The sequence below is a fragment of the Canis lupus genome, chromosome 9 (assembly GCF_048164855.1).
Source record: "Canis lupus baileyi chromosome 9, mCanLup2.hap1, whole genome shotgun sequence".
In the NCBI taxonomy this organism is placed as follows: Eukaryota; Metazoa; Chordata; class Mammalia; order Carnivora; family Canidae; genus Canis; species Canis lupus.
The window spans coordinates 5999339-6121234 of record NC_132846.1 but is presented as its reverse complement, the minus strand read 5'-3'; the positions used below and the strand labels follow the sequence as shown (position 1 = coordinate 6121234).

At 42.6% G+C, this 121896-nt stretch overlaps 1 protein-coding gene, 1 long non-coding RNA gene, 1 other non-coding gene and 1 pseudogene across 3 annotated transcripts in view; 1 reads left to right on the top strand and 3 right to left on the bottom strand.

Moving 5' to 3' along the window:
- Positions 1 to 2156: 2156 nt before the first annotated feature.
- Positions 2157 to 45171, bottom strand: LOC140639736 (uncharacterized). Its single transcript, XR_012036345.1, has 5 exons — positions 45059 to 45171; positions 44317 to 44414; positions 43529 to 43604; positions 18025 to 18114; positions 2157 to 2277 (listed from the first exon to the last, which is right to left on the bottom strand). It is a non-coding gene; the product is annotated as an uncharacterized lncRNA (long non-coding RNA).
- Positions 45172 to 46307: 1136 nt separating this feature from the next.
- On the bottom strand, positions 46308 to 46411 carry LOC140640681 (U6 spliceosomal RNA). The gene has a single exon (XR_012037325.1). It is a non-coding gene; the product is annotated as a U6 spliceosomal RNA (small nuclear RNA).
- A 10629-nt stretch (positions 46412 to 57040) lies between these two features.
- Positions 57041 to 57594, bottom strand: LOC140640646 (mitochondrial pyruvate carrier 2 pseudogene; annotated as a pseudogene).
- Positions 57595 to 121511: 63917 nt separating this feature from the next.
- The window catches only part of LOC140639733 (granzyme B-like), a 3128-nt gene continuing 2743 nt past the window's right edge, over positions 121512 to 121896 (top strand). The window contains exon 1 of the mRNA XM_072838065.1: positions 121512 to 121758. Within this exon, the coding sequence (XP_072694166.1) occupies positions 121698 to 121758 (61 nt within the window). The 5' untranslated portion in view covers positions 121512 to 121697. The remainder of the gene's footprint in view (positions 121759 to 121896) is intronic.

Here is a 121896-nt window from a genome sequence, read left to right as displayed (position 1 = left end):
AGGCAATCCCCAAGGGGAAAGACTCAGGGCATTCCAGGGGTGGAGGGAGAACACTGTGCTGGACAGGTTGGCCTGGCCACTGGACCAGAGGTAACTCTTGAAAGTTCTGACATCCTGATGACAACCTGTTTTCCAACCACCTGGGAAGACTTGTTGAGACAACAAACAAAACAAAATTTCAGAAACCAGTCAGGGAAGTCAGACATGCTCTCCCCTGAGTGGAGGCACATTCAGGTCTGTTTCTGGTTGTCCTAACATAAGATTAACATGGAGAGGGCCACGGAAATGGCAGAGGTCTTAAGAATTCACTGAGTAAATGCAAAAAGAATGATAATTAGAATCTCTCTGGAATCAGAGAGACAGGATACCGATCTGATTGAAGGATGCAATCTGAGGACATTCTTTCAGACTCAGGGAAGACTCAGCACTCCTCAGCCCACTCTTCAGCATTATTATCCTGACCAGGGAGAACTAGGAAGCCACCTCAGTATTTCCCTCTGGGGGTGCGTCACCTGGGCAAAAGCGAGAGAAAGGCCAGGAAGGAGGCATAACTGTCTCTCCTCAAGCCTAATGTTGAAGTGGTCTAAGCTCACCTACTCAATCTTGTCCTCTGCACCCCACCACATTCTCCACCCCCCCCCCCCCACACACACACACAGAAGACAACCCTCAAGCACATACATACTACTCACTAGTGATGTTGGAGGACAGAGCTCAAGGACCCAAAGAGGGAGTGCGTGCGCACCACAGTCTACCCACTGGGTCCCTCCCCATCCTCTGTTCCCCCTTACTCACTTCCTCCTCTCTGAGGTGAACTGGATTAAAGCAGAAGGAGGCAGCATGCTGTGGCAGCATGAGAGCTAGCCAACAAACATCCATCAGGAAGGGGCAATTAGGGGAAAGCACTGAATCTACTCTCAGAAGCTATTCAAACTCATCCTTCTTTGTAAGGAATGATCCATAGTAGTCCTACTTAGTGACAGATGAGAGCTTCTGAAAGTCCCCTCGAGCCTAATTCCATAAGCATGCCCACAAAAGACACTGGGGAAAGTTTCATTGTACATTTTTTCAAATTCTATTTAAATTCATTTTGCCAACATACAGTATAACACCCAGTGCTCATCTCCTCATGTGTCCTCCTTAATGTCGGTCACCCAGTTCCCCCATCCCCTTACCTACCTTCCCTTCTACAACCCTTTGCTTCTTTCCCAGAGTTAGGAGTTTCTAGCGGTTCGTTCACTGTAGGGTTTTTACCTAAGAAAAGAAAGCCAGGAATGTAGGGCCCAGGTCTGCCCCTGAATTCAGTCAGGACCCAGAATAAAGCCCCCTCATTACTCACTGTGCTCTAATTGGCCCATATCTTCCTCTCTTCCAACATGCCTGGTCCTTGTGCACCTGAACATCCTCACCTTGCTGCCTCTCGTGTCAAGAATACTTCCTTCCCCAACTCTTCACATAGCCCATCATTTCTCATCCATCAATCCTCCACTTCCGTGTCTCCTAGGACAGATCTTCCCTGACTACCGCAGCTAAAGGAGAACCCACCAAATGTGTATGCAGACCTGTGGTTTCATCTTTGCTACCTGGCCCGCATTCAGCTCTGGCTATTTTTTGTTCACCGGATTGCACCAGCACCTACAATTTACTAGGCACTTAAGACACTCTTATTACATAAATGAAACTTTCCTTGATTGAAGTCCCCATGCAACACCCCAAAGGGAGTTCACAGAAAAAAAAAAATCCAAGTAGCTAAACATGAAAAGATACCCTCGCTCATTGAGCAATGCAAATTTTTAAAAAGGTAGCATTCAAACGATGACAACACTGGATAAGCAAATGCTATTGAATGGGAGTATAACCTGAGACCACATTTTTGCAGGTAGATCATCCACATCTATCAAGATTCAAATGGCTGTGCTTCCCTCCCACTGAGCCTCCCAGGTCCCTGCTCTGCAGCCACCAGCCTCCAGCAACCACTCAGAGCAGCAGCAGCAGCAGCCCCAGCAGCGTCTGCCTCTAGGATTGCTGCCTCCTAGCTACCCCCATTAGAGCAGCTGAATTACAGGAAGTTTCTCCAGCCTCTGGAAGGTGGAAAGCAGTTGTCAGGGGCCACTTAAATTCCCTCAAGCAAACAAACAAAGACGATAAACAGTCGCTGCCTTTATTTTGCCTTACACATGACATTGGCGGGTAGGTGTTCCCGCTGCCCCAGTCAACTTTGGCAGCAATGTGTTTTCCGGAACTCTTCAGTACTTTCCTTTTCTATGGAATCTGAATCTGGAAAGGAAAGAAGGGATAATGGTTTTCTAAACTATAAAATTCTTTAGCTACTATATAGGGCAACCCTTTCATTCATCTATGCTGCTAGAGATCTATTGCGCCTCTGTTCTCAATTCCCCTTCTACCCCCACCCCCACCCCCTGCTTTGTGACGCTGGAGCTGGATCCTCAACGTTGCACCTGCCACTTCTGGATCTCTTAGCAGTTGACTCCTGTTTTTACCAATTAATAATGATCTATGTTAAATTCCTCCCGTTCCAATAACTGGCATGGTCTCTTCCTCTGCCTGAACCCTGCCTGATATCATCTCAGGCATCTTGGCACACTGCTCCCAGACCTGTGCCACTCTCCCCGGGTCTCTGGGTAAAATCCTTTATTTCCAGCTAATGATCTAATTTCCGACTTTGCTAAAATCAGGACTATCCTGATGGGGAGATTATCCTGGATTATCCAATGAGCCCAATGTAATCATAAGGGTCCTTATAAGAAAGAGGCATGTGGGTTTCACTAAGAAAAAAACCTAGATGACAAGGAAAGCAGAGAGAGAGCTCAAGATGCTCAGCTACTGACCTCAAAGGTAGAAGAAGTGGCCACAAATCCAGGAACACAGCTGGCCCCAAGAAGTTAGAAAAGGCAAGGAGACAGATTCTGCCCTAGAGTTTCCAGAAGGAACACGGCCTTGCCAACACCTTGGTTTGAGGACTTCTGACCTCTAGAACTGTAAAATAATGTTTGCTTGGTTCAAGCCACTAAGTTTGTGGTCATTTGTTACAGAAGCGACAGGAAGCCAGCACAGTCCTTAACCCCCAAGGTGAGGCATTGAAGCTCTCAGGAGGGCTCTCCCCCAGGGCGAGGGGTAGGTGTGTCCCACTGAAACCAGGGAGAGCCAAGAGCACCTCTCATGCCAAACGGGGTCATGATCAACAAGCTTATTGAAGCCCGTGGATCTCTCCTGGGAGAATGGAAAGAGGAAGCCAGACCTCACAGACAGGTTCATACAAGGAGAAGTAAAATTTCTGGGTAGAATACACTGGGTGCCAAATGGGTGACAAGTCCAACTAGGGCTCGAGACACCCAGAAGAGGTGATCATCCCTGCTTGCAGTGAACTGCTTCTCCTCCTAGTCGGCCTTTCTGCACCCAGGTTTGTCCCTAACAGCCCACTTTGTATCTGCTGTCCTGTTGTAACCACAAATAGGGACTCCTTTCATCCAAAAGCACTCAGATTCATGAGAGACCACGTGGGCATCCGAATAGCAGGGCACTAGCTAGGAAGCCACTGGACACTCTGCACCACGTTAGGAGCAGCTTTGATCTTGAATCTCAACACAAAACAAAAATGATCGCCAACTTTTTATGCCACCAAAACGCCAGTAGAGAACACTTTCAGTTGATTGTGAGTAAAACAGACACTTCAGTAATCCTTGACGTGCAGTCCTCAGATTCTCTTACTGGCAAAATCGGAATAAGGAAACTTAGATTACATTGTCTAATGAGATACAACGATTTTAATGTATGACACCTCCTGCAGCCGGAGCAGCCTGGGAGGCTTTTGTGGTTTTGTTTTTAAGCCTTGCTAGTGAGCAGGATAGAAGTGGTGGGTGGAGGGGGTGGGGAGGGAGGGAGAAGCTGGGGAGGAAGGTTGGAGGAAAGCGAGACTAAAAAGGGAAAACAGTGCATTTCAGGGTTTCTTGCCATATTTACCAGGCTTAATGAGCAGTCATTCCATTCTCCCCTTGAACTTGGTTCTCAAGGTGCTGGCCTTTCAGAAACATCTCCTGCTCCAGAGGGGAGGTTGGACAGTGGGGCCCTACTCAACCCTGTCTGTGCAGGAGGGCGCCTCGGAGTGCGGAGGTGAGTGCTGCGTGTGGGCCTCTAATCCATCCATCACGTCCCACCCGCTGTGGGCTGAATCGTGTCATTCAAATTGGTCCATAAAGGGGTGAAAATGAAAATGCTGATGAGTGACATCATCAGATTACAGGAAGCCCTCGGGTGTGCTCAAGCTCACACCTGCCTTTGAGAGATTTTGATGAGATTCCATGTCCTCTAACTGGTTTCTCTTACCTCCTGGCCACCTCAGGACTGACACACTATTTCATGCTGTAAGTCTTTTGTTGGCTTCTCTGCTCTGTGGTTTTGGAGGTCCTCTTTGCATCCCTCCTTCCCTGGGGTAATGTCACCGGGGACTCCGGAGCTGGCCTCTGGGGGCAAGTGCAGTGGTTTGACTCCTGTCTCCTTGGCACATTCTACCTCAACACCCCTATCCCTTCGCGGCGTGGGAGGGCCTCCCAGAGGCAACGGTTGCTTTTCTTCCTCAGATATGTGTATAGTTTGGTGAGAGGAAGAGGAAAGAAGAGAAAGGAAGACAAGCGGGTGGGTTGAAGAGGCTCGGGGTGAGGGGAGCAGGGAGGAGCAGGAAGGGGCAATACAGGGAGAGGAATAGAGTGACCCAGGTGAGGGGAAAGCCCTAGAAGTTCCTGATCAGCCACTGGCCCTGTGTCCTGCGTCCCCTCCACGTTTTAATGTCTCACAGCAGCTGAAAACAGGTCTGTGGGAAGTCGTAACACTCACCAAACTCTTGACAGCCGCTATTCCTCACAGAGGCTGCGAACAATTGCCCGCCTGCCAGTGTCTGACTGAAATAATAGCTGGACCTACAGGATCCTTTGGAAGACAGATGGCGGAGGCAATCCCCATCCATCTGCGGGCAGCCAGTCCCCGACTGTCACCGCCTGTCAGGCCCGGGGGGGAAGGCAGACGCAGTCTTGCTAATTATTTAAGCTCATGGCAGAGCTGCTGTATTAAAGCCAGAACGTCTGTCCTCCCTGTCCCGCCCCGCCCCAGCCGCACGGCGCCACCACTATCGCAAGGTGCTTTCGAGAATGCCTTTGGCACCCTTGGGAAAAGCAGGTCTCCAAAACCCGGGGGCCCTGATGTTTGCTGGGTGGGCTTTACTTTTTCACTTTTTCACCTTTTCACTCTGCCCTACTTCCTAAGGAGGTATTGCCTCCAAACAGAGGTCCCTCGGCTTCCCTACTATTCGCTGCTTCCATGATCTTGCACGTTAGGATTCCGTACTCCAAAGTCTGGATCACGTTTCCTATACTGACCTGCCATTTTCTGCTTCAGGTACCAAACACGTCTGTTAGCATTTTTTATAGCGTGCATTAAGCCGAAGACTTAACTCTGCAATGTTTGTGGTTTTATGGATTTAGAGAACTTTCCAGAGCTTCGTATCATACAAACACATCTGAAATCCTTAGCTGTCATTCGGCAGCAACTTTTGAGAATCTGCTACATGGATGTAAATAGGAATGAGGAAAACTGGGAGGGCCTTCGACTGAGGGCAGCTCATTGAGCATGGACCTGCGCAGTGACATAGTGCCCATGCTCGAGTCGATGCTCTGCAGCCGCCAAGTTAGAATTCTTCATTTCTGAACAAGAGCCCCACATTTTCATTTTTGCACTGGGCCCCTCCGACTGGATTGGCAGCTGGTTCTGCTACAATTGCCAAAAGGGAGGAACATTTGCAACGGCTCAGGAAGGAGCCCCTCCTGAGCCAAAGCTGAGAGGCTAGAAACTCCAGATGTAACAGAGATTAGCCAGTGAAGAAGAGGGAAAGATCAGAGCCCACAGCAGGGCAATCATGGATGGCAAATATTATGAGTGCCCATTTGAGCACTACCGCAGGCATGGTCAGCTTTTGAGGTACTGAAGACTGGAGACAGACCCCACATCACTGTAAATTCAGCAACGTAATGGCACCACCTGTGATTTCTCTCAGGAAACAGTTGGCTGGCATCGATCCTCTACTACGTTACCAATTTCACTATGTACCAATTCTACTGAAATGTCAGCAGGAGAAAGATGTGTGAGAAATAAGGCTGGAATGTACATAGGAGCCTGTAAAGAGAAGCCTTTGAAGGACAGACTGAGGAATATGAGGAAGTCTTTGGAAAATTTGGTCAGAGAGTGACTACTGGAGCTCTGGCTGCCCTCAAGAAAAGAAATATTCTTTCTACACCCATTGAGCCATTTGTTCATAAGGCTTATATAATAACAAACAACTTTCCAGCACCTTCCCCTCTTTGCACATATCCCTCCCACTACTCCCCTTCCTCATACTGCTTCTCCCACCCCACAAACACACAACATAGAAAGTCCAGTTCTTGACTCTAATTTGGGCTCCACTGCTGCCTTGACCTCCCTTGGACTCAAGTCATTGACCATACTTTCATCCATTGCACTGTGTCCAAATTCACACCTCTGACCTCTCCCAAACTGTTTAGAAGAGCAATCCCACCCATGACCTTGTCTGTGGTAGGCAGAATTTGAAGAATGACCACAATGACCTTGGCCTTGTATAAGCTCTCCATCTGAGTGTGGATGGAACCTGGGAATATGATGAGATGCTATTTCTACAATTATGCCAGGTCATTGGGCAAAAGGGATCCTGCAGATGTGATTAAGGTTATTCATCAGAAAGGAGGGGCCTAATCTGGTCACAAGAGGAAAAGCAGAATTTCCTCCAGCTGGTAGCAGAAGGGCAAGGGATTGAAGCACACAAGAAGGATTCAAAGCCCCAGTGCAGCTTGGAAGATGAAGGAGCCATATGAGAAGGGATATGGGTGGCCCCTTGGAGCAGAGACCTCCAGCTGACAGCCAGCAAGGAAACGGAGAATGCAGGCCTAAAACCACAAGGCACTGAGTCTGTCCACAACTTCAATGGTTTATGAGATTCTTCCCAGGGCCTCTAGGTAAGAGCCTAGTCTAGCCACCATCTTGATTTTGGCCTTCAGAGATCCTGAGCATAAAACCCAGACAGGCTGGCCTGACTTCTGACCTACAGAACTGTGTGATTATAAACAGATGTTGCTTAAGCAGCTAAATGCATAGTAATTTGTTCTATAGAAGCAGAAAAGTAACACACTGTTTTAGCCCCTTCCTGACACTCTCCCGCTCAGCAGCGCAGATCCGGCCACTTTAACATTAGGCAGGGTAATAAAAACAAGCATCAGGAGCTCCATCTGAAGAGACAATGAATTGAAAATGAGAGATGACCATAAAGACAACCAGTTGAGAGATTATTGCAGATGACCAGCGTGAAAAAATAAGGTCCTAAATTTAGTGCCATCATTTATAGATAAGAGCAATGGGTTTAAGAGTCCTGTTGAAAGAAAAACTGTCCAGATTAAGTAGGTGATTGGATGGGAGAGATAGAGACAGCTATTACGTTGGTTTCTGGAAGGAGTTGGAGAGTACACAGGCCCTCAGTGAGAGCATACTCGTTAAACTAAATGGAAAGAAAATGAATGTTTGATTTTTCCTAAGATCAAAAGGAACCATGTTAGTTAAAATTGTTGGTGGCAAGAAACAGCACTAATTCAATTCAAACAAGTTTTAGGGGGTAAAAAGGGGATGGTGCTTCATATTGAGATGCAGGTGTTTTATAGACCCCTAGGGACAAAAGAGCAGCCAAGCCTCTGAGAAGACTAGACTGGGATATGGAAACCCCTGAGACCAGAGAGTATGCTCTCTCCATCTGCGTATCCTCTTCCCCCAGAGACCACCCTCGTGTGCCAGTTAGTCCACACAGCAGGTAGAAGATGGCCACAGCAAAGCTATAGTGTTGAAGGGGGAGACCAGGCTGGACTGGAATTGCTAATTAGAATCTCCAGGGGAAATGGTCTGGTTGGTCAGTGTGGCTGCCCAACTGCCCACACCACCATCACACTGCTGCTCTCAAGTGGGAGAATTAATTCTTGAGAAGGGCAGACACTCCCAAAGTTGTTTACCAAAAAAAGCAGAAATGATTTTTCCAACCGTAATTTCTCCAGACACAACAGTATACTCTTGTTTGTGGACAGAGAAGTATGGTATTATACCCAAGCAGCTGGGCCCTGATCCCAGTGTTCCCTCTAACTAGCAGTGTCAGTGACAGTGATGCACTAAACTTCTCGAGGTCTCTGTACTACTAGGTATAAAAGAAGGCACTCAGTCCAGGTGACATTGAGGGTTCCAGCTTTAATGCCCTGTGATACGAAGTCCTTCTGAGCAGAACGATGCTATATTGATCGGTTCTCTTGTTAACTTTCCCTTGCCCTCTCAAAGACCAGAACTGAAGCCTCTCCACATTAATCCTTTCATTGGCTTATGAGAGGAAGAAAGGCAGCCAAGGAAAATATATAGTTTGTATTCCAAGAGAGCTGGACCACCTGAAAATCTACTTAGTACTCAAAAAACACTAACCCCAACCACTAACTCCAACCTGGTGTTAACTGGCTTTAAGTCTCTGCCTTGACAGGAGCAGTGATTCTGTCCTTCCCCCAACAAAATTGTGTCTCAGATCACCAGGGGGCCTGGCTGCCACGATGCTGGCTCTCTCCTGCATTTTTTTCAAGAACCACAGAAGGTCAGAACTTTAGAAACTTTAATCCAACTCCTTGATTTTCTACAGGACAAAGCAGACACCGAAAGGGAAGGGACTTGCCCAGGGCCATATGGATCTTTGGAAGCATAATGGAGAGTAGAGCCAAGTGGCCTGACTCGTGTTTTTCCCCTGTCCCTTCTGTGAACAGATTAAGGCATGTGATCTGAGGTTGGAGCCCTAAGTATAAGCTAGCAGATTTTACCAATGGCATCTGTTATTTATTGAATTGTGACTCCACCCCACCAAATTCATATTTTGAATTCCTAACACCACCACCTTACCCAGTACCTCAGAATGGGATATTTGGAGATAGGTTTTTACAGCAGTAATCAAATTAAAATGAAGTCATTAGAGTGGTCCTTAATCCTCTACCAGATATTGCCTTCTGTGCGCAGCCGTGGAGGTCCCTCCTCCCCCCAGCCTAATACTACAATGCCTTTGTCCTGCTCTTCAAACTGGGTTAGAGTCTCATTTCTGCTCTGTGATTTTTTAAGACTCTGTGTACTTCTGTGGCTCTCATCTATTTCCTCTGCACAATGGCCAAAGCCTCTCAAGAAGCCATGAGTAAAGGGCCTGGGGGAAAACTGAGGTCTCTTTCCAATACTGAAGCCATGGACCTGGGGTCTGAGCAAGAGATGTCACAGCAGTAATGTGTTCTCCTAAGCCCTCACTCTCAAAGGGAAAGTGAAATGGAGGCTGAGTCTGACACCATGAGATGTAAAAGTATCTATCCTGAGTGCTAGTGGCATTTTCTAAGTTCTGAGATAAGCCCAGGAAATTATCAGAAAGAAGGATGATGATAGACTCTTAAATTTTGGAGAATGCCATTTTAAAATAGTTGTGCATGACTTAGAAATTGCCTCAGTACAAAATGTTTGTCTCTGAGTCCTTATCTATACAATTTGTTAATATAGAGACTTGTATAGCATACCATCTAATATAACAGGAGGTTAAAATGGAACATCATCTAAATGTCAGCAGAGGCTTTAGCACTACAGGTACTAGTTAGACCACTTAAGCAAAACTGGAAGTGGAGATATGTGAAAACCACTTTTGTGACTCAGCCCCTTACTCATCTCCAGCCTCTTTATAAAGAGGTTGAAGAGAACAAAAGCAAAGATGGGAACAAAAGAGAGGCTTTTATTTGGAAGTAAGTGGTCAGTGAGCTTCTTTACCCCCTCCATGAGGGAGGCTCATGCCTTATCTCAAGCCTACATATAAAGGCATCAAGGGGCCTGTAGAGGGCTTTGGATGAGCCCTCTAGAAAGCAGGTCTCAGGTATTTGACTCAGAGACAAGAAATCTAAAGGGCCTAGAGATTAGCTGAAACATCATAGGGCAACAATGTAGAGGCCTCTGTGTGTAATTTTCATTCTCTCTACTGAAGGATTCAAGATGAAGATATTGTCTGTGCACTGGAGGTAAGAAGAAAGAAGGAGAGAGAGCAGAACTGTATTCAAGAAGCTTTGCCCATGAGGCCACCTGGAAAAGCAGTCGGAAAAGAACAGAAGGGAGTCTGTGTGGAGGTGGTCACAGAGAATCAGGGTTGTTATGGATCTGACTATGTCCCCTAAAATTCATGTATTGAGGTTCAATGTGACTATATTTGGAGACAGGCCCTTGAAGAGAGTAATTAAGGCTAAATAACATCATAGGTCAGGGGTCCTAATCTGTAGGACTGGCGTCCTTATGAGACCAGAGCTCCCTCTTTCTCTCCCCCTTTGTGTGCACAGAGCAAAGGCCTTTTGAGGACAGAGTGAGAAGGTGGTTGTCTGCAAGCAAGAGAGAGAGCCCTCGATCAGAAGCCAATCTTGCTGGCACCTTGATCTTGGACTTCCAGCTGCCAGAACTGTGATAAAATAAATGTCTATTGTTTAAGCCAGCCAGTCTATGATATTTTGTTATGGCGGACAAAGCAGAGTAATGCAGGGGTCTTAGGCAGCCAACTGGAGAGTGCATCCCCTAAAGCAGAGATTTATAGGTGAATGGTTCCCAGTGATGGAAGGATCTCCGAAGAACCCACAGTGCAATCCAAAAGAAAATAAATTCACCCACAAAGAAATCTAAAGGATAAATGTTTTCACTGGTGAAGTCCACCAAACACTTAAAGAAGAAATAAAAACAATCTTACATAAACTCTTCCAGAGAAGAATATAGAGTATGTGCTGCACAAGTCATTTTAAGAAGACAACGTTAAAAAAAAAAAAAAAGAAGACAACGTAATCATGATAGTAAAACCTGATAGAGACATTGCAAGAAAGAAAAGTCAATCTTCCTCAAAACTATAGATGCAAAATCCATAATATCATTAAAATCTAATGATTTGGGAAAGGATAATAAAAGTGCAGCTTAATCCAGGGGTGCACGTGTTAACATTTGAAAAGTCAATCCATGTAATTCACACAGTAACAGAATAAAGAAAAAAAGTCATTTGATCATCACAATGGACATAGAAAAAATTTATGAAATTCAACATAGTACAAACTTTTAACAAACTACAATAAATCTGATAGTCTCCGACAAAACAAAACAACACAAAACAAAACAAAACAAAAACCCTGAGATCAGAAATCATCAATATTGTCCTTACTGGAGGTTTTCACCAGTGCAATAAGGCAAAGAGAGTGCTGAACATCTGCTAAACCCAGAGATAGCAGTGCCAGTTCATGACTGGACCTGTCAGGTAAGAACCACCCTTACGTCTTGTCCCTCCTCACCACTTCCAGCACTGGAGGGGCACAGAAGTCACACCCGGCAAACTAGGACTGGGTTGGGGAGAGAGCAGAATCAAGAAAGAAGAAACCAGCCATCCAACCTCTCCCACCTCATGGTCCTTTCCAATGAAGCCATGCCAAGCTGGGAGAGGAAGGTGTTTTAAATATTTTTTTTTTTTAATGAAGTTTGGATTTTTTACTCTTACGGGCTGGAAATTGAGTTAAGAGATAGTGTTATTTTGTAATAGTCCATGGCCATAGGACTTTTCCTTCCCTACGAATGACCTGAAACCCAGAGAGTATGCTCTCGATTTCATCTAAGGGGTGAAGAAAAACTCTATCAGGGCAGGTATGCATGGGGTTAAAGCTGTTTTGTATTCCACTCAGTGACTAACACTTTAAAAATCCTGGTTTGCTGTTATTAAAGTTGTTAGTGTGCTCACTATTAGTCTCCAAAAGGTAAGTACGGGCCTCGCCCACACTTTTCTACCTTTGTTGGAAAGAGAGCCTTCCTCCGATGTCTTTCAAGAACTCAGCCTTTTGACCTGGACTCTTCCTAAGCAGATAATTGCACACATTCTTTCTTCCTAAGCAGATAATTGCACACATTCTTACCTACTGAGAAAGCAGAAGATTTCACAGGGCTCACAGGTGGTGGTTTCTGTACTGGGCATGAGCAGAACATTGCCTTGTGCTCTTTCCACTCCACCCTTACATCCCCACTCCCTTACTTTGAAGCAAAGTAAGCAAGAGTGGAGCAGAAGGGCTATGGAGAATCTGTCATGTAGAGATAGAGGGATGACTCTGAAGGCTGACACTGCAAGTTTGAGACAGTCACCAGTCTAGGCCACTCAGTCTTAGAATACATTTATTATGCAAGGAGCACTCAATGTATTACTATAAGGACTTAATAGATACGACCCCTATCCTCAAAGAATTAACAATTTAAAACCAAAGATGGAAATAATATACAAAGAAAAGGACTATAAAATACACGCAAAATGAATATGCATGATTATTAAATATCGCCTAGGGTATTGATCATTTCAGCCAGCGGAAGAGTTCAAAGTCATTAAAAAACAAAACTATCCATTAAAGGTAATTTTCTCAATGTCTGACTCCAGTCTGTGCTAGATTTTAGCAGAACATGTGGCCTTTTCTGCCATCTTTTTTGAAGCTCGTTTCTTGTCTTTTTTCTGTCTTAGAAATGTAATCCATTGCTGAGGTCGTCCTGAGTTTATATTGTGTTCACTTCTAATGTGTGCTAAATGATTGGAAATGGGAAGCAGATGGACACTTGGCCCAGAGATTAAACTCCATCTCCTTAATTAAGTGGTGTTGATTAAGGCTTCCATTGGGTCCTTCTCCTCACTGCCAAGTGAAAGAGCTCTCCAGTGGGGCTCCTAAAGCATTTGGGAGCTAATGGTTTATTCAGTTCCTCCTTTGCATTTATTCACAGACACTGAACAAACAGGATCCAAACTGTCTTTGCCTCTTTGGTTTTTCTCTAACAGTTTCACCATTTGATTTTCCTTTCTGGCCACAGTTGAAACAGAATAAAGGTAATTCTGGTTAGTTCCTGGCTGAACTTTGCTTCCTATCTTGAGTTAGCAGAATTCGGTTGCGGACAGGAGGAGGGGTGGCCTTCAGAGCACAGAGCTTCTGAACGTTAGGGAAGCACTGGGTACTGACATCAGCTTGTGGCTTCTAGTCTCAGAGGGGAACACAGCAAGAGTTCGCTAACAGATCAGAGTTTGAATCTTGGCTCAGTTGGCTATTAGCTGCAAATTGTGGTCTGCTGCTAAATGTTGAACAACAGACTCTTAAATAAGGACCTAATTTGTAGCACGTGCCAATTTTTGTGGTGTAAATCCTCCCACGATGGCCAGTTTTAAGTGACCAATGTGTTGTCACTGAATGCAAAATTAGGAAGAGATTCTCACTGTTGGCATTTTACGGCCTGTCTGAGCTGACTCCAGCACACCAGTAAGCCGGATAAGCACCAGTTTTATCGTCTGTACAAAGGGAGAGGTACTTTGCCGGGTCATTATAGAGATGAAAGTAATGGCCAAAACAGAGTCTGACACATGCTAGAAGCTCAATAAATTGTTACTGCATATCATCATTTTTTCTAGGCCTTAAGGAAGTGACTTTCACATTGCTGAGCACTCCAAGAAGTCAGAGCCTCAGCCTCAAAAACTTAGCAAGTAAATTTCATTACCGGTGTGTCGGGGGAATGAAATCACTCTAATCAAATGCACAAAGATTGGCCCAGAGATTAAACTCCATCTCCTTAATTAGGTGGTGTTGATTAAGGGCAGTTTATAAATCACAATACCAATTTACTACCTTGATTTGGTGCATACACAGAACAATAATTGTTCCAACCCCAAACTGGCCCGTGTGATCTAAAAAAGGATTTCTCGTGAAAATATCAGAGGGTGACAGAACTTGAGAGACTCCTAACTCTGGGAAACGAACAAGGGGTAGTGGAAGGGGAGGTGGGCGGGGGTTGGGGTGAATGGGTGACGGGCACTGAGGGGGGCACTTGACAGGATGAGCATGGGGTGTTATGCAATATGTTGGCAAATTGAACTCCAGTAAAAATAAAAAAATAAAAAAGGATTTCTCTTTGTGGTTTAGGAATTGTTTACATGCATGCTACAAAAGCATAAGTGCTAATGATATTTAAATATGCTTATTTATTTAATCATCTGGGTTAAGAAATTAAATTGGGGCTGCCCCAGGAAATCCCTGGCCCCCACCAACCTCAGTATAATGCCTGATCTGAGTACCAAGCCTGGTGTTCTGCACCTGTCTCCTTGCAGGCAGCCAGCTCTCCTGTCAAGCCTATGGAAGGAAGGCTGGAAGGGTGGACATTGTTAGGAGGAGAGTATATTTAAGCACTCCTGGGGAGGTCCTGCCTGCAGTTTCCCCAACCACAACTATAATGATGAATTTTAAACCCTTTGGGTAAGAGCACAATGTGAAGATTATCAGTTCCATTTTGCTATGATGCAGACTGGCACACAGAGAGGTAAGGGCACATAGAAAGTAACTAGCAGAGCTGAGACTGGAATTCAGATCTCTGAGGCACACAGTAGTGCTCTTCTCTCTGCCCCTGGGATGATCAGTAGGGCAACACAGAAAGCACACAATCCAGTGCAGGAGAAAACCACATGCATGGATAAACTAACAGAGAGTTTCCATGGTGCAGGATGCAGGATGTTCTGGGAACACCAACAAAGGACAACTGTCCCAGTCTGGAAGGGGAGATTGGTATGGGTATGGTCGGGGTGAGGTCCTGGATGTGGGGACCTCTGAGCTGAGTCTTAAAGAATGAGTAGAGGGAAGCCTGGGTGGCATCTGTCTTTAGCTCAGGTCATGATCCCAGGGTCCTGGGATCGAGTACTGCATCAGGCTCCCTGCGAGAAGCCTGCTTCTTCCTCTGCCTCTGTCTCTGCCTCTCTCTGTGTGTCTCATGAATAAATAAATAAAATCTTAAAGAAAGGCGGGGAGGGGCAGCCCCGGTGGCGCAGCGGTTTAGCGCCGCCTGCAGCCCAGGGCGTGATCCTGGAGGCCCTGAATCGAGTCCCACGTCAGGCTCCCTGCATGGAGCCTGCTTCTGTCTCTGCCTCTCTCTCTCTCTCTCTCTCTCTCTGCGTCTCTATGAATAAATAAATAAAAATCTTTTTAAAATTTTTTTTAAAAAATGGATGAGAAGAATTATCTTGGAATAGAGGCATCCTTTTGTTCTTTAAGAGTATATTAATCTAAAAAAGTGTATTAATCTCTGCCAATCTCTAAAGGAAAAAGATATTTTATTTTACAGCTTGTCTGTGGGTTGTTTTTTTTAGTATTTGGTAAAAATTTAGGGTCATGATATTCTTAAAATAGTTTAATATATCTTAAAATCATTTAGTGACAGGGCTGGAGAAGATAAGTCAGTTTGCAGTAAAATGAGGAATTTAAGGGCGTCAGAATTCATGGAGGAGGCTGGGTGAGACAACTATCTCAGCTGTGGCGCGAGTGGGTAAGTGGAGGTGGACAGGCCTCTTTAACTTTTACCATTAACACTTAACTTTTAACTTTACCACCACCTCAACATCGCAGAGGGAAAAAATTATGGAAGTCCCCTACCCTCCCTCCCGATGGAATCAAGGGGAAATAGCTCATTATTGCTTCTGAATGAGAAAGTATCTCTTTCCATAATGAAGACATTTAATGTTCTGCTAATCAACTGCTGAGACTGGCTGAGCATCTGTGGGTGCTTTATCTTGGTTAATGGGAATATTTCAAAGAGCCCAGCTTAGGGAAATCTTCTGACTGGGCAAGTTTTATTCAGTACTGTGTTTCCTAACTCCTACCCCATTAGATACCTTCCTTCCTGGCCCATCCCCCTCTCCCTCATCACTGACCCTTCCTTGCTGCTCCGCTGCTGGAAAATACTGCAGTTTGTCTGGATACCAACATATGGGCTTATATGCTAGTCTCTCTTTATGTTTGTGTATTTATTGTTTTTTGCATATAAATATTTGTTGGTTATTAATTTTGTTATCATCAACTTATGACTTAATTAGGATCTTGGGAAGGGGGAGGGCTGCAGGATCTCTTCAAGGAGCTGGGGAAGTGCAGACAAGCTGTGTTAACTGCACTCGGGGTCCCTACCCAGAGGAGCTCTCCGTGGTGCCCCAAGTGGAGACTGTAGTGTCAGTCGCTTTTCCTCTCTGTGGCATTCAGCAGGACAGTGTGCAGAGTGTGAACATTGAATTGGTTTTGCCTGGTGATGGTGGCGCTGCTGCCAAGACCACCAATGGTGCAGGAGGAGGAGTGCCAATTGCCCTCCACACACATTTTTTACTTCCTGCCATCTTCAGATCCCTGCCTTTCTTAATGATCAGAGTTTCTAGGGCCTGTGATCATGTCCAGCTATTCTCAGGTGTCAGGGACCTGAGAGGACTTCACTGGTCTTATGCAGGCAGCAGATCCACATCCTTCCAGATGTCCTAAAGAAACCCGTTCATCCCAAAAGATCTTGCTTGGCAGGGGGAGACACTTCTCCTGGCAGGGACTCCCATAAACTTCCTTGCAATAGACTTTCTTCGAGCTCTCCTTCTCTCCTTATCCACTCACTCACTCATTCATTCATTTAGTTAACAGATATTTATTGAACAGCCACTACTTTCCAGGCACTGGAAACCAGTCCTGGAGATACAGAGCTGAATAGATCAATACTGCCCCAGGTTTCAAGATCACCTCTACCAATTTTGCTTAATCTCATGTTACCCCTACTCACAAGCATTCCTTTATTAGGAGAGAGAGCACAGTGTTCTAGAGAGTTTTGGTTTGAAATGGTCGTGCTCGAAACTCGAGGATAATTCCTACTATTGGTTGAACACCAATGGAAGCAAAGACAGTGGAGCTCAGGAGAAGGGATGGTGGCACTGAGATGGTAGGGAGGTAGGCACAGTGTCAGAGCATGATGGAAACTGAGAAGCCTCTACTTCTCCGCCGGTCAGGTGGATTGGAGAAGAACATAAAACGATAAAAGAGGTGCAGACAAGTTACATTTAGAACTTAAAAGTACAAAATCGCTCTCATAATCTTTCTTTGTATTTATTTTCTATGCTTGTGAAGATGTGATTTATTTACAGTGTCATAGGATAAATAGAACCATGACTTATTTCTTAAAATATGTGATCCAAGTACTTTTGACTGTTGCATCAGGTTTTCAACAGAATATTCTTCTGGGAGACTGGGGCAATATATCTGCCCCTCTCTCCAACCCCATTCTCCTGTCTCAACACTGATGCTGCACACAAGCAAGAGTACACTCACTGAGGGTACTCAGTCCCTGATTTGAACCAGGTCTTCTTGGATTAGCAAACACAGGTCCAGAATAGTCCATTATCTGCCAGTCTCCTTTGCTTTTCTGCCCTGTCTTATGAGGCCTTTCCTTTCCATGCCTAATATAGAAATAGAGGATGCACAATAAATATGTATTGATTGAGTGAATTTTGTTTCCATTTTCATATCTTCCTCAGGTAAGAGGTGCTTATCACTTTCATGGAAGGAACATCCAAATAAAATGAAAAGGAAGAGCAATTCAAAGTCTTCATTTGAATGTTTCCAACTGGGAGTGGGAAAAAAAGTTGATTTTCCATTCCTGTTCCTTTATTCTAGGTACTGACTGGTTTTTAATCTAAAAAGGCATGTTGACTGGTAGGCTGGGATTATCTTCAGTGCACCCAGAGAGAAGAGCAGATGGTCTGCTAGATCGAGGAATTCCCCAGAGCTCATCTCCATCATGCAACAGATCATTAATTTGGAGCTTCAAAACCACAACTGAGCACGGAGATGCCTAAACCAAGAGCTACTTCGTCCTTTACCTTCAAAATTATTTGTAATGATTCGGTTTATCACCATCAATAAACATAGAGAGTGCGAGCTCAAGAACAATTCCGGAGATCCCTGACAATAGAAGGCATCTAGGATGATGAGATGGGGAGACTCCCCCACCCCCACATTCCTCAAGGATGAGACACAAGGAAACCTCTCTCTTCCCCAGGCCTGTTCTTCTCAGATTCCTGGTAAGACTTACAATCCCAGTCAGAGGGTGGTGCAGCGTGTAGCATCCTGTGGGCTGAAATGCATTCTAGTGATCGTCCTGGCAGTTTCATTCTCCAGAAATCTGCAATTTTAAAACCAGTGAACAAATCATACCAAACGCCTGAAAACACAGCATAAAGTATAGCGAGTATTTTTTTTTAATGCATGGTTGAATTCAGAAGAAAGTAGGGAAATTCCAAGAGGGAGCTGCCGGCAGAGCTATACACCAGAATAGGAGCCCCATTTCAGGAACTAAGAGGCTCAGGGGCAAATGGCAGTGCTGGGGGCAGGAGACCCACACGTAGGCCCCACAAAGTGGGGGAGTGAGAGACTTCATTTATATTTAGGTCCCTCAAGAGCCTACCCCTAGAGAATAGGTACCGCAGAAAAGGGAGTCACGTCACCTGCAAAGGAAAATAAGGAAGCTGACCCATCTTGACATGGATTCTGGTTGGAAATTTTACAAAAGATTTCCTATGAGGATTTGTAACCTAAGCCTGCCTTCATAGAGATTTGCCATTCTAATTTACTACCTGCAAGATCCAGACAACCCGTACAAAAATATCTCCCTATCCATTTTTGGGCAAGTGTATACTCACACTTGAGTTAATATAATAACCCGAGTTTGTAGTTAATGCTTGGGTTAGAAAGAAATGGTAGTTGATGAACACATTGTAGTTTTATTTAGAGAGTGCTTTCTTCTGTATTTGTGAGTCTTGATCTATCTACTTGTACAAAATGGGTCCATAATGTAACTGAGCACCTTCTTTTATTATCATTCTAAAGCTTGAGGTAGAGAAAATTTCTACTGTTGGGAGACACTTGAATTGGAGTGGCCGCAGCCAATTCTGTATGTTGTTCCCTGTCATGATGCTTTGACAAGGAGTAGTCCTGATTTCACAGACCAGGTTACAAGACACTCTAATGAGTGAGAACCCTTTTAACATCTAGGATCCACATGCCTCTGCTTCAAGCCAACACAACAGAGTGCTTAGAATGAGCATTGCTTCAGCACTCACGGTGAAATAAAGCCAATTTTATCTTCTCAGAAATGTACTTGTCAAGATCACCCAACTTGTCTATGACCTGCCCCTTCAATATCTTGTCCTGGTTCTCAGTCTCTTTCCTTCTCTCTTCTCCCTCCGCCCTCTCCCACCCTCCATGGGCCCCTAGAATCTCAGCTCCAAGCCGGGTCATTCCCGTCACAACTACTCTGACTGTGGGGCAATTTGTTCTCTGCCACCTCCACTAAACTGTCTGCTCAAAGCCCATTCTTAGAGAGTTCCGGTTGAGAGCTGGCCCCAAGAGGCACTTGCATGGAATTTGAAAGGTGGAAATGAAGCACCATCTGTTACCTGCTGAAGGTCATCAAGATGAGATGCAGTGCCGGTGGGCTGCAGCTCATCCTCACTCTCCTCCCCTGTGTTCAGCTCTCCCTCCTGACTGCTGACCTGTCGACCAAGGATGGTTCCAGGCCCCTCCCCATATACTTGCTGGCAGACCCGCAGAGGCATAGCTGTCCACAAACCTTCCATGATATCCTCTTTTGCTAAGCCTTGTTTTCAAGGTCAGATGTGCTTGGCATCTCATACAGATTGGATATTGACTCCTCTGATCCTCCAGCTTCACTCCTGGACCTTCACACCCACAGATCCTGCCATGATTAAGTTAGGTCTCGTTTCTATAATAAACCCTTTATCCCGTGATGAACAGTGGTCTGTCTCTCTGCTTGAGGACTGATTCACCCTGGTACCTGGTGCCCAAGAGAGGCCAGCAATATAGAACTGGGTGATACACATTTGATGCATCAGGATTTCACCTGAGCATCTTTCCCCTCAACTCTGGAGTGATGAAATCAGACGGGAAAGATGGGATGGCACTTCTCCAAAAGGAAGAACATTGCCTTCTACAGTCTGTGCAGTTCCTTACTGGCTCATTTTACTGGCTCAAAACACCATCTCCATCTTCCTCTTGCTTCTGTCCTGTCCCTCACACCAGGGGATGCTTAGGCTGGCAGGGTCTGGGGCCCCTGGGGTCCTAATCAGCTGTCCACTGAGTCCCTTCCAGATCGAGCCCAGCCCCATCTGGGCTCTGCATTCCTTTCTCACACACGGTGAAAAGAACTGATTTTGAGCTGTTGTTTTTTTAACTGGCATCGCAGAGTAGCACATCAGCTAAAAGACGGGTAACCTTCATCTTGGCACGCATTTCTCTCTCACTGAGTACACCCCGGCAATTCCCAGTTAGACTCTTCTACAGAACAATTTTGTAGCATTTCCATTTATTACACATTTAATTGCCTTTTAATTGGTGCAGCTGTTTTCAGCATGTTTGAGGCGTATTGGAACTCTCCGCCTAGCACCCATTTCAGGCTTGCTTCCTGCCCTGGATTACATTCCTGTCGGCCAAAATTTTGTGCAAGAGCCTTGAGGTTTAATCAAAGACTTATGGTCTAGTATAAAGGCTCGTGATAGCCCTAATTCCTTCAGGCAGTGGGAAAAGAACAGTATAAACTTTCAGAGCTAATCTCAAGAGCTAAAAAACTACTATAGCAATGGGACGTCTGGGTGGCTCAGCAGTTGAGTGTCTCCCTTCGGCTCAGGGCGTGATCCCGGGGTCCTGGGATCGAGTCCCGCACCAGGCTCCCTGCATGGAGCCTGCTTCTCCCTCTGCTTGTGTCTCTGCCTCTGTGTGTGTGTGTGTGTGTCTTTCATGAATACATAAATAAAATCTTTAAAAAGCAAAAAACAAAACAAAACAAAAAATACTACCATGGCAATACACCAAGCTCATGGCAACTTGTCCATAACCATCAATGGGGCTTAGAGTCCAAGTACTTATATTTAAGTTCCAAATACATTATTTGCAATTCCTATGCCTGAGGCAAGAAATGAAGCTTTCCTGGAGTTGGGAGGTTGAGGTTGAGCTGTAAAGTCCTGCCTGCATTTAATATTCTGTTGGTCTGATGGCAACTTGACAGAAGACCATTATTACTTATATATTTGAAACATTTAAGCATGAATAATGAAGTTTTTACATTTTGTGTTTGGATTATTTTAATCTTTGGTACAAACAGGCTCTCCAGATGCTTGTTTGCTGGCTTTTTTTTTTTTAAGTTAATTATTTAATTTACTCATTTCTTTATTTACGTTAAGGGATATCACAGTAGGGCAAGTTCTGAAGAGCAAGCTTAGAAGGCCTTGGCCGGGAGAGCCTCTGAGCCTGAGTTTTCCCACTTGTGACCTTGGAGTAACAATATTTACCCCACAGGGTTGTAGTGAGGGTGAAAATGAAAATAATGATCATAGCAGTTCTTCACAACCTGAAAGCTGCTATGGAAATACAATCATTCTTTTCACCAGAAATCCATCCCCAGGTCATAAGCAGAGAGTTCTTTCTGGAAAAGTCTACACAGATTACATCAAAACTAAATAAAAAAATAAAATAAATAAAATAAATATAAAAAAAGATTACATCAAAAAGTCTTATTCCAGGACTACTCACTTGGCTGCTAACTAGATTTTTGTGTTTTGTTTTGTTTTTGTCTCTGAACTCTTTGCTCATTTGTATCTCTATACAGAGTGGAAATAAGATGAAAAAATCTAACCAGTACTTAATAGGAACTCTGGCCAAGGCTTTAGTGTGGACGTACACAAAGCCTTGGAACTGCATGTCCCAGAATCCTCTTCCCTCTATGGTTCCTGGTTGGGGTCAACAGCCACTGAAGGGCTCTCATCTGAGACCACAGGTGGGAGAGAAGGTGAGGCCTTACTCTCTGCAGGGAGTGGCAACCAGACATGGCAGCAAGCTCTTGAGTGTTATGCTTTCACCATGACTTAGATTATTGACAGAGATGCCCCAGAATTGTTGAGAATTACCATGATTTCTGGTGAGCTCATGAGAAGCACCCACTTGAGCTCTTCAGACTGAAATGTAGGGGATGGCTTTTCTGACCCACTGTTCATGGTTGTGTAGGCCCTAATCCTCTATATTAGACCTGTAATTCTCAAAAGATAAAGCATGATTTCTGTTTTCACAGTTTGACCCTGTCTGATACAAACCTCTCCCTTTTTCACCAAAGCTACGTGTAACAAAAATTTATTTAGCACTTATTATAAGCTACCATGAGCAAATCACTTTGCTAGGTGCTTCACATGTATTATCTCATTTAATTCTCATCATAACCCTTCAAAATTTATCCTATACTTCTTCAACCTTATAGACAAGGTAACTGTTGAAGGGGTTAAGTAATTTGTCGAAGATCACACAATAAGATATACAGAGTCATAGACTTTCAGAGCTACACGTCCTCATGAAACTGGCCAGTTTCTATGATAACACATTTTTTTTTAAGATTTTATTTATTTATTCATGAGAGACACACACACACAGAGAGAGAGAGGCAGAGACACAGGCAGAGGGAGACATAGCCTCCACGCAGGGAGCCCGTCATGGGACTCGATCCCGGGCCTCGAAGGACCACGCCCTGGGCTGAAGGCAGGCGTCAAAACGCTGAGCCACCCAGGGATCCTCTGATAACACATTTTAAAAGTCCAGTGGGATATTAGAGTGAGTCAGGAATCTCCCAAATAACATGGCCATTGTGACTGAGCAAGATTCTACAAAACCACTGTCAGAATGCAACTGATCAGAGACCTAGTGACTGGTAAAATTAGGAACACAGAAGGCAGCATTTGGTGCCAATGGGCATTGTTAAATAATCAGAGCTGGTTTTTGAATCAGACACAGAACCGGAAGAATGGCATCAGTGGGGTAGTGATGATGGTCACCTCTTCAAGAAGGTTTGTAAGAGGATCTTGAATTCTGATCACCATCCCTTTTCCTACTGAATTGAGACCCTAAATATTCTATCTGACTTCCAAGTTAAGTTTCAAAAAGATCTCTTCACCAGAGACACTAACTTGAGCCTTGGGATACTAGCTGAGCAGGCGCTAAGCATGAGAACGCTGACATGATTAAAAGGTTCAGCTATGGTCACAGGTGTTTTGAATAATTAACACCATATCCTGAATCCAGTCAAAATAGTATTCTTTCCCACAAATGACTTCAAATGTAACTACTACAAGGTTGGGTTAAAGGAAGACGAAGGAATGTGGAAGAAAGAAGGAAACTAAAGAACTGCTTTTGTAGTAGATACCTGAGTCCTACTGCACAAACTAGAGCGTGCGAGACACATCACATGTTCTTTAATGAAGCTGACTTTGAGGCTCCCACGCACCTAAACAGGTGGGAAATTCTATTTGAGTCATCGTTAGGGTGCTCTCTCATCCTGCCCTTCCCCCAGGGATGTGGGAATGTCTTGAAGTTCCTTTGTAGAAGGGGCTATTCAGGAAAGGCCCTCGGGCAATTGGTCCCCAGGTCATTGCTGTCATCTTTCAAGCTCACATAGCTCCTTGAAGATCAGGAGTACTGCTGTGACTGTACCACACACAGGCTCAGGAATCTTGGCACCTTAGCATCCTTCTTCTGGGACTCTACTTCCCTCGGAGAACATGAGCCAATACTCACTGAGGATCTGCCCCCCTCCTTGGAATGCAGGGGTGGGACTCTCTCCCTGCTGCTTTGCATCATAGTCCTCATATCATTATTTTCTATCTCAATGAATGTGGTTCCTTTGGTCCCTTTATTTTAATTCTCTATTTCCCACTTCCCTTTAGCCTCCTCTTCATATTAATAACAACATCAAACATTTACTGAAAGCTTATTATAAACCGAGTACAAATCTAAGGGTTTTAAAACTAGGGCTTTTAATTCTCAAAAGAATCCTATCCTACGGGTTCTGTTTTATTAGTCCTATTTTACAACCAAGGCCCAGAGAGATGAAGTAACTCATCTAAGGTCATCCAGCTAGAATGGCCAGGGCAGGATTTCGACCCAAAACATCTGGCTCAAAAGTCCTACTGCTTAATCATGATGACATCCAGCTTTTCCTTGTTGCTATCATCCACAATTTTACTTCTGGATTACTAAGAATATGCCCACTCCTCCCTCTCTCCTTTTCTTCCTTCCTTTCTTCCTTCCATTCTTTTTTCCTTCCTTTCAGATAAAACTTGTTTATTGGTTTATTTTCTCACTTTTATATCCATAGTCTTGGGTTTTCAGCTCTCTTCTTCCTGAAAGAACTCTTTTAATGATTTTTCTCAAGCAGTTTTTCTCTGTTAAATCTCTGAGGCGTGGTATGTCTGAGAATATCTTTATTTTGACCATTATATTTTAATGATTGAGTAGATCTAAAATTCTGGATGGGAAGTTCTTTTTTTCTAATACTTCAAAAATACTATTAATTTTGTTTTATTCAGGATTGTTGAGAATCCTGATGCCAATCTGATTCTTCTTCCTTTGATTTGCTTTTTTTCTCTCCAAAAGATTCTAGAATTTTTCCTTTGACTTTTATGTTTGCATCCTAAAGGGGGGTGTGTGTATGTGTAAGTCTCTCCTGTGTACCCCACTATGAGCTTTTGCAGTCTGAATTATTAAACACTGTATATCAGTTTTCTGTTACTACGTAATAAACACATCAAAATGGAGTGGCTTAAAGCATACCTTCATCAACTTGATTCCTACAGGCTGGCAATTTGGGAATTTGGGCTGGGTTCTGCTGATGGTTCCTCTAGTCAGCTGCTAATCAGCCAGATGGTTGTGCTTCTTGGGTGTTAGCTAGATGCCAGCTGGAAGAATGGGTCAAAACTGGGCCACTTGTCTTTCAACATCCATCTGGCCTGGGTGGGCTTGTTCATACTGTAGCTTAGGCTTCTAAAAGCAACACAGGGGGTGCCTGGGTGGCTCAGTCAGTTAAGTGTCTGCCTTTGGCTCAGGTCATGATCCCAGAGTCTGGGGATAGAGCCCCATCTCGGGATCCCTGCTCAGAGGGGAGCCTGCTTCTCTCTCTCTCCCACTGCTCCTCCCTGCCCCACTCATTCTCTCTCTGTCTCTATCTCTCTCAAATAAATAAATAAATAAATAAATAAATAAATAAATAAATAAATAAAATCTTAAATAAAATAAAATAAAAGCAATACAGGATGGCAAGCCCCAATGGGCAGCATATTTAACGTCTCTGCTTGCATCATTCTCCTCTTGTCCTATCTGCTAACACAAGTCACTTGGCCAAGCCTAGAATCTATGTAGAGGGGACCACCAGAGGTCATAGGTGTAGGGAGATGAAATAACTTGGAGGCTATTACTGCAAAATCTACCACATTCTCTTTTAATTCTGGAAAATTTTTGATTGCTTTTTTCCAAGGATTTCCTCTCCTTCACTTATTTGTGCTCTTCCCTTCTAAGATTCTTCACATACAGATGTGAACTTCTCTATTTATCCTCCATCTTGCTTAGCCTTTACTTCTATAGTTTCAACTCTTTTCATCCTTCTTAAAATCTTCCAGGAGAGTTCTTAATCTTGTCTCTCATTTCAGTTGTTCATTTTTGTGGCTGTACCCATTCTGCTTCCAAGGGACCCATTGAGCTCCTGGTTTTATCAGTTACATTTCTCAGTCCTAGCATCCTTAGTCCATTTTTCTTTGACTGTTCCTGTTTAAGGTTTCCAAAATCTTCTCTTATGCTATTGAGGGGTTTTTCCAATGCTTATTTTAAATCTGTCTGGTTTATTAAATCTGCATCCCTTGCTGCACTTTTTTCCTTTGTTGCTTTTCTTCAAGAGTGTAGATGTATCATCCCCTTTCCCCTATAACTCATATTATCTTGAGAGTTTCCATTGCCTGGACTGATAGTGGGTGTCTGCAAGAAAGGGTAGAAACTCAGATCCTCCCTTGTGCCTCTTCTGGTGAGTTCGGTGAACAGGCAGTGTGTGAAAAACATACCTCTGGGCTCCCAAGCCCAAGCCAGCCAGATGAATGATGGAAGGCGCAGCTGACCCATTTTTCCAGCTGGCGTCCAGCTAACACCCAGAAGCACAACCATCTGGCTGATTAGCAGCTGATTACAGAGGAACCATCAGCAGAACCCAGCCCAAATTCCCAATTGCCAGCCTGTAAGAATCAGGTTGATGAAGGTATGCTTTAAGCCACTCCATTTTGATTTATTACACAGCAACAGAAAGCTGATATAGAGTGTTTAATAACTCAGACTGCAAAAGCTCATAGTGGGTTAGACGGGATACACACACACACACACACACACACAACACACACACACACACACACACACACATGTCCCCTAGAACCTACCATTCCCTAAATTCTCCCCAACTCCCAAAACAGCAACGCTGCTCCTCGAAGCAACTTCCTCTAGTCTTCAAAATAACATCCAACATTTCTTAAACACTTAGTATGTATCAACCCAGTTTTAAGTCCTTTTACATGTATTGTATCTTTTTAACCCACCCTAAGAATTAGGTAATATTATTATGTCCATTTTAGAGATGAGAACACAAAGAGAGAAAGCAAATAAATTTCACAGAGTCACAGAGCAGTAAGTGGTGGAGGCAGATTAAAATTGGGCCTGTTTGGCTTTAGAATCCACAGTCTTAATCTTTATACCATGGGCCATGAAGTCCTGGAAAAGAGGGAGCCTCAGGAACCAGGCCTTCTGCTGCCCCAATCTACTGCCAGCTCTCTGCCCAGGTGGGCTCCAGTACTTCCCTGACACCATCCTGATTTTTCTAGCTGGTGCTGGGCCAGTGAGGCTGTTTTTCTGCCTGGCAAGCAAATTTCTGCTGCTGGCAATGTAAGTGAGTGAACGAGCAGGATACAACTAGAAAACTCTTGTGTATTCTGTTCAGTGTTCGCCCCACATCCTCTCTGGAAGAAGTGGAAATCCTCTTCACACTCCATCCCCCTCACCCCCCACCCCAACCCCTAGGACACAATCACATTTGGCCTCCCCAGGATCTCATTACTTTGTTTGTTTGTTTGTTGTTTGTTTGTTTGTTTGTTTGTTTTGCCATGTTATTAGATGCATCAAACCTGTTTATGTGACATCTTTGGGGTTGGCTCAGGGGAGGCCATAATATCTCACTAATATCTCATATTAGTTCATATTAGGCAGGAAACATCTGTATATGTAATTTCCAAGGTAGTTTATTCACTAACCCAAGCCCCGAAGAACATCTAGCTCTGGTAGTGTTAACCTCTGTTCTTCACCAGCTATTTCCTTCCACCTCATATTCAGTTCCCTAAAACAACACAGGAATTCTATTATTATATCATTCCTTAAAATGTTTTCATCTCCTGCAGGAATGAACCTCAATATACAGCTGCATACATATAAACAGTCAGATTCAGAACAAAGCTTAACTTCTTAACAGGCAACATTTTTTAATCCTTTCTAGTGCCACCTCGGATAACTGACTTTCTCATTGTTGATCCTGTTATCCAACCCCTGATGCTTTGAACACCTCTAGGATTTTTTGTGAATAGCTCAAGCCTTAGGTCTCGTTCCATTTCAATGGGCGCCAGACTTCATATTCACTACCATCCTTCTACATCTGTCCAGAACTGCACATTTTGGCCTGGGCCAGGCCTGCCACTCCTGCTCTTGCTCCCAATTCTGAACTGCAGCCATCCTGCAAAGTTTAGTTCAAATGTTCCCACCTCTGGGCAGCCTGCTCTCATTGTTCAGCCTAAAGTGACCTCCCTGAACTTACACAGCAAAGAGGTTATAAAGGCCACACTTGCATAGGACTTGCTCTCCTCTTCTGAGAGTGTCCGCATTCAGGTCCTCCAGACTGTCCACAGTCCTTCACAAGGCAAACCACAGAGATTAGAGCCTGAGACATTTGAGTGCTGACCTTCCCCTTACCCTCACATCCCCTCTCCTTTGCCAGCTGATCCTAGCAGGCATGCATGGTTTTGATCTGCATTGTGAATATAATTATGAATATGAGTCATATGCTGGATGCTGCTTGACTCGTTCACCTCTTTGTAAAAGAGCAAACCAGTCAATTTACTTAATTGATTCTACTTTTCCTCATCTACAAAAAGCAGAGACTGAGCTAGGTGATTTCTGAGGCTCAGTCTATGATGACAACTGGCTGTAGACAACTTTAGGTCAGGGACCTTGTGTCCTGATTATTTTTTTTCTCCTACAACACTGTGAGCAAATATCGGTGTTCTCATATTGTCAGCAATCAAGAATCAGTGATTATCTTATGTGCCTTTGTAGCCCTAATTTAGTGGTTTGCCATCATGGGCATATTTTCAGAAATGGTCTCTAGAAGACAGATTGCATTGATCAGCTGACCCTACTTTTTCTGGGCAGTCTAAATTTCTTATGACTCTCGTTCTGAGCAACTTCCGTGAGAAAATTTCCCCTAGGTAGCATAGAAAAATTGAGATGTGTTGCAGGTTGCTTATTCCCATACCAAAATGACACAGTTCCCACTACTCCAGAAACTGGAGTCAAGACCCTGAGGAAAACCTGAGTGCACCCAAGATCTTTTATATTTTGTGGCAGGAATCTTCCTGGGAGTCACCGTGTGCTAGGATGTGGTCTGAGAGTGGTGGGAAAGAGAGAAAGTGGCCCCTTCCTGAAGTCAAATCATTGGTTCCAGAAGACTGCCTCCCACTGGGGACTACAGAGAAGAGAGAAAGGGCTTCAGGGTAGAAGCCCAAACTCTCAAGGATTTCTGAAGACACAAGGAGCAGATAATCATCTAGAGTGAACCCAGAAAGATCTGGAGACCACAGGGCCATACCGATCAGGAGCTGCGGCTCCTCGCCAACCCCAGGTTTCAAGGGGAGCTTAACAGACTAGCCTCATAGCTCATTCTCCGCAGGGACACTCTGTAGAGGGGCTGGCTCTCTGCTGTCACATCAGTTAAAACCCAGCCAAGCAGTGGGAATTCTCTGTATTTTGTTCTATTATTAGAATCCAATTACCATCTGGTGGTATGCTATAGGGAAGTGCAATTCTTCTACATCAGCAAACACAAAATGCAGCAGTTTGGTGAGCAAGCTGGCAGCTTCCAGAGCTTGGAGCAAAAAGGTAGAGAAATACTTTTATTTCTGCCCAAATAACATCATGCCTATTGGGATTCCCCTGGCTTTGGCATATAGATAGTTGAGCTCAGTCCCATAAAGGCAGAGACTTCAAAAAATAAATAAATAAATAAATAAATAAATAAATAAATAAATAAATAAATAAAAATAAATAAATAAAAAAATTTAAAAAAAGGCAGAGACTTCACTCAGGTGTCACGCTGGCCTTTAAGATGGGAAACACTTTGTCCAGGCCTGAGCCTGTGTATTCTGCTCTGTCTTATTTTTGGTGGCCACCTGTTCCCTGAATGCGGCCCCAATAGCCACTAGATATCTTTCCTCACGAGGTAAGAAGCTCTGCTTCTTCAAAAACTGCTGTCTAGAAGCAAGACTGAATAGCCCATGACCCCGATGCTCATCCCTCTTCCGTTTTCCTGCTGAGGGAAGCTACAGGCTGCTTCATGGTAAGTGGTTTGATGGATGTGGTAAAAGTCTGATGCATTTTTGATGGATATAAATAGTCTGATGGATGCTCAGCCCAAAGCTTCTCTAGGTAAATTCCTGACATGATTTACTCCACCAAGGTTGGAAAATGTCTCAAATCTCTCTTAGGCAATCTGAAATTTCCTTGGATGTCTCAAGGAAGTAGCATAAAGGTAAGTGTTCCTGGGGTGATGGAAAAAGAGGAGCCAGGAGGGAGAGCAGAGGCAGAGCATCTTCGACTATAGGCCAGCACCTACTGATCTCATCTTCTAGATGCCTCTGGAGTAGAAGATTTTGTTTCTGCCCCTTTCAGCCACTGAAATTCCTAATCTGAATCTTGGATTCACTCCTTTCTGTCTTCTCCTTCACGTAGGTGCACCAGATGTTGCAAATGGAAAGACATGGAAAGGGGGGGAAAGGTCAGCAAACAGTCTCCTGGGTCCTTAAATTCTATGCTCAGGGGGCAGCCTCTAAGGGGTCCCTTTGTGGCCAGGGAATTCCTTTGTGTGGATTAGAGACAGACTTGGGGCCCAAAATAAGGCAGAACTAGGGGCTACCATTTCCTTTCCCCCAAGGCCTGCACTCATATCTCAGCCCCCCTCATCCTACCTCTCCTGCCCCAAACAAGGAGCAAATGCAGGAGGGAAAGAGCACAGAGCTTCCATCCCAGTGTCTGGGACAGAGATGGTAGGAGGCCACTCACACAGGTGTCCTAGACTAGAGCAGCAGTCTTGGGCCATCTGACTTCACCTTGGACTTGGTGAATTATCCTTGAAAGTTCTGGATTTTTATCCTTTTACTTGTAGCAAATAGTCCTATCTAATGGCCAGGAATTGCAGGAAACTAAGACAGGTTTCAAAAGAATCATAAAATCTTTTCTATCTGAAGGTTTACAGCTGGGTCGAGCAAAACTAGATAAAATTTTTTCTTGGAACCCCCTATCCTCCTGTTTTTGCTCTTACCTATTTTTCCAAGTCATCAGCTTTCTTTGAGTGCACAGAATCTTCTGGTACATATTCTTTGGATGTTAAATCCTGCTCCTAGAATGTATGATCCACTCTTAATGCTGCATTTTATAATCCTTGATGTCTTATAACCAATGAAATAGAGTATTAAGCATGGGCTCCGTATTAGGAATATCACATATTAACACTTAATCATTGCAAAATTCTACAAGGTTGGTAATATTCCCATTTAAGAGATTTGAGAAGCAAGGATCAGAAACATAAATCAAACTGTTCAAATTTATGTCAGGTAAGCAACAGAACTGAGATTTGAACTTGGCTCTTTCTGAATTCCAAATGCCAGGCTCTTTACAAAACAGCAGACTCCTTGAAAACAAATGGCACTTGCCCCCATGCAGAGAGTCAGTTCAAAATGAACAATAGGATTGCTGGGAAGGAAAAAAAAAAAAAAAAAAAAAGGATTGCTGGGAAGGTTCTGTTGCAAATGCACACACAACGGCCACCTTAGGGGTGGGGGGCAGCATAACCCAGAGCACTCTGGACAAGCTCAAGGCAAACAGTAAAAGTGAGGGGAATACCTTGAGGAAGGAAACTTCTGAGTTCCCTGCTATGTCAACTTTAAAAGGACATGTTAATGCATAATGATAGAGAGAGGGAGAACAGAGACACTTCACCAGACACTCCTGATAAACAGCTACTGCCGGCTCTCTGGTGGGAGGAATGGTAGTCAAAGTTAAGCTCAAAATTGATGAAATGCTGATTTAGGAGTCCAGCAAAGCCATTTAAGACTATCCATTTTAATATTTCACTTTTCAAAAACCCTCTGGGTTATAATTACATTTTAAGAAGTCCAACATCACAGTGTCAGTGTTGTGAGCACATGTCCCCGGTAGAGTTTACCAATCCGGTGTCCTGCGCTGATGCTCAGGCCAGAAAAGAGATCGTCTGCACTCCCACACACCCCAGAGGGAAGGCAATTAGGAGTTGGGACAGGGAAGAAGGTTTGCAGGACTCTTGCCCTAATTTGAGCGTATGTTACAAGAGTAATGAAGATCGGTTCTCCAGTTCTTGACAGGGATATTTTGAGGACAAAAGGAATAAGGTATATGCCTTCCCGATTGTGGATTAGCATTCTTTATAACGAGGGAGTTGGTCAAGACAATTGCTTTAGAGCCAACCCATGGGTAGTATTGATTTTAGGAAAAAAAATTGTATAAATATTCTGTAGGTCACCCCAGTTAAATGAATTGGGCAATAAAGGATTTGTTAAATACCTTTCTCTGCTGGGCACTGTACTAGGTGCTGTTTTTATTAAAGACTAATTGGATATTTTGGCTGGGGAATAGTAATTGCTCTGAAATGTGAGCTGTTTTAAATAATAGCTATCAGTTTAATAAGATTTACTCTGCAGACTTTATGGGCACAGAGGGAAAGGGTTTCGGAAAAGGACTTGAGCTTTTAGGGCTCATGCAATTCCATTAAACACTGTTTTGCCATGAGTCCCTGGAAATGGATACTGCTTTTCCCTGTGGACTCATAGGGCCTGGGCTTGTTATTAACCAGAAAGAAATAAAATGTTCTGAAAACCCAACGGTTGGCTAATTTTATCTTTCCAGGATGGAGTTAGCTTAAGATCTGGCCTCTCAGACTTGGAGTGGGAGAGAAGCTAGTTTTCAAGGAAACAGAGCTAAACCAAGCACCTGTTTTCTGTAGAGAAGAAATGTCTTTTGTTCATTCTTTACTCTCATCTCTACTTTTTATAAAATGATAGATCTCTATGCTTCATCAAATTCAGATTCATTATTTTGCAAAGACCAGGTCATCGGTGATTTTTATCTATTTCTACTTAGGAAGGACCCAGAGGACCATAAGCAAGATTAAAATGCAAATGATAAACTGGATAAATAGTTGCAATATGTAGCACAAAGGGCTAACCTCCTTAATGTGGAAAGAAGTCCTAGAAATGGAGAAGACAAGAATAATCAGCCCATAGAAAAATGAGAAAAGCAAATGCACATAGAGTGCACAGAAGAAAAAAGAGAAATAAAATGTCACTTTAAAAAATGAAATGAGGGGGAACCCTGGGTGGCTCAGCGGTTTAGCGCCTGCCTTTGGCCCAGGGCGCGATCCTGGAGACCCGGGATCGAATCCCACGTCGGGCTCCCTGCATGGAACCTGCTTCTCCCTCTGCCTGTGTCTCTGCCTCTCTCTCTCTCTCTCTCTCTCTGTGTGTGTGACTATCATAAATAAATAAAAATTGAAAAAAAATTAAACAAAAAATGAAATGAGGGTACCTGGGTGATTCAGTAAGTTAAATATCTGCCTTCGGCTCAGGTCATGATCCCAGGGTCCTGGGATGGAGCCCGCATCTGACTCCCTATTCAGCAGGGAATCTGCTTTTTCTTCTCACTCTGCCCCTCCCTCTGCTCATGCTCTTTCTCTCTTCCTCTCTTGCTGTCTCTGAAATAAATAATATTTTTTAAATAAAAAAATAAAAATAAATTAAAACTGAAATGATACCCAATCTCACTCACAATAAAATTCTAAATTAAAAACGCACTGAGAGACATGTTTTTTTTGCACCTATCAGGTTAGCAAACTTGGAACTAATAAAAAAAATTTTTTTAATTTTTATTTATTTATTCATGAGAGACAGACAGAGAGAGAGAGAGGCAGAGACACAGGCAGAGGGAGAAGCAGGCTCCATGCAGGGAGCCTGACGTGGGACTCGATTCCGGGTCTCCAGGATCACACCCTGGGCTGAAGGCAGGCGCTAAACTGCTGAGCCACCCGGGCTGCCCCTGGAACTATTTTGATAACACACTCTCTTGGCAGGGCTTGGAGAGACAGGCAACCTTGCATATTGCTGGTGAGAGTGTAAATTTGCTCTCTCCTGTAGAAAGAAATTTGCCTGTTTCTATCAAAATTATAAATACATACATTCTTTGTCCCAGGATCCCATAACTGGAAATTTATCCTACAGCTAATTGCACATATGCAAATTATATAAGTATAAGTTGGTTACTGCAGAATAGTTTGTAAAAGCAAAAGATTGGGAGCAAACCCAAAAGACCTTCAACTGTTGGCAGTGAACTAGGAAATAAGTTGTTGCTCCTCTACACAATGGAATATTTTGTAGCTGTAAAAATAGAGAAGTTTTCTATATACTAATATAGAAAGATCTATAAAATATTGAGAAAAATGTCACACTAAAAAACACATTGGTGAGGGGCACCTGGGTGGCTCAGTCAGTTAGACATCTGCCTTCCACTCAGGTCATTATCCCAGGGTCCTGGGATGGAGTCCTGCATCCAGCTCCATGCTCAGCAAAAAGTCTGCTTCTCCCTCTCCCACCTTCTCTTCCTCTGTGATCTCTCTCCCTCTTCCTCTCTCTCAAATAAATAAATAAAATCTTAAAAAAAAAAAAGAACACATTTTTGGGAGCATTATGCCACTGATGTGGGCTGAGTTTCATTGTCTGCAGAAATTTAAAAGCAATTTTTAAAAGGGACTAAAAATTAGTCTGCTTTTTCTTTTTTTAAATAACCATGTGCCAATAATTCTAAACAATAAAGGTCAATACTCTTTCCTCCAGACTCTTATATGGGTGTAAGTTCTAGACAATTACTGGTATTTATGTTATATCTAGTTAGGACAACTCAAACATGTGTTTGACATGTACACAACACTGTTTGGTGTGTTAGCTTTTGGGTAAAAATAAGAATATATATTGGTATCAGCTTGAATTTGAAAAAAGATATGCTGGATAGATAATAGTAATTAATAATAGTGATGACAACATTATGGTATAGCTCTAAGCCGATGGGGAAGAAGGGTTGGAGAGAGACATTTCACTATACACAAGTGCATGCACACATGGAAACACATGTACACAACTCTGTATAATTTTTTACCATGTTAATGCATTACCTATTAAAACTAAATTAAAACAATAATGAAAAAAGAAGTGGGACAAATATGGGTAACTCAAGGGGAACCCCTCCCAATAATATATTTCGGGAATGCACACCAATTTTCTTAGGTATTTTAAAAATTTGCAATTTTCCTTGTATCTACAAAAGGGAAAGTAAAAATACATGAACTTTAACATCAGTATGTAAGGGTTATCTAAAAGTACTCTCTTTCCATGTGCTCAGGCTAGAAACAAATCACATATGCTTTAGCTGAACTTATCGTTAGAGACTTTGATGATTCTGAATAGAGCATCTATTTGCCTCATTTGTCTCAGTTCCAGTCAGACTACATGCTGCATAATGCATCAAAGTTATATTTATTTATAGCTTATTAGTCACACAAGCTCTTTACAGAGATGCTGGAAGAACTTTTTTGAAAATTGGGAAATAGATTTTATGGTCTAATTTTTATCCCCTCTGTATATGCCTATGACAGTGGGATGTTCCAAGGTCATTTTCAACCATTGTGTCTATAATCAAGACTCTGAATGCCCTAGTTCTAAGAGCAGGGGCCTAATGGTGATATTTTACATAAAAATCTCAGACAAGGGAAAGAAGGTCTGAACAATCCCCAGACAGAGACCAGGGGTCCTCCTGAGGCGCCTGTCTTTAAATCTACCACCTTGGGACGCCTGGTGGCTCAGCGGTTGAGCGTCTGCCTGCAGCCCAGGGTGTGATCCTGGAGACCGGCATTGAGTCCCACATCGGGCTCCCTGCATGGAGCCTGCTTCTCCCTCTGCCTGTGTCTCTGCCTCTCTCTCTCTCTGTGTCTCTCATGATTAAATAAATAAATAAATAAATAAATAAATCGATCTACCACCTCTATTCTAGGGCAGAAATGGCTAAGGACCAGGAAGTAGCTGCTAAATTACACTGGAAACTGCTGTACATAAATAGTATTAAGAAAAAGGATCAAATCAGAGCAAATTATAGAAATAATCACCTAAGCCATCACTTCATCCCAAATATAGAGTGAGGAATAGCCCCGAAGGTTCCAGAATGGGAAATAATCACACAACACTGCAGGTGGTGGGACTGACCCTTACCTCCTGAATTCCATGAGGTAGGAAGTCAGGCCTGAGCCTGCTTTGGTTCAGAGGAGGTAGAGGGAATTCAAGGGAGAGAAAGTGGCCTTGCTAAGGTTCTGAGAGGGACAGAGACAACAGAATACCTGTGTTAATCTCATCCAGGAATTTTTTAGAACATTTGAAATAACCATATTTTTCATCTCTAGAAGTTTCATTTCATTTGGTTCTTCTTTTTTTTTCCCAGAAGTCTCTTGTTTCACCTTAAAATTTTCCTTAAAATCTTTAGATATATAATAGCTAAAGTCCTTGTCTTCTTACTGAATCACCTTTATTATCTCTGGGTCTGTTTCTATTGACTGATTCTTCTACTGGTTAGATGGCACATTTCCTCCCTTCTTTGGATAGCTAATAACTTCTTATTGGCTGCTGAACATTGGGAAGGTTATGTCATCGAGTGGTGGATTGCTTGCATTCCTTTTTTTTTTTAAGATTTTTATTTTATTTTATTTTTTTATAATAAATTTATTTTTATTGGTGTTCAATTTGCCAACATACAGAATAACACCCAGTGCTCATCCCATCAAGTGCCCACCTCAGTGCCCGTCACCCATTCACCCCACCCTGCCGCCCTCCTCCCCTTCCATCACCCCTAGTTCGTTTCCCAGAGTTAGGAGTCTTTATGTTCTGTCTCCCTTTCTGATATTTCCCACACATTTCTTCTCCCTTCCCTTATATTCCCTTTCACTACTATTTATATTCCCCAAATGAATGAGAACATATAATGTTTGTCCTTCTCCGATTGACTTACTTCACTCAGCATAATACCCTCCAGTTCCATCCACGTTGAAGCAAATGGTGGGTATTTGTCGTTTCTAATGGCTGAGGAATATTCCATTGTATACATAGACCACATCTTCTTTATCCATTCATCTTTCGATGGACACCGAGGCTCTTTCCACAGTTTGGCTATCGTGGCCATTGCTGCTAGAAACATCGGGGTGCAGGTGTCCCGGCGTTTCATTGCATCTGTATCTTTGGGGTAAATCCCCAACAGTGCAATTGCTGGGTCGTAGGGCAGGTCTATTTTTAACTGTTTGAGGAACCTCCACACAGTTTTCCAGAGTGGCTGCACCAGTTCACATTCCCACCAACAGTGCAAGAGGGTTCCCTTTTCTCCGCATCCTCTCCAACATTTGTGGTTTCCTGCCTTGTTAATGTTCCCCCATTCTCACTGGTGTGAGGTGGGATCTCATTGTGGTTTCGATTTGTATTTCCCTGATGGCAAGTGATGCGGAGCATTTTCTCATGTGTGTGTTGGCCATGTCTATGTCTTCCTCTGTGAGATTTCTCTTCATGTCTTTTGCCCATTTCATGATTGGATTGTTTGTTTCTTTGCTGTTGAGTTTAATAAGTTCTTTATAGATCTTGGAAACTAGCCCTTTATCTGATACGTCATTTGCAAATATCTTCTCCCATTCTGTAGGTTGTCTTAGTTTTGTTGACTGTATCCTTTGCTGTGCAAAAGCTTCTTATCTTGATGAAGTCCCAATAGTTCATTTTTGCTTTTGTTTCTTTTGCCTTCGTGGATGAATCTTGCAAGAAGTTACTTAAATTTGGGATCCCTGGGTGGCGCAGCGGTTTAGCGCCTGCCTTTGGCCCAGGGCGTGATCCTGGAGATCCGGGATCGAATCCCACGTCAGGCTCCCGGTGCATGGAGCCTGCTTCTCCCTCTGCCTATGTCTCTGCCTCTCTCTCTCTCTCACTGTGTGCCTATCATAAATAAATAAAAATTAAAAAAAAAAAAAAAGAAGTTACTTAAATTTTATTTTATTTATTCATGACAGACACAGAGAAAGAGAGAGCGCGCGCAAGAGAGGCAGAGACAGGCATAGGCAGAGAAGCAGGCTCCATGCAGGGAGCCCGACGTGGGACTCGAACCCAGGCCTCTAGGATCACACCCTGGGCTGAAGGCAGCGCCAAACCGCTGGGCCACCGGGGCTGCCCGCTTGCATTCCTTTAAAGAATGTTAGCCTTTTTCTGGCAGACAGTTAAATAAAACTGTCCTTGTTCACAGATGACATGGTCATTATAGAAAATACTACAGAAGCTATGAAAAAGCTACTAGAATTACTAAATGAGTCTAGAAAGTTTACAGGACACAGATTTAATATAAAAAATAAATTGCTCCAGTTAATATTAGATGCATTTTATTTTGTGTAATGACTACAACCAAAACTCAGACAGAAATTAATATCATTTAGTCTTCGTGTTATTTGATTAAATGTATAATGCACAAAATATACAGTAAATATCCCAAGCTAGGAGGATGCTCTCATTCAACATGAAGTGTTAAAAATCAGTTATAAATCAAACTTCAAGAAAAATAGCCATCTATAGAAATAACATTTTTTCTGAAAAGAGGATAAAAATTAAACAGTTATCCTCCAACACTCTTACATTGTTGACAAGTATTTGAGTTCTTGAGGACCAAACCATGTATTAAAGTCTACTTTATGCACTAAAAATTCTATATTAAATCAATAGGGGGAATTATTTTTTCCTGGTTTCCTGAAATTTTAATGTATTCATTCATCCAACCAATGTTTGTTGAATGCCAGCTGTATATAAGAATAGTTATTGGGGGGGCAGCCCCAGTGGTGCAGCAGTTTAGCGCTGCCTGCAGCCCGGGGTGTGATCCTGGAGACCCGGGATCGAGTCCCATGTCGGGCTCCCTGTGTGGAGCCTGCTTCTCCCCCTGCCTGTGTCTCTGCCTCTGTGTGTGTGTGTGTATGTGTGTGTGTCTATGAATAAATAAATAAAATCTTAAAAAAAAAAAGAATAGTTATTGGGGGCTAGGAGGATAGATACGTAAGTCAGACACCATTCTGGCCCTTAAGAAGCTTACAAATGAAACAAGAGGTAAACTACTACAAAAGCAACTTTAATATAAGATGTAGGGTGTCATCTTCATTGTTGCCCTGCCTCTGTCTCCCTAAATTCAATCTATCTTCACTCCTCCCCAACTTCCCCCTTAAATATGGCATGGTGGGAGCAAACAGGCAGCTGTGGGTGACTGCTAGGGCTGCTCCTGGATTACCTTCTCTTGTCACTCCTTGGTCCCTCTGGCCCAGTGTTCTGATTCTAGCTCTAGTCATCATCCTTGTTGTGGTGAACTGTTTAGGTTTCATTCACTCATTAAAGACTATTGAGGGGCACCTGGGTGGCTCAGTGGTTGAGCCTTTGGCTCAGGTCAAGATCTCATATCGGGCTCCCCACAGGGAGCCTGCTTCTCCCTCTGCCCGTGTCTCTGCCTCTCTGTGTGTCTCTTGTGAATAAATAAATAAAATCTTAAAAAAAAAAAAAAAGCAAGAAAAAGACTATTGAGTGCCCACTATCTGCCAGGCCCAAGTCTGGCACTGGGGACTGAGGATGCAGTGCAGTGGACAAGACAAAACACTGCCTTTTAGACCTCACCCTGAGCTCCACGTTAGCTTGACTCTGTGCACTCTTCTCATCCGGGTCACCAGCACTTCCAGAAACTGACATATACCCTGAAACCCTCTACCTGAGGCAGTAAAACTGGTTTAAGGAAAGGCAGCAAGTGAGGGTGGTGGAAAGGATTTACTTTGGAAAGAACACAATCCCGAAGGCCTAGAGAGATGTGAGTGTGTGCGCACGTGTATACACACATCTGCCCTTACACAGACATATGATTAAAGGCCATGTCTACCTTTTTTTCCCCTTTTTTTCTTTCCTTTCTGTATTCCCCCCCCTTTTCCCCTAGAGCCAAGAGGGTAATCTAAAATGTGTTTGTAATTTTTTTGTTTTGGGGGATCATCTGTTCAGCCAAATCTCTACCTCCTACATGTCCATCCTTAACTCCTGGCAGAGACGGACCCCTGCAGTCCTTGGTTATCCATAATTCCTTCTTTGGTGATAAGGGATCAGATCAGGGTGACCATCTGACCTGAGTAACATCAGTGAACTCCTGCATCCGGAGAAATTGGAATTAGTGCACAAAGGCCATTATTACTCTCTGTTGGGGACTTTTAAAGCTAGGACTGAGTGCCATACTTAGCCTGGGCTCAAATGGAGCAGAGAAAGCTGTTAGCAAAGAGAGAGATGAAAGGAGCATTTATCCAGAGGCACGCAGAGGTGAGAGACAAGGTGGACTCCAAAAAACAGAAATGGCAGCCACTGCCTGGCCAAATGGTCGAGCTCTGGATCCTTTGGGAGCCCTGGCTACACTTCCAGCCCGTGGGTTCTGTAGCTCTCACTTTGTCTTTCCAACAAGTCTCCTTTTTTTTTTTTTTTTTCATTTGTTTGCTTAAATTAGTTGATTGGATTTCCTTTTCCCACAAATATTCTCTAAGATATGATATTTCAGTCTTCTGGCTAATGTGATTTTCAAGTAATTTCTACCACATCCCAATGACGAATCAATCTGAGAATTCAGGCTTAAATACAGAATAAAAGGAAGAGAAAATACTACAAAAGAGAATTTAGCTGATATCTGTGCAAATAAAAACCTGCCATGTATTTGTGTATCCTCCATCACCACCAAAATTCATATGTTGAAACCCTAACTTTCAGCAGGATGATATTAGAAGGTGGGGCCCTAGGGAGGTACTAGGTTTAAATGAGCTCATGAATATGGAGTTCCCATGATGGGACCAGTGTCCTTATACGGAGAGAAAGAGAATGTCTCCTCATTTGAAGACACATCTGCAAACCAGGAAGAGAGCCCTCAGCAAGAAACTGATCGTGTTTGCACCCTCACCTCGAATTTCCAGCGTCTAGAATTGTGCAAAATAAATTGTTGTTTAACCCAGGCAGTCTATGGTCATTCATTACAGCCGCTGGAACTGACTATGCTAAGGACGTCATGTCCGTATCACACAAGCCCAGCCCGGAAGGTCTGGAGGGATAGCAGACCAAGTTGTAAGCATAGACAAGTCACTAGGCTAGGATTTATTGCTCACTAGAAGCTACGGGACTCTGGGGAGAATTCTAAACTCCTGTGAGCTTCACACTTCTCCACTTTACAAATGGGGAGGCTTGAAATCAAATGATAATGCATATTTCTCATACTTACAATAGTAATATATTACTTTTTTATAAGAAAATACTAATGCAGAGCCTCTTCCTTATTATTTTTATTTTTTCTTATTGTTTTTAATTGGAACACTTAGCAGCATGCCCAAAACCAAAATGCCCAACCGTTTTCCTAAAGCAGAACTAAGGCACCCATATTATAAGGAATAAACTTGCATGTTAGAATGGAAAATGCTTAAAACATCATCCCCCAACACCAAACAATTAATAAGGTTGCTGACAAGTTGTGGTTTCATGTAACTGGTGGCTTGGCCTCTCAGTGACAATAAAGCTATTCTAGAACATCTACACACCGAATTCTGGCGCTCTACCAATTACATTCGGAATGTTAACTCAAGACTTCTCCTTCATGACATTTTATTAAACGTCACGTACTGATTTAGGGGGATGTAATGTAAATTTTTTCAATGTAAATAGATGAAAATGTTTTAAGAAATACGTGTGTTAAAAAAAAAAAAAAAAAAAAAAAAAAAAAAAAAAAAAAAAAAAAAAAAAAGAAATACGTGTGTTTGTGAAGTTTGGGTTATTCAAGCCAGGAGGAAAATTTCTCCTGGGAGATGAGTAACAGGCTAGACAGGGTGGGACTCTGTATGTGGAAGCACTGTTAAGTGAAAGAACTTACCAACACTCACTTTACCTTGTAACTAAAGATCACCTCGGGCATATGAAAAAGGAAAGGCGGGCAACACAAACAGAAGCTGAGAATTTTAATGGAAGAACTATAGCGATAGGCTCCAATATCTGATTAGTGATTTTCAATTTACAAAGCACTTCCAGGCACGTTATCTCCTGATTGCCATAAAATTCCTGTGATGCAGAAGGGATGCTTTTCTAATCTTTATTTATGAGGAAGCCAATCTTTAGCCAGGCTACGTGACTGGCCCAAAGTCATACACACCCGGCATACACAGCAAGAACAGAGTCCTCTGATCTCTGTAGGCTCTTGACACTAGTTCTCAAGTCACACTTGGAAGCTGACCCCCTCTCACTGGCTCCACAGCACCAGGGAATGCCCAATCAACTTGGCCAACCTGGAACCTGCAGACCTAATCCATCTCTAGTTGATGACCCTTGTCTGGCATATGGTGACCTGCTGAACATGGTCTGTGTGTCTCCAGTTCACAAAGAATCTCTGACCATAACTTTCCTGAGCAAAGGTTCCTTGAAAGCCCACAGGCCTGGGCCAAGATGCAACTGAGAATCTACAATCTGTCTCTGCCTTCCTCTCCACATTGTTCCCCAGTGGCCTTGTGCAACAAAGATTTCTCACTCCTACTACATGCCTAACACAGGTCAGCAGAGGGGCTTTGCTCCCTAGGGTCACTCAGGGCCTTGGGCTAACAGAAGCAGCACCTCAAAATTGCTTCTGCGATGACTAAAGCAGAGGTGACCCACATCCTTTCTGCTCATGTTTCTTTGTCCAAAACCAATCACGTATCAGTGCCTGACATCAAAGAGGGCAGGAAACATTATTTTCTGTGCATCTAATGGGAGAAGGGGAACACTGGTGGCCAACATGATGACAACCACACAGTCCAGTCTTCATCTGATGCTGAGTCTCCCAGTAACAGATCCACGGCTTCAATCCAGCCTTTACCTAATTTCCCCCATAACCAGAAGTGCCCTATCACATAAACAGTTGATTTAATTTGAAAAGAGCTCTGTTTATTAGAAACAAAAATCCTTAACAATAACCCCAAATTGGCCTCCCTGTAACTTTTGTTCCTTAGTATTCTTTCCTCAGGGTCTAAGGATAAATCATTGCTTTGTTGAATAAATAAAAGATTTTCAAACATTCAGTGAAAGCTCTTGCACTGATTTGTTTACATATTTAACCATGCTAGATTCCTGCTCCCCATTTGGGTGTAAGATGGGTAGCTAAGATTGCAGTACCTTATGGCACTGGATATGGCATAGATAATCCCCTAATGTTACGGAAGGAAAAACATTCAAGGGTACCAAATTGAGGAAGGTGTGCCAAAGGGAGGCTCTAAAGAAGCTTTCTGAGAAAGACAACTGATAGTGTTGTCAGCACAATGAGGAGGAGCCAGCTCGGAAGACCAACAACACCAGGCAGGCAGAGGAAGCAATCTGTATTAAATGACCAAGGGGAAACACCGTGTGATGCATTTAGGGAAATATACAAATGACTGAACACAGGATGACCTCTGGGGAGGGACTGGAGGGCCCAGGGGCTAAGCTAAAAGTCTGGAATCCTGGAAGCTATTGAAGAAGTTTAAGCATAAAATTGACATTTGCAAATTTTCACTTCAGCAGCATCATGCTGGCAGCAGGGGACAGAATGGAATGCAGAGACCAGCCGGAGTCTGAGAGCTAGTGCAGTGATCCCGGACAGGCCAAGGAGGCCAGAGGTAAGGCTGTGGTTCTGCAAAGAAGGAAGCAGGTTTGAGAAAAGATGATGAGATGAGATGAGCAGCACCTGGCAGTTAATTCCAAAAGGTGAGGCAGCATGGGACAGAGGCCTAGGACGCCTGCCCCACTTCTGGCTTGGGCAACCACATTGCATAATTCACTGAAGAAGAGACATTCAAGGATGCCTGGGTGGCTCAGTCAGTTGGGCAACTGCTCTTGACTCAGGTCAGATCCCAGGGTACTGGGATTGAGCCCCACACCAAGGCCCCCATCAGGCACCCTGCTCAGAGGAGAGTTTGCTTCTCTCTCTCCCTCTGCCACTCCCCCTGTTTGTGCTTGCACTCTTGCTCTCAATAAATAAATAAAAATAGAGACATTCCAAAAGATGGATGGGGAAAAGTTTTTGTGGAGTTTACCTTTGGGCAGCTTGAGTTTAAGTTTCATGTGTGACTTAGTGATGGCGCATTTATACGTAAAGAAGGGCTAGCCAGCCATCATAGACTAGGGAGGCATCAGTCTCTAAGTAGTTATTGAAGCCATCTGTAGGGTTGAAACCATCATTTTTCTGCATATGAAGAAGAATGAAAATAAATAACTTACCAATTTGACCTATCCCTTCCCAGGGACAAATTGATCCACATCTATCTGTGGTACCAACTTCTTAGAATCAAGAAACCTAAAAAAACAAACAAACAAACAAAAAAAAAAAAAAAAAAAAAAAAAAAGGACTCACAATCAGTGCCTTGCTTGGGAAGCATAGAATCAGACCACAGGGAAATGGAGACTCATGAGAAATATCTCATCCAACCACACAGAGGTCTGGTGAGTCATCCCTGCTCCACAGTGGAAAACACCTCTAAGGATAATTTAAATGCTCATTTCAGATCCAGGTGTTTTTTTTTGTTGTTTTTTTTGTTTTTTGTTTTTTGTTTTTTGTCTCCCCTACCTGTGTTCAGCAAACTCTACCGAACATACACATGCTTTTTTATCTCATAGGGTAACTATATTCATTCTTTTTAAACAAGGGTCTTTTGGTTTTTCTCAATCTGGTTACATAAATTGAAAAGGTTACAGTTTTAGGCCAGCAATTGTTGACATATATTCCAGGCACCAAACCTAGTTTAACATTTTTTGAGCTCAAGTGCTTGGAAACTACCCATCAAACATCCCCAGATCCAAATGCTCCATGATCCAATGCACTGCATGTTTGATTTCCCTAACTTCATTCTCAACGGGAAACCTTAGTGTCAAGATTACAGGCTACCTTGCTGTCACTCTGTGGTGTAATAAAAAATATACTTGATATATTTTTGTCCCTAGTTCTTGACATGGAGCTCCGAAACCCTTGGAATTTCCTGAGTGATAGAGGAGTGTCTTTTTTCACTTACAATGAGCCCCTTTTCATTACACCTGAGTTCCTACTAATGCGGTGATTCAGGGCTGGGGCAGGTAGATAGTTTCAGGATATGGACTGGTCACCAGGAAGCTGAAACACAGTAATTAGAGAATGGGAATTTTCAGCTGCAGCCCCAGCTCACCCCAGTCTCTGGGGAGCGGTGGGAAGCCAAAGATTGAGTCATAACAACTCTGAAACAGAGACTCAGAGACCTTCAGGGTTGGTGAACACATTAATGTGCTGGGAGGTAGGCATGCCCAGAGAGGGCTTGGAAGCTCAGCACCCCTCTGACCCCAAAATTTGTCCTGTGTACTCTTCCATTTGGCTATTCTCCAGTTGTATCCTTCATAATAAACTGCCAAACATTAAAGTATCTTCCTGAGTTCTGTGAGTCATTATAGCAAATTAGCAAACCTGGGGAACAGTCATGAGAACCCTCAAATTTGTAGTTAGCCCCACAGAAGGGTGGACAGTCTGGACTTGGAGCTGATGTCTAAAGTGGGGCAGTCTTGTGGAGCTGGGCCCTTGACCCATGAGGTCTGTGCTAATTCTGGATAGTGTTGAAATTGGATTGAATTGTTGAGCACGCAGCTGGTGTCAGAGAACTGGAGAATTGGTGTGGGCAAACCCCACACATTTGGCATCCGGAATGGTGTCAGAAAAGCCACGTGCACACCCCTCTGTGTGACAGGAAAAAGCCACAAAATCTTTACTGAGCTCAACAAATGTCTCACCGTAGAAAGCAAACCTTTCTCACCAGCTGTCTGTCATTAAGGAATCATCTGCACCTATTGGTTATGTCTTTAGAAGATACCCTCAGTTAGAGCTAAGAATGGCCGGTCAAATCTCCGTGGATACAGTAATAGAAACCACTAGGCACATAGAGTCTTTTCCTTACCCTATTGTGATGCAACAGGGGCTGTCCCAGTGTTTCAGGGAGCCCTTCTGCTGCTCTGAATCCCCTCCTTAGCTGGTGTCTTACCTCTTGGCCTGGTTACATTAGATTCAGATGCTGTGCTTGAATGATCAGTTTGGCCTTGGATCTCAGCTTTGCCTAAGATCACTGACTTCTGGCTTTCTCTTGGCTGCAAACCCAGGCCCATGATCATTCCAGACTCACCTCCATAACAGACTATGCTCCATGAACCCCCAAGAATCTGGGCGTCTGCTTGTCTGATAGAGGAATATGAACAGAGTTCACTTTACAAGCTATAGACAAATAAAAAATTTTCAATCATGATGACAAAGGAGAGAAAAAAACCTTTGTGTCATAAGAGACATTATTAAAGATCTTGAGGGACACCTGGGTGGCTCAGCAGTTGAGCGTCTGCTTTTGGCTCCGGGATCGAGTCCCACATGGGGCTCCCCGCAGGGACCCTGCTTCTCCCTCTGCCTATGTCTCTCTCTCTCTCTCATGAATAAATAAACAAAATCTTTAAAAAATAAAAATAAAGATCTTGAGATGTTCTGCCTTCAGGAAAGAAAATCAAAGGGAAAATTGGATAGCAATTTTCAAATATTTGGACAATGGAGAGGGAGAACTTGCATCTATTGTTGGACAATTCAAAGAAGCAGATTTCTAATATCACATGACCAGAAAATCTTCCCTGTGAGTTACAGCATCCTCCCCCACCCCATCATTGGAAGTATTCACATGTGAGGAAGACCTCTTTGGTTAGGGAAGCCACAGAAGGAGTAGCATCTCCAGGTGGCTTGCCCCCTCCAGTTCTCTTATGTGAACTCAGAATGCGAGGGTTACAATTCCAGTCACAGAGTGCTTATTTTTAAAAGTCGCATTTTTTTGGACACTAGCTGAGAGAGCACTTATTACTTTTATGTACAGAAATTTCAACAGTGTCCACTTAGCCCAGTTTAGTGGCCAGTTCTTTAGCCTTTGCTTTTTCCAAGTTGGCAGTGTGAGCCGCTGACTTTGGACCCAGGAAATTTTATGAGATCCGCTTCCCCAATGGCAGCAGATCTCATAAAAATACGGAATGCCTCACGAATTTGCATATCATCCTTGCACAGGGGCCATGCTAATCTCTGTATCATTCCAATTTTAGTATATGTGCTGCTGAAGCGAGCACAAAAGCCACTTTTAAAAGTTCAGATAAATTTAACCAGTTTGAAAGTCAAGTATCCAGCTGGAGTAAACAAATTTGAACACTGTAGGAACATCTAAAATGTGAAAAAATGATGAGTACAAGAATTCTTATAATTAAGCAGGTTAAGTGTCCTAATGAAACTCAATGTGAATCTGTAGAATAGTAATCAGTAGAATGTCTAGTTACAAAAAGCAGTGAGACAAGATGACCCATGCTCAGTTTCTCCAGAAAGAGATAATCAGTCAGGTAGAGGAAGTGGAACATGGGAGTCGGGCTGCCCTGACCCGCTTTTCCCTGAGGCAGAGCCTCCTTCAGGATGCGCAAGCAGGCTCGTCCTACCTTGTGGGCAGAAAGCAGTGGGAGATTTATAACCCCCAACCACAAAGAACCTCCCTCCCCCACTTATTGATGCCTGAAATAATTCCATCAGGGTCACCCTCGGAGGAAGAGTAGGGAGAGGAGGAGGAAGAACTAAGCCCAGAAATGTCAAGACAACTTCACTGTTTCAACGTGTTCAGACCTCTGCTCTTTGGTGACAATGCCACGTTAGGATGTCAGGGGTGGGCTTATCCTTTAAGCTATGCCCTAAACGGACAGACACCGGGACAGTCTGTTGCTGAACAATCATGGGCAAATATAGACCATAGTAAAAACAGAACTGCCACCAAAAAAAAACCTGTTCCTTCCTTGTTGCGTGTTGTCTCCCACTGAAAAGCTCTCCCATGGAACGGACTTCCATCCCCAGGTGGTCCCTCCCCAACCTGCAGAGGCCCTGTCCTCCTCCTCCTCTCCTCTGTTCACTTGCGCCCTTGAAACAAGGATGGCTCGAAGGAATAATTTCATTCCAGCGCCCTCTGCTGGCCGTGCAGAAGGGCCAGACACCTCACGCTAGATCAGTAGTTGCCCAATTTCTCACTACCGTGAAGCCTTTTTATTATCTTATTAACCCCAGGGACACCCTCGGCCCCGCCACATGCACACACCCATTTGGAAGCTGATATTTCAGGAGAACACCACCTGCTTAGTAGTTATTAATTTGTTTTACCAGTTTTCATTATCAAAGTCGTGATAAACCACCAATCAGAACCTGTAATCAACATGCAATAACTAAGTATACAACACACAGGTTATTTATTTCTAATCGAATATAAACGCTCACCTTTTACCTAGCCTGTAAGCCTTATTGCGGGTATGTGTGCAATTTCTGGAAGGCTTTTTAACGTACTACAAACAACTTAAGGATCCAGTTCCTATCTGAAGGTCCAAGGGCCCCAGGTTCGGAACCACCAAGTTAGAATACCTCAGCATCTAAACAACAGGCATATTTCTGAGAAATTCTTACTTCACTGGTGAGCACTTCTGGGTGATGGCTGAATGTTTTCTGCCACTTGGATATAATTCTAAGAGCTACTTTGTTCACTGGTCATATCGTGACCCAAAAGGTTAATACAGCGTCCAGAGTTGTCCATATCCAAACTGAGTTTTCGGGTACCAGCTGAGTGTTGGCAGTGAGTAGCTGGACAGGAGTAGAGATGATAGAGATTCGTGCATCTGGAAGATGGGAAGGGGGGATCCCTGGGTGGCGCAGTGGTTTGGCGCCTGCCTTTGGCCCAGGGCGCGATCCTGGAGACCTGGGATCGAATCCCACATCGGGCTCCCGGTATATGGAGCCTGCTTCTCCCTCTGCCTGTGTCTCTGCCTCTCTCTCTCTCTGTAACTATCATACATAAATAAATAAAATAAATAAATAAATAAAATGGAAGATGGGAAGGGTACGTGACTAAAGACATATGAAATCCAGTGGCTTCTTGGCTTCTTGCCTCGGTGTCCCAGCAATTTCAACTCCACCAAAGTATGGTTCCATGAGTAGAAAGCTAGTATATTCACAAGAGGAAAGAGAGGAAGATTGAGAAACATGGTAGGCTCGGCACAGTGTGTGGGATGGGCCCAGGGTGGAGCAAGGCAGGAGAGTAGGGAAGTCTAGAAATAGAATAGACAAGGAGTTCTCTGAGGGCATGACTGGGTTTTGTCCATTGTTTTAACCCCCATAACTGACACAATGCCTGGCGCGCAAGAGGCTCTCAAGTATTGTTGGGTTTTTGTAGGTATTGCACTCACCAATTCTAGAAATGCTTTTAGCTAGGTGCAAAACCCCACCAGTGACTACTAAGATAATAGCCAAGGGTAGCTGGTTCTGTGGTAGAACTGAGCTTGCTGTTTGGTGACAAAGTTTTGTACAGGAAAGGTTACGTTTTTTGGAAAAACATGAAGTATCTCAGAATGATTTTCGGTGTTTGATCCTTTTCTTTCAGAGTAAAAGATCTTTTATTATAACATAACATACAAATGGAAAAGTATACAACACGAACACAACTATATAACCAGCACTTACGAAGAAACAGATCATCTTGGGATCTAAGAAGCCCTGGTGCTGTCTCCTTCCTGTCACTAGCTGGCCCCCGCCCCTACTATACGACCCCCGTTCCTACTATCCTGACTTCCAACATCTTAAATTAGTTTTGCCTCTTTTTGAAATGCACACACAGTATATACTCTTGTGTGTGGATTCTTTGGCTCAACATTATTTTTGTGAAGGTAATTCACATCCTTAGTTGCAGTTTGTTCATTCTCATTGTTGTATTTATTTATAAATATGCCACAATTTTTCATTGACTACTTATGATGGGTTAGTTCCAGGTCTTTACTATCCTGAAGAGCGCTGACAGGAGAACGCACACGTGTTTCTCCTGTGCACGCATGCACGTTTTGGTTGGGCACGCATGCACAGTAGAACTGCAGGGCCACAGGGCACGCGTGCGACCAGCTGTTACAGATACTTTCAAAGAGTTTCATGAAGTGATTGTGCCAATTCCGTGTTAGCTCTTGTACAAAACTAGGTGCCAGAGATGTTCAGAGGGGATAAAAGATGGGGAGTGGGGGATTATCCTTAGGCCTGTGATTTGAAACCTAAGGGGACTTGACAGGAAGGAAGAAGACAAAATAATCCTCAAAGGGACAGGCCCCATTAATCATCAGCTCATCATCGGAGTGACTGGAAGCCTGCTTCCCCAGGATGAGAAAGGAGGCAGAATAGTAATACAAAAGGTAGAGGGGAAGAAGAAAAGGAAAAAGATCAGAACGGATGCTCACTGTGAACGCCAGGGCACTGCTAATCATTTTACCTTCACAAAAATGACACTGTAGTGTCCCAAGGCCCTGACTCTGATAGTTCAGATTAGACCCAAAATGCAGCAAAACGTGCTCTATATTTGTACATTTGTGTTTATCACAAAATTTCCCAAACTTGCTTGGGGCTTTCTAAGTACAAAAGATTATTAATCAGGATAGCTCCTCTTTGTTAATTTTGGGATAAGACTTTTCAGCACTGCTGATATCCACAGGAATAAATATAAAACCTTATTGTTGAATTTCTCCATAAGATTTCTGTAGAAAGTTTTATTTGCAAATAAGTAAGCCAAAGTGGAAATGCAAGATGCCCTCAGATAGGAGGATCCAATTTTCCACTTAAATGTGTTTGTACTTCTTTCAGCTGGATTTGGGGCTTTCCTCTGAAAGTCTCAAGAAGCTCATTTGAGTGACTCAGAACTAACCCAGCCTGTGAGACTTGGCTAGCAAAAGGCACAGCATTGCAAGGAGGAATGCAATATTCTATTTACAAAAGGAATTTGATTGCTAATCATGAATCTCTATAAGCTGTATGCATTTCATATTTATCTCTTTGCAATTCAGAAGCGAATCCTATGGTAGTTCTGGTCTTGTGTCAGCTGAGGTTCTCTCTGACACTTGGCGATGATAGACAGCTCCTACCTGAGTGCTGACCCCTACATATCTGCCTTTGCTCAAATTGATTTTCAGCGCCAGGACGGTTTGCTGGGCAGCAGATGTCGTCACAGAACAGATAGGGACCACCTATATCCTCACAGAGAGCAGCCAGGTTTACATTTGCATTCATTTCCTTGGGGCTATTTTGTAAATTAAACTTGGCACAGCCTTGCCTGTTTGCTTTTGATCTAACATGCTGGACAAGGAGTTCAGTTCATTTACTGCCTCTCCAGCAACCGTGTCCAAGGGTATTATCCACTAGGAGGTCTAAGGAGGTTGCCACTATCAGTGCCCAACAGGCACACTTGAAAATTCATGAACAATTTGTAAGAAGGTTGGAGTTGCTCCCCCCGCCCCCTGCTTTAACTGCCCCGCCACTGAGATACTGGCTGAGCCCATGCAAAGGGGGAAATCAAGCCAGGACAAAAATTCAGTACTGCCTACAAGGCACCATAAGGATCTAGAAGCTTCTGATTTACCTCCAGATAATACCCAAGGGTACAAAGAACTGGCATTGCTAAAACTTAGCTGGTTTAGCCGATACATAAATCAGTTTGTTTGCATGCTCCTAGTTATGAGCATTCAGCTTAGGAGCTCTCCTATGCATGAATGGGCATTTGCAAAGCACCTGCTAAGCAGCCTCCTGGAAATTTCTAGAGTTGTCTTCCATATCAAGAAATGACACAGTTCTGGGTCAACACAATCTAGGGGCAATTTAAGAAATTATGTATCTAGGGGTGTCTGGATGGCTCAGCTCAGGTCATGGCCCCAGAGTCCTGGGATGGAGCCCGGCTTCTCTCTCCTTCTGCCCCTCGCCCCCATCTCACCCCTTTGCTCTATCTCACCCTCTCTCTCAAATAAATAAACAATCCTTTAAAAAAAAAGAAAAGAAAAGAAAAGAAATTATGTATCTATCTCACTCAACCAAATTTTCTTTCTCTTCTTTTGTAAATTTCTTCTGGGGGGACTGCCCATGCTACACTCTCCACTTTTATTTGGACTTTCCAGCCGTCAGACTCATTTAATTCTATGTAAGCAATGCTATTTGTCACAACAACACACACACACACACACACACACACACACACACATACATCCCTTACCCGAATCCCTCCTTCTGCTCTCTCCTTTAATTCTGGCCTGGTTACCTTAAGGAAACATTTTCTCCTCCTTTTGAAAAGCATTTTGTTTTGAAAAAAGAGAATGAATTACTTAAAATTCCCTTGAAACTAAGTAAAAGAAAACTACCCTAAAGGTACCAGTGTCATCAAATTCTAGCACACTGGAAAGGGCATAGAAGTCCTGTCCAGAATTTTATCTTTCCCTTCTATCCAACATTGTTTCTTTTGTTTGATGAATTACAAGTGCTGCAATAATGAGAGTACTTTCACTGCAAACGTGTATATATAGTATTGTATTGTAAATTGCAGACAAATTATGGATTAAATGCGCCTGTGGGCTACTTGGAGGCCTAATCTCCACAGATAAGACGACTTTCTGTTTTATTTTTAGAAATTGTCTCCAGCGGCTAACTCACATTGCCTCTCGAGAGACAGGATTCCAGGGTCTTCACCGTAGTGGATATATGTTATCTTTGGCCTCCTGTCACCCAGACTTTCCTGACTTTTCCTGACAAGGCCAGCAGTGCCTTCCCAGGACTGATCCTGTGGTGTATTATTGTAAAGATTCTTGATCAGTTTTGCTCTTTTTAGGTTTTCTAAAGTTTTACATTGGGGGATCCCTGGGTGGCTCAGCAGTTTAACGCCTGCCCTCAGCCCAGGGCGTGATCCTGGAGACATGGGATCGAGTCCCTAATCAGGCTTCCTGCATGGAGCCTGCTTCTCCCTCTGCCTGTCTCTCTGCCTCTCTCTCTCTCTATGTGGGTGTCCCTCATGAATAAATAAATAAAATCTTTTTTTAAAAAATTTTAAAAATAAAGTTTTACACTGGGATTTTGATTGAAACAGGTTAATCCCATAAACAATTTGGGGAAAACTTAACAACTTTACAAATTTTGTTTCTCATCCAGAAACATGCCTTTTCATTTATTAAAGGATTAGATTCCTGAGTCAATTTTTCTGATATTCTTCGTGTAAATTCCATAGTATTTTGCTATTGTAAATCATTTTTTCATTGTATTTTTCTAGTTGGTTCTTGCTTTTCCAGAGGAAAGTTATTTTTAATTATAGATTCAATTATCTATTGGTGAAGCAAGCTACCTCACTGAATGTTCTTAATTTTCGATAATTTCTCACTTGTGTTATGATATGTGGTTCAAAATTATACCATCTACAAATTTCTACAGAAGAAAAGAAAAAATGACTTTTTTTTTTAATTTTTTTTTTTAATTTTTATTTATTTATGATAGTCACACACAGAGAGAGAGAGAGGCAGAGACACAGGCAGAGGGAGAAGCAGGCTCCATGCACCGGGAGCCTGACGTGGGACTCGATCCCGGGTCTCCAGGATCGCGCCCTGGGCCAAAGGCAGGCGCTAAACCACTGCGCCACCCAGGGATCCCGAAAAAATGACTTTTTAAAGTTTTTTAAGTTCTCAACAACTATTGATTATAAAGGAAGTTTTGGAAATCTATCAGCATAACACATTTATAAGCCAAGGAGAGACTGGCCTTTTCACTTACCTACAACCATCTTGAAGGTGGGCCTCAGTGCTAGGCCAGCTCACACATAATCTAGTGGGCAGTCATGCTAGATTATTTCTGTTTCCAAGTTGCACATGTTAATGACTATAATGCCTGGTTCTGCATCAGTCTTATTTTAGGGAAAACGTTAGGGGACCAATCTCTGGGAAAAGAGTCAATGATACACAAAAGCCTGCACTTAATCCTCATATTTTACCTTTTTCCCTAAGGCTGTGTCCTCATCTAAACTTCAACAATTAACCTTAGGACATGGCACAGTTTGGTTGAAATAATGGAAATATAGACTTTATTGACAAACAGCTAATTTACTCTTAGAAACCCAAAGGCTATAAAAAGAAAGGAAATTGCAAAGTTAATCACAAAATACTGTCATGGGAGGGGAAATGTACATGTTTGCACTCATAAAACTTAGAAATCAGGTTGAACACAATTCCTAGCTGCTTGCCTCTATCTGGTTTGGGAAATGTCTTCCATTTTAGATCTTCCCCAAGGGATGTTGACTCTTGATTATCTGTGCACATGAATGAGGAAGAGTATAATCTATGTCTTTTCCCTAAAGAATCCAAAAGTTGACATGAGCCACTACCTTTGGAAGCATATCTGGGTGTTACAAACATAAGGAATTAACCTCTTTGTCCCTTCTTATTCTTTTTTTTTCTTAAGATTTTATTTATTTATTCATGAGAGACATGGAGAGAGAGGCAGAGACACAGGCAGAGGGAAATGAGGGACTTGATCCCAGGACCCCAGGATCACAACCTGAACCAAAGGCAGACACTCAACCACTGAGCCACCCAAATGCCCCCATCCTTTCTTATTCTTGACTGATTTCTGACAGAGAGTCTCCAGCCTATAATGTGAATAATATTCTCTTCCTTGATTCTGTTGCAACACATGAATTCCTGGTAGTGGAGCCATGTAGGAACATGGTGAAGGCATTCAGACAGCAGAACCTCAGAAATAATTGTTGGCTTAACAATCCTTATTCATAAACCCCAGCACCTTCACGGAGCAGGTGCTAAATAAGATTCAAACAGCCTCATGAGCCTGATTCAAGGATGGCACATGGGCCACATTGAATCTAGGTTAAGCATAAAGATCATGATTGAGGGGGGCCCAATAAACATTGTCCCTCTTTCCTGCCCAAGTTCAGAACCAACCAAGCGAGAGATAAACACAGGAGCCAGACAGATGGAAAATGGCTATTAATGATAGAGCTCTTGGGAACATGGGCATGAAAGGTGAATAAACTCATTACTGTTTTCTAAACTAAAATTCCTGGGCTTTGAGCCTCTCTGATCGGGGACAGTGCCCACCCTTCAGATTTGCCACATAGTGGATAGTGGGGATGATAGGCCAAAGCAGCATATTTGCCATAGGTAGGCAGTTTCCAAAGAAGGAGAAACCAGAAGGAACTAAAGGAACTAAAGGAACTAAAGTGCTTGTTATGAACACAGATTATCTGACCCATTTAGGAGTTTCCGCTTCAGTAGGTCTGAGGCCTAAGGATCTGTATTTCTAACAAGTGCCTACGTGGTGAATCACCGCTCTCCTGCAATGGTTCTCAACCTTGATGAGCACTGGAATCAAGAAGAGAAAGGAGTGGGCAGCCCTGGTGGCTTAGTGGTGTAGCACCATCTTCAGCCCAGGGCATGATCCTGGAGACCGGGGATCGAGTCCCATGTTGGGCTTCCTGCATGGAGCCTGCTTCTCCCTCTGCCTGTGTCTCTGCCTCTCTCTCTAGCTGTGTCCCTCATGAATAAATAAATAAAGTCTTTAAAAAATAATAAAATAAAAAACTAAAATCACACCTATCAAAAAAAGAAGAAGAAGAAGAAGAAGAAGAAGAAGAAGAAGAGGAGGAGGAGGAGAAAGGAGTGTTTCCTCCTATTGTTCCTCAGTTTTTTGTTTTCCTTCTAACCCATTGGGTTTAAGCCCTAATTCTGTGGTCTTGCAAAGGTGTGGCACTCCATCCAGGGGAAGGAATCCACTGTTTATGGGAATAGTATAGCCCCCACTTCATGAGGCTTCTCTTTCAATATTGAGCACTACTCTTTCATGAGACTGGTAATGCACAGTAATGACTTTTGTCCACAGAAAGCTACATAGTGGGTCATAACATAAATTTAAAAACTCAAAAGCCATACTGGACTAGAGCACTCCTTATTCTGTCTCCCACCCTACATTAGGTCCAGCCACATTGCCAAAAGAGCTCATTAGGGATTCTTTATGAAACTAAATAATTTGTTAATAAAAATATTCCAATTTGGGTATATGCCTTCTCCCAAATTTCCCAGGTTGAAATTACAACTCCAAAATGAAATCCCCTGACTAGGAAAGTCTACAACCAAATTATCTCGCCTCTATGTTAAAAGTCAAAAGAAAGTTTCAAATTCCAACCTCCTCAATTCCTTATTCTTCTGAGCCCATCTAGAGTAATCCCCGTATTTAGATGGGACTGTGGTTCTTTTAGCAGCTGCAGGTGAGTTCTCTTCCCCTGGAAGAGGAGTAGTTCTCTTAGGACCTTGAAGCTTCAGCTGTCCTCATCTGTGCCTCACTTCTAAGAGCAAAGACAACACTAATGAATATCAAAGACTTCAACCCACTTATTGTAAAGATTTATTTATTTATTTATTTTAGAGAGACAGAGCAGGAGAGGCAGAAGGAGAGGGAGAGACAATCTCAAGCAGACTCCACGCTGAGCACAGAGCTGGTGTTAGGGCTCGATCTCACGACCCCGAGATCACCACCTGAGCAGAAATCAAGAGTCCCATCCTTAACTGTCTATACCACCCAGGCTCCCCTTGAACCACTTATTTTAGAAAGCACATCAATCCTTAGCAGTTAGCAGGTATCTCAGGCAAAATTATATTCCCAGAATCCTCTGCTTATAATGGCCAAAAGGCCATAACCAAGATTCGACATCTGAGAGGGGACAAATACACAGAAATGGGCAGAATCCTTGGTTGCACTCTTGCCGTGATGCTGCTCATTCTATGTCTTTGTTGGAAAAACAACATGCTCTGTGGCACCACATTTCTCCTTATTACGGGCAGGGGACAAGAAGGCCATCAATGCTTACTGTCTTAGCACTTCAAAGGTGGAACTTGACACCTGGTTCCCCTCTAAGAAAGTCTCGAAATCTTTAGCAGTGGCAGTCCCCAGCACTGGCTCTTATTTTATGGTCCCTTCATTTCCAACCCAACATATTGAAAACATCTTGATTTCCATTTGCCTCAAAGCCCTGTGTTTCCAGCATGCCACCGCTGAAGTGCATGTGACTCAGTCCCCACTAGCTCTTGGGAAGAGGCATTTTCAGGGCTCTGTCATAGGGGTGGTTGTCACTGTTTCTTGTTCTGAAATTTCTCAGACGCAGGACGCCTGCCTCCTCTGGAAGCTTTCGCCCTTATCTCACATTAATTTCAGCTGGAAAATCACTCTCAGCAGATTCCTGAACGGAGGCTACCGTTGCTTCCAAAACTGTGGCCCGGGGCCCAGTGAGACACAAGGATCCAACACGTCCTCCTCAAGACCTGTAGGTCCTCAGCTTCTGAATGGTCCAGGCTCCGAGTGGCCCTTCAAGCTAGGTCTTGTTCTGCAGCAGTGGCATAGGATTTGAATTCTCTCTTGCCCCAGTTCTCTTCAGAAAAAGGCAGCAAATTTTCTTTTAATCAGCCATATTGAGGCATGACTTACATACAATAAAATTCACCATTTTTTAAATGAAAAGCTTGCTTTAGGGGCACCTGGGTGGCTCAGATGGTTAAGGATCTGTTTGCCTTTGACTGAGGTCATGATGCCAGAGTCCTGGGATCGAGCCCCACATCGGGCTCCCTGCTCAGTGGAGAGCCTGCTTCTCCCTCTCTCCCTGCCTCTCCCCCTGCTTGCTCTCTCTCTCTCAAAGGAATAAATAAAAATTCTTTTTTAAAAGTTTGCTTTATTTTTCTTTTGAATCAAGTATTAGCTCCCAGGATACAGTTTGATTTTTTTTTTATGCCTTCCAAACATTAACACAGTTCATATCACCTTATCAATCACAAAATAATAAATCAATTTAGTCCCAGCGGTTACGGCCACAGCTAGATTGTTCAGGTGGTCAGGAACTCTTATCTGTTGACTTTACCTTTTAGTTCTTGGTTGTATCTCCAAATAGGAAAGAGCCGAGAGGCTCCTGCTGCCCCACAAAGAGGTTAACAGCAGACACACTCCGGGTTTTTGGAATAATTACAAGTGAGTATCTTGGCCAAATAAAGCCTACTGCCTCACAACAGCAGGATGAGCTGCGCTGACTTGCTCTGCGGGTCTGGCCTTGTCAGCCAACCCAGCACACACCAGTCCCCATTTTGTAATAGGAGCCCAGGGAGAAAAAAAAGCTGTTTGGGGGACCTGCCCAGTGATTGTACACTGGCCTCAATTTCTCCAGCACCAGGAGCTCCACCTTATCAAAGACCCAGTGGTAGGTGGCCTGAAGGCCCCGGGCACCAGTGGCTGCTGTCCCTGTGGAGGAGTGATCGTGGACGGCCAGGTGGGAGAGTGGCTGAGCGCCAGTCCCCGGCTGACACGAAGGCCACACCTCACCTCCTCCTGCCACCGTGCCTGGTGTCCTCCTCTCCCCTAGGGTGCCCTTCCTGCCGCTCAGCCTGCCCTCCTGCAAGCCCATCAGGAGGCCAGGGCCCAGAAAAGAAAAAAAAATTCACCATTTTTAAGGAGACAGTTTGATGAATTTTGAAAAATGTATCATCATGTAACCACCATGACCATCAAGATAGAAAACATTCCCATCATCCCTCAAAACTTTCCTTTGTGTCTTTTTGAAGTCTATTTACTCTCCCTAGCCACAGGATTCACTAATCTGTTCTCTGTCTTCTAGAGTTCTATATAAATGGATCATAGAGGGGCACCTGGGTGGCCCAGTCAGTTAAGGGTCTGCCTTCAGCTCAGGTCATGATCCCAAGGTCTCGCGCTCGAGAGCCTACTTCTCTCACGCGCTCTACCTGCAGCTCACCCTGCTTGTGCTTATTCTCTCTCTGTCAAATAAATAAATAAAAATCTTTTTAAAAAATAAATAAATGGATCATAGAGTATGTGGTCTTCTAGATCTGGCTTTTGAGATTCATCCAGGTTGTTGCACGTATCAGTAGCAGCTCATTTTTATCCCTGAATCATATTATGGTATGGATGTACCAAAATTGGCCCAACTACCAGTGTTAACGGCCATTTGGGTAGTTTCAAGCTTGGGACAATTTTAAATACACACATACAAGTATTTCTGTGAACATATTTTTTTGATTCTCTTGGATAAACACCTAGCAGTGGAATTTCTGGGCCATATTGTAAGTATATATTTAACTATTTAAGAAACTGCCAGACTGTTCTTTAAAGAGGCTCTTCTCATTTTTCTTTTTTTTAGAGAGAGAGTGTGCATGATTGGAGAGGGGAAAGGAAGAAGGAGAGAGAGGATTTTTTTTTTAATTTTATTTATTTGAGAGAGAGACAGACAGAGAGAGAGAGAGAGAGAGCACGAGCAGGGAGAGGGGCAGAGGGAGAGGGAGAAGCAGAGTTCCCACTGAGCAGGGAGCTGGATGCAGGGCTCCATCCCAGGACTCTGGGATCATGACCTGAGCCGAAGGCAGATGCATAAGCTACTGAGCCACCTGGACTCCCCAGAAGCTGTTCTCATTTGCATTCCATGATCTCCTGTCATTTGATTTTGAGAGTCTTGTTAATATTAGCCACCCTAATGGTATGTTATATTATCTCAATTTGGTTTTAATTTGTGTTTTCCTAATGACTAGTGATGGTGAGCATCTCTTTATGTGCTTATTTCCCAAATATCTGTCTTATACTGTGAAGTGTCTCTTTAAAACTTTTGCCTATTTCTTAAAAAAAAAAAAAAAAAAAAAAAAACTTTGCCTATTTCTTAAAAATCAGGTTGTCTCATCTTGTCATTGAATCCTAAGAGTTCTTTATATATTCTGAAAACAAATAATTTTCCTGAATATATGTTTTGCAAATATCTTTTCCTAGGCTGCGTTTTATCTTTGCATCTTCTTAACAGTGTCACTTAAAGAGAAGTTTTTAATTTGATGTTCAAGTTCCCATCTAAAGAATTTTTGCCTACCTAAAGTTCACAACAAATTTTCTCTCAAGTTTTTCCTTGAAATTTTGTAGTTTAGCTCTTATATTTCAGGTCAATTTTTGTATCTGGTGTGAGAGAAAAGTCAAAGTATTTTCCCCCCATAAGTTTGTTTTGACACCATTTGTTAAAAAAAGTTCCTTCTCCATTGAATTACCTCAGTACTTTTGTCAAAAATCAATTGCTCAGGGACACCTGGGTGGCTCGGTCTGTGGAGTATCTGATTCTTGGTTTCACTCAGGTGGTGATCTCAAGGCTGTGAGTTGGAGCCCCATCAGTAGGGACTCTGCTTGTGATTCTCTCTCTCCCTCTCCCCCTGCCACTCCCCCATTCGTGCACATCCTCTCTCTCTCTCTAATAATTAAATAAAATATTTTTAAAAATTGATTGCTCATATTTGTGTGGGTCTCTTTCTGAACTCTATTCTGGTCCACTGATACACATGTCTGTTCTTTTGCCAATACCCCACTATCATTATTACTTGTAGATTTATGGAAAGTCTTAAAATTAGCATGAGTCCTCCAGCTTTATTCTTCTTTTTCAAAACTTTTTTGCCTATTCTAGGCCTTAGCATTATCATATACATTTTTGTATCATCTTGTCAATTTCTACAAAATCCCTACAGAAATTCCTATTGGTATTGCTTGGGACATCCAGATCAATTTGGAGGGAAACAATATTGAGTTTTCCAACCTATGAACATGGTAATCTCTCTACTAATTTAGGCCTTTAATTTTTTTTTCTCAGCAGCATTTTTCAGTTTTCAGTGTATAGATTTCTCATGTATCTTGTTAAATTTATCTTAGTTATTTCATATCTTTCAATGCTATTGTAAATGATGTTTTAAAATTTCATTTTAAATTGAAATGCCTGGGTGCCTGTGTGGCTGGGTAGCTCAGTCGGTTAAGCACCTAACTCTTGATCTCAGCTCAGGTCTTGATCTCAAGGTTGTGAGCTCAAGCACTGTGTTGGGCTCCACACTGGGTGTGGAGCCTACTTACAAATAAATAAATAAAATAGAATTTCCAGTTTCCAATTTTTCATCTGCATCTGTGAGAGTCTTTCTTACCTGTTAATATGATGTCTGATATTAATTTACTTCTAATATTGAATCAACCTTGCATTTCTGAGATAAACCCTACTTGGTCATTATGTATTATCCTTTTTATATATAAATTGGATTCAGTTTACTAAAATTGGGTTGATGATTTTGTGCACCTATACTCATGAGCAATATCGGCCTATAGTTTTCTTCTTTTATATTTTTGACTAATTTTGGCAAATTATTTTACGCTGACCCCATAAAATAAGCAGAGAAGTATTTTCTTGTCTTCCACTTTATGGAAGAATTTCTGTAAAATTGGTATTATTTCTTCTTTACATGTTTGGAAAAATTCACAGTGGAGCCATCTGGGCCCAGAATTTTCTTGTGGTTGCTGTTTTTGTTGTAAGATTTGCAATTAGGAATTTAATTTCTTTCATAAAGAGACTTTATTTCTCTATCATTTTAGGTTATATATTTCTTCTTGACTGAACTACAGTTATTTCTATCTTTTCAAGATACTGTCCATTTCACTCAAGCTGTAGAATTTACTGACACATGTCATTCATTATTTTAATATCCTTTTAACATGTGGAGTAATCCCTTTTCATCCCTGATACTGTTAATTCGTATTTTCTCTCTTATTTTCTTGGTAAGTCTGACCAGAGATTTATCTATTTTATTGATCTTTCAAAGGATTATTGTATTCATCTCCTACTGCTGCTGTGATAAATTACCACAAACTTTGTGGCTTCAAACAACACAGATTTATTACTGTATGGTTCTGGAAGGCAGAAGTCCTAAATCAGTCTCATGGAGCTGAAGCCAAGGTGTTGGCAGGTTCCTTCTGGCAGTTCTGAGGGGAACATGCACTTTCTTGACTTTTTCAGTTTCTAGAGGCTATCTGCCTTCTTTGGTCCATGACCCCTCCTTCCATGTCCCACCTTTTTGCCTCTACCATCATGTCTCTAACCCTGACTCTCCTGGCCCTTCTAATAAGGATGCTTATGATGACAATGGGCCCACTCCGATATTCCAGGATAATCTCTTTGGCTTAAAAACTTTTAAAAAAAATCACAATAGGATGCCTGGGTGGCTCAGCGGTTGAGCGTCTGCCTTTTGCTCAGGGCATGATCCCGGGAACCGGGATCAAGTCCCACTTTGGGGTCCCTGCAAGGCGCCTGCTTCTCCCTCTGCCTGTGTCTTTGCCTCTCTCTGTGTGTGTCTCTCTCATGAATAAATAAATAAAATCTTAAAAAAAAAATTACATCTGCGAGTCCCTCTGGCAAAAAAAGGTAACATTCCCAGGTCATGGCCATCTTTGAGGGACCATTACTCAACCTACTGCAGCTTTTCATTTCATTACTTTTCTCTATTGTTCGTTTATTTCCTATTTTATGGATTTCCGGTGTGCTTTGTATTATTTTCTTCCTTCTTTTTGCCTCGGGTTTATTTTGCTTCTTTTTCTGGTTTCTTAAGGTAGAAGTTTCAATTTTTTTTTTATTTGGGCTATTTCTTCTTTTATAGTAAAAGCATTTAATGCCGTAAAGTTCCCTCTAAACACGGCTTTAAATACACACCCAAATTTTTGATGTGCTGTGCTTTCAATTTCATTCGCTTCAAAAACATTCATTTTCTGCAAGGTTTTCTTTGGTCCATGTGTTATTTTTAAAATATGCTTTTAACTTGGAATTTTTAAGGTATATTTCTCTTGTGATTTCTTTTCTCTCTCTCTCGGTGATTTCTAATTAATTCCTAATTAGAAGTGTATATGCTAATTTACTTCTCTTGTGTAAGTTTGAGCTTTTAAATTTATGGAGACTTATATGACTCAGAATCTCGATGACTATTTCATGTTTGAAAACGTGTTTTGCTGTTTTGAAAAGGGTGGTATTCTCCTGTTTTGGAGTGTTGTACTCTATAAACATCAATTAGGTCAACTTGACTGATAATGTTTGTTTAAAACTTCTATATCTTCGTTCATTTTCCATCTATTTTTTTCTATCACTGGGAAAAGTGTGTTTGAAATCTGCAACAAATGGATTTGCATCTTCTTTTAGCTCTATGAGTGTTTGCTTCATGGATTTTGATTCTCTGATGTTAGATTCATATCCATTTAGAATAGTTCTATCCTCTTGGTGGATTGACCACTCTATAGTCGTATAATGCCCCTCTCTATCCCTGGAAATGGTCCTTGTGGAGTTTTCAAAATAGTATAAGAGAGGACCAGAGGTTGCATGGCTGATCTAGCACACTGCCTGGCATATCATTTTAAAGCTAGAACCTCACACATAGATGATTTTTAGAGTGCATGAAATGTAGCTTCTTTTCCTTTTTAAAGTCTTGTACTGTAGATTTGCAGCCAAGCAATAAGAAAATTATTCCATTCCCTAGACCTAAAAGCTGACATAAGAAAACATTCTCTTTTCCCTCTAATCAAAACCTTGCCTCAGCTCCCTCTGTTTACTGAGCCCGATGCAGTGCTTGCATGTTTGTAAGGCTGCCACTTGCTGCCTTGCCTACATAAAGACAGTTGCTTGCCTGTGGATAAAGCTGCCATTAGCTGCTAGGTCAAAATATCCTGGAACTATGCTTACTGAGAATCAAAGGCCTAAAGCTGCCAGCCCAACCCCACCCATCAGAAGACAATCACATAACTATAAAAACTAGTCGTAGGGACACCTGGGTGGCTCAGTGGTTGAGTATCTGCCTTCAGTTCAGGGCATGATCCCAGGATCTTGGATCGAGTCCCACATTAGGCTCCTTCCAGGAAGCCTGCTTCTCCCTCTGCCTGTGTCTCTGCCTCTGTGCGTGTGTGTGTGTGTGTGTGTGTGTGTGTGTGTGTCTCATGAATAAATAAATAAAATCTTAAAAAAAAATTAGTCACGTAGGGGCACCAAGGTGGCTCAGTGGTTGAGCGTCTGCCTTCAGCTCAGGTCATGATCCCGGGGTCCTGGGATCGAGTCCTGCATCGGGCTCCCTGCATGGAGCCTGCTTCTTCCTCTGCCTGTGTCTCTACCTCTGTGTGTGTGTGTCTCAAGAATAACTAAATAAAATCTTAAAAAAAAAAAAAGTCGTGTGATGCACCAAAGCCCTATAAATCCCAAGAGTTAAAGAAAAATCAACGTGACCCATGTTTATTCCACCGAAGCCCTAAAGTCAGTCAGAGCTTCATGTTTTATGTTCCTCAAATCTGACTGTTTATCTGTCTCTCAAGTTCCTGGACTGTGCTCCAAATGTTGGGAGAAAGGATGCTACATACTAGACTCCCTCAAACTCAATCACCCTCCCCTGCTGATGCTATTCATCACTGGTCATGTAAAGTGTATAATAAGGTTTCTTTTCCCTGCTGTCTAGCAACACACTGGTCTCGGTTTGGGGTGGTTTTGGGTTTTTTTTTCCTACAACACCCACCCCTCTGAAAGTTCAGGCCCTCGCTATTTTACAAGGGAAGAGCTTCCAAGCACCCTGGAATGGTGACAAGGGTAAGCGATGTCCCACACAGGACAGTTTGGGTGGAGGCTCAGCCATATCTGGGACCCCAATGGGTGTTCCTCTGCCGGAGGAGCCACAGGCAGTGAGCAGGGCAGGAGGCCGCGTGGTGCTCTGTCTCTCTGTAGTGACTGCTCTCATTCCTGCCTGCCGTGCCCCCCCACCCCAATCAGTTCCTTTCTCACATAGCTTCTGGCTGTCTCCTCAGTTGTGTCCAGGATCACCTTCTGCTTCCTCCCCCCCCCACCCCAGAAGACCTTCATACTCATTCATGGGGAGGAAGCCATGGTGTCAGCTTCTCCCTCCAACTCTTATTAATCTTCATGATGCCATATACTATGTTTTGCTTCCCTCAGGGTCTTCCTTTTCAATTCCTAATTACCTAGTTTGGAAGTCAGACAAAAGAAAACAAAAAAGAATATTAACCATTTCTTTCTCTTTCCATCTGGAAGTTTTGACAACCAAGGAGAAGGCCACAGACATTAGAGAAGTAAGAAGAGCACAGAGGTTAATATTCAGGACTCTAGGTCAGCACATGGGTTTGCCCAACACTGCACTAAAGGGGTCACACAATCCCTCCAAACGCCCATCCTGGTACAGCCCTCGCACACAAGGAGAACCATTAACCAAGTCTAGTCAAATGACAGCACTGGTAGTTCAGTAAGTCAGGAGGTTTCACATGAATACACTACAGCTGGAAGAGGGTAAGCTGTGTGTCTAAGACACCTGCTTGTCAGAGCACAGCAGGGATTCAACTCCACGATGCTGAAACCCCATCCCCCCACCTTGGGGTCACCTGGCAGGACTCAGAGCCAGACTGGGACACAGGACAGAGGCCAAAGCAAGGAAGACACTCATTTCTAAAATGCAGCTGTCACTATGGAAGACAGGAGAGGAAGGGAAGAGTAGTCTGGGCCTGATTTTGCTCCATGTAAGCTCATCAGTGAGCTGGCCACTGATGTCTAAAGACCCTTCTCTCGAAGCATCAGCCCCCGTGGGACTCTCTTTGAAGCCTTCTGGTTATTTCCATTCAAGGCTATTTTCCAAAACTAAGAATTTTCCACCTGCCTTTATGAATAGGATATAAGTGTAATATAGAAAAGTGAGAGGAGAAAATCGCCTGTCCTGGGGGCTGGGAGGCGGGGTGGGTTGGAGCTGTGTGTGGCAGAGCTTGAGGCTGCTCCAGGTACTAACATCCCAGCCATCGATGTCATTTCCCTTCTGGGCTGTTCTTTATTTAGCTATCATAACATAATGCTTTAACATTGCTCAGATCAGCAAAGAGTGCTGTTTTGATGGGACTCTGAGGAACCCCCTTATATGGGTTTCAGAGATATAAGGGAAAAAATCCTCTGGTGACCTTGCATTACAATCCCAGAGAAAATGGATGCTGGGGATGGAGGGGGGAGGATCTTCAAAGTTGATGAAGGACAAGCATGGGTTCTTTTTATCCTCGACCTGACATTTCAGATTCAAGACTCCCCTGTGAGGGGTCCTCATGAGGGAATGGAGACTCCTGCCAACAGTAATTATGGCTAGATCTTAATGGTGCCCTGAAAGGCTCAAATCAAGCAGTAGGTTCAGCAGCTGAGGCTGTCTCCATAGGACTGAGGCTGGGTCTCCAAAGCGCCAGGTGCAGTCAGGAGTCGACCACCAGCCAGTTAGAAACCAGCTGCCTCTCCCTCTGACCTCACCTCACACCACAGTCTTCCACACGCACTACACAACAGCCCACCAGTCTTCTTTATGTTTCTCAAGCGCACACCCAGGTTTTCTCCTTCCCATCTCAGAATCTGCTATCTCCTGGGCCTGGAATGTTCTTGCCCAGACCTGTGCATAGCTGCCTTCTGGGCATCACTCAGGCCACTCCTCTAGGAGGCCTCCCGCACCAGCAATTCTAAAGACCTACAGGACCACACTTTCCCACCTTCATGTTTTAGTTTCTTCACAGCGATTATTACTTTTATCTTCTAATTTATTCATTCTGTTACTGTCCTTCTCCTCCACTAGAATTTAAGTTCTCTGAGGGCAGGAATCTTCTCCTTGTTCACTGCAGCGTCCTGAGCACCTTGCCTGGCACAGAGCAGACACTCAGGAAGATGGGTTAAACAGGTGAGGGGAGGATGACAGTGCTGCCCTATGAGGTCAGCTGCCCGCCTCATCCAGAAGCGACCACAAACTGGCAGGGGTCTGCAGGCCTCGGAGGAGCGCATCGGTGTCTATCACCCCACCATTCCCCCGCTAGCCGGATGGCACTTGGGCTCACGGTTGAAAGAAAGAATTATAGGATTTGAGCTGATAAAATTGCATCTGTCATGTACCAGCTGGTTTTCAAGATAGTAAGGAAAGCCATAGAGCTTGCTCGTTTTAGGTACAGCTACTGTGTCCTAACCCATTTCTCTCAGCGGTGACCCATTTTTAATGACAGTGGTTTTCTCTCATTTTTCTTTGAAGTATTTATTCCCAGCCTGTGGCCTGTTGTGGTTTGCAGGAATTGGAAAGTGGGTCTGGGGAAGGTTGCTGAGCCCTCTGACACGGGTCACTGGTCCCCCCTCTTCGCAAGACAATATGGTGAACTTCATTAAGATTAAAGGCAATCACTGTTCTTGTGCTTCATTTACAAGGATTTTGTCAGGAGTCCGTGGAACCTTCCCCAAGGGGTCCTCTGGTCCAACTTTCTACCAAATGCAACACCTTCCATGGCATGGCTAACATAATTGTCCAGCCTTTGTGTAAATAGTCAACTACATCACCAAGCAGGCAGCCCATGGCAAAATTTTTCTGAGGAAATTTCCCAATAAAATCGATTATTTTTCTTTTAAAAACCTTTTCTGTGGGCAGTTGGTAGATATTTTTAAATTTGGGATTTGGGCCATATGGCATGAAGTACTTAGAAATGTTTAGAGCTATTTTGTTTCTTATGAAAACAAGATTGAGAATAACCTAAGAGAAAATATAACACCATTGGCTTTCCCATTCATAAACACGTTCTGCTTGGCACTTACTTCTCTGACATTCTGTGAGGTGAGGGAGCCTGGAGTTGAAATTTCATTTGCATGTTATCCCACTGTGATAGGAAATTATTTCTCCTTGGCCAGCTCTTATCATGCAGATTGCTCTAAAATCAGATTACAGATGTTGTTTTGATTGATTAGTTCGTCCTGCCTTTAAAAAAAAAAAAATCACTCCTATCTTATCAGTGAGACTAAAGCTGAGAAAGCAATTACAAGACTTACTTGTGGGTTTCTGAGAGTGTTTTAACAAGAAGCTCCACAGAAATAACTCCTCGATGTAAAGGTGAGACAGAAACAAACTTCTTTAAAATCAAAGTAAATCTGTCAAATAGCCCGAGGGGCCCCGAATTTAATTAAATCCAATTAAGTTGTCCTGTGCAGCAGCGGGCACCCATTAAACGCCAGGTCATTCTAGGAGCTGCGCAGGATAAGAGGATAAATAGACCTTGGGGTTCATGCTCAAGACGCCCAAAGAAGCCTGACCCTCTGCTCCCCCTACCCTACCTCCCCACCCCAGGGAAGTCATTTAATGTGTCACTTGATATTCTGGCCAAGTGTCATGGGGCTCAGAGATAAGAGAAGTGGGGCTTAGCTTTGGGGAGATGCTACCTACATACTCTGGGCTTCGGGACCAGACCTCCTGCGCGGAGTCCCAGCTCAGCGCTTACTAGTTTCATGACCTTGGGCACGTTTTCTTTGACCTCTCTGTCTGTTTCCTCACGCACCACACGACAATCCTGTTTCTCTTGCAAGGCTGTCGGGGATCGGAGATCATCTCTGGAAAGCTCCCAGAACAGTGTGGTCCTCGGTAGCGTGCTCCAGCCGCCGCCCCGCGGGCCGGGCGCGCCCCTTCCAGAGGCTCCCAGGTTTATCCCGGGGAAGGTGACCTTGGAGGACGTGCGCCAGGACGAGCGGCGGCGGCCCCCGCAACGGCCCCCGCTTTCTCCGCGGGGCTGCGGCTCTGCAGAGGGGCGGGGCGGGGCGCGGGGGAAGGCGGGCGCGAGCAGCCGAGGGAGGAAAATCCGGGATAATGTGTTTAGTTTGATCCGTTCCCTGGAGTCATTAAAGTGCATCCCCCCTGGCCTCGCACATCCTCGAGCTGAATTAACCAGTCGGGGCGGCTTAGCGCGGGAGCGGACGCCGGCCTCCAGGACTGCGGCTCCGGCCTGCGAAGCCCGCCCCCTCGCGTCGGGGCTGGGAACGCGTCCCCGGCGCCAGCCCGAGCCCCGCCCCGCCCCGCCCCGCCCCGCCCCGCCCCGGGCCGACCCCCAAAGGGTCCGGCCACTGTGGGCTGGGACTGCGGAGGCCAGCAGGCCGGGCCCTTCCTCCCGCGCCGCTCATCGCAGGGTCCCCTCACGAGTTCTGAAGACGTCACTGACCTCCACCGGCACAAGGGAGAAAAGACACTAACCAGGCCCGCCACTTTCCCTCCCTGTCTCCTCCCTCCTCCTTTCTCTTCATTCCTCCCTTCCATTTACTGAGTGGCTTCTTTTTTTTTTTTTTTTTTTTTTTTAATTTATTTATGATAGTCAGAGAGAGAGGCAGAGACACAGGCAGAGGGAGAAGCAGGCTCCATGCACCGGGAGCCCGACGTGGGACTCGATCCCGGGTCTCCAGGATCGCGCCCTGGGCCAAAGGCAGGCGCCAAACCGCTGCGCCACCCAGGGCTCCCTACTGAGTGGCTTCTAACACAGTAGAGCCTTAATGTTCTCACCGAAAAGGAAAGAAGTCAGAAAACTTCTTGACTTTTTTAAAGTAAGGCTCCATGCTGGGTGAAGTCACTCAAGCCCGCGGCTTGAACGCGCCACACTGATACCAAAGCCTCAGGTGAGATCCAGTCAGGCGCTCCATCAACTGAGCCACCCAAGGCACCCAAAAGCAAAATATTTAGAACAAGAGCTGTGACCTTGTAAACGCTTAGTAGCAGTAGCTATGCTTAGTCACTATTATATCTTTTTCTATGTCTCGGGCTTTGCCTTGAGTCCTAGGAATGCAGGCCAGGAACCTAAAAATGCCCCTCGCCCCCATGAAGCACACAGGGACAAATTCTGGGCTTCAAGCTATTTGGGGTATTATCCATACCAGAGAGCAAAAAAAGAGTTGTGTTTCCAATGTCTAATAAAAAATTCTGAAACAAAACAATTCATGATAGCTCAAAACCCACTAGGAAATATTAGAGCCATTTCGCTCAAAAACAGCCCAAATTTTCACAGGTAAGTGTCTGGATGCCTTGGGGAGCTTTTTCTTTTCTCAAATATCTCCATGAAATATAATTCCCCTCTCCTTCCAATTCTAGTGCTTATCCACATTTTTAGCTACGGGGGAAAATTAATCTTCAGGTCGGTAGAGTATGGAGCTGCTTGGTTTGAAAGGTGTTTTTCTCACTCTGGTTGAAATTATATTCCTCTGTCTTATAGAATTACAGTCTCCAGGAGCCCTCTGCTAAAATATGCATGTCCCTGCACATGTCGCCTCATTCAGTATTAGTCATTAACAGTCACCATGAGACTGATTTGTTAAATGCTTCTCTACTTGATGTCTAAAACCAGGGAGGCTCAGAATGAGTACACTTCTCAAACTAGTATTATCTGATTTTAAAAATCATAAATGCTCATTGTAGAAAAAGCTAAAGAGAGAAATTATCCCCAGCATGAGCTAACTAATCTTTACATTCGATTCTCCTTTCCAGCTAAATAATCGTAGATCTTAAGATCTAGCGGGATCCCTGGGTGGCGCAGCGGTTTAGCGCCTGTCTTTGGCCCAGGGCGCGATCCTGGAGACCCGGGATCGAATCCCACATCGGGCTCCCGGTGCATGGGGCCTGCTCCTCCCTCTGCCTGTGTCTCTGCCTCTCTCTCTCTCTCTGTGTGACTATCGTAAATAAATAAAAAATTAAAAAAAAAAAAAAAGCCAAGATCTAGCTAAGGGGATGTAAACCCCATTCCGTGACTTGAAGAAGTCCCCCAAATTCCTACAGACAGATAAGGAGTCCACTTTTTCCTAGTCAGTCCTGAGCTCCAGATTGTACCTCCACAAATGCAACGTCCACTCTTTCCCAGGTCTACGCCCACCCCCAACACACAGGTGCACACATCTCGCCCCACCCACATAAAACATTAATGCCTGTGGTAAGCGCAAGGCCACCAGCAGGAGAAGTATGCATTGCAGCAAGCAGCTTCAAATAAGACATTTTCCAGGCCTTTCTTACAATGTCCTTTAGCCATTCCCTCTGCCAGAGAATGCCCACCAGCCACTATTGGTTCTGCTGTCCTTGGTCAGGTATGCCCCCATGCCCTCTGTCCCTGACCTTGGCCTCATGCAGAGCACCATAGCCACTTCCTGCCTTTGTTTAGGATCCTGCCCGCTGTCCCACCCTTGGGCCTTGCCTTCTAACCCAAGGGCTTACATTAAGTTATCTTTTACATCAAGAATAGTTTACCCCCGAAGAGGAACATTATCTTGCCAATCGCTAAAATAAGGAAATGTCCACCCCTGTTACATTTATTTATTATTTATTTGTTTATTCATAAAAGACATAGGCAGAAGGAGAAGCAGGCTCCCCATGGGGTGGACCCCAGGATCACAACCTGAGCCAAAGGCAGATGCTCAACCACTGAGCCACCCAGGTGCTCTTCCATAACATTTTTTAATACTATGGATGGTGTATGGTTTTGTAGCCTTTTAAAAATAAATCGTATTGTGAGCATTTCACCATGTCAATAAAAGTCATTCCAAAATGTATGTATTGCATCACATGTGACCATCGGGGTGAGTTAGGATTCTTGAGGAAGGGGTTGGGTCAGGAGCATGAAGGATCTGAGAGGGCACGGGCTTCAGTGGGCATAGGAAGCCTGGCGCTAGGTATCAGGGCGTGTGATGTTCCTGTCTCTCTTGGGGCAGGGAGCAACACATTACCAGGAGCAGTGCAGATATAGGAAACGCCCTTGGAACATTCCACAATTTAGCGTAGGCTCTGCCCTGTGAAGGAATAAGGCAGACAGCATAGCCTTTGCTGAGACACTAGAAACGTACCCCGTTCTTAAGGCATGCAGCAATGCAAACAGATGATGTTCAAACACAGGTAACTAACTGTGTGGTTGCAGCAAGAGGGGGGCAGAATAAATCCGACGCCTTCACATCAACTATTAGCTATGCTAATGTACCACATAACACACACAGGTGGGCATAAACACAATTAAGATAAAATCCTGGAAAAGCTTACCTGGCATTTTACAGATTTTGAGTATTAGACACTCCGCATGAGTGGGTGCCTCCTGAGTATGTAGTTCTATAATAGTACCTCAAGGGGTTCTTTAACTCTGATCTTTATGAAGAGAACAAAAAGACTAGAGGAGAATATGGGCCCTTGCAGGAAATTAGATCCACTTGTAATTTACTGTATAAACAACTAACTACAGTGTGTCCTTGTCATCCATTCTGCCTCTTTCATTAAGACTCCGGGGGAACCCTCGCCAGTATGGGCGCAGCCATACAGGGGTTGATCCTTCTTTGTTGTATCTCAGACTGTGCTTGCACCCACCACTGAAGATGGGGATGAACACTTGCTTCAAGGTCCTGGTAGAATCACAGATATTTCAGAAATGTTTGCTTTTTTACTTGCTTTAGTTGTATTCTTTGAACAATTTCTATGAAAAGGTTAAAAAAAAAAAAAGCCCTTAAAAACTCTTCTTGGTCTGACCCTTAAAAAAAAAAGAACCTCCAAAACTTGCTTCATTTACCATTCTCAGGGATCCTTTCCTTGGCCTGCCACCCAGTTCTTCCACTTTGTCTAGTTTCTTTTTTTTTTTTTTCTTTTTCTTTTTTCTTTTTTTTTTTTTTTTTTTTTGAGATTTATTTATTTATTTGGGCACATGGGACATGGGTGGCTCTGTGGTTGAGCTCCTACCTTCAGCTCAGGGCGTGATCCTGGGGTCCTGGGATCAATCCCCAGAGTGAGCCTGCCTCTCCCTCTGCCTATGTCTCTGCCTTTCTCTGTGTGTCTCTCCTGAATAAATAAATAAAATCCTTTTAAAAAGATTATTTATTTTAGAGTGGGGAAGTGCAGAAGGAGAGAGAGAGAATCCTAAAGCAGATTCCCCACTGAGTGCAGAGTCCAAAGCAGAGCTCAATCCCAGGACTCCAAGATCACCACCTGAGCCGAAACCAAGAGTCGGCTGCTTCACTGACTGAGCCATCAGGTGCCCCCCACTTTGTCTAATTTCTGATGAGGACTCTCGGTTGAGGATCTACTTTGTGTCTCTTGGCCACAAGAGGGGGGCCTCTTTTGAATTCAATGCTGTGGTCTAGCCCTGAATTCCTAAGTCTTTGCCCTTGAACTTTGCTTTTGGACTCCCTTGTTCCACATCTTCAAATCACAGGCCAGCCCTTTGTCTTTGCCCTACTATTATGGTGACCTATCTCCACGTAAGAAGCCACCTCAAGGGATCCCTGGGCGGCGCAGTGGTTTGGCGCCTGCCTTTGGCCTAGGGCGTGATCCTGGAGACCCGGGATCGACTCCCACGTCGGGCTCCCGGTGCATGGAGCCTGCATCTCCCTCTGCCTGTGTCTCTGCCTCTCTCTCTCTCTCTGTGTGTGACTATCATAAATAAATAAAAAATTAAAAAAAAAAAAGAAGCCACCTCAAAACTTCGAGGCCTAAGGCAGCACTGCCATTTATTTGTTCAAGATTCTGCACTTTGAGCAGGTTGCACAGACATAGCTCACCTCTGTTCCATGTGCAGCCAGTTGGGATAGCTTGACAAGGGTTGGAGTGGCCACTTCCAAGATGGCCTTATTCACATAGTTGGCAAGTTGGTCTTGGCTGGCATCTGGGACTCAGCTGGGACTGTCAGCCAGGGACTTGAGTTATCCTCCATGTGGCCTCTCCAGACAGCAAGGTTGAGCCTCTCAAGGCATGGCCATCCTACGGTAGTTGTGATTGGAAGTTGGTTTCCTCCAAAAAGCAAAGTGAAAGGCGTACCACGAGATGCCTATAGGCAGCACTTTGTAGCAGAGAGAGCACTGGACTGACGAGTCATGACTCAGCACCTCTACCCACAAGCTGGGTTACCTGAGGCAACCACAATTATTGCTGTTTTCTCACACAATCCCAGAAAGTGGGTTTGGGAGAGAAGAGAAAACCATCTTCAGCATCAATTCTAAGGTTCCTAAATCTAGTCTGAGTTAAGGAGTAAATGGATAGCCACAAAAGATCACTATTGAACCCCACTAAAAATGTTTACTTAGCATCTACCTTAGGCAATTTGGGGTCACTACAAAAGAGAAGAGTTTGAATGTTAATTGGCAGGCACAAATAGGTAAAAAGTTAGCAAACATGCAAAAAGGCACCAGATGACTGACCATCAATGGTTCATTGCAAATAGTCTAGGAAATATATTGACAGTTCACTGAATGTTAAGATGGCTTTGGAGGGAGGTGCCTGGGTGGCTCAGGTGTTAAGCATCTGCCTTCAACTCAGGTCATGACTCCAGGGTTGGGACTGAGTCTCAAGGAGTCTGCTTGTCCCTCTCCCTCCGCCCCTCCCTCCCACACATGCTCTTTAATGCACTCCTTCTCTCTCTCAAATAAATAAAATCTTTTTTTAAAAAATGGTTTTGGAGGTGAGACTCATTCTAACACCATTTTTTAAAATATCTAAGGCAAAGGAGGGACCTATAAGAGGATTTGGGGTTCAGTACCGGGACTAGCAAGAGACATATTCTGGCCTGTGGAAGTTATGAACTCCCACAAACAGCATCATACATTGCACCTGCACCATGTACCTTGAGAAAAGCCACATTAAATGCAGATATTAGCGGAGAAAGAAATCCCCCAGAAATATTCTATTCTTCCCCTTCCATCCTGAAGTCACAGAGGACAAAGCTTGTGTTTGGTGGATAGTACATGGAGACCTACTTCTTTTGCTATGCCTGTGTTGGCTTTGGGCACTGAACAGCAGAGAGACCTGCAACATGCAGGGTCACCAGAGGTTCGCTTGATCATTGAAATCATGTCAGTGGGGGAAGACAGCCTCGATCTCCAATCTGTTGACAGGATCGACTGGGGCACCCTAAGCTTAATCTGAGAAAGAACATCTAGAGAGCCAGTTGAGCTTGAGTTTTCTCAAATGTGAGTGACAGGCAGAGGTCTCATAAAGATCATATGAGAAACCGTACATGGGGCCTAACCCAATGCCTGGCACATAGCACATGCTCAGAGATGTTTTTGCAACTGTGTGCTAAAGTTCAGCACTTTCTCAGGTGGCTCTGTGTGACCCAACTTCAGTCAGATAAAAATGAGGTGGGGGAAAGCCAAACCGAAGCTGAGTCTAAAGAGTCAAGCTATTAAGAAGAAGGACCTAGTGTCACTGCCCAGAGTGAAGTCCCCTGGAGAAATGCCCATCCTTTGGGTTGCTCTGACTGCCCACCTCACAGCCGTCCACACCTACTGCAAGCTTACACAGCCCTGGGGCCCCACGGGTCAGCAATGGATCTTTGTGGGCTTTGAGACGAAGGAGCACCACAGGAGTCTTGGTTTTCCCACAAGGACTTAGTCACATGGGAAGGGACAAGATACCACAGAAAGGACACACAGCCCGGCTCTCTCACCACCCAGCTGTAAGGCCTAGAGAGCACATTCCCATTACCTCTCTGGGCCTTATTTCTCTCATCTCTAACAGAGTAGCTGGAGATGAATGAGAAGGAGGGTGTTGGATTGCATAATCTCTAGGGACCCTTCAGCTTTATTCATCCTCCAAGAAAATTAAGGAGACTCCAGTTTTCCAAACATTGCAGTTTTAGTTTGGCCTAAACACCGGGTTAATGTCAATCATGCTTCTCCATTTAAAATAAAAGACACACCTGTGTCTTCATTCTCATGGATAAATGCCTGATTGACAAATTTGTTCTTGTCATCTTTTTAAAAGAAAGATTAAAAAGCTTAACTAAAGTCACACCAAGAGCAGGTGAGAGAATCCAGGTCTTCTGACTATAAATGTTCTTTCTTTTTAAAATTTTTTTTTTTTTTTTTTTACTTATGATAGTCACAGAGAGAGAGAGAGAGAGGCAGAGACATAGGCAGAGGGAGAAGCAGGCTCCATGCACCGGGAGCCCAACGTGGGATTCGATCCTGGGTCTCCAGGATCGCGCCCTGGGCCAAAGGCAGGCGCTAAACCGCTGCGCCACCCAGGGATCCCTAAATGTTCTTTCTAATCCAATTTCTATCATTTCTATAATCAAAGGCAGCAATATTGCAAGGATTCATGAAGCCAAATGTGGAAAGGTAAAGTATTGAGGAATGCTGAATAAAGTAACTCATGTCTTCTGATCTCCCATCTCAATTTTACCAGAACCTAAAGAAGATGGAGGAGCCCCCGCCTCACTGACTACCCTCCACAACACAGACATAGGGGCAGACCAGGTGAAGAGATGGGGTGGTGGACAGGAAGAGTGAGCTGATCCTTCAAAAGACACCCACTACAGAGATCTTAAAGAAATGGCCCCAGAGGTGGCTTTCTTACTGTGAACCTCTTCTCATTTGTTGCTTCTTCAAAACAAACATAAGTATTTCCAGCCAAGGTGCTCGTTTTTCTGTTGTTTCATTTTAAAATCCTTTTGAACAGCCCCCAGCACCACTAGCTTATGTGTGTGCTTCTTCCCCCAAACTTGCCATAGTGATGTGGTTGGCTCACTAGCGCCCATTCCTTCAAATCTCTGTATTTCGAGTGTTTGTCTGCCAAAATCTATTATGTGAATAATTTGTTTTGCTCCTGTTTTGTTTTTCCTTTTCTGGTAATTTCCTTTTCCAGTGATTCGAGGATATGTGTTCTCTCCATTTAATAGTTTTACCATCTGAACATGTGACCATGGAAGAAGGAGAAAATGGAGAGAGGAGGAAACAGTGCAGGCAGCCTTTCCTTCAACCTAAAGTGGAGTACATCCTCCTTCCCACATCTTTTTTTTTTTAAGATTTTATTTATTTACTCATGAGAGACACAGAGAGAGGCAGAGACATAGGCAGAGAGAGAAGCAGGCTCCATGCAGGGAGCCCAACACAGGACTCCATCCAGGGACTCTGTGACCACGCCCTGGGCCAAAGGCAGAGGCTCAACCGCTGAGCCTCCCAGGCACCCCCTTTCCCACATCTTATTGGCCAGAAACCTGTCACATGATCTGAACCTACCTGTGAGGGGGTCTGGGAAATGTAGTATGCCTTGTGTCTAGAAAAAAACTGGTAAACCCCTAAGGACTTAAAGGACCACTTACAAATGAACTATTCCTTGTGTTTCCACCTTAACACCATTTGTTGTTTGGCCATTTAAAGAACTATTTATAGTACAATGATGGCTCTCCTTGATGGCTAAAATAGCAGAGTACAGTACATGGAAACATATACACACACATTCTCTCTCTCTCTCTTTCTCTCTCTCTCTCTTTCTCGTTGCTATCGGCAACTGTGCTAACAGCATAGTTGATTTGGGTATATTAATAATAGATCCTTATAATAAGCATAGCTCTATGTCAGACACTGTGCTGTGTGCTCGACTTTCATGCATTATCTCAATTGATCTTCACAAAATTATATGAGGCAGTTACTAATTATTATTTTCATTTTACAGATGAAGAAATGAAACTTACAAGTGAGATAATTTGCTCAAAGTCATACCACGACAAGGTGGCAGGGCTGGGGCTCCTGCCTGAGTCCCTCTGGCTCTGGAAACTGTGCTCTTAACTCCCACACTGTACTGCCCCCCTGTCAGAAAGATGCTGCCAAAGTGAGGAGGAAGGAAACCCCGTGGGGAAGGAGCCACAGGCTTTCCTGATTTTACTGTCACCATGGTTCTAAGCTGGACGATCTGTCCTCTGATCCCACGCCAGTTCTGCTATCCATGACCTAGACTGGAGCTGTGTGTGGCCAGCTTTACGCTGTACCCCAGGATGACACTCTCACCACCCTGCTCTGCCTCAGCACTCACTCTGTTTCCAACCTGGCCTACGGAATGACCGTGATGTGCAGCGTGGCTGTAAAGCACGACCGGTTACATTAGTCTGGGCCCCGCTTGCTCACATTTGATAAACTGCCATATGCTATCTTTAAATGTTTACATGTGCCAGCTTTAACTCCCCACCTAGAGGGTAACCTGAAACCAAAGCCACATGTTTCCCCAGCACTTAGCACAGTACAAGGCACAGCAGAGAGGCATCTGAAGACCTCAGGCTGATTTGGGGAGAACAGCCCTAATGTCACCTCTGTACCTCAGTGCCTTTTCTATAGCATCAGGGCTTGGGCAAGAGAAGACCCAAAGGCTCCCCCAGCTCTATAGTTCTGTGTATCCCTGGGCACTGCTCTTCAAGGGCACGTAGTCAAAAAGTTCTGTAAATTTTTTTCTGCAAAGCCAAAGTCACCACATGGTCACACGGTGAATATAGTCACGTACTCACCAGCTAACCTTTCCAAACACAGGAGACCGTAACTGAGTTATAAAGAAAATTGCATTTTAAAGTGACAAAAAGCCATTATTACAAAATGACTAATAATGCAGCAAAGAGCCATGAAGTGAGTCTTGCCCAAACCATTAATCAACTGATGCACTTTGAAGAGAAGCTTCCTTTTGCATGTTGCTAGTCATTTATTCAAATCAAGTAAATATTGTCCACGTTGTCTACTGAAAAAGTACAGGGTGATTTATTAAGAAAATGAGCAGATGAAATTTCTTGGAGAAACTTTGTGATGAAGGATTCTTTCAAAAAAAAAAGTGTTTTCAAGGGGCACCTGGGTGGCTCAATCAGTTAAGTGTCTGACTCTTAGTTTCAGCTCAGGTCATGATCTCGGAGTCCTGAGATTGAGCCTGGTGTTGGTCTCCACACTGGGCATGGAATCTGCTTGAGATTCTCTGTCTCTCTCTCTGTCTCTCTCTCTCTCTCCACCCCTCCTCCCTTTAAAAAAAAAGTGTTTTCAGGGGGCTCTACAGGCTCCGTGCTGTATTTGCTCATCTTTGCCTCACTGTGTTTTATCCGATGTTATAAGGCAGTGTGGGTCAAGACAAACTTCAGTTGTCTCACAGGTTAGTTGCTCTCAGGTATGGGAACAATATTATTCAAGAGGCATGATAAGCTTGGGCAGCCCGGGTGGCTCAGTGGTTTAGCGCCACCTTCAGCCCAGGGCGTGATTCTGGAGACCGGAGATCGAGTCCCACTTCGGGCTCCCGGTGCATGGAGCCTGCTTCTCCCTCTGCCTGTGTCTCTGCCTCTCTCTCTCTCCCTCTCTCTCTGTGTGTGTGTATGTGTGTGTGTGTATCTCATGAATAAATAAATAAAATCTTTAAAAAAACAAAAAAAGAGACATGAGCTTGGTGGCAAAGACCCTGACACCTCCATTGTTACCTTCTTTTAAGTCAAATGGCTTGCCTCCCTTTCTGGTTTATCAAATAGGTAGAATCTTTCCAGAACCAAGTGTCTCAAACTTGGGTGGGTTTTGTTTGAACATGGTGGCATCTCCCGGGAAGATGTGCTATTTCAGGCTTATCTACCACAAGAAGAGATAGGGTAGAGGAAGGAGAATTCTAGGACCTGCCACCAATGATCTTTTACCACTCAGAAGGAAGTGCTCAACATAACTGCAAACGGGAAGCTGTGGGGAAAATTCTAAATAATGACCCACTTTATCATTAGCCAGGATATAATAATAGCTGAAGTGCAGAGCAATCTGTGGGTGCCAAATTGGGACAAGATTTAGACCAGGTTATAGCCGCCCAATGGCAAGACATCTCGTAAATTTGGGTAAATTTTTTAAAGCTCATCCTTTGAGTTCAAGTAAGCATATTTTTTTTCCTTTCATATGCACTATTCATCCTAGAAACACTGCCTGGGACTTCTCACATGAATTTTGTGGTCTGATTTTGCAAGCGGGCTTCAAACGCACACTCAGAAACACACACACCAACACACAGAAATCTTCCCTTTCTGCAAATACTGACAGGATCCCCCTGGTCCCTCAGGAGGAACATTTCTAAGGCCTCCACAAGTGTGGGAGAACTTGTCTCCTTCCTTTGGAAGAAATGACAGCAACCAGAAGGGAGCATCCCCTGGGCAATATCTCACCCCATTCCACTTTCATCCCTTTCATCATTTAATATCGTTTTCAAATAAAAAATGAACGACTTTAGGCCTGGATTAATTGTCGAAGGAGTGTGTCGTATAAATGTTTCATTACCATCTGCCCTTCTTGCTGGCATTCACAGAGAGCCCTTGAGCGCGGGTGGGCACAGAGTCTACCTTAAGGGCCCCCCGGCCCACCCATTTCTCCCCATTTCCACTCCTTCCCCCGCAGGGCCGTCGTGGTGTCCCGACCACGGCCCCCAGTGTGCGTTGCCCCGCATCCCCTCGGCTCCGGCCCCAGGGCCCTGAGAAGGCCACGTCCGCCTCCGCCGAGCTGCGCTCTCAGGCCAAGTCCTGCCCCGGCCCGTCTCTTCCACCGCGTCTCGCTCCTCCGCCCACGCTCCTTACTCAGCAAACGGAACGGCCTCGGCCTCGGCCTCGGAAGCGGGTCCTGGGCCTTTGCCTGCAGGTTCTGTCTGGCCTCTCTCCCGGCCGCAGCGCACCCCCATCTTGCCCCTTCGTTTAAGCGCTATACCCCTGGGGAAGGCTTCCTTACTCCGCACACCAAGTTGGGAGCCGTGTTCTATGCTCTCCCGGCACAGGACACTTCTCCCTCGTGGCCTTTCTCAGCTGTTACTGAGCAACTCCTCATCAGTGCAGCCCAGGGCCCGGGGTGCTGGAGGCAGACTGCACAATTAGCTCCCTGGTTTGCTAGTCTGGGCCTCCTGGGTAAGTCACATCACCTCTCTGGGCTTCCGGTTCTGCATCTGCCAGATAGGCTTGGTGATAAGCAGCTGTTTCACAGGGGGGCTTTGGACGTTAGATGATGAGACAGCGAGTAGCCCGAGCCTCGCATGTAGTGAGCACTCAGTAATACCGAGAAGCAAACCTTAGTAAGTACCCCAAAACTTGTTTGCTGAAAGAATGATGTTTTTCATATCAGGTGAGGATAACGACATTTGTCTTGCCAACCCCTCAGGATGGATTGATGATGAAGTGAAGGATTGAATGCCAAAAGGCCTTTTCCCTTGTGTTCAGCTCAGCACACATCCAGTCTTGCCACTGCCATATACACATTTTCTAGTCTTTTTTTTTTTCTTTTTTTTAATTCATGAGAGACACAGAGAGAGATGCAAAGACACAGGCAGAGGGAGAAGCAGGCTCCCCAAGGGGAGCCTGATGAGGGACTTGATCCCAGGATCCAGGGATCAAGACCTGAGCCGAAGGCAGACCCTCAACCACTGAGCCACCAGGTGCCCCCCACATTTTCCAGTCTTAAGCTTTATCTTGCTTGACCAAAATAATCTCAGTGTTCTAAATTTTTTTTCTTGGGATCCCTGGGTGGCACAGCAGTTTAGCGCCTGCCTTTGGCCCAGGGCACGATCCTGGAGACCCGGTATCGAATCCCACGTCTGGCTCCCGGTGCATGGAGCCTGCTTCTCCCTCTGCCTATATCTCTGCCTCTCTCTCTCTCTGTGTGTGTGTGACTATCATAAATAAATAAAAATTAAAAAAAAGAATTTCTTCACAAAAAAGAGAGAGAGAGAGAGAGAGAAAATAAATTTTTTTTTCTTTAAACAAGAGTATGGAGCTGGAGCTCCCCTTGCCTTCTATGTAAAAAATTTTTCCCTAGGAAAACCATGACCACATCACCTCTGTTCCCACCAAAGAGAAACAGCTCTGGAAGCACAAGGCATCTCCCTGGGAGGACACAGGGAAAGCAGGGGCACTGGAAACTTGCTGGGCTTGTCCCCTGTGAACATGGTCTCCCCAGGTCCAGGGGCTGATAGTCTAGCACTTTAGCCCCTGGGAAAAATATTAGCCCTTCTCAAATCAACAGACCTTGAGGTTTCCCTTCAGGGGAATGGGTACTGTTTAAAGCTCTGCCACCGTTGAATGCTAATGTCCAGCAACAGCTGAGGCAGTGAAGCATGCCACGGTGCCTGAGCTAGGCCCTCATTAATCAAGCTGCCCCTGATCCTGTCCACAGCCAATGCATTTTCCCTAATTTAGTTCAGTGCCACATGGAAGTGTATATTCCTTCTATGAATAAAGTTCTAAAGTACATAGATTCCGATGGTTGGAAGGCATCTGAGGACCCCTGAAACCCCAAAGCCTGTTGTATGCACATCCATGATTCTCTCCGGGATGCATGGCCAAGCTGCAGACTCCAACCTTCCTGGATGGGTCTCTTAGCACAAGGATGGGCACGCCCCAGGCTGAGCCAACATGGAGACAGCTCCTGGTTGATCTGCCCAGTGGGGCTCGGGGACAAGGGAGGACAGCTCAGTGCAACCACAGCAATGCAGCCAGGGTTTGTGGTTGGAACCAAGAAAGGACACTGGGGCTGAGGAGAAACAGGTGAGGAGTCTAACAAGGAACAATTAGGGTCCAAGATGAGGTGACACGGTATAGACAGAGTTCTCCAACCACATTGGGCAAGCACTCTGCCTAGATATCCATGGGTCCTGGGGTGAAGTCACAAGGCAGGTTGAAGTCTTCAGGGGATAGAACAACCCCCAAACAATGAGAAAGGAAGGAGGAAATGAAATATCCAAAGATACCGATTGATGCACCGGATTGGGAATCAGGAGCTCTGCTTTCCAGTTCTGACCCTGCCACTGGAACCTTTGAGTAAATGACATGATCAGAATGGAGTGATTTCACAGGTGTCACAGCACTGTCAATGTAATAGGCACTTGGTAGAAACACTGCGAGGGAGCTTCTGTGAAGGCTGGTGCAGTTATAACTTCCCATCCTGATCAATAAGGTTCAGACACAGCTGCCCCCGATCCCAGCCATCTTAGAAGATGGGGAGATGCCAAGCCAGCTGTGATAAGTAAGTGTTCTCCAGCGTGAATGTCCACTAGGGAGGACCTCTAACAGGAAATGGCAAAAGACCCTTCTAGCAGAGTGTCTTTCTAACACACGTCCCAAGAATCATTCTAAATGCGAGCCCATGGAAACTCACTCCATCATTTCACCTCAACTATGCCTCTCAGAGCTCCAACTACAGCCCAGCTGCTGCTGTTCTGCAGCCCATTACTGTGCTGTGCTGAGGCCACACCTGTTCTGGCCTGCCCCTGGCCAAAGACAGAGCAGAGCAAGGACACTGAGGCAGGCCCATTCCAGTGAGATTGGGGCCCCTCTAAGGGCTAACTCTCACCAAGGACTCCCAACAGCCTTGCCAGACTTCCTTTGGCTGCACAGGGGTCTAGGACACCTCTACCCAACCTTCCTTCCCCTTCCCTGGGGTGAGAACTCCACCTCACACTGACCCTCACAGTTTCCACTGGCTCCCCTCCCACCTTCTCCTTAGGTGTATCCCTAATAAATCTTGCTCATTTCATCCCTTCCCAGTGCCCTCTTCTTGGAGGGCTGTGACTAACACCATTAGTGTTCTCCTAAGTAGTTGAATCAATGATTGGCTGTTTCTTACCATATTGTTCTTCCTATTCAGTTGGAGCCATCAGGCCAGTCTGTGTGAAAATGTGTTTAAAAGGTTTTCCCACCTGAACCCAAGTAGAGATTTGTGTGCAGAGTTTGCAATGGGTCTCCTTTTTGAGTGTCTGTGTTTATCAACTCAGTTGCATTAAGGCTTAAGAGATATCTGGGACTAGGGACACTTGGGTGGCTCAGTGGTTGAGCGTCTGCCTTTGGCCCGGGTCATGATCCTGGGGTCCCGGGATCGACCTGCTTTTCCCTCTACCTATGTCTCTGCCTCTCTCTCTGTGTGTGTTTGTGTGTCTCTCATGAATAAACAAATAAAATCTTTTAAAAAGAGAGAGAGATGTCTGAGACTGAAACTCAAACAGACTGGAGGCCAGGCAGAAATAGGCACAATCAGCAGACCGGACTCAAGGGCTAAATAGAAGCCAGATGCAGGCACTGGGCTCCTCCGGAGTAGACTGTCATTAGAAGCTGCCTCCTCCAGGCAGGCTTATCAGCATTTGCCTGCCTTCTGGGGAGAGGAACAGGGATGTACCTACTGTCTGCATGAAAGTAAAAGCATTGGTGTTCATGCATTGCTGATGGGAATGTACCATGAATGCAGCCTGTGGGAAACCATGCCACTGAGTCATACCGTTAAAAATTGTCTAAGTGTACTTTCCAACCTGGGCCCAGCAGAATGGCTCTCACAAAAAAAGGTGATGAGAAGAAGGGCCATTCTGCCATCAACAAGGAGGTGACAAAAAACAGATCATCAATAGCTGCAAGCACATCCATGGAGTGGGTTTCAAGAAGCATGCCCCTCAGGCACTCTGAGAGATCTGGAAATTTGCCACAAAAGATATGGGAACTCCAGATGTGCATATTGACACCAGGCTCAGCAAAGCTGTCTAGGCCAGAGGAATAAGGAATGCTCCATACCGTATCCGTGTGCGGTTGTCCAGAAAACATAACAAGGATGAAAATTCAGCAAACAAGTTCTACATGTTGGTTACCTACGTACCCGTCACCACCTTCCAAAATCTACAGACAGTTAATGTGAATGAGAACTAACTGCTGATTGTCAAATAAAGAGGAAACTATCAAACTTGAAGACAGGAAATGTTTACAAGAGACATGGACCTAGATAGTCCTCACCACACATCCTACTTCTTAAGAAGTGAGTGAACTCTACTAAGCCAACAGCCATTTCAGTGCCTGCAGGGAAAGGTGCCACGACAGATGCATCCTGGATTCAGACACCCTATAATGCTCTGCTTAGAAGTGCCTGAAGTCCAAAGGGCCCCTGGGTGGCACAGTCTGTTATGCATCTGACTCTTGGTATCGGTTCAGGCCCTGATTCAGGATCATGATATCAAGCCCCACATTGGGCTCCATGCTCAGCATGGAGTCTGCTTGAGATTCTCTTATCCTTTCCTTTTCATTCTCTCTCCCTCTCCCAAATAAATAAATAAATATTTGAGGAAGAGAAGAAGAAGAAGAAGAAGAAGAAGAAGAAGAAGAAGAAGAAGAGAGAGGAGGAGGAGGAGGAGGAGGAGGAGGAGGAGGAGGAGGAGGAGGAGGAGGAGGAGGAGGAGGAAAGAAGAAGCTGAAGACTGTTTCCATCAGTCTGACAATCTGAGTTCAGCAGTGACAGCAGCTCAGAGACCCCACCAGGAAGAGGTCTGGAAACCAGACTCTTCAGCACTGGACTTACTTCCTACAACTGTTCTTTCTCCTTCCTTCACTGTCAGGCTTTCAGGAGTGGATCAGTGTGTCTGCTTCTCTTCCCCATTTTTATTCACCGTTTCGAACAAAAACATTTCTATCACACCACTCAAAAATTTTCTTCGTGGGATAATTTAAGTAGCAAGACCTGGGAATCCACCTAGATATCCAAGTATTTGGAATATAGTTTAGTATATTAAGTATTACCAATATGATGGATGATTACGTTATTAAAAATGAGTAAGACTATTAGAGAGGAAGAAAACTATGAGTGACTCCTAACTCTGGGAAAGAAACAAAGGGTTGCAGAAGGGAAGGTAGGTAGGGGATGGCGTACCTGGATGATGGGCATTAAGGACATGATAAGATGAGCACTGGTGATTTTTTAATAAAATCTTAAAAAAAAACAATATTTGTAAAAAAAGTTAAGATTTTATTTATTTATTCATGAGAAACACTGAGAGAGAGGCAGAGACACAGGCAGAGGGAGAAGCAGGCTCCCTGCAGGGAGCCCGACGTGGGACTCTCAATCCTGGGGTCTCCAGGATCATGCCCTGGGCCAAAGGCGACACTAAACTGCTGAGGCACCCAGGCTGCCCAAATGAAATCCTTAAAAAAAAAGTTGAAATGAAAAATTTTTGTTATATATTTTTTTACCATTTTAAAAATTAATAATGTAACATACCAAAAAGAATCGTGCACTTTAAATGGATGAATCATATGGTACATGGATTATGTCTCCATTAAGCTCTCTTTTAAAAAAAAGGAAAAGTACTGTGGCAGCTCTGGGTCTATGCCAGTCTGCTATGGGACCCTGGTAAGAGAGTCAAATGCAAGCAAGAGGGTGGCTGTTTCCCCCATCCACTGACAATGTGATAGAGCAGCAAGGACCAAGCACAGGGCAGGCCGCATTTCCCAAGCCAGGTGGGTAGCCCACGGCTACATGTGGCAGCCTGGGGCAGGTCCTGGACAGAGGCTTGGAAGTACATGAGCACAGAGAGGCTCAGAGGAGTGAGAAGCAGTTCACATGTCACCCTGGGCAGCCTGTGCTGTGTCCTGGATTGGTTCTTAAGTGAACAGTGACCCCTCTGAGGCTCCTTAAGACAGGAGATGTAGGTGGAAACTTGCAAGGGAGCAGAAAACAAATGTTTCAGATCCCACTGGTCAAGGCTAGCAAGCTGGCTAAACCACAATATGCATATTGATGTGACCACAATTACACTCGACATCACTGGTACCCCATGCAGTCAGTCCAGGGATACTTGTATACAAGCAAAGTCAGAAATTGACACAACTATTTAGATAACTTAAACAAGAAAATGATTTTGCCCGATTATCTGAATTTCCTATCTTTGTGTGTATGGCAGTGAGGCTCTGGAGTATATGTTTGATCATCTGAATTTGCCATTTCTACTGTGAGAATTATCATCTGAATTTGCCATTTCTACTTTCTATAAAGTGTGAAGAAACGTGGGAAATGAGCTGATTTTTATCAGTACAGAGAAGTATCTGGACAGACTAAAAGATAGACCCCTCTTATTCATCTGACCAAGAGCCCTTAGCTCTATCAGTGTTTGCAGTGAATGACAACATCTGTATGTTCCAGATTCTAGGAGAAGGACACAATATTATGGAGGTAAGTGTGATGATGTTAACACATATCTTTGTGTTCTTGTCATTGGCCACGCTCTCCTGCATCGAATTTCCAGGTTAAAGTAATAATCAATGGACAGACAGTCATCACAAGTCTGAAATCCCAGCCTGGCTAGTGTAGCAATGCATTGGAATTAAGTTATTTGGATTTACATAAAAATAGAAGCTATATATTATATGCAGCATGGCTAACAGACCTTCGTACTGTGGGAAACTGATTACTTGGGATTATCGTTATTGACAAGTGTTTTTGTTTTTAATTTTTGGAAAAGATGATACATGCAATTAAACATGTATAAATGAATATTCTGAAGGAAGTCTCCCTCTCAATGCCCCTTCTTGGAAGCAACCATTGCTATCAGTTCCTTCCAGAGAGTCAACAGGACTTTCAATAATGCTAAAAGTTCCTCTGCACCGGACATGGATCAATAGCCATTCATAGGGAGACACATCTCTTTTCAGATGGATATTTTGTCCCCAAACACAAATATGTGTATCTGTAAATACATAAACATACACAGATTAGTCAAAAGTCTCTAACAGATTGGAAGAAAAACAAAAACAATGGATTTATCCTTATCTGTAAATAGGAAAAAAAAAAAACCCTCAAAGTTTATGGGACTTCAAACACCTAAGCAAATTATTCTTGATTATTAATGATTGAAGAGATTTTTCTGACTGAGTTCCATTTTTGAAAAGTAGCATTGTCCTATGGAAACAAATGCACTAATCTGGCAACTTGGACTCCACATCCTGTGCATTTATATAAAAATGCAAAATAGCTACACCTTTTAAACCATTTTTCTCCTGGTCCATTACTCTGCAGGAGTAATTTGAGTAGGCATTGATGATGATAAACACCACAGTTTAGAAGATGTTAAACCAAGCTTATCAGAGCTCACATAGAGAAACAAATTAGGCAAACTGAAGTAATTTGAGCTAATGAAGTTTGATTCCAAACATCCAGATCAATTAAGCTTCCAGTACTTGCTTGGGTTCCTGCTCTGTAAGGCAGCAAGGAGCTGCTACCTGGAAGGCTGGGCCAGGAGAACTAACAGAGAAGCTATGGAAGTAAAGGCAACAGAGCCATTCAGCGCTTCCGGGACAAATTTCACAAGCCTTCCTGTTTGAGGATCACATCATATGTAAATGAATGGAAAGTGGGCAATGCACCCACAGGGACCCCATTTATTGAGTATCTCAGGAGTTCCAATATTCCAAAGACCTAGTATTGTGAGGATGGGACCAGCCTTCCAGGTAAAAGCTGCCCTGTAAGAAAATGGGCATAAGTGAGGCTTCCATGGAAGGTTGGGAAGCCCAGGGGCTGGAAGTCAGATCAGGAACACCTAGTCCCTGTCCTGTAGTGCCACAAATGAGCTGTGTTTCGTACATCTCTAAACTGCGGAATGAAAGAACTAGGTTAGATAATTTTTTTAATCTCTCACATTCTGAAGTATGGAAGAGTGTGTCTGCATGTGTGTGTTTACTCTGTGTGTGCATGCATGCACGTGGAAGATTGAGGGTAGGAGAGAGGAGCTCGGAGCTAGAAGGAGTTTCCAGCCTGGCCCTCTCCCGAATTTGGAGAAGCATTTCCTTAGAGGCATTAGCCTCATCGGTTATGTGTCCAAAACTGTTCAGAAGTTAATTCAGTCCGCTATTTGCTGTGGGGATGGGGAGTGGGGTGTCTCACCAGGCACACAGCTGAAAAAATTGACCCTTACATGTTAGCCACTCCCGCAGATGCCAGCTGAAGATGTCAACAATTAACACCCTTCCATCCCCAGTCCCACTCAGGACTTCTCAGAAACGGACAGCAATCTAGTTAAGTGGCCTCCAAACATTTTTGGAGCATACTTGCCATATCTGTGAATATTTATTTAGTAGTAAATTATGTGTAAACTCATGGTACACTATGTAATTGAAAAAATGATAAAGCCTACACAAAACAGAAATTGAAATCCCATGAGTTTATAAAAGAGCAGACATAGACATTGTAATTCACATTAGTGACTCTTCCTCCCTTAGAGGGGGAGGAGCTAGCAAGAGTGTGGGCAGGTTGGCCATAGACTGGCAAGTTCTCTCCCACTGTGTTGATGGATGATTGTGTTTTCTTCATGTTCACCTCATTCATATCTCACTGGGAACCTCTAAAGACCATGGCCTAATCAAAAGGCATGGCCTTCAGAGTGGGAATTTCAGGCATTGAGGTACAAGACTGGCAGAAAGACTTGAGGTAATGCTTCTAAGCCTTCCATCTTCCTTCATGCTAAAACTGGCTCACACCAAGTACAGTCTCCTTTGGGACTCTTATACATGCATCATGTACAGGTTCTTCACTATAAAACCTCTAGAAAGCTGTTATGTTTGCGCTCTTCCTCCCAGGATGCTCAAATGAACATTCTCTCTTCAAATAGCCCATAATTATCAAATCACTTGATTTTTATTGCAAAGAAAGAATAATCACACCAGAATCTAGTGACCATGCTTTTTGGGAAGCTCAAAGGGAATTTCATAATTCAGAATTAATTAGGCAATGAGAGAGAACAGGAGGCATATTTTAGTATATTAATTCATGCCAAGTTCAAACTCATTTCATCTCAGTTGCCCAGTGTGAATAATTATGCCATTAATCCAAGGCTGGAGGAGAGCTATGGTGACTGCAATACATTTCTAAGCAAATAAAGAAAAATGTCACTTCTCCCCTTCAACTAATGCTCTGAATAGAGCTACATAATAATAATACCTTTATTTATTTATAGAGCATAAATTCTCCAGAGCTCAATAAACTATAAGATAAGCAAAATGCTAGTTACAGAGAAAAAAAAAAAAAAAAAAAAAAAACAGAAGTCTTCCAGCTAATTCTGAAACAAAACATTAGAGAGGAAAAATGACTAAGGAGAGAAGCTGAAAATCTTAAAAGAGCTTGGGAAAGCGCTACAAGGGAGAGGTGATGATGTGGCTTTTTCGTCTCCCCTCCCCCTTCTTTGGAGCACTCTCCCAGTGACTCCGGAGGAGGAAAGTTTCATAGACACTTCAATCAGCTCTGAACAGGAACCCTGGCTTCAGTCATCCTTCTGTCAAGAAGTTGCAGGGCAGCCTGCCCCACTCCCCACTTCCAGATGCCCTTCCAGTTCTTGTACGGTTTATTGAGAATAGGAGTACTGTGGGGATGAGATCCCAGGACCCCTAATTTATGAATTAAGGACGAGAGAAAAGGCAAGGAATCTGGGAACTCTCAACTGCTTTTTGGTTTCCTGCCCCACTGACTGTCTGCATGGCGCCCTCTGGTGTTCGGACGGGGTCTCTTACTGTCTCCGCAAGGCAGTCCGGAGCAATATTTTTTCCCCCACAAGAGGGAGCAATACAGGGAAGATAAAATTATTAATAGAAAAAATAATTTTATTTCAAAATTATAGTTTTACTAAGTTTCAAGAGAAATGCACATTGTTAAAACTTGGATTATGTAATTTATTGACTAGACGATCATTTAGAATATGGGAAGCGAGTTTTAGTTACTAAAATTGTACTGAGCACACTTGGTACAGCAACCAAGAGAACACATCTAGTCACTTATCCCTTGTGCACACACACCAGCCTTTTGAAGAGCCTCACGTGTGTCCATGTGTTTTATCTCATTTCAGCCCCGAATAACTGGAGGTGGCCATTTCAAGCCCTGACGTTTCCTCAATGCTCCAAATGGCCCGCCCAAACTCTCCATATATGTCCAATAGACATAATACATACAACTGTGTTCAAAACAGAACTTTTCTCTTTTTAAAAATTTTTATTTATTTGTTATTTATTTATCTGTATGAGAGATACAGAGAGAGGCAGCGAGAGAGGCAGAGACACAGGCAGAGGGAGAAGCAGGCTCCCTGGGGGGAGCCCCATGTGGGACTCAATCCCAGAACCCCAGGACCCCAGGATCACTACCTGATCAAAGGCAGAGTTCAACCACTGAGCCACCCAGGTGCCCCAAAGTAGAACTTGTCATTTATTTTTTCCTTCCCTTGCCTGTGCCTCCCTCCACTCTTCCCCTTTGGCACCACCATCTCTTAGTTACTCAGGTCCAAAGACTGGGAATCACTCTTGACCCCTCTCTTCCCCACATTTTATTTCCAATTCATTGGTAATTCCTGTTAGATCCATGCTCACAATAATGCTTGTAGGCAAGAACTATCCCTGCTAGTATATGAACATTTGAATAGTAATGGAAGGCCATGTACTTTAAAAGGATCTCCCCACAGATACTTATTAATTATAGTAGTATTACTTATCAATTAAAATAGTTAGGTAACTATTTTACTTTGGCATGTATGCCAAAAGATCAAATGTGACATTACCTGTAATGGGACTGATTGACAGCAAGTGCCTCCTGATGTGACACAGGAATACGGCTCAGCATCGCTTCTATGATCTCCCTGCCCAAAGTCCGTAACATGGATCCAATCATGAGGAATCATCAGATTTGGGGACTATTTTACAAAATAACTGGCCTATACTCTTAAAAATGTCAAGGTCATGAAATATAAAGAAAGATTCAGAAGTTGTTCTGGATTAAAGGAAATTAGAGACAGCTGGGTGGCTCAGTTGGTTGGCATCTGGCTTTGGTCTCAGCTCAGGTCTTAATCTTGGGATCATGAGTTGAAGCCCCGCATTGAGCTCCATGTTGGGTGTGGAGCCTACATTAATTAATTAAAGAGTGACAGGACAAAATGCTACATATGATCTTGGGTTTTCTTTGGTTATAAAGAATAGTATTGGAACAATTGGAGAAATATAAGTAAGTTCTATAGATAATATAACAGCATCATAGTCATATTAACTTCTGATTTTAATACTAGTACCATATTCTCAAAAGAGAATGGGAAAACACACTAAAGCATTTAGGCGTAAAAAACAGTATATCTGCAAGTTACACTTAAATGAGAGAGGAAGAGAGAAGCAAATGTAGTAACACGTCGACATTTGGAATCTTGGTGAAGGCTATTCAGTAATTCTTTGTATTATTCTTGCAACTTTTCTGACATCTTGAAATGATGTCATAATAAAATATTTCTTTTTTGGCTCCTTCCCTTTCCTCGGCCCACAAATGCAGTCAATCACCAGGTGCTTTTGATGGTATTTCCTAAATATAACCTAATCGCTTGTGTTCATCTCCATTGCCACTATCATAATATTAAGCACTCCTCCTGCATGCACTAACAACTAGTGAAAAATAGCAAATATCTTAATGGTATAATCTTACCTTTCCAGCATCACTTTAAATCAACATTTTATTTATGTTGCTGGTCCTAACCTAGCAATAGTTAGGAAAAGGGAGTAAATGTTATAAGTATTGGAAAAGTAGATGCAATAGTCGGTTTTCACAGATGACGTAATTGTCTCTGTCAATATAGATGACTCAAGTGGAACTACAAAGTATTATAACTAATTAGACTCAATAAAATCAATTTTATTGATTCCTATACGACCAATCAGAATATGCATTTTTTTAAAGTGATACACAACAGCAATAAAAGTATAGGGTTCCTAGGAGCAAATCTAACGTGTAAAACGTGCACATAAAATGTGCATCCTTTCATGTGCACATAAAAATAATAAAAGTTTGGGCGGCCCGGTAGCTCAGTGGTTTAGCGCCGCCTACAGCCCAGGGTGTGATCCTGGAGACCCGGAATCGAGTCCCACATCAGGTTCCCTGCATGGGGCCTGCTTCTCTCTCTGCCTGTGTGTGTGTGTGTGTGTGTGTGTGTGTGTGTGTGAGATGAATTAATAAATAAATAAATAAATAAATAAATAAATAAAGTTTACGAGGAACATAAAAGAAGACTGAATAAATTCAAAAAATATACAACATTGATGGACGGGGTAGCACATCTACAAGTTACCTTTATGAAATCTATTCACCACCTTCTTGATTTGCTAACAAAACCCAAAGCTCGGGAAGAGGATGGAACTGTGTTTTGCTAAGTGTTCTTGCAGAAAGGCATCATCTTTGACAAAGTTCTGGCCAACAGGAGGGAAACAGATGTCTGGGATACTTTCTGTTTGTTTGTTTGTTGTTTGTTTGGCTTTCCTCTCTTCATTTCCCTTTTTCCTGATGGACATCAGATGTGATGCCTGGAGTAGCTACAGCTGTCTTGTAACAAGGAAGCAATAAGCATATGGCTGAAAACTCAACACATACAGATAGAAGAAGTCAAAAACACTTAAGGAGAAGCACTGGAAGTCTCTGTGGCAGCCCTGGACGGCTCACTACCAGACGACTCGGCATAAGGGAGACATAAACCATCACTGCCTGCACTGCTCTAACTCAGGATTCTCTGCCTTGAATACAAAAATATTGCTAAATGTTGCAGCTTGGAACCCAGTGCCTTAAAGATGGCAATTCTCCCCCAATTAACTTATAAATTAATGAACTGCAGACCGTTGTGGCAATCTTTTTTAAATTATTTTAAAATTTTATTTAAATTTAATTAATGAACATATAATGCTATTGGTTTTAGAGGTAGAGTTAAGTGATTCATCAGTCTTATATAGTACCCAGTATGGCAAGCACCAAGGTGGAGGGATGCACAAGAAAGTAAGAGCATGATCTCTATCTGCTAAATCCTTACGGCCCACCATTCATCACCCCAGCTTCTACCTAGGGACTATGTATTTATTTTCAAGTTTTATCTTTTAAAATTCAAATTCAGTATTTAACGTATATTGTGTTATTGGTTTCTGAGGTAGAGTTCAGTGATTCGTTAATGTTATATAGTACCCAGAGTTCTTAACCGCCTGTGCCCTCCTTAATGTCCTTAATCACCGAGTTACCCCATCCTCCCACTCCACTCCACTCACTCCAGCGACCCTCAGGCTGTTTCCTATGATTCAAGAGTCTCTTATGGTTTGTCTCCCTCTCTGATGTCCTCTTATTCTATTTTTCCCTCTATTTTCCTATGATCTTCTGTTTTGTTTCTTCAATTCCACTTAGGAGTGAGATCTATGATATTGTCTTTCTCTGATTGACTTATTTTGCTTTTTAATACCCTGTAGTTCCATGCATGCCATCACAAAAGCATATTTTTTTGATGGATGACTAGTATTCCATTGTATATATATATATACCACATCTCCTTTATCCATTCATCTATTGATGGACATCTGGGATCTTTCCATGGTTTGGCTATTGTGGACATTGCTGCTATAAATATTGGGGTGCAGGTGCTCCTTGGGGTCATTACATTTGTATCTTTGGGGTAAATACCCCGTAGTGCAATTGCTGGATCGTAGGGTAGCTCTATGTTAAGCTTTTCAAGGAAGCTCCACACTGTTTTCCAGAGTGGTTGCACCCTGAGCTTGCATTTCTCTCAAGAGTGTATGAGAGTTCCCCTTTCTGCGCATCCTCGCCAATATCTGTGGTTTCCTGACTTGTTAATTTTAGCCATTCTGACTGGTGTGAGGTGGCATCTCATTGTGGTTTTGATTTGTATTTCCCTGATGCCGAGTGATGTGGAGCATTTTTTCATGTGTCTGTTGGCCATTTGTACGTCGTCTTTGGACATATCTGAAATATCTGTTAACGTCTTCTGCTCATCTCTTGATTGGATTATTTATTCTTGGGGGGGGGGTTGAGTTTGATAAGTTCTTTACAGATTTTGGATCCTAGCTCTTTGTGTGACATGTCATATGCAAATATCTTCTCCCATTCTGTTGGGTGTCTTTTGGTTTTGTCAACTGTTTCCTTTGGTGTGCAAAATCTTTTTATCTCCATGAAGTCCCAGTAGCTCATTTTCCCCTTTGTTTCCCTTGCCTTTGGATACCTATCTAGCAAGAAGCTGATGTGACCAAGGTCACAGAGATTGCTGCCTGTGTTCTCCTCTAGGATTTGGATGGATTCCCGTCTCACATTTGGGTCTTTCATCCATTGTGAGTCTAATTTTGCGTCATGAAGAAATGATCCAGTTTCATTCTTCTGATGTGTATGTCCAATTTTCCCAATAGCATTTGTGAAAGAGACTGTCTTTTCCATTGGATATTCTTTCTTGGCTTGGTTGACCATAGAGTTGTGGGTCCATTTCAGGGTTCTCTATTCTGTTCCATTAATCTACATGTCTGTTTTTGTGCCAGTACCATACTGTCTTGATGATCACAGCTTTGTAATAGTACCTGAAGTCCAGAATTGTGATGTCACTAGCTTTGGTTTTCTTTTTCAGAGTTCCTTTGGCTATTTGGTGTCTTTTCTGGTTCTATACAAATATTAAGATTATTTGTTCCAGCTCTGTGAAATAAGTTGCTGACATTTTGATAGGGATTGCATTGAATGTATGGATTGTCCTAGGTAGCATAGACATTGTAACAATATTTGTTCTTCCACTCTAGGAGCATGGAACATTTTTCCATTTCTTGTGTCTTCCTCAATTTCTCTCATGAGTGTTCTATAGTTTCCTGAGTACAGATCCTCTGCCCCTTGGTAAGGTTTATTCCTAGGAATCTTATGGTTTGGGGTGTACCTGTCAATGGGATTGACTCCTTAATTTCTCTTTCTTCTGTCTCATTGTTAGTGTATAGAAATACAACTGACTTCTGTGCATTGAGTTTATATCCTGCCATTTTGCTGAATTCCTGGGTGAGTTCTAGCAATTTTAAGGTGGAGTCTTTTGGGTTTTCTGCATAGAGTATCATGTCATCTGCAAAGAGTGAGAGTTTGACTTCTTTGCCAATTCAAATGACTTTTATTTCTTTTTGTTGTCTAATCGCTGAGGCTAGGACTTCCATCTAGTACCATGTTGAACAGCATGGTGATAGTGGACATCTTTACCTTGTTGCTGACCTTGGGGGCAAAGCTCTCAGTTTTTCCCCATTGAGAATGATATTCACCGTGGGCCTTTCATATACAGCTTTTATGATATCGAGGTATGTTCCCTCTATCACTACACTCTGAAGAGTTTTAATGAAGAAAGGCTCTTACTTTGTCAAATGCTTTTTCTGCATCTATTGAGAGGATCATATGGTTCTTGTCCTTTCCTTCATTAATGTAGTATATCACATTGATTTGTAGACGTTGAACCACCCTGGCAGTCCAGGAATAAATCCCACTTGGCTGGGGTGAGTAATCCTTTTAATGTACTGTTGGATCCTATTGGCTGGTATCTTGGTGAGAAATTTTGCACCTATGTTCATCAGGGATATTGGTCTGCAATTCCTCTCTTTGGTGAGGTCTTGTCTGGTTTGGGAATCAAAGTAAAGCTTGCCTCATAGAAGTGTTTGGAAATTTTCCTTCCATTTCTGTTTTTTGAAAGAATGTCAGAAGAATAGGTAGGTATTAATTCTTCTTTAAATGTTTGGTAGGATTCCCCTGGGAAACCATCCAGCCCTGGACTCTAGTTGGTTGGGAGGTTTTGATTAGAGCTTCCATCTCCTTGCTGATTATGGGTCTGCTCAGATTTTCTATTTCTTCCTGTTCCAGTTTTGGTAGTTTATCCGTCTCTCTAGGAGTACATCCATTTCTTCCAGATTGCCTAATTTGTTGGCATTTGGGTGCTCATAAGTTGTTCTTATAATTGTGTGTATTTCTTCAGTGTTAGTTGTGATCTCTCCTCTTTCATTCATGATTTTATTTATATGGGTCCTTTCTCTTTTCTTTTTGATGAGTCTGGCCAGGGGTTTATCTATCTTATTAATTCTTTCAAAGAATCAGCTCTTAGTTTCATTGATCTGCTCTTCTCTTCTTTTGGTTTCTGTTTCACTGATTTTTGCTCTAAATTGTATTATTTCTCTTCTCCTGCTGAGTTTAGGCTTTCTTTGCTGTTCTTCCTCCAGCTTCTTCAGGTGTAAGGTTAGCTTGTGTATTTAAGACCTTTCTTGCTTCTTGAGAAAGGCTTATATTCCTATATACTTCCCTCTTAGGACCGCCTTTGCTGCATCCCAAAGCACAGTCATGCTTTCATTTTCATTTGTCTCCATGAATTTTCTTTAGTTCTTCTCTAATTTCCTGATTGGCCCATTCATTCTTTAGTAGGATGCTCTTTAGCCTCCATGTATTTGAGCTCTTTCCAAACCTCCTCTTGTGATTGAGTTCTAGTCTCAAAGCATTGTGGTCTGAAAATATGCAGGGAATGATCCCAATCTTTTGGTACCAGTTGCGGCCTGTTTGTGACCCAGGATGTGATCTATTCTAGAGAATGTTCTATGTGCATTTGAGACGAATGTGTATTCTGTTGCTTTAGGACGGAAAGTTCTTAATAGATCTGTGAAGTCCATTTGGTCCAGTGTGTCATTCAAAGCCCATGTTTTCTTGCTAATCTTCTGCGTTGATTATCTGTCCATTGCAGTGAATGGAGTGTTAAAGTCTCCTATTATTATTCTATTATTATCAATGTTTCTTTAACTTTGTTATTAATTGGCTTATATAACTGGCTGTTCCCATGTTAGGTGCATAAATATTTGCAGTGGTTAGATCTTCTTGTAGGCTTGACCTTTCATGTATGATACAGTGTTCTTCATCTCTTGATACAGTCTTTGGTTTAAAATCTACATTTGTGGCAATCTTAATCTGGCTACTAAACACAGCTGCTCTTTGAGGAGCTGTGTGAGATGTCAAACAGGAAGCCACCATATCCGGTTCTGTACTCTCTTGGGCTTTTTCTGGGACCAACCCAGATGCTTAGAGGCTGTTTGCTTTCCTCACTGCACCTTTCCCCTCTTCTTCCATCACAAGTTACTCCATAAGCTCCCTTTACATTTTTTTATACTACAGAGACATCCCTTCTCAGCAGTGCCCTCAGCCTCAAGTTCCCCTCCCCTCACCCACATTCACACTCTGATCTAAAGCAGGACATCTAGTGAGTGGGCTTCACTAAACCTGATTCAAAAGCAGGGTCAGTAGGATGCCTGGGTGGCTCAGCAGTTGGGCGTCTGCCTTTGGCTCAAAGCGAGATCCCAGGGTCCTGGGATTGAGTCCCACATCAGGCTCCCTGCATGGAGCCTACTTCTCCCTCTGCCTGTGTCTCTGCCTTTCTCTCTATGAGTCTCTCATGAATAAATAAATAAAATCTTTAAAAAAAATCATGGGCAAGAGATACCTGGGTGGCTCAGAGGTTAAGCATCTGCCTTCTGCTCAGGGCATGATCTTGGTCTGGGGATCAAGTCCAGCATCAGGGCTCCTGCTAGGAGCCTGCTTCTACCTCTGTCTATGTCTGTGCCTCTCTCTGTGTGTCTCTCGTGAATAAACAAATACAATCTTAAAAAAAAAAAAAAAAGCAGGGGCAAGAATCCACCCTCAATGTGCCCAGCGTGGGGAGCAGTGGGAATAGGGGTGGAGGGGAAAATTAGCTTCCCTCACCTCAAAATGAGATAAAAGGCTGAGTTTTCTTAGAAATATCCTTCAAATTCTGGTCACTTATGGGGGGCCTCTGCTAAGTGATTTGGCAGGTGCCCTCTCCCCCACCCACTTCTGTGGTCACACACACCATGCAATGATGAGCAATCCTTTCCAAGCATAACCTCTGTTCCACAGCCTCATAGCTGGGCCTTGCCCATGTAGATCTGATCCACTAGTTACCTGTATTGTGTTGCCTTCTGACATAGAACTTTCAGGTTCCAAGTACCTTGCTCATGTCCTCACCCTTCCCCTCCTGCCACACAATTCCCTGGAAACACCTAAAAGGAAGTATGCCACAAATGCTCACAAACAAGTCCTTTGCTAATCCATGGCTCTCCAACTGTCCTCTTCCTTGGCATTGACTTCCTCTTCCCTGAAAAGCCTGACACAGACTGCAAAACTACACCAGGACACCACAGCACTGTCTGCAATGTCACCTCTGAGCCATCACCACTTTTAACATACCGTGAATGCATGCAGGCAATTGAGACCAAAAGATGTTGTGTTTTCTTTGAAGTTCCAAAAACACCCAACCTGACCACGTCATAATGCCTCAGTGGTGTCAACACCTCTTCACTCTTCTAGTCTTAGCATTTGACATTCCAGCAGTACAGCAATTCTGCTTGTGCCTCAATGTCTCTCTGAGAGTTTTTGGAAAAAGAATACTTTCATTTTGTGCTCTTGACATCTCTCTTCCACAAACTGAGCTAGGGCAGGTACCCTGTGCTGTCTCCCTGTCCTCTTCTCTCACCCTGCTTTACCCTCTTCTCCTTTGACCCAAGACTGATGCTCCACTTTGAAGTATTCGATAAAAAGGATGGCTTTTGTCCCTTTTCTGGTTTCTAGAGAAGTAGAACACCTTGTTGGCTGGGCCCAGGTATATATCCTTGTTTGGCTTCTAGCCTCTAGTAAGATGGAAGTTGAATCTCACTCCCTCACACACTCAGCTACTCCCACTTTTATTTCCCCTCTGAGACCCTACCTCTTCTCAACTATCTGTTTCAGGCCCCAATATGGCTTCTTGAGATGCTCTCCTTAGCCTCCATGCTTTCAGTCTTCCATTTGACAATTAAAGGAGCATTTATCAAGCACCATCACTTTTACAAACCACCCAGTTTGAGTACAGTCAAGAAACATTCAGTCATACATGAGGGCAAAATTGTAGAATAGGGATATTTATAGCAGGCATGTAAGTAAGACAGTGAAAAAAATACAAGTAACTTAACTGCTCCAAGTAAATTATTGGTTGAATAAATAATAGAATATGTACATATTGGAAAATTAAGCAAGAGTTACAATTATTGGTATAGAAAGGTGATTCCAAACTGTCAAAGAACAGCCTGCATCAGAATTAGCCAGGGGCATGTTAAAAATACAGATTTGTGGGTACAGGTTCAGATTATGGAATCAGAATCTCTGGGAGTAGGACTTGGAATAATTATTTTAACAGGCTACTCCAATGATACTTAATGCACATAATATCTTAAAACTTACATCCATGGAAGTCGAGTTAACTATGAAGGAAAATGGTCATGATTTATTGTTAGATGAAAATTATAGGTAATAGAAAAGATTTACAATATAATCCCATTTTTAACACGAATAGTGTAGACAGATAAAACTGGAAAATTATTTGCCAAAATATTAACAGGACTGAGTGGTAAGTTTATAGATCATTTTTATTTTACTCTTTTACATGTTTACTTGTTGTGTGCAATTTCTACATTTCCAAAATAAGCATATATTTCATGAGTACTTAGCAAATGATAAAAGTTGTTTTGTTTTTACCAAATAATATAAGAGTTAAACTGTGTTAAGACTTTTTTTTTTTAACTTTTACTTTCACCTTGGATTTAATAAAGCAGATTTGAGGCAGCTTGCAAAATTTTGTACCACATGACAAAATTTTTAAATGAAGAATTAGAAATAAAGGGGAAACACGGGTATTAATATAAAATGAAGCCAAGATTAAGGTCAGTTTCCAAGAATGCACCGCCATAAACTAGTATTGTTTCTAAAGTTGAGCTGTACATTTGGCTCTTCCTGATGTCTCATGGGCACTGAGCTGACCAGAGCAGCCAGGAAGAGGGAGGAGGAAAGGATCACAGCAAAGTTTTAACTTGGATGACTGTGTGGATTCCAGTAGCCTTTAACCAAGACAAGATTCATGAGAGCCCTGATTAGTTTTCTTTATAACTCCCCACTGGAAAAAAAGTACAAGAAAACAGGTACGGAAGAGAAAGTTCCCCCTAATACAATTACTGGGCACCCAGCCAAGTGGCTGACCCACACACCAGGCTTTCAGCCTGACATTCAAATTTCAGTCTCAATAAAAAGTCAAGAATGTTATAAAAAATGAACAGAGGGGAATAAACATGTCTCCAAAGAGGATATACAAATGGCAAACAAGCACTTGAAAAGATGTTACGCATCATTAGTCATTAGTGAAACTCAAAACAGCAGTGAGATACTACTTCACACCCACTAGAATGGCTACAATTTTTTAAAAGCTGGTAAGGGAAGTGTTAGCAAGGATATAGAGAAATTAGAATGTTGTGTGTTGTTATGGGAATGCAAAGGATAATATGTAAATGTCAAATGGTGTGGCCCCTGCAGAAAACAGTTTTGCAGTTGCTCAACAAGTCATACAGAACTACCCTATGGCCCAGAAATTCAACTGCTAAGTATACAGCAAAAAATTGAAAACAAGAATTCAAACAAATACTTGTCCATGAATGTTCATGGCAGCTCTGCACACAACAGCCAAAAAGTGGAAACAAGCCAAATGTCCATCAAATGACGAATAGATAAACAAAATGTGGTCCATCCATATAATGGAACATTATTCAGCCACGAAAAGGCACTGATACTACAACTTGTGTGAATCTTGAAAATGTTCTCCTGAAATAAAAAAGCCAGATAAAAGACATCACAGATTGCAGGATTCCATTTACATTCAACGTATAGAATAGGCTAATCCACAGAGATGAAACAGAGACTAGTGCTTTCCAGGGCCTGGGGGGAAAGGGAAATGGCAAGTGACTGCTTAATGGGTGTATTTCTTTTTGCGGTGATGGAAATGTCTTGAAACTAGATGAAAATGGTGGTCACACAACACTGTGAATGTACTAAGTGCTATTAAATAGTATGCTTTAAAATAATTCGTGGTTACTGTTAAATGAATTTTGCCCCAGCTTAAAAAAATAAAATAAAATAAAATAAACGGAATTTCAGGGTCATTTAGGAGTAGTTTGTGAAAGTTAAATCTGAGAATACTGGGGTTTTCAAAAATATTCTGGAAAGGAAGTGGAGATAATTAGTCCAGTTTTGGACCTCCGAGTTTAATGTGCCCACAGGGCATCCAGAGGAAAGTTCTAAAGATTGGTTAGAATTAGCAGTCTCAAGCTGGGGAGAGAACTCTGAGCTGGAGCTCTAGATTTGAGGGTCATCAGGCTGGAGGTAGAAGTTTAGTCAATACATGTGGATTCTCCTCAGGACCCCTCACATGAAAGGAGTGAAATATAGGTCCCTGTGGAAGAAATTCCATCATTACTCCTGGATGATTCTTCTTTGAAAGTTTCCTCACCAGGGTGGGCTTGGTATTCATTCATTGTTTTTAATGAAGGTAGAGAGTCGTATACAAACTTTCACCATGCAAAAAAGCCTTGGCTCTGATGGGGATGGATTTCTCTGGCATGCCAAATTAATTTAAAAAAGAAAAATAAAGATGTGACCTCTGTTTGACACATTACCAGAACAAGCAACCACAGACCCCTCCTTCTCAGCTTCCTTCTATCTATACCCAGTGAAGTGTGAGAGTCCTCCCTTGCCCTTCCCAGCACTTGGTCTCAGGTGTTTGTGGTGGGCTTATCGAAGAGCCCACTGATATGTCACAAGAACAGATGTGGTACCGTGGCTGACAAAGTGAGGTCATATTTCTTCCAAATCTTTTCTATCTTTGAACTGGAACAAATTTCAGGGCACAAATAACTTTTTAAATGGCATTTAAAAAAAAAAAAACATAGTGGGGAGAATGGGAGGATGGATGAAATAGGTTATGGGGATGAAGGAGGGCACTTGTCACAATGAGCACCGGGTGATGTATGGAACTGTTGAATCACTACGTTGTACACCAGAAACTAATATTACCCTGTGTGTTAACTAACTGTAACTAAAATAAAAACTTAAATAAATTTAAAAAAAAACAATAAAGAGATACCTGGGTGGCTCAGTGGTTAAGCATCTGCCTTCGGCTCAGGGCGTGATTCTGGGGTTCCAGGATCAAGGCCCACATCAGGCTCCCTGCATGGAGTCTGCTTCTCCCTCTACCTCTCTCTTTCTGTGTCTCTCTTGAACAAATAAATAAAATCTTTTTTTAAAAAATAGAACCAATAAAAAATGCAAAAAACACAAAAAGAAAAAGGAAATATAATAAACTTGGTGACCATTTAATCTAGATAAGGGGTGTTTGGAGACTGTACCATTTTCTCCATGATTGTTTGTTGAAAATATAACAATTTCAAGCAGAATCTTTAACATTGCAGTGATTTAGATTTCACACAGTTTGTTAAGCATAAGATTTGTTCCAGGCACTAAGCTAGGAAGTTTCATATGTGACTAGTGCCTGCATGATGGACCATTTTGGTCACATATCCTAGTCCAATTAAATGCCCTAAGCATTAGATTACAATAAACAATGTTATGCAGTAGGAAGGTGGTGATGATCCCTTGGGTCAATAAACAGTGAAGATGAAATTTGACTTGGATAAGAAAATTTGAAATAGAAGGCATTCCCTACCCCAAAGTGATAAACTTAATTTCCCTGTATCTCCCAAAATAATATTTTGGGAGGTTCAATGATATAGCTTAATTTTCTCATAGAGAGGAATTGATTCCCCCACCTAGAAAAGGACTGGTCTGCTCAGGTCTGTGGCTGCCACAGCCCACAGTAAAGGAGCTTTCTCACACCACTTCAAAGGCAATGTCAGGAAGTCCATCTGTGTCATGCTATCAGCAAGACCTGCCTCAGAACCAGCAACCAACAGATGAGGCTACCCTGGGAACACATGGCAGAGAGCAGACAAGCAGAACAGCCTGCTCTGGGAAGTTTTACCTCTTAAACCAGACTCTAGACTCTAGACTGAGAAGAAAATCCAAGAAAAGAGAAGAAAGAAGGCTCCCGACTTTCCCTCATCTAGTCTTGGGTGGAAGAACACACATAGATAATTGGACACAGATAATGAAATCATTATTCTGAAAAATCCTATGTTAGATCGAAGTTCTTTGATGCCATATCATCATGGGGTATCATTGTCACTCATGTTTCCCCTATAAGAAAAATGAAACCAAGAAAGCTAAATGTCAAGATTTAATATTAAACCTTGTTAAACCTCCAACTCTAATTTCTGCTTAGAATTTCAATTTCGATCTTAATTTAATTTCAATCTTAGTATTATGGAAGGAAAGCTTTAATGAGTTTCTCTTTTATTGAAACATAAGTGACATGTATTAGTTTCCCTTGTGTAACATAATTATTTACCATATGCATATACTGTGAAATGATCACTCAATAAGTCTAGTCAACATCCATCATCACCTCAGGTAGTTACAAATTTTTTTCTTGTGATGAAAACTTGTAAGATCTACTCTCTTAGCAACTTTCAAATACATAATACAGTACTATTAACTACAGCCACCATGCTATATATTACAACCTCAGAACCAGCTTATAACTGGAAGTTTCTATTTATTTATCATCTTCACCCATTTCACTTCCAACCTACAACCCCGCCTCTGGCCAATATCAATCTGTTCTCAATAGCTATGAGTTCAGGGTTTTTGTGGGGTTTGGTTGGGGGGTGAGATTCCATCCATAAGTGAAATCATATGGTATTTGTCTTTCTTGGACTTAGTTCATTCAGAATAATGCCCTCAAAGTCCATCCATGTTGTCACAAATGGGAAGATTTCCTTCTTTCTTAATGTCTGAATATATATATATATATGTATGTAAAAATACATATATATGTATATATGTATCTATATATATACAATGGAATGTACTTATGCCACATTGTCTTTATCCATTCATCCATCAATGAACACTTAGGTGTTTCCATGTCTTGGCTATTGTAAATAATGCAACAATAAACATGAGTATACACATATCTTTTCAAGTTAGTGTTCTCATTCCTTCAGATAAATACCCAGAAGTAGAACTGCCAGGTCATATGGTAGTTCTATTTTTAATTTTTTGAGAAACCTCCATATTGTTTTCCAAAGTGGCTGCACCAATGTATACTCCCACCTATAGCACACAAAAGTTTCCTTTTTTTCCACATTCTTGGCAACACTTATTATTTTTTGTCTTTAATAATAGCTATCCTAACAAGCGTGAGGTGATATCACATTGTAGTTTTGATTTGCCTTTCCTTGATGACTAGTGATGTTAAGCACCTTTTCATTGAAGATACAGCTGTCCCAACCCAAAAAAAAAAAAAAAAAAAAAAAAAAGATCAAGGGAGAAATAAGAGTTATCCAAACCTTTATGAAAGTCTGCCATATGGATGGGGACATTATAGGATTGGTGTCTGTAAAATAGCTCAACTCTAGTTTTTTACTCACAATGAAGTTATGACGTTCACCAGCATCTTCGCAGGTAGAACTGCATCAACTACATTGTTCTGTGTTTGGTACTACAAAATCATCTGGAAAAAGTACCTGCCACGTGCGAAGCTCTCGACATGGTATTTTACATACCATATCTCATTTTATCATTTTAGCACTCCTATGTGCTGACATTTTTAACATATACAGAAATGGTTCAAGAGTTTAGATAACTTGACTTAAGTCACAAAGTTAGTAAATGGTCAAACCAATAATCAAAGTTGAGTCAATCTGACACCAAAACATATCTCTTGTCAAAACGACTTATTTCAGGGGATAGATTGCTATGAAATTCAGGAATTTATGTTTTTTAACTTTGTTTATGATTTCTTTTGGATTTCACACAGGTTGTGGTGTACAGATTTTTTTCACTTAAGCAAATATATTAATATTTTTCTTTATGGTTTTTGCTTTTTGTATCTTGTTAAGAAAATTTATCTACCTTAAGATTATAAATGTATTCTGTGTTTTCTTTTAGACTTTATAAAAATTTGTTTCTTACATTCAGATCTCTATCTTTAATTTCTACTTCAATTTCTACTTTTTCTAATTTTCTTTAATTTGATGATGGTATGAATAGGTGATATAATTTAATTTTTCCCCACAAATAACCAATTGTCCAGCACCATTGATGAGAGTTCATCTCTTCTCTGCTAATTCTTCATGCCTCTGTCATCTATTGAGTCTAAATGTAAGGAGATCTCTTTCTGAACTTTCTACTTTCTTCCATTGGTCTTCCCTTCTTTCAACCTCTGTGTAAATCTGCTTTGCATTTTATATCTACTATAACATTATAATGAATACATTAATATTTGCTTCAGTAAGCCCCCGTCTCATTCTTCTCCAATTTTTTTCTTGGTTATTTGAAGCTTTTTAATTTTTTATTTAAAATTTAAAAACAACTTGTTAATGTTACTGGAAAAACTCTATTGAGCTGCTGATGAGAACAATATTGCACCTGTGAGTTAATTTTGGGAGAAGTGACACCTTTAGAAATAATGAGTCATCTCATCCAAGGACATAGTATGTTTCACCATTTATTTTTTTAATAATTTTCTCCATAAAAGCCTCACCCATCTATTATTTATTTCTAGATACCTTAGAGATTTTGTTCCTATTGTAAATGAATGTCTTTTTTAAAATTATATATACTAATTTTTTGTCCTAAGTGTCTAGAACCCAACTGATTTTTCTATATTTATCTTGTACCCAGCAACACTGCTGAACTCGAATTAGTTAATAGATCCTATTAGATCGTCCAATGATTTTTTTCTCTAATAAGTGCAATATACATGTATTAAGTTTTAAAACTCCAGAATTAAAAAAATAAAATAAAATAAAAAATAAAAATAAATAAATAAATAAAACTCCAGAATTTGAAATATATCACCTCTCTTATTTTCTCTAAATTGATGTAATTTTTTTGAGCTGGCATCACACACGGGTCATGTTCTATCTACGTTCTGTCTGAAACATGTCCGTGGCCTGGGGACTAGGGAGCAGGGCCCTCTCTAGTCACATGGCATCAGTGTAGTCAGCTTGCTGCAGCCACATCTGTTCCCTCTGTGAAGCTCTCATCCTGCAGCTCTCTGTCACATTCATGCTTGTAAGGTGACTGCCTCTGGAAGATATAACCCAAGGGTGAATCCAACTGGGTGCTTCATCGGAGCATCAGCAACAGTTTCACAGGCAGAAAATGCTTACTGGAAACAAGCCAGTATGCTTGAAAAGAAAAAGGAGAGAGCAGACCAGTAAAAGGGAAGTAGGGAGGGAGAGGAGAGAAGCCTTTGGTCACCCCATCTCACAGGTGGAAATATAAGTCATTCTCCCTCTCCAGGTATGAAACGAAGGGACAAAGAATAAAGAGAAGATGCCCTCTTAAAACCTCTTCTAAAAATCCTGCTCAGTGACCTCCATGGGCTAGAACTGCATCATACCTAAACCCTTGTGTGTAAAGGAGTCTGGGAAAGTGGGTATATTTAACTGGGTACCATCACCACCCTGAGCAAAATGGGGGTTCTTCAGTGAGGAAGAAGGGGAGAGGGCTACTGGACAAGCGACTAGCAATGTCAGCCTCCATTTTAAGATGGAGGGCACTACGCCTTAGAGCCTTCTCCACAGTGAGCCAGGAAATGTTGGAGGCTGTTTGGAGAGTTCCTAATAAAATTTATCTGCTAAGGCAGACAAGTGTGTACTCTGTAGTGATACTGTGTACCTCAGATTTGCACCCTGTAGTAATGGGACACTGCTAGGGCTTGAAGCTGTAAGAGATATTTATTTTGATGGTGTTGCTTTGTTACCAGGGAGGAGACTCATGCAACTAGACCTAAGCTGATGCACAGGAAGAAATCTGCCCACCCCACCCCACCAAGTCCTCAGGTGGTACAACTGAACAGTTAGTGGGAAAAGCCACAAGCCTGTCGTTTTATTTCTCCAACTTAATGTTCTAAACATCTATGGTCTTATAGAGTTTCCCCAGCCAGGGACAGGGAGCCTGCTCTGGGACCACCAAGAGGTTTTTTTGTTTTTTTTGTGTTTTGGGTTTTTTTGGTTAAGGGTGTGGAGCAGTGATTTCTTTGGACCAGGTAGTACCTGGGCAGAGTTGTCTGTCTGCACTTGGGCGATAGTGGGAGGATTCTCTCTAAGCATCTCAGGATGTAGGTCCAAGCAGTGGCAGCTTTCCAGCACTTTCTCCACCTCAGCACTTTCTCCTTTATTCCTTCACCTGATGCTTCTCCTTCCTACGCTGGCCTGGCTATCTGTGGGGGTCTGGGTGAAATATAAACCTTTCTTTCAGAGACTTTTCCCTCCCAAATTAACTCATAAAGTTATTTAAGGGTACGCCCAACATCACAAAATCACTTAAGACTACTCCCCCTTGCTACCACCTCTAGGAGGAACAAGATGCAAATTCTGAGACTCTATTGCTTCAGCTGACAAAGCCAAATCTTGGAATACATGAGAAACAGTCCCTGTGGGAAGGGTTTTTATATAATACAAATGGAGGTAGAATATCCAGATCTGGGCAATTCTTTCATTCAAAAAGAATGTATTAAGTACTTTCTCTGCGTGTGCCATTGTACCAAGCACTGAGAATCAGTACAAAGAAGAGGGACTTAATGAGAGAAGAGACTGAACTAGTAGTGATCCAAGCCCCTGTCAACTAAGCATTAAAGCTTAGACTTTATCTTCTAGTTGGAAGGGCCCAAGGGAAGAATCAGTTCACCCTCACAAAAGAGTAGAACTCAGACACACCAGGACTTAGAAATCTAAGTAACTCTGGAAAGAAGAAGAAAGAAAAGAAAGAAAGAAAGAAGAAAGAAAGAAAGAAAGAAAGAAAGAAAGAAAGAAAGAAAGAAAGAAAGAAAGAAAGAAAGAAAGAAAGAAAGAAAGAAAGAAAGAAAGAAAGAAAGAAGAAGAAGAAGAAGAAGAAGAAGAAGAAGAAGAAGAAGAAGAAAGAAAGAAAGAAAGAAAGAAAGAAAGAAAGAAAGAAAGAAAGAAAGAAAGAAAGAAAGAAAGAAAGAAAGAAAGAAAGAAAGAAAGAAAGAAAGAAAGAAAGAAAGAAAGAAAAAAGAAAGAAAGAAAGAAAGAAAAAAAGAAAGAAAGCTAGTTGAATCAGGAGAGATCTGTCTACACTGTAGACATCAGCTGATTCATGTACTTATCATGACAATGTATACAACAGATTTCAACAAAGTGCCTTGTTCTAAGTCAGCCAGCACATTGTGATAAGTTTCAGAAGGAAGTAAACAATCTTAAGAAAGGAAGGAGAATAGCAGACAAGATCATCCAGAGAAACTGGGCTTTCCAGAAAAGCTGCCCAAGGTGGGGGCCACTCTGTTACACCAGGTGCTTGCCCTCAGAGTTGGAAGGCAGTGAGCACTCAGGGGCCCCAGCGTCTCCCTTGTGTAGGTTCTGATATTTTACTGGTTCTTGATATACTTTTCTTCCCCTGGTGTCTCCATTGTCAGAAGCAAATAATGTAAGAAAATCAAGAGCTTTGGTTCCCAGCCAATGTGGTGGCTCAGGTTTAGAAACCACGGGAAAGTCTAGACTCATCTGAATTAAACCGTGAGCAGTCTGAGTTGTTGAAACCATGTGAGAAACAGAAGCAAGCTAGCTGTTCTTCATTTTGTCTGTTTTTAAACTTTTTAAAGATGGTTAATCCTATACAGCCTCTGCAACCTTGTAGTTATTCAACATTTTAAAAAATTAATTGTATTTTTGGGGTGCCTGCGTGGTATAGTATGTTAAGCATCTGATTCTTGGTCGTGATCTCGGGGTCCTAGGATGGAGCCCTGCATCAAGATCGAGATCTCAAGATTGAGCCCTGCATCAGGCTCTGCACTCACTGGGGAGTCTACTTGGGACTGATTCCCTCTCCTCTCCTTCTGTCCCTCCTGCTCATACTTTCTCTCTAAAATAAACAAATCTTATTTAAAAAATTGTTTTATTTAGGAAATGTGTTTACCTGGTGCAAAATCTAGGTTCCAAAAGTATGAAAAATTAGGGACGCCTGGGTGGCTCAGCGGTTTAGCGCCGCCTTCAGCCCAGGGCGTGATCCTGGAGTCTCGGGATCGAGTCCTGCATTGGGCTCCCTGCATGGCGCCTGCTTCTCCCTCTGCCTGTGTCTCTGACTCTCTGTGTCTCTCATGAATAAATAAATAAAATCTTTTAAAAAAAGTATGAAAAATTAAAAATATTCCTCTCCCCTTTGACTGCTAGTCATCCTGTTTCCCTCCCTGAAAGAAACAAATCAATTACATATTTTTGAGATTTATCCATGTTAATACATGTAAATATAGTTTATTCATATTAATGGATGCACAATAACACAATTTATTTATACATTCCTAGAAAATTTAGTTGTTTCCAATTTTTGCTTTAAAAAAATTTCTCAGAAAAAAAAAATAAAAAAATAAAAAAATAAAAAAATTTCTCAGGGGGATCCCTGGGTGGCTCAGCGGTTTAGCGCCTGCCTTTCGCCCAGGGCGCGATCCTAGAGTCCCGGGATCAAGTCATACGTCGGGCTCCCGGTGCATGGAGCCTGCTTCTCCCTCTCCTTCTGCTCCTGCAATCTCTATCTCAAATCAATAAATAAAATCTTTAAAAACTACAATTAAATAAAAAATTAAAACGTTCTCAGTGAGCACTCTTTACTGTACCTCTGTGTTTACATGTGCAAGAACTTCTCCAGGGTATATCCTTAAAATGGAATAGCTGGGTTGTAGAATATATGTGCTTTCACTTGTCTTTAGTATCGCCCACTTGCTTCACAAAGTTATTATTCCAGTTAATACAACAATATCTAATATTGTAAAGCTTAATAATTTTTGTTGGTCTATTCAGTGTGAAATTGAAATCATGATGGTTTTATTATTACTTCCCTGATTACTGGTGAGGCTCATCATCTTTCAAATATTTACCAGCTGTTTAGGTTTGCTTTTCTATGAATTGTCTGTCATATCCTTTGCATGTTTACATTAGAGTTGTTTTCCTTAAGAATTCAAAAAATGTTTTATATATTCTAGATGCCCTTTTCAACAAATAATTTTAATATCATCTCCCAGTCCAGAATTGTTTTCTATACTATCCTGATGCCTTTGGTTAAAACAGAAGATTTAAGTTTTCAAAGACTCCAATTAATTTTTGCCTATTGTCTTTGAATGCCATTTATTTTCTGGAAAATAGAAGACGTTAATTCTTGGCAAAATTCTTCATTATTTATCATAATATCCAGATACTCTAGAACCTTCAGGTATATGATCACTTCAAGATAATTACTTAAACATATCAGAGGGGTGCCTGGGTGGCTCAGTGGTTGAGAATCTGCCTTTGGCTCAGGTTGTAATCCTGGGGTTCTGGATCAAGTCCCACACTGGGCTCCTCACAGAGAGCCTGCTTCTCCCTCTGCCTGTGTCTCTGCCTCTCTCCGTGTCTCTCATGAATAAATAAATAAAATCTTTTTAAAAAATCATATCAGAGAACACTTTCCATCTTCAACTGCATGTTTGCATGATTGGCAAATATTACTTCCTCAGGAAGGTCTTTTCTGACGCCTATAAAAGGTCAAGTTAACTTGTCATATTCTCTTAATTTTTTTTCTCCTCAGAATACTTGTCACTATTCAAAATCACTCACATGTATGTTTATTTGGCTAGCGAATGCTTGACACCTCAAAGTTAGAAACTAATTTGGTATTTATTGCTTACCACCTGATTTTCAGCGCTTTGTACAATGCCACACTCAGAGAAAGTACTTAATACATTCTTTTTGAATGAAAGAATTGCCCAGATCTGGACATTCCACCTCCATCAGTATTCTATCAAAACCTTTTCCACAGGGACTGTTTCTCATGTGTTCTGAGATTTGGCTTCCCCATATCAGCTCAATAATAGAAAGTCTTAGAATTTGCAGGAGGCAGCATCTTTATCTTTGATCTAAAGCCCACAGTGATCTCTTTATGAGGTTCCCACTGTGGCTACAATGACTGTAAAGAGTCAACGGCTTTTGCAACACAGTAAACCCTAAAAGAGTGATCTGTGCTGACAGCAGTTAAGTGCAATTTTGTGGTTATTGACTAATCAAAATGAACTCTCAGCCTTAACTCAGCTCCGAGGCATTCAGCACTCTTTCTATGACACATTTTCAAGGGATTATTTTATTTTTATTAAATCTGAGGCAATAGGGGATCCCTGGGTGGTTCAGAGGTTTAGCGCCTGCCTTCGGCCCAGGGCGTGATCCTGGAGTCTCGGGATCGAGTCCTGCATCGGGCTTCCTGCATCCCTGCATGGAGCCTGCTGCTCCCTCTGCCTATGTCTCTGCCTCTCTCTCTCTCTCTCTCTGTGTGTGTGTGTGTGTGTCTCTCATGAATAAATAAATAAAATCTTTAAAAAGTAAATAAATCTGAGGCAATGAAAGATGTCTAGGTTATACTATGAGTGATAAGGCAATGTTGGAATGTCTGCCTTCCATCTGGATGCTGCAGTACAGGGTTATCACATATAGATCCCACCCATAATTCTCCCATTGTCTGCTGTCTTAGGTGTCCTGAGTATATCATTTGTACCCTCCTCTCCGCGTCCTGGCTAGAGTTTGGGTTGGAAGCAAGATATCAGATTAAAAAAAAAAAAAAAGATATCAGATGAAAACATTGATGTGGAGTACCAGGTATGTGATGTATAGCCATTTTATATAATGAAGGAAAAAGGAGAGTGGAAATCACATAGGAAGGAGAGAGTCCAGTGGAATTCCTAAAGATGAAATTTTATTCTTCAATGACACAAAGAAATAGGAAGACTTTCCATACTCATGGATTAGAAGAACAAATATCATTAAAATATCAATACTACCCAAAGAGCAAGCTCACATTTGATGTAATCCCTATCAGAATACCAACAGCATTTTTCACAGAGCCAGAATAAACGATTCCAAAATTTACATGGAACCACAAAAGATCCCAGATAGTCAAAGCAATCTTGAAGTGGAGCTTGACCTCCATGCCCTGATGATCTCCCCTGAAACCTCCCCTCTGGTCCAGCCCTGCTTTCTCTCAGATCTACTCACATTCTCCTCCTTCACTCTCTATAGACTTCCCAGGAAGGATCCCACTTGGGATCTTTTCCAAATGCAGGCCTCCCAAAGGACATAGCTGGAAGGAGAACATCAGTTATCACACTCTGTGTGCAATGCAGCCTGCAAAGAAGGGCTTTCCTGCATTCTTGTGGGAAAGACAGAAACATCCTTTTTCTTACTAGATCAGGAGTTGGTTAAATGATTTCTGTTGCAGATACTGTTTAATAGGCTAAGGAAGTCTCGTCCCATTTTGGTCTGCTAAAAGGATATCTTTGTTATTGAGTGGATGTTGAATTTCATTAACTGCTTTTCTGTTTATTGACATAATGATATGATTTTTCTCTTAGAACTGTTTGTGTGGCAAATTACGCTAATTGATCATCCTAAGAGTCAATGAAATCCACAATCTCAGTGTAAACCTAACTTACTTGTAACATACTAACCTTTTTATATATTGTTGGACAAATTTCAATAGTTGATATCTTGTGCAGAATTTTTGTGTCTATGAATCATGCCTAAGATTGACCTGTAAATTTCCTTTCTTATTCTGTTATTCGTATCAAGGCTATATCAGCCTCAAAAAGTGAGATGGCTAGTGTTCCTCCTTTATCTATTTCCTGGAAGAGTTTATAGATTAAAAGTTTTCCTTTCTTGAATTTTAGTAAAAAAATAGTAAAGCCATCTAGGCCTTTCTCTATGTGGAAAATTGCTGATTGCTGATGCAATTTCTTTGCTAGTTCAAGATCATCTAAGTTTGTAATTTCTTCTTGAATAGGGGTGAGGCAGTGATATTTCTATTTTGTCTGAAATTTAAAGTTTGTTAGCATCAAGTTGTTCCATAATTCTTGGCTTATCTTTTAATGGCCTGCAGCATTTGTAAAAATCCTCCCTTTTTAGTTCATAATACTAAATATTTGGTCCTTCTCTCTTTTATCCTTGACTAGTTTCTCCAGAGGTTTGTCAATTTTATTAGCCTTTTCAAATAATTCATCTGTGCTTTATTAAATCTCTCTATTTTATGTTGGTCTATTATTTCATTAACTTCTGCTACCTCATTATTTCTTCCCCCATTCATTGAATTTATTCACTTAATAATTTCTTGAGATATATCATTTCGGTTTTTTGTAATATATGAGGTTTAAGACTATAAATTTTCCTCTGCTTGCTTTAACTGCATTCCACCATTTGTAATAAGAACTAGTACTGGTATTATTCAATTCAAAACATTTTCTGTTCCTTTTTAAATTTCATTTTGATTTGTGGGTTATTTCAAAGTATGATTCTTTTTTTTTTTCTAATATTGTAAGGATTTTTCTGGTTACCATTTTATTGATTTCGAGTTTAATTATGGTTATGTTACAACCAGAAAATAGTTCAAATATTTGTGTTTTGGGGATTTCTCAAGATTTGTTCTGTGGCCAGTATAGGATCAGTTCTGTCAAATATGCTTACAAAACTATATATTCTGTACTGGGTGGGCACACTGTTCTAAATAGGTCTGTTATGTCCAATTCAGTCATTGTTTTATTTAAATCATTTTACTGATTTTTAAAAATTTACTTACTATACCAGTTCCTGAGTCTATTTATCTCTTTGGAGTTCTTTCAATTTTTGTTTTATATATTTTCTAGTCATAGAATGAGGTGTATTAAAATTTTAAATCATTTTGTCTTTCTGATGAACTTAACCTATTTATTGATGAACTTGTTGATAAAACAGCCGTATTTATTTTTACAGATGCTTTTGACTTAAAGTCAATTTTGTCGGGTACCATATACCTATAATGGTTTCCTATGGTTACTATAAATAGTGTATCCATTTCCTTTCTTTTCCTTTCAACTTTAAAAAACTGTCTGTTGTACAGAACACATATTTATGTTTTATTTTCATTGCAGATCTGATATTCTTTGACTTGACTGGAGCATTCCAGATGTTTACATGTGATATACTTATTGACAAATTGCTTTTAAATACTCTTACTTATGCTTTTTATTTGTCCCCAACTAGTCTATGGTTTCTCCCTCTTCTTTCTTACCTTTCTTAGGATGGATTATTTTTTACCTTTCCTTTTTCCCCTTCTACTGATTTGAAGGGTAGACATTGTTTATATGATTTTAGCAATTGCATAAAAGTACAGTATGTTTCCTTAACTTATCGAAGACTAAATTTAATCAGGTTGACCCTCCTTCCTGAAAATAAAAGAAATGCAGATCTTTAATCTTATTTACCTTCTCCCAACATTTTTGCATTTTCATTCTACCCTATTTCTTAAGCACTATTAGAAATTCTGATTATCATTTTATATAGACAAAGTTCATTTTCCTTTAATAGTTTTTAGTAACTAGATTAGTTTTGTTTTTTCCTTATTTTACTCTAATAATTTTTTCTGCTATTTCTTCCAGCTAGTAACTCTCTTTTCTGTAGTCTTTAGTCTGCAATCAAAACCATCCATTTGATTTTTTATTTTATATCTTTTTTTTTTTTTTTTGGAAGTCCTGTGTAGTTCCTTATCAAATTTGTTATGACACTTCACATTTTCCTGTTCCCTACAGTTATTTTTAAGTTTGTATTATGATACGTGCCAGATAACTCCAACATCTCAAGTGCTGGCGGACCTGCTCCTGCTAAGTATTATTTCTGCTGACTCATTCACAATATCATGTGAATGATATTGTGTTCTTGTTTTCTTGTGTTCTTTGGCATTTTGATTATGTGCAGGTTGTTACTTTTAAAAAGATGTTGGGGGACTATGGGGATTGGAAGAATTTCCAAAGCTTAGAATAAAAGTGTCTCCTTCAGAGAGGATTTGCAATCACTCCTGCATTTCCCAGCTAAACCATCAGAAAATCAAGACCACTGCTTTAGACCCAGTCGGTCCAGTCAATAAGAACCCAGGCTGTAAATTTTCAGGAAGATTGGCCCTTGGTCATAACTTCTCAGGGTCTGGTTGTTTTTCCCTTTTCACTTTTTCTACTTTATTCAGTAATGAGGCTGTCTTCTCTGGTGGGAATAGATTTAGTTCTGCTTTACCTTTATGTTACAAGACAGCACATGGGGGCTCCAGAATAAAGTGAGGGAATTTCTTACTCCCTATTGTTTGGACCTGGGACCTTGATTTTCATCCCTCTTGCCCCAAGAAATCGCCAGAACTAAGGGCCAAATTGTTTAGATGACAAATACCTCCAGGGCAAAAAAGGCTTGGGCTTCCTTGATTTCTGCTTGTCTTTCTGGGTTTCAGAATTAAATCCAAAATTTATCCTGACAATTTTCACTGTCTTGTCCATTCATCAGTGCTTTAAAATGCTTTCCTTGGGGCACCTTGGTGGCTCAGTCAGTTAAGTGTCTCCCTTTGGCTCAGGTCATGATTCTGGAGTCCCAGGATCCAGCCGGCATCAGGCTCCCCACTTGGTGAGGAGTCTTCTTCTCCCTCTGACCCTCCCCTTTCTTGTGCTCTCTCTATCTCTCTCTCAAATAAATAAATGAGATCTTCTTTTAAAAGGGGGAGGGTTTTCCTTCTCTGGTTTTTTTTCCCCTACATTTTTTTCATTCAGAGCGTTGGACTAACTAACCTGGCTTGCTAAAACTAAAGATAGAAGTCAGCATATTCCTTTTGTATTTACTCAAGCAACCTGATTCAATTTCTCTTGTGAGGAACATAATTTTAACTATTTTACCTAGCCTTTACCCTATCTTTTTGGCAGTTATTCTTTACCTCACAAATCACAGAAAATAGTTCAATGGCTACATTTTAGTGGGCTCCTATCCTGGTAACATGTAGAAAAACTTGAACTTCAGTGAGAAATGTCCAAATTGGTCACAGGTTGGTTCTCCTCAGGAGATGTTTCCTATAAAAAGTTAATCCAATCTGGTGTGTAAACTCTTTCCTGATATCTTCTTTTGAAGTTTAAAATTCCCCTTTTCTACATTTAGGGGAATCTTGTACCACTTAGAGGAATCTAGGAGTATCCAATGGAGCTACTCCACTTCAGATCATTGTTTGATAGGCCAGAGAATAAGGGGAAAAGGAAAAAGAAAGACCTGAGAAACTAGCTAAGGGGCATGTTCTGACCCAGCAGACATAGGACTGTGGCAGGAGCAAGAGAAGGGATGAAAATCCTCCCACCCCACCCTCTGGTCCTTACAAGGAGGGTATAGCCTCTTGTCCCTCTTCCTAAATTGCTAGCACTCTGATGGGGACCCTGGCCCTATCTAGTGGTGTAAAGGTAAGACCCTAGGGATGAGCAACACAATGATGAAACAGTATTGCACTTTGGTAATGACCATGGCAGGACAAGAACCAGAGAGTGTTTGATAAGCCAGGATCCTGGATGTCATCTTCTTTCCTAGGAGGCTTCCCAACAGCAGAGAGAAATAGTTCAGCATTTCAATATCATATTTTAGAATGTTTATATGCTATGACAATATTATTCAACCACTGGGAATATATCCTAAAAAACAGAACCCAAAACACACACACACACACACACACACACACAGAGGATGCAATAAACAATAAACTTTGAGCACAAAGATGTTCATCTCAATCTTATTTTGCCAGAAATTAGAAATGGCCTAAATAACAAAGTGGGGAAGCATTAGCTATGGGCATATCCATATAATGGAGTAAGATATGAAATAAATAGGATTTTTAGGAACGCTATAGAAAACCAGACTAAAAACATTAACTGGCTATTTGCATGCTCTCACCCGCAAAAAAGAAAAGCATTAAAACATAAAGATAACACTTTAGTCTTTTTGACTGGCAGAGATTTAGAAGAATGACAATATTCACCATAGGCATAGGTATAGAGAACTGCCATAGAGATTTCCTGATATTGAGAATATAAATTTGTACAATCTGAGGTGCCTGGGTGACTCAGTGAGTTAAGTGTTTGCTCAGGTCATGATCTCAGGGTCCTGGGGTTGAGTCCCACATTGGACTTCCTGTTCAGCAGGGAGTCTGTTTCTCCTTGTGCATCTGCTCCCTCTTGCACTCTCTCTCTCTCCTTCTCAAATAAATAACATCTTTTTAAAAAATGAAATAAAATAAATTTGTACCATCTTTTTAGATAGCAATGGCTACTGTGTACAAAACATTAAAAAAATACAATTAAGCTTTGAACAAGCAAATCCACCCTTGGAATATGAACATGTACATAAAGGTTGTTCATAACTGTGTTGTATATACTAGCAAAAAAGAAAATTGAGAGAAACTTTGGCATAAACAAAAGGAGAAACATTAAGTAAGTTGTTTTAAGTTCATACATCACATGCAAATGACAAAATAGAATAAAATGATGATTAATATTTCCTGATAGTCACAATGAGTAAATGACAAGCAGATTACAAAATCTTATGTGTAGGAGAATGATATCACCAATATGTCAACAGAGGTTGTTCCTGACTTGGCTTCCCCTCACAAGAAGAATAGTCAATAACTATTTGTGGACAAGACACCATTGAGAAAAATTCTAGAACACAAAGCCCCTCCCTACACCACAAAGACCAAGATAGATCACATTAGAAGGATAATGTATGTTAGCTAAACTTATTTTTGGTAATCATCTCGCAATATATATAAGTCAAGTCATTATGCTATTCACCTTAAACTTATAAACCGCTGTATGCCATTTATACCTCAATAAAACTGGGGGATATCTTACATGTAGCATTATCCCTTTTTCATTTTTTAAGTATATATACTTGCACAAGAAAAAACCTACTAAAATATATACCAAATCATTGGTGGTTGTAATTAGGTGGTTGTAACTAGATATCAGGTGATATTATTTTTTTTTCCTAGCTTGGCTTATTTGTAGCTCCTCTAATTATATTTTGAAAATGGAGGAAGGGGCCATGAACAAAGGAATGTACTCTTGAAACTGGAAGAAGGAAGAAATAGACTCCCTGAGTCCCTCCAGAGGGGACACAGCCCTGCTGACATCTTGACACCAGCCCTGCAAAATAGATGCTTCTGGGCTTCTGGCCTCCAGAATTGTGAGAGAATATATTTCTGTTGTTTCAAGCCATCAAACTGGTGATCATTCATTGCAGTGGCCATAGGAAACTAATACAGCATCTTATCTGGAAATGTACTTTTGAAAATCACATCCCCTAAGCTAGATGATTCAGAAAACACCAGCCCCTCTGAGAGGAGTATAGAGACAAACAAGTCAGTAGGACTGGTCACTGGTGCAGCTACTGGTTACTTAACTATGCCTTTTCTGAGAATGGTGGCCAATCCTCCTGGGCTCTGCAGCCCCAAGCAAGGGATTCTCCTAGGAGAGCCAAGTTCTGGGTCACAGCTCTGTGAAAGCATGGCCCACATAAGCTTAGGCAGCTATTTTGGAGTTATTGCCAAAACAAAGCTCTGGGGGCAGAAGCTAGGCCTGGATCAAGCTGAAAGAACATTGAAGGCCAGGGCTGGGGGCCCCAGGACTGATCTTGATTCTCCCCACAGCCCCTTCCCAGAGACCACTCACACCAGGGCAGCACTGGGAGGGCAGGACCCAGCAGAAAGCCAGCTCAATCCTTCCTCTCCCTGCCCACAGGGGGCTCCAGAGGCACTGCTTGTAACAATGCAGCCCCGGGCATTGTCTTTTTGGATGAAAAATGGACCACCTGCAGGTCTTCAAGATACTGACCTTCCTGCCCTGGAAATAGAGATCAAAGAAAACAGGGACTCAACAAAGCTCCCTCTGTGACCAATCGCTGTCCTGGAGGAAGAGTCCAGACCTCCCTGTATGGAGGCTGCCAAGGCCTTAATACAGATTCATTTCTAGAATGAAATGATTGATTTCACCTTTATTTATTCAGCAGTCACTTGGTAGCAGCTATAGGCCAAGTCTGCCTTTGTTCCCTCTGCTCACATTTCTCCCCTGTTTTCTGCTTCTTTCTCTCTTCTACCCCTCACGACCTTCTCACAAACTCTTGCCATGTGATGATGACCCAGCTGGACTCTTTTCCACACCTCTTCTGTGGCTGAGCCCCTCATATCCATTCCCACATCCTCCAAGGGGTCAGAGTATGCTCATAGGCCATTCACCCACAGCTTTGGCCCCTTCCAGCCTGTCTTTGGTCACCCATGGTAACCTTGCTTCTGGTCTAAGACCCTTGCTGTCCACATGTTCAGCAAGGGAGAGAGTTTCTGCAACAGAACTGGACAGCATTACTTTGCTACCAATCAGCAAATAACAGATCCTGAGCACCTCTTATGTTCCAGGCACTGGAGGCTCAGAAGTGAGCACGGCAGGCACTGTCCATGCCCAAATGGAACTTGAGGCCAAAGGACATTCCCCAGAATTTCCCCAAGTCCCCTTCCTTGTTCAGCCTGGTCAGATTGGCCTGAATCTGTGTAGGAAATCCACCCAAATGAAAATCATCTTGTTCAAGGTTCATATTCATTTGTCTTACAGCTTTCCAGTTTTCATGTATGTTGTCACATTTGACCCTAGGATTGAAGTTTATAATGCTGGGGTCACTGAAGACCTACTTCTGGATGCAGGAGAGATGGAGGAAGGAAAAAATATGAGGGCAGCCATTTCTTCATGGATTACATTTAGGGCACCCTATGGGATATACAGTCCAATATAAACTCTGACATGGAAAAGATACATTTCCCAATCTTCCTTAAGTCAGATTAGAGAGGCTCATATGGGGCCAGAAAAATGGAGAACAGCCTTCAAACTTCAGATCATCATGGGTACTGCCACACACTGAGTTTCCAAGCCCACAGTGACCATCAAAGTCATTCAGCTCTTAGCTTGAAGACCACACATGTGGTATAAGACTCTTGTTTGACGCTGTGTGAGTCAGTCTAGCCAGGCATGCCCAGCCGCCACTTCCCCCCAGGTCTTGACGCCAATCTGGGATCCTGCTTTGGAGTTAACTTCAGTCACAATTATGGATGAATATTCTCCGACCAAATAACACACACCACTAATACCATACTCATTTTCACATAGAAGAAATATCTTCCTCTGGGTTCCTGTCACCCTCAAAGCCATGTCTTCTTCACATCTGGTTGCCCACAAAGGTCTCTGAATATCTTAATGATCTCAACAACTTTCATGATGAGGGGGAAATATTTGACTTCACACAGCTTCTGTTTGAATACTGAAAATTCTTCTGAACAAAAATGTACCAAAATCATGGCCAGAAAGAAAAAAAATTAAGGGATCAAACCAAACAGAAACATGGACCATATGCATATACAACTATATACACAAGCACATATAAATATATCCGAGCCACTAGACCACAAGAGAACTGTAAGCACACATAAATATATATGTACATATGTACACATATAAGATGACATTTATAGAGCTGTGGATAAAATCACACACTTTAGAATCAGATCCCAGCTATGTTAATGGGCACACAGGTATAAAGGTATAATTCGTGACAATACTAACCTGCAGTGGGGGGTTGTGCTGAATAGAAGTTAATAAAATGAATTCAACAAATTGCAGGGAATAAGATACCCTTTTTTTGTATTTTTAAGATTTGTATGAAATGAACTTTTTATTTTGATAATTGTGGATTCACATGTAGTTGCAAAAAATAATACAGCAATATCTCAAGGACACTTTATCTGGTTAACCCAATGGTAACACCTTGCAAAACTATGGTACAATATCATAACTGGGTTATTAACATTGAACAGGCAAAGCACAAAACAGCTCTATCATCACAAGGATTCCTCCAATTGCACTTTTATAGATACACCCACGTCCCTCCCTGACCCTCAATCCCTGACAACTGGCAACCACTAAAATGTTCTCCATCACTATAATATTGTGTTTCAAGAATACCAAAATCATTCAGTTATGTTCATCTCATGCAGAAGATAAGTCCCATACATGCTTTGAGAGATTTATTTCAGAATATTTCTCTTTTCTTGAGCACTTGTAACTGGTATCGTATCGTTTGTAAGATTTATTTATTTATTTGAGAGACAGAAGGAGAGTAAGGAAAGGAGGGGCAGAGCCGGGGAAGAGGGATATGGGGTTGAACTCTCAACCCTGAGATCAGCACCTGAGTTGAGATCAAGAGTCAGAGAGTCAGAAATCAGATAATTTTAGGGGCCCTTGGGTGGTGCCATCAATTAAGCAAGGGATCCTCTGTTTTGTTCAGGTCATGACATGAGTGTTGTGAGGTCAAGTGCCACATCCACTCAGCTCAGAGTCTGCTTAAGACTCTCTTTCCCTTTCCCTTTGATCCTCCCCTCTGCTTTCTCTTTCTCTCTAATAAAAATAGAATAAATCTTTAAAAAGAAAGAAATTAGATCATTTTCATTTTCTCTTTGCTTATATTAGTTTTCAAATTTTCCAACAATTGTAGGAAGTAATTGCATGCTAAATTTTTCACTAACTAGGAAGGAGAGACTAGTAGGTTCTTAAGAGCATGAAGAAAATACTTAAGTTATAGGATTAAGGGATTGTAATACTTAGCCGTTCTTTGAACTGAATGGGGCCTGGCTGTTTAGAAACCAAGGCCCCTCACATCCAATGGTAGTGAGATCAGCAGCAGAGTTGGCTTAACAAATGTGAGACTAGTATGTGGCAAACCTGCTATCTCAGAAGTGTGGCTCTCTGGACAGACAACTGACAATACTCAAAGGACAACTCTTGGTTTTGGTTGCCCAGCATACTTTTCCACTTCATGTTATTGGTGATCTAGTCATCTGAACTTCTTTTGGGGAACCAACCTTTCCCCAATCTTAGTTGACTTGTCTTGGGGGGCTTGGCTGTGACTGCCCCCAGTCTTCACAAAGGAGGAATGACGTGGCCTTCAGTCAGTTGATTCAATCTCTAGGGTCATGGTGGTTCATTAACTGAAGCCAATTAGTGTCAAGTACAGGACTTTGGTTAAAAACATTGACAAGAGAGGTGGACTCTATTACTCTGAGTGTTTGTCATTTAAAAACAGTAGATAAAAATCCATAGGAAAGAAGCTGGGGTGATGAATGGTGGCCATAAGGATTTAGTAGATAAAGGTCATGCTCTTACTTTCTTGGCGCTTACCATGCTGGACCATGGGCGCTACTGTTTCTGACTCCTCCACCAGACAGACAACTCTCTGAGGGAAGGAAACACATCTCCAGTATGCTGGATCATGCAGACATGGGCCCAAATACACAGCGCTAAGGAAATTATCCTGATGGACCTAGCAGCATGGAAATGAGGCAGTGGTGGTCCTATCACTGGGGACCCAGGTTTCTGGGCTCTAGTACCCTTACAGGCTGATACCACATCCTCCAGTCCCCACCTGATATGCTTGCTGTCCTATTCTGAGCTGGAACAGGTGGTCTGCTCTGAGTCAACTGGTGTGGGTTCTGATGTGGTCACAGCATGATTCTCACACAACCACCCAGAGAACGTCATCAGACAGAGGGGCAGGGGGCAGGGAGGCTTTCATAGAAAGCCTTCTAAGGATGAAGCACCATAAAACCAGAGAGGAGTTCAAGGTCAGGGAGCCCATCTGCACCCCCTTCCTCTCCCAGGAGCTATAAAGGAGTGCAGAAGCGCCAGCAGCTCCGACCTGAGCAGCCTCCCGGGGAAGATGCAGCCACTCCTGCTCCTGCTCCTGCTGGCCTTTTGCCTGCCTTCTGGGGCCAAGGCAGGTGAGTGTACACCCCCACCCTAAGAGGCCCAACCCCATCTCACAGTGGCACAGCTTTCCTGTCCCTTCTGAACACCCCTATCCACCTACCACCAGGAACATTCTCAACCCCAGCCTTCATCCTGCCTCCCCCTCTCAA